We start from the raw sequence: 135454 nt of genomic DNA on the forward strand, positions 1-135454 counted from the left end.
ACACATGCAGAAACAGGATCCTATGGACATGCACTAACGTTAAGCATTCAAATGACTATATAAGTCCGTCCCACACTTAACCCCCTTACATCTGTTATTTTTGAATTATTGCTATTTATCTGCGTGTCATTTGAAAATGTGTCTGCTTTTTTTTTTATGTTGGCCTATCTAAGCTTCTTCCACCAATGGGCTTTTAATTTGAAAATGCAAACCGGAAGTGTGATCTTTCTATGTCCCTCGTCTTTACAGTGGTGCTTGGAGCCGAGAGGGTCAGGGGGAGGAGAGGAAAGGGAGTGGAGCGAGAAGACGACAAAAGGAGATCCACCACAGGGTGACCAATTTAACCGGACCATCCTAGCTCAGCAAGGCTTCAAATGGTCCTCCTCCCCGGCCGCTCCGAGCGCCCACAACGCCGAATCGGATTGTCAGCCGCGGTCCTGTAGGGGAGCAGAAACAAGATGATCACGGTGAGTCCGTCTCTCTCTCTGACCGTCACTGCCGCTGCACTCTGCAGGCCGACATATATAATATATGTTCTCCTGTCACACAGACGTGTCAAACGCTGTTGCATTGAACCGTGGACGCCTCTGCCACTTTTCTGTCAGTACACCATTTCTGCAGGAGTGAATGACATAGCTGGCGACAGCTGCTGTCCAGGCCTCCGCTTCACCTCCGTGGTGTTTTGTGGCAAAGGATACACGGTCCGTTGATTTCCATTGGCGCTCAATAACAAACATATAATGTGTTGGTAAAGCAGAAGATGAGCTCCAGCACAGTGTGTTTGTGTTTCTTATGACAGCCCACTGAGGGCTTGTTATAGCCTAAGACAAGCCTACATTCAGAGGCTGCATCTGATGCTCATAATGAGTCAAATCATTCTGATAACATGAATTTAAATTTAAGCACCTTGCATTTAGACCGTATTTTTTTCCTCTCCGTACGCACACATTGAGTTTGTTTATTATCAGTTTAGCAGTATTATCCACTGCTTTAGTCCTCCATCCAGTGACTGATGCTGAGGAATGTGCAGCAGCAATAACGTGTTTATATCTGTTTATTTACCAAACACTCGTGTATGTCAATATACTTCTCCTGCGAGCTTCTGCTGTGCTGCAGGCTGACAGACTTTTGCATTAAATAATATCCCGGACAGAGGCGTGTTTGCATCTTAACTCGGACTGTCGGACTCAACGGAGTGGTTTTGTGGTCCCCGCTATGGTTGTCACATAGGCCATGGTGTTATGTAACAAGAAGCCTACGCTGTTTGAATGCGGGCCCTCACACTCGGCCTGTCTGCCCGTGCATGGCATTTATACACCGGATGGTAGACATATAGGCTACGCACGCACATGATTTAAAAAAGAACCGTGGTTGAGGAATGTGCAGAAATGAAAATTGAACCGGCTTGTCTTTCATTTCCATTTATTGCTTGATCTGTTTTGCATGCGGATGACAACAGAGACACGCAGAGTCAGAGAGAAACGGAGAGAGAGGCATGCTCAGCTTCAGACTTGTCGAACTGGACCAAGCCCATAAATAAAAAGACTCTGCTGCTCGCTGTTCGTGGCTCTATGTTACTCCAGTGTAGCGGCTGTCCGGTTGAAAATGTCCCCCCAGGAATAGTCAGTCACCCCCCCCCCCCTCCTCCTCCCGCCGCCTTCCCAATGCTCTGCCTCCCCTCCCCTCTTCTAACGCTGGTGGGGGAAACCGGAGTACAGCCAAGCACCATGCACTCACACCAAGCGACTGGCAACACCGCGACGTTCGCAAATGGGTACAAGCTGGTCGACCTTGTGCAGGGGAGTGAGGGACGCAGCCGGGTAGGAGGAGGTGCTGGAGGTGGGAGGAGAGGGGAGGTGTGTGTATGTGTGTGTGTGTGTGTGTGTGTGAGAGAGAGAGAGAAAGAGGGAGAGAGGGTGGGCTGGCTCTCCTTGAATTTTGTCGATCCGCTGCCAGGGAGGAGGGATACGGCTCGGACGGATACGTGCCAGAGAAGGCGCATGCAGGCAAGATATAGCGAGGAAATGCTATTTTTGCTTCAACAACACAGCGTGCCTGTATGGGGAAAATGCCGGTCGAGAAAGGAGGCGGCGGCGGCTGCAGAAGCGTTGCCTTTGCGCCTCTCCCTGCACTGTGTAGAGCTCAGGGTGTCTGGAAGCCTGGTAAGATCAGCTGATAGAGCCATATGTGGAGGTTTTAAAATTCAAACAGGCGGGAGCTATGAATGCAATACAGTCGGCCTACTTTTATGACAACTACCGAATTCTGCAGGGTTTGTATTTAAACACATGAGACATAGATACTGTGATCAGGTTAGAATAAACCTATATCAAATGTCAAAGACATCCTCACATTAAGTGGACTATAAGGACAGTTTTTTTTTCTTGTCAGGAATGAATGAATGCACTGATCTGTTTTTTTTGTTTTTTTTTATCTCCTGATAACTCAACCAGGTCTTACTGATAAAGATTCCTCGGTTGACACCCAGGGCGGGCAAATGTACACACTCTTTTTCTTAGTTAGAAGCATAGGTATTTATGGTCTGGTAAAAGGCGTTGAAATGTACACGCAGCAAAAAAGTAGTTCTCTGAAGGACATTTCAACCGACTGTGTGTGCAAAACTAACGGACCCTCACATCATATCAGGGAGACTACCTAACTTTAATCATTCCAAGACTTTCTGGGATGTTGCACTTTTTTACTACTTTGCTACTAGTTCTTTATGCTGGACTAAAACTTCATACATTCACCAGATGTCTCCACTGTTTCATCTGCATGTGTCTTATGTGTTGTTTTTGTCTTATTACTCCGTATCAATCGAGGTTGAAATCAGCATTGGTGTTGGGAAAGCTGCATACATCTTACATCATCTACAATATAAAAACAATTCCAATTTCCAGGAAACTCATTTATGCTAAAATAAGAGCCCGTTTTGAAAATGTAGGGAGAAGAAAGTACACATACATAGAAGAAAAGTACAGATACCTAAAAACTCTCATTGAGTAGAAACAAACCACTTGTTTTTTGTTACTTTCCATCTCTGCTGATACCGCAGCTTGTTTCCAGAATTTTAAAATCTGCACACCTCACTGTGTGGAACACATTGTGATCATTTTCTTGATCATGATGTTATTAAAAGCAGGCATGGCTGTGGCCCACTGTGACTGAATACATTAAACTGATGAGAGAAGTACAGACTCGAAACCTCATGTATTAAAAATGTGACATTGTCCATACAAGACAACGCTAACCTTAAACATCACAGAGGCAAGATAGATTAGATATATGAACTACTGAACCACAAAACAGTCAGGCATGGATGGTACTACATTTACAAATAGTTTTAACACCTCGGTTACACTCTCATATTGTGGGGCTATAAGCATTTTATTTTACACGTGAAGCAACACCAAACTAATAGAGTGTCATGAATGTTTGTGATATATGTTTTTAAATGTCAACAGGGGAGAAGCTTGTTTTTCAAGTTATTTCGAAACAACTTCTGGTCTGGTGCCTCAGGACCCACAGATCCTGTCATGCTATGTGTCTCATTGCTGTCTTGATATTTGTCTTGACAGTGACCTGTTGTCTAGTTGGCATTTATCTGTATTTATTACTCAGCTTTATATTTGATTGTGATAATAAACAGAGCCTTTAGGGGGTCTGTATTTTCAGACCAGAAGTCTCCAAAATGCTGTTGAGTGGCACATGGTTTTGCAGTGGGGTCAAAGGGAGCCAGTTCTGGTTCACCTTAAAAAAACAAGCCTTCAAGCTATTTTGGGTCATGCTACCCCAGCGTTTCTGATTCTCCAGGAAATGAGTTTCATGTCCTTCTTATGGACAATTTAGTCGACGAGTGTATTTTTAAAATGACAATTTCAAGATCTTGATGAAAGCCGTGCCTGTTCTTTAAAGACCGTTAGGTTTTTAAATCTGAATCCTGACATCACTTTGTGTTCAGTTTGTGTTCATTTTCGTTTATATTTCCTTCGCACCCAGCAGAATCCGTGGAGATAGTCCTCACAGCAGAGATTGGTCTTCTCAATAACCTTGGCCTCTGCTCACTGGCTCCAACGAAAACGTCAGGAGGGTTGTGAAGCAACTGGTGAGACCCTTCACCGAATCCAGTCAGACCACACCCTGCGTCCCTGCAGTGTGGCCTCTACAAATCCCTCAGCACTTCTTCAAAAATTTGTCCACTGGGATAAATGAGTGAACCGGCTGCAAAGGAAAGGGCTGGGACATGTACCAGAACCCCAACAGGTAAATATGCAAGGAGGTTTGTTTGCTTCCCACGGTATCTGAGCTTGAGCTTCTATCCATCTTTGACTTGTCTTTGTACTGAATGTTATCTCTCCTCTCATACAGAATGTCCTGGTTCAGTGGTTTCCTAGTCGCTAGAGTGGACGACCGCAAGACTGCGTGGGGGGAGCGCAATGGCAAGAAATCCAAACGGAAGGGAGGCTCATCTCTCTGCAACCCGCGTTACATGAGCTGTCTGCGGGACCCAGATGTCATGGAGCCCCCTTCTGGAGCCCCCCTCCATCAGCACCACCGAGGAGGGGTGGCGGGGGCCATGGGAGGCGGGGGAAACTTTGGTGTCCGTTGCGGTTGGCAGGAGGACCACTACGGCAAACGGGGAGGGGAAGGGGTGGGCCTGAAGTCGGTCGACCTGGGCTTTGAGGACGGGGAGTTGAAAGGGAGGAAAGGCGGATGTAACGGAGGAAGTGGAGATGTTGGCGATGAGGGTCCCAATGGCGCAGCAGGTGTGGTGACAGCTGCAGACTGCTGGCTCAGGGTGGTGCAGGTGTTCCAGTCGAAAAAATTCCAGTCTCGAAAACTGGAGCGCCTATACCAGCGTTACTTCTTTCGGCTGAACCAGAGCTCCTTGACAATGCTCATGGGGGTACTTGTGATCGTGTGCGGCATCATGCTGACCTTCCACTGTGTCCACGCCCCCCCTGAAGTGCCCTATTCCTCGGCCCTGTCGGTGGCGATGGCGCTGTTCATGGCTCTTATGGTAGTGTGCAACCGTAATGGCTTCCACCAGGACTACATGTGGATGGTCAGTTACCTGGTGATAGGAGTATTGGTGTCAGTACAGGTGTTCGGGGTGTACATGGTGGCACCCAGGAGTGCTTCAGAGGGCATCTGGTGGTCTGTGTTCTTCATCTACATCATCTACACTCTGCTGCCCGTAAGGATGAGAGCGGCAGTGCTGAGTGGAGCTGTGCTGTCCATCATACATGTGGTCATCACCTGGCAAATCAACCAGGAAGACGAGTTCCTCTGGAAACAGGTAAGAGACGCCTGACATGTGACTGCATGACTCTTTGTTAATGATTGAACTGAAGGTGAACAGAGAATTGTTAAGATCGAAAGTTCGACATATTTCTTTTTACGTTTGTGTAACTTCTTTGGGCAGAATATGAATGAGGTTTAACCTCTGACTCATTGACCCATTTGGCAGGGCTAGGTAGATCTTGACCTGTAGTTGAAGCGTTCAGGTTTCCCGTAAAAGTTGAAGCAGCAGTTTCATTGAAATGATTAAACTGCCTGCTACCCGCTAAAAAAGGTCAATCATAGGTATGTTTAGCCCAGCAAGAAAACATTTAACTAAGCAAATGAAGTCCACCTGTTTCACATCCAGCAGGAAGAGCAACATTGGAATTCATTTGGAGGCACCCTTCTGTTAACCTGTAGTTAACAGAACTTAGTGTTAGTTTACTCTTATATGGTCAACATCAATTTCTGAGCCTGGAACTGGTTTGTCACAGCTTTCAAGCTGAACAGAGTTGCAAGCTACCTTGACAGAGATCAGTGAGAGCCGTGACAGAACCAAAACAATTAGATGAAAGATGCTAAAGTTGCCTCTCAGCTGAGAGGATTTGTAGAGTCAGATGATACAGTAACTCTCTGTGAGCACTACCTTACATCCTTATGATGTCCTTTCATTCTAAAGATTAATTTAGAAATATTGACTAGTGCGGAATGTAACGGGTTTTTCGAAAAACAAAACAATGAATCATCACCCCTGCCATGATTTCTGAATCTGTGGAGACTAACTGCTTGTGTTCAAAATGTTGTTTAAAAAAATTTGGGCAGTGGGTTTTTAAGCCCTCGACCATTAACAACATACTGGGTCTGCGTGTGAGGCAAACCTTGAATAATTTGTTAACCAAATTCAACTTACAAATTCCACTTGTTTTGCCTACCAAACTATATACTGAATTTGCTAAGTGATGAGTTATTCCTCTGTTTTGACCGGACTTGACAGGTCATTATTTAGCTGCATGTTTGGAGGCTTTTAAAATGTCTCTTTTACCGTGATGTTTATGATTGCGTAGTGTAATTACTGTGTGAACTTGCAGCAGAGCCAATGAAGAGTATTTTATTTATCCATACATGTACTTTAGTGCACGTGAGTCTTGCTTTACAGTGTGTTGATTGTGCGTCATGTCCAAAGGACCGAGGGGGCTGAAGGTCAGCAAGCCGACTGAACCGCCTAGGCCGGAAAACGTTATGTGTGTGTAACCGTTGGAGAATACTATGATATAGAGCAGCATCTCATTTAGGCCTCTGTGCTCTCACACAAGGGACGCTTTGTACTTTTCTCCAAGGGTGGGGTGACAGGGTTGAGGACGTGGTGGTGGTGGTTGGGGGGGGGGTAGTATGGTGGGGACAGTATGGTGGCTGCTTGCTTTCTGCACTGCCATACTGGATTGTTAGCTGTCATGTCCTCCAGGAGACATCGAGTGATATAAAAAGAAGGCCATTACTTGTAACAATAGGGGAATATATGACTGAATTATTAATCACTGATGGTCAGTGAAATGTTCCCGCTGTAACTGTAGGTATGCATGCTTTTTCTTTCACATTTAAAGTTCAGTTTGTAGAAAAATCTATTCTCAGAACCTTCTCGAAAAAGGCGGCTTGAATACAAAACACTCGGTCGTAATGTTGTGCTTATTTTTTTTAACACAACTAGTACGGGACTAGGTTATAGGCATTCGTGGGAACTCAGTAAAGTGCTAGCATCATGCATGATAAACCGTAGTGCAATCCATCACAGGATCCAACATTGTTTGCCATCGTTAAGTGAATGAAACTCATGAGATAGCTGCAGCCCTGCACCGCTGTTTATTCCTGTGATTGTTTTGTGTACTATGTGACACAGTGAAACAGCTTCATCAATCACTGCTACATGCTTATGTGCAAGTATTTCCTCTTTCTCCAATAACTCATTAACCTCTCGGGGGGTTTCTGTTGGTGAAGATCCTCTTTTTTTTGTGCTGCAGATTTAAATCTGTGCAGTTGAGTCTACTGTTAAATGTGACAGTAACTACTGTAGATTCTGCATGTTTGTTCTATCGTGGGCTCCTCTCCTTTTATTATTAGTGTAATTAATATGTTGATTCCTGGGAAATGTAAAAGAAGCTGATCTATTTCCATCCATGAAGTAAATCTTGTTTGTGATAGTCGTATATTTCACAAGCCACTGTAAGTGGTTGCGGAGTCAAATCGCTGATCACCTAAGCCCTCTTCCAAAAATCTTATATTTTCCTTTTTATTTGACACTCAGAAATCATAAACAGGTTTAGTGTAAAGGCATGCGATGTTGGGATTACACACAGAGTCCTTTTAAATAAATCAAAAACATTAACATGTTATATTTAGACAGTTCTGTTTGAATGGACTGTGATTGTAGACGCTAAACTTTTGAGGTTGTATCTTTGAATAACTTTGGAACGGTTCTCTTTGGACTTGAGATCTCTTCTTTACTACTTTATTTGTTTTAACCTTTTTATTTATTTGTTTCTATCTTGTATTGTTTATATATTGTTTAGTTCTTAGTCTGTATTTATGGCATTTCTCCTATGTTCTTTGTAAAGCGCAAATTCATGATCAGCTCTTCAAAGATGCTTATAATTCCATTTTCTTGCCTAAGCCCTGTTCCCATGGGGCTAGTATCAACAGGTTATAAGTTATACGGTTTTGTACTTCTCATGGATTTGAGCTTGCTTTTTGAATCAATGCTGTGAAGCAACAGGAGCCTCCTGAATTTGCACCGAAATGCTGTAAAAACTTTCTTTTATAATTTCCAAGGCAGCCTTCAAAATTCTAGACTAGGAGAGAGGAAACAGAAAAATGTTTGTAGGAAAAAACACAATAGAATCACGACCCCAAAAAACCAAGATGCTTATTCATTTGGGACTCATACAAATCATGTAACTGTGTTTTGTCATTAAAAAAAAAAAATTGATTGTTCAAAGAGAAAGGATTGGATAGAGTCAGAAATTGGGACGAGAGAGAGGGCAACGAAATGCGGGAAAAGAGCCACAGGTTGGAATCGAACCCAGGCATCCGCGGAGGACTTTGACCTCTGTACATGGGGCACGGCCACTAACCGTCATGCTACCGGTGCACTAGTTTAAAGTCTTTTTAAAGATGAAAGGTGTTCATATAATCTAGTCACTGTTCAAAAGAAATCTGTTAAATTCTTTGTAAAATCTGAAAATGTTCTTGTGGAGAAACAGACTCATTAATAAATGATATGAGAATAAATCTCATCTCTAGAGGAAATGCCAACAAAATAGTTCCAAATCAGATCAGAATAAGATCTCAGCAGAATATAATTTGACAATTTGAGAAATTATTCCAAACATCACAGAATAGACATTCACAAAAAACAGGCTGAAGACAAAAATAATAACAAAAACAATATTTAGCACTAATTATTTCCTCACAAAAATATGCCACAGTAAAACCAACTTTTGTTCAAGCGACAACTGTATTGTTGTACATGAGAGTGAGTATTTTCAGTTTAAGTTATATAAATATTTCTTCAGATTTATCTCATATTATTTTCTGACTGTAGCCGCTAGAAGAATGTGTCATAAACCAGCGAAAGGGAGGCTCCTCTTACAGACATCTTGATGAAATATTTCATGATTGTCTCTTTAAATTTATGGCTCCTAATCCCTTCAAATCCTACAAAACACATGTGATCCATGTGATTGTGTCTTAAGCTCTATTGCTCTTGGGGTTGTTTGGTATGTGTGTTTTAACAGCTGTGTACAGTAAACCCAAGTGTCTGTTCCTTAGCTTCATTTCGAGTGTCATTTTGCACACATTCACAACATGAAGTAGTTCGAACCACCATGTAACATCCAAGACTGTTTTCAAAACAAACACCAGCGCTTAAAGCTGTGACTTAAGTTTGTGTAATATGGACTTACTGCTACATGTTAGCTTCACTTTGCTGTGTACTTCTTGCTGCTTTTTTTTTTTTCCTTTTGTGGCGCCATGTCTGTGATCCTCAGACTTCTCAGCTGAAATCAATTAGCTTTATCGGTACAGTGCATACTCATGTGCATGTCCCACCCAGGCACGCACCAACACTCACGTCTTCCCTTGCTTTGTTGAGGCTGTCACAGTCCCTTCTAGTCTCTATTGAATGTATCTCCAAACTATTGGGCTGGTGGTTGTGTGTGGGTGTCGGTATATGTGCTAATACATGACATGCACTGTTGTGGATTAAATCAAAAGAAAGAGCACCACAGAGCTGGCACATTTTGAACACATATTGATCCATGTTTGTTGATTAAATCTTTTGAATTTCTTTGTTAATGTGTGCAAGTTAAACAAACATTTTCCTTTTCTTGAAATTCTGTCATGCATTGTTGCCTGTCATGCCCAACCCTCCTTAGAACAGTGAAACAAATATATACATATAGAGAACAGATGAATAAAATACATAATAAAAATAAAAGATTATAAAAAAAACTGACAACAGTTACTGAATTAAAATGCTAACTACGAAGGGATAGAAAAAAGTGAAGACAAAACCATGGCGGAAGTTCTGTCTGTTGGTTTTGAATGTAAGTGTGGAAAGAATTATTACAAAAATACTTATGCTACTACTTGTACAATCTTTACATGAGGGTTATTTGCTTCCTGCCCGTCCCGACTATGGCTAGCATTGTTGTCCAGTATTGTTGTGTATGAATGTTATTGACAGTGCTGAGGGAGGTCAAAGACTTGTTCCTAAAAATACTCAGCCCTCGGCGTTTCTGCTAACTGTTGCGTCACATGGAACAGTCTTATCAGACCCTGCGTCAGAGCAACAGGCAGGTCATTCCAATCCTGTTTTCTCTGCATACACACGAGTTGCAATTTCATACCCTGAAACATTACACTGCTGTGGAGGCTAATACTGTATAATCACAGACACAACAGCGATTTATTTTCTTTCTCTTTTTTTTTGTAAATGAAGTGTAATGCATTTTGGGATGGATGTTTGATCTTCTGACCACAGCGGAGATAATGGGTTAAGCCCCTAAAAGCCCATTAATTCAACACAGAGGGCAAATCAGGCCTCTTTGTGGACTCTGGCTCAATGCATTCATTGGTCTCCTTGTTGAGCCTCACTATGTGTTTTGGTGTTTTTTTTTTATTAAGCAGATTAGATAAGAAATATGTCCACTGTGGTCTCACATCCGACTTTCCAAATGGCTGTTGCTCAATTTCAACATTTCTGGGACGTTTTACAAAGAATACATTGATCTTAGTCATTGTTAATCTCATGCTGTATCAAGTGGATCAGCTGTTCAGCTGTTTCACAGCAGCCTCCCAGTGCTGGAATAACCTTGTTTGTGCATCACACATTGAGACGGGTAGCTGGGATCCTAGTGGAAGCCTGTTACAATCACCTGTTTATGGCTACAGCTACTGAATAAGACACCCTGTATGAGGAGGAGGAGGAGGAGGCGTGATCGTAGAATCCGATATTCTCTCCAGCAGTCCTTCATTGGCCTCCTTGATAAATAATTAGTGTGTTTAACGCGGCAGCAGCATTTTAACTAGGATACCTGTCACACGTACACGTTGCTCACAACAACAGCTCTCTGAAAGGATCCTTGCATGTTGCAGTGCATCATAATTGAAGCGTTCTTATAACATAATGTGACTTGCTCCGATGTTGCATACATTTCAGTGGTTAACTGTCTGTACTTATGTGAGTATAACTTGAATGCATACACACACACACACACGATGATGAATGCTGTTTAGTATTTCTCATACACACACATATGCCACCACCACCACCAATCAGCCAATCTCTGCAACAATAAGAGAGCCGGGGGAAATTAGTTATCAGTTTAGCATCACTTCTGAGAATGATGGGGAATAAACAGCATCGCTAAGTGTCTCCCCTCAGTGCTTGTGTTCAAGTCAGTCCAGCGGTTGCCATGGAAACAACTACGACTCAAGCTACCAAGACCCAGTTCAGCCTGCTGGTGAGTGTGTGTGTGTGTGTGTGTGTGTGTGTGTGTGTGTGTGTGTGTACAGTTTGGTAACCGTTGCTTCAAGTGAAGAGAGGAGAGAAGAAAAAATCAGGTCAGAATTGATTTCTGCTGTTCACTTCTCCTTCTGAGAATGTGAAAGCTCGAGAGGGCGGGGGTTGGGTGGTTGGGTGGGGGGTCCAAGCTTTCTAGAAACACTGCTTTTTGGCCTGCTAGGATGGGTTTTGTGCTTTGTTTTCCTGCCCCCCGCTGTCAAAATGAGAGTCCATAATTAAACGCAGTGATGACAGAGGAGAGGTCACACGGGTGGAGGTGGTGGGGAGTCGAGAGGGAGGGATGCACACAGGATGTTGTTTGACAGTTGTCTGGTTCAGAAGAGCTCATCTCAAGTTTGCTCTCTATGACTGTGCATGTTTGCTTCCCCAGTAATCTGAAGACACTGCAGGAGTGTTTTTTTGGGCCTTGAAGATACACAGTTTTAAAATAAATGTCCCTTTGTTTAATAACGTCATATTGTATGGTTTACTCATAGACTGTTTTAAACATGGACGTTAATCACGTCATTCATTGGCTTTGGAAAAGGCGCAATGAAGCCAAACATTAGTAGTCGCCATATTGGTAAATGGTAAATGGACTTGAGCTTATATAGCGCTTTTCTAGTCTTCCGACTACTCATAGCACTTTTACACTGCATGTCACACCCAACTAATATCTGGCTGATATTGAACCAGGCAAAGAGGTGGAGTTAAGGTTGAATGAACCTTGGTTGTTTAAACACGCCTATCTAGCATGTCTAGCTCTTCATCTTAGACTTAGACTTAGACTTTCTTTATTGCCATTCAAACTTGTACTTTACAGTGCAGATAAGAACAAAATTTGGCTTTTGGCTCGTTGTAGTGCAGGATAAAAACAGCAGCAAGTATTTACATAGAAAAAATAAGGTGCAGATATATCTTGGTAGCATATTCCAAACAATGAAAACAACCCTCATTTGTGCAAAACATAATGCCTCAATATAATCAAAGCAGGGATAAATAAATGAATTCCCTGTAAAAAACAAAAAAAAAGTATCAATAAAGAAATTAGCTATAGATAATAAAATGTTTTTTTTTCTAAAAACATGTTTTGTTAATGCTGAAAAAATGGGCATTTTAATAACGTCTCAGTGGTCGATTCATAAGCCTCAAGTGGACACTCGAGGAACTGCAGTTTTGCACTAGTTACATTTCCTTTACATCAGAATTAGAGTCTGATTCATCTTAATTGGCCAGGTTGTTTTTTTTTATGCATATAAGGAATTTGACTCTACTATGTACAGCATCATACATCCAATATTAAACTATTACATTACAGCTTCCATAATACAATAGAGCACTGTTCAGTGGTGGAGTGAAGAGCATGCTGAAATAAACATGACAGTAAGTTATATCATTAGTAACCGATGGAATCATTTATATGATGTAGACTTTCTTTTACAGTGCATACATTAAAACAGCTTGTATAGATCCTTGACAGACCGGGGATGATATTTATGTGATTTAGTGTGTGTCTATAAAATAAATGAAGATCAATAATCTTATATTCAGGCACAGTTGGTGTTGGCACAGGGTAATTACGCAGAGTTTGTTCTGACTGTTTAGTGTTCATCAGATTGACTGGATTGTGTCTGGATGTTTTGGCATACAGTACTCTGCGACTCCTACCCAAGAGGAGGAGTTTAAACTGTTTATGTCCGGTATGAGAGGGGTCTGCAACGATGTTACCTGCCTGTTACCTGATCCGGGACCAACATGAGTCCTGAATGGAGGGCATGTTGGTGTCGATGATCCTCTCTGCAGTCTTGATTGTCCGTCTGTTACTGACCTCTAATGTAAGCTCATCTAACAGGCTTTTTGTGTAATCACTGCGGTAATCCTTGAACCTGTTGTCTGTCCCTGTAGGGGGTCCAATGCCTTCCAGAAGAAGGGAATAAAAGGATTTGATTCTCCAAAGCGCCCATCTTTTTGTGCAGATTTTGTTGTTCTTGAAATAAAAATAACACTTTGCACTGTTTCTCCGATGCCAGAAAACTTTAATAGTCACAGTCTCCACAGAAGTCACACCCACATGGTTGGCAAGAGAAGTGTGTGTAGTGTCGTTTTTCAGTGTTAGGACCCCCAGCATGTCGCTGTCCGTGTTTACAGAAACAAGGCTGATGGAAAAGGAGTTTGAACATGGTCAGTGTGAATCAGGAGGACTGGCTTTACATTGCAAAGCGAAGACAATGCTGTTCATTATTCATGTAGTGTGTCAAGTCTGGTGTTGCATTGCATGGCCTGAACGATGCCTGAAAGAAAGCGGAAGGAAATGCAGAATAGACAAGAAATAGAAAATGTATAGATCTCTGTCGTGAATTAATATAGATGCAAAATATAGTTTCATCACTTATCCAAAAACAAACACCAGAAGTGAGTCATATTCAAAGAGTAATCGAGGCGTTTTAATGTGAAAATATATTTGTTGCTATTAAATATGTTGTCAGGCTTTTTGAACAAATTTCACCTAAATGAATTACAACCAGTTGTCACACATTTCCTGTTTTCAAAGTAATATCAGCTTCTCACATTCTTTTCTTTCGCGATTCATCTATGTAATCACAAGTTTTAGACTCATATTTTCTATTTAGAACCACAACAAATACATCAATTCCTGTGCTGCTAATGTAGTCTACAGTAAACTGCATCTGTTAAAGGCCTTCATTTAGATGTTTTATTAGCTACAACCATTATATACAAACTACTCTCTCTTTCCTGTAAACTCTCCTCTATATTTACTGTCTGTCGGAGCTGCCTTACAGACATTCCCCTAATAAATTAAATGAATAAAACACTTAACTTACATTTTTCTGTACAGAGCAAAGACTGTACATGTGAAGTGGATATATTAAAAATTACTTGATCTTTCTTTTGTAAATGACTTTTTTTAAAGGTTTATTTGTGGGCTTTTTTATGCCTTAATTTGAGCGATAGGACAGTGGACCGAGTTGGAAATCGGAGAGAGAGACAGAGTTGGGAATGACATGCGTGAAAGGAGCCTCAGGTCGGACTTGACCCCGGCATGGAGGGCTATGGCCTCCATACATGGGATGCGTGCACTAACCACTAGGCTACCGGCGCCCCCGTAAATGACCATTTTGAAACCACACGTTTTGCATTCAGAAACATAAGGAACATTTTGCATCTTAACTCCTGAGTTTCACAGGGTAACCTGTTCTGTTTAGAGCGACGAATCTGTGTATGTAAATATCCACGAGAGGAATCCACAAACTATCTGCATTCACGATTTAATAGTAAATAAAAAAAATGTTTTTAAAGAGAAAAATGAATGAAACCAAACAAAACGGTGGTATCAAATCAAAGTGAGTTAGAGCCACAATGTTAAATGGTATCCCCTCACATCACAATACTTTGTTTTATTTCAATGATGCAGCTTTATATCAGCCCCTTCTATGACAAATTTATGAAACTAAGGAAGCCTTATTTAAAAACCTGCCAGGGACTACAGATGAAACTAGCCTTTTGGATAAATTTGGCATATTTACAGAAATGTTGATTCATATGCATTTTTTCCCTCTCCAAACCAGTTTCAGAGGGGTTGCTGTGTGGGGACCAGCTGACAAGGAGTAGGCTTAGTGGTGGGTAGCAAATGCAGAATCAGGTTTTACCCATACCAGCGTATTCAGAGTCAGGCTTAGGCTTTGGACGGATAAGTGTTACAAATGCTTTTTATTGCTCTGTAAAACTCTGATCAGAAAGGTCTTACATCTTGAGAAACTAAGAATATCTTTTTACAGTTTGATTGATGTTGTCCTGGAAATGTCCTGGAAAATGATTTCCTGAGAAAGTACAAAACTCTGCCCTGCTGTTCATCACATATTACAGAAGTGACAAGACCGTACAGTTGGTCGTGCACCAAAAAAATTCTTTGTCTGCAGCTTTAAAAGATTAATTTTGTGAAGTGTTTTTCCATAGACACAGACGCCTTGTAGAGTATTTCAGTTAGCCACAGTGTCGAAAGTGTGTAGACCACCCGAGCTGAGCGAGCAGGCGGGGCTTTGACTCTTTATCTGTTGATGTGGTTCTGGTCATTTCAGATAAGAGCAGTGCGAGCTGTGTGTAGACATGAGGCCCAGGCTGAGTACACAAACCCAGCAGCCGTGTGGTACTGCACACACACACACACACATGCACACACAAAAGCTGACTATTAAACAAAGGCTCAAAGTGACAGTGAGCACTAGTCTGACTGGGACAAGGCGGAAGAAACCTATATGAAATGGAAGGTATTGAAATAAATAACTGACACTCTTAAGGAAAGATATCGGACAATGTGTGTCTGAGACTCTCATGTGTAAAGCACCGGTCGTTGTGTTTGGGGTTCTTGAGTGTGTTTTACAGAGCCTGATCAAACACAGATGCTCTAAAGAGTTCCAGATGTTCTTCAAAGACCGATGAGCTCTGACTTGCACTCTTTTTGGCTCCGATTCAACAACAATATCCCATCAGTCCCTTTGGGAAATGGTCGTATAAATTCAGTGTCTTGTTCTCCAGGTTTTTTTTTTCGGCTTTAATGTTTTTTTCCATGTTCGCATGAAATACTGTTCCCAGTGGATTAAAGTGACTTCAGTAGTCTGAGACAGCCATGAACAATCTGAAGTGAAGCTCAACAGTTTTCTGAAACCGTCCTTGAAACAGCAATGGTCCAATCATAGCACAGCACCATGAAGCCTGTCAAGTTTTTGATTTCTTGACTGCTTCATCGGCACAGTAGGTCTTGTTTTAAAAGCATTGAGGGTTTTTCAGCAGGATTACAAGGGAAAAACTTTCCGATCAAGGAGGAACATCTTTAACTCTGGAGCTGAACTAACGTATGAGCCACAAAAGAGAAAGACACTGTGTTGTTCAACAATTTTTTTCTAGTTTTATCAGCACAGTGGGGACTTATAGACTCTAGCTTCATGAAAAAGCCTTCTGTCCCCAACGAACAAGTTAGTTCTCATCTTTTAATACTTTTCTTTAATATATTTTCTTATGGTACCCATAGAATGAGGTTAATTTGTGTCTTTGACAGGTGATTGTGTTTGGATTTTCCACACTTTAAGCAAAAAAAAAAACCGAAAGCACCATTTACCACATAGCCATAAAGGCAGATTTTTTAAGCCCTTTCTGGCGTTAGTGTTCAAACATTTGCTGGAAACATGCAAAAGCTACCTAGATATTATTCTCATTCATCTCTAGAAACTGATGTTAGCTTAATTAGCTGGCTAGCTAGCTACTGCTAATCAGATCTGCGAGTGGTAGGTTTGGTTTCAGTCAGCAAAACGTCCATTTAACATTAAAAAACATGAAGTTTTCTTATCTGACTGAAATGATGAGGAACCAACTATTACAAGAAATAGACAGAATTTAGGCAGGTCCTGGTGTATCGGCCATCTTCATTCTGCACGTTTCATACAAGAGGGAAAGATGTGCCAGTCTTAGAAATATTTGAGTTCTTTGGCAGTAGCAGTGGTGCTCTAGTGCTCTTCTACTTTTAACCTGTATGTAATTTTTTCTGCGTCCAAAACTTGTAAGTGTCAACACCCTTGACTCTTTCGATTCTGAATAAGATTCAGCCTTTACTAAGAATGCACTATGTTCTGATTGTACCATGTTCATATAACAAGGTTGTAAGATAAAGTCATCGACCCACCCCCTCACTTGCTCCTTGTCAGCTGGTCCCCCCCCCCCTCCACCCTGAACCTGGGTGGGGGACTGCTGCAGGTCTTTGGAGGGAGGCTGAGGAATGTGGGTGATAGTTGTTAAGTGAAAGCTGCGCTGCCATCTCTGATAATTCACAGTCTCCGTGGGTGTGAGTCTCGGGCCAACACTAAGCAGAACCTTTCACAAGACTGAGAAGAAGAAAAAAAAACACCGGCAGAAAGAAGGAGAGAGAGACTCTTCGGCAACACAGAGTTTTAAATATATATATAAATAAATATATTAAAAAACACCAGCATCATCACAGCTCCATCTTCCACGCATAAAAGGTTTATAATGACTGCTGGCTTCAAAATGAGATCTCTAACAGCAACATACAAGGCCAGGAGAATGGATGTAATACCTGCATTAGCATCATTGTAAAGCCGTTTTCTTTCTTTTGTATCAAAAACTGTTACACTGACTGATTGGACATAAGAGACAAATCTTGTTTCTTTACAGCTAAACTAAAGGAATTCATCGTTTAAATTTGACACTCCTACGTTGGTCTGCAGATTCAGTTTTAGTTTTATTCAGAACTTAAAGCCTCTGAAATGTTCTCAAGTCAATCCCGTTACTAGCAGGGGGTCTATGTTAATATAAAGCGCTTGCCAGGGAAGATCTACCTCAACCTTCTAATGTAGTGTATGGACATGTGTACACATCTTCCTGTAATCAGTGTCGAGTTTTGCACCAGTATACTGTTAAGTGACACAGAGAGCATGATGGGACATGAGGAAAGAGGAGAGGTTAACCTGCTTTAACCCTTGAAGTAAAAAGGAAAGAGAGATGTTGACTATGCGGTATAGATAAAACCTACATTTGATAACGGTTGTTTGGTGTTAACCTAAATTGATTCACAAGTGCTTACATTTAGCCATATCCTGCTGAAAACGATTGTTTAGTTTATCCGTAGAGAGTCAACTTGAATAGTAACGTTTTGTCATAAAAAAGGGAATGAAGATCTCATAGGTGTCATAAACTCTCTTGAAGCCTTAAGGGAGCTGGAGTGAGAAGTGCTGTGATCCTGTAAGATATACTTTTCAAATGATAGTTGTTTTAAACATGGTACAATACATTTGCGTCCTTCTTGTATTTTGCTGTTATCCCCCCCCCCCCAAAAAAAATAAATAAAAAAGCTCTGATAATGCGCTCTCTCAAATTGCTCTCCCCCTGTTTTAAATGAGGGTCTGGTGTCCTTTAAAGTCATTGTTTATATACTTTCTCTCAGGACCACCGACTTCCTGCTAAAGTGAATGGCTCCTGTGGTAAATCCATCATAAAGGAGGAGACAAAATACAAGTAACGTTCTATTAGCCCCTCTCATTCTACTTTTCCACCTTAAAGGTCCCATATTATGCTTTTTCTGGTTTTATATGCCCTTTAGTGTGTTTTCCAAGTGTCCTGTGCATGTTTAGGCACATCTATGTGCAAAAATTCAAAGTCCGCGGAAACGCGGCTTCTCCTACGTCCTCCTGTTAGCTGTAGCATTAGCCGCATGTAACGCTCGGTTCTAGCCCCCCTCGATAAAAATTTGTCAGTCCGACGTCATTGTCATTGTGAGATCACTGATCTAAGCCCATTGGGCCATTGGGCCATTAGATCACGCCCGTTAACTTCTGTAGCACGCCCACGATATGCCGTAGCCTGCGGTAGCACAGTAGTGCTAAGGTGCTAATGTTTATGCTCCCCTCGGACGGAGCCAGTGGCTGCATTCCCAATATGGTAAAAGAGGCGGGACATTTCCGAGAACCGTGCTGAGCAACTGACCAATAACGACAGAGCGGATCGGCGGACCAATCAGAGCAGACTTGGCCCACGTGGGGTCTAACAGTGTGGGCTCAGCAGAGTGTAGCTGACGGACTCAGAGCGTAGAGGGAGCGAGGAGGAGCAGTACATGAAAACAGACACTTTTTTCGGACCTTAGCTATTGTGAACGTACAAAAGTAGGTACATAGATTAAATATACGAATACGAAGGGCATAATATGGGCTCTTTAAAGAATGCACTTTTGGGGGATTTCATCAGGTGTAGAGTGGTGATGCTGTTTGGATGTGGAGCGACGCTCTGTTGTAGTGTTGCCAAGGGTGGCATTTCTGAATTATGGCCCACCAACTACACAACTATTGCATGCAAACAAACCTGGCTAAGATGTTGTATATGGTGAACATCATACCTGCAAGATATCAACGTCTTAGCATTGTCTTTGGAAGCAAATAAGCTCCAAAGCAGCTCTTTGCTGAAGAAGAGGCTCACAGACTTGACTGCTGACTCCCTGCCTTGTCTCAACATGATTATAAAATATGAAATCTTAATGATGAGAAAGTAATTGTCTAAAAGATAAACTCCCGCACACTGACTAATTTGCAAACAAACATTCATTGGCAACGTTTGGGTACTAGACCTTCATCGGGCAAGAAGTCAAGACACATTGCTCTCCTACGCTCCTGTCTTGTGAAGTGGATGTGCAAAGGTTTTTTCCAAAGAGAGGGTAATTGTCACATTTAGGATGCCAAGCATTTTTTTTTTATTACATAATCCTCATCAAATGATTCGAATTGAGAAAGTCAAATTTAGATAAAGAGATGGATTATTATTTCGTTTTTTCAGGTTTTTAACTTCTACAATGTGTTAAACTCATGAATCTGTAGTGATTGATTGATAAATTGTTTGAGTACCACAGGTAATTCAAACATAATTGCTCTTAGATGTGAAGAAAATATCTCCCATATATGTGAAAACTAAACAAAAATATGATTTTTAATGAGTATATTTTGCAATACTTGTGTGAAAATGTGCAATTATTAAAATCCAGTTTTCTTTTTCAAATCCAACAAGAATTGAAAATTGAGTCTTGGTTGCCTTGACTCAGTGTTTCACCTCCACAGCATAGAGGTGAAACGGACAGGTCAGAAGTTAAACAGCAACACATCCATACAGCCATGCTGATGATCATTTATTGATTAAGCCTGCATATCCTCCCTAAGCTGTGGGCGGCTTTTGAGGCAAAATACATTTTAATCTATGCTTGGCTGAATAGCCAGTATTAGTGCTGCTTTTGCCTGTCCTGACTAGATTGGAGCAGCTCTTACATAATGCCCTTTTCATATCCAGGGATTAGGCTGAAGTCCTCTTCACAGACTGGCTGGCTGCTTCCATCATGTCACCCAGAGGGAAATGACGGCTGCTTTCATGGCAAAAAAAAAAAGAAGAGATTTTTCAGTGACGCCCTGTTCAATTTCTGCTTTGTTTTAGTCATTACAAACAACATAAGCCTTTTAAGTAGGATGTAATCTTATTGGTAACTCAAACCTGACAAAGACTAAGCAATTGGGATGAAACGATAACTCACAAAACAACAACAAATTGATACAAATATAGATCATGTTTATCAATTACACCAAAAAAAAAGCACCATATTTTGTGAAAATATTGCAAGAGACTTATAAACTACAGTCATAGCACACTCGATGTGATGTGAAGCAAGTGAGAGACTGAAAACGTAGTTAGAAGATACACTGGGAAGCAGATTTGAAACGATTTGTATTGTTACATCCCTAGTAAGCAGTGAACCTGTATACATTGTAATGTGGTTAGAAACAATTAAAACCAGCATAGAACTGGCCGTCAGGATAAGGTAACGAGTGTGTTTTGAACACAGGGAACACAAGCAGGTGTAGCGGCCTCGCACTGTTAGTGTGTCAGTGTGTGTAGAACAGATAGCAGAGCTACAATACTAAAGAGGTGGAGTGCTGTTGCGTAAACACAAGACCTTACTTTGTACTCTGTAAAACCCCCCATGTCTTCCCCTCTTGAAAAAAAGTAAGCAATTAGTTTAAGGCTGTGGCCTCGGACACATGGAGTGTGAATTTGGACAGATGAATATTGTAAGTACAGTGGCTGAAGCTTATTGCATTTGGAGAGATAACAGTATTTTGAATGAACACATAAAGGCTGACAGGAGGCGTTCACCTGCAAACCGTGCTGCAGGTTTCACTTTTGTCTCGTGGCTGTTTTTGCTTGATCAGTGAGAGTAATGTAAACAGAGCCCAGCGCTCCGAGCCATCTGCCTAATGTCACTCTGGCCCATATCTGTCTTTCTGTCTCTGTCTCTGTCTCTGTCTCTGTCTCTCTCTCTCTCCCTCTCTCGATCACGTTTTCTCTGCAGATCTCTTCTATATTCTTCCTGTCATCCTCACATTGTCTTTTTCCCTTCCTCATCTCCTTACCACTCATTTCCTTCCTTCCCTAAACATCTGTCAGTCTTCAGTCTTATCTCTGTTGTACATTAAGCTGCTGTTCTATTTTTAGCCCCGCCCCTTGTTTTCTTTCTTGTAAAACTCATCCGGCCATCACCCATCTGTTTTCAATTCTTGTGTCTGATACTCTGTAAACTGTGTCACCTCGGGTCACCTTTATCCTCAATCGCTAAAAACATTCTCTTTCCATGTTTCTGATATGTTTCGACTGCAGAAAGCTCGAGTTATGTACAATGACAAAGCTGGTTTCTGACACAGATTAGATGGTTCAAAATATTATTTATTATTAATATAAAATGTAATTATATTTATTTATTCTTTACTTTTTTCTTGCTTTATGCCTTCATACCATCCGAGCAAAACCAGCGGCCCTAAAATTATTTTCTTACAAAAAAATCATGACATCGAAGAAATATTGATTAATTTGTTGTCATTGTTTAAAAAAAACAAACAGTTTAAAGACATCTTTAGCTCATGAAAATCAGATTACATTAACATTCATTAAGACATATGATTAACAACAGAATAGATTTATTTTATTAAAGTTCATTTGTATATTTTTCAGTTATAGTGTAAAAAAAAGTTTAAGCTGCTAATGAAACAGACTGACATTAATAATGATGCCTCTATACAAACCCAGAGAAGAGATTGGTCGTTATTTTATATCCCTGAAAAAGGTTATTTAACTCTGGAAATGAAGTCAAATGAAGACTTTATAAAGAAGTTAATACTACTGTAGGTTTATCACTAACAATGTAGCAAATAAAACAAATGATGGTTATCCAGACTTTTTAAAGGAGAATTTATTTTAAAACAATAAAAATGTTGTATCGATAATCTTATTCATACCGGCTTACATCTCTGCTTCAGTCATTCAGTCAGTCATATTGTTACCTCACAGAACTAGCAGTATCTCATTCCTCCTTGGTGTCTTGAACCTTTACCACCTCTTTCTCCCTTCTCTCCAGGTGAGCGCTAATGTCCTGATCTTCCTGTGCACTAACATCATCGGAATCTGTACCCACTACCCCGCTGAGGTTTCCCAGAGACAAGCCTTTCAGGAAACCAGAGGATACATCCAGGCCAGACTCCACCTTCAGAGGGAGAATCAGCAACAGGTTGGCCTGCACACACAATATAACACATATGTTAACTATTTATAACCTTATTGGCCAGGATTTGAGAGAGCAACTTTGTTTCCATAGCTTGTGCCTGGAAAAGGTTTTTTTTCCTTTTCAGTAGACATCCTCGAAGCCTTTTTTCTTCCAAAACTGGAACATGAAATACTTCTTCCATTATGCAGAATGTAAATAACACAAAATATGTTTTGTATGTGCAGCTTATTCTTTACATCAGTTTTATACTCACATCAACTCCTCCTGTCCTGTCAGGCTCTTGGAGAGAGTTACGCTGAGTTGTTCTTCTGGCAGTTAGATCTGTTTTAGCGCCTCGTTTTTTATTCAAGGGATAATTTTGATATTTGACAAATCATTCAGTCCCAGCTCAGAGGTTGAAGTGAGATCTTTGTGCATTTCAGTTGTCTTGTATGCACAGATCAAATAGGCTACACACACTGGCAAAAACACTCTCAGCCCCTGCAGCAACATGTCCGATGTGTCCTTGGGCAAGACACTTAACCCTGAATTGCTCCCGCTGCTTCATCTGCAATGTATGAGTGCGTATGAATAGGATTAGTTATTTCTGGTGGTCTCACTACATACAGTAGCAATCTCTGCCATCAGTGTGTGAATGGGTATGAATGGGTTGGTGTGACAAGCGGTGTAAAAGCACTTTGAAAAGAACTAGAAAAGTGCTATATTAGCTCAAGTCCATTCACCATTTACCCTCTGCATCACCAATAAACACAAGCTTATTAGCATCTAAATATAACACAACATATATTCCCTGTCAGCTGCAAATCCAGAGATAGTTCCTGCCAATATTTTTGTCATGATAGGAGGGGGAAGACATATTAAAGAGACATGTCTGTTGTTGTCAGGGAGACTTTGGCAGAAAAATAGTCTTGAAGTCGGGAAATTGTCTCTCGGCTCTGCTCTCACTGTGCAAGTGTGTGCAGTGTGTACTCCCAAAATATCAAATGTCAGAAATGTATGCGGTCGGTCAGGAGCACCTGGCTGGGCCGTGATCAGCCACAGTGTACACTGCAAGACTGACAAAGCTCAATTGGGCTGAAATTCGGCTCAACTTCAAAATCGTGTCTTAATTGGGTCTTAATAGGCCTGAAATAATACAGTGTACACCCAGCATACACAAGGCTAACTCTGGAAGTTAAACAGGTTTTTCAGTCAAAGATACATTATAGTTGACTTGTCTTTACTAGCTAGCCTCGCGAAATCTGGGCCTCAAACAAACCATGCTGCAACACAATGTACTATTTGTACTATGCAATCAAAGAAAACATCTGACATCTTGAATAAGAACATAACTAATCCTCTAACATTATCAGTCTCGCAACCTTTTCCAAAACAAACATCTTTATTCTTATCTCTTCTCTCCTAAAATGAATCCTAGTATCATGTAGTGAGTACTGATACAGTACTTGAGTCCCTTTTGTTCCCCCCTCACATTTCTAATCTGTTAACCTCACTGAACAACAAACATGGATACCTCACAATATGACATTGTATCGCCCCTTTTTTGGGGGAATAGAACTAGGGTGATTCCACAGGCTGTTTTGACATGTCTGAATGCCATGTTGAAAAAATATTGTGATTATGATTATGGATATTTGAAACATTTCCTGAAGAAGAGCCACTGTTAACTTACAGTACATTTTAAGAAATGAAGGTGATGATGCCCCCCACCCCCACCCCATCTTTTCGTGTCTCAGTGGATCAGTAGTGGGTGTTGAGTTAAAGCTACAGTAGGTAACATCATTGGAATAGTAACTGGGCTAAAAAGAGGTTAGCCTACCACTAGCAAATCACAGTGGCTCTCTACAAACTAGCATCATCCTGCTTCTTCATGACTTGTGTCTGCAGCTTTCTCTCTCTCTCTCTCTCTCTCTCTCTCTCCTCACCTCGGTGGTGCTGAGAACACAACAGCTGTGCAGCCCACATCTGTTGTTAATTCATAACTGTTTTTGGAAGTAAATTGATTGGCTGTCAGTGTTTCTGTCCTCTGAGTTGGACATAACCAGCTGAGAGGAGCAGACAGTTGGCTGGCGTGAATGTTTGGTGCGTCATTTGGTGTGACGAGCTTAGCGGAGTGATACAAGGTAGCAGAGGGAGAAGACGAAGATTTTTATCTTAAAAAATGTTCATATTGTCACTTTAACAAACAGTCCTTACCATACCCCAACTTTAAGTGCAAATAAGTGTGATTATTTCCCAGAGAGGGCTTAGTCTTGGAGAATAGTGCATTGTGAAGTTTTGTTTTTGCCTTAGCGTATCTGGAGGAATGAACTCAGCACTCTTAAGCACTCCCATTAACCATTGTGAAGGAACATGTCAGCCCGTACAACAGTTTGTCTCACTGAGGTTGAGTTTGAAATATTTGTTATGAATCGATGGAGCGCAGAGACAGAGTTAGATGAGGCCTTGAATAAAATGACAGCTCCTGTATGACTCAATTTATTCTTGTTTTTTTTGTCTTTTCATTGGGTTTTTCAATTTAATGAGTCCTAGGTCCTAATTGTTATAATAACACAAAGCCCAATTCTCTGAAAAAGCCCTTCAGAAGTACAGATCTGGTAAAAAAAAATCTTCTAATGAATCAATTCTAAAACTGTTTTTATGTGACGTTACCCTTGACACACTGCAACATAGTGACACGATCTGCATTTTGTTTCTTTTTTTTCTGTGTTTTCCAGGAGCGTCTGTTGCTTTCAGTGTTGCCAAGGCATGTTGCCATGGAGATGAAGGCTGACATCAATGCCAAGAAGGAAGACATGATGTTCCATAAGATCTATATCCAGAAACATGACAATGTCAGGTCAGACGAGACTCTGGGCCTCAGTACCTCAGTGCCGGCCCTTCATGTTCCACACATGAATATGGATTTCAGTCACTTGATTAACCCTGTTTTCTGTTTATTAGATTTAATTTATGACAACTCTAGAGTTTTGTATAATTTAGTCTGATGTATCATGTCATGTCAGCATCACAACATAACAATACATATTAAGATAAAATGCATACTTCCTTAAATTCAGTACGTTACAAACATTTAGCAAATTCTTTCTCAGTTTAGCTAACATCAGTGCACACAAATCCCAACACACACACACACACACTCAAACATAGACACACACACACACATATATAAAATTTCACTCACAGTCAGAAATGGTACAGAGGTTTGGCAGAGTGGAGGCTAATTAACACTAGTGAGGGAATACTTAATCACCAGCAGCCATGATAAAATAATCCCAAAAGATGGGAGAGCTTCAGCACACATTCAATTACAGGACACACTGTGCACAGTCCCTGTGTCCCTCACACATCTCCAACATGGAGGTCAAACTTCTCAAGTTCTCAAAATCTCAAGGTCAGCAGCTCTTAGTTAACATACTAGCATGTAGTACTGCTGCTAATGCTAAATATTCAACATTAAGAAGATGTCTTATTTTTGAGAACTAATGGCCCTATTCCCCTCTGTCTTTCTACCTCTCGACCGTGTCCTCAGTATTCTGTTTGCAGACATCGAGGGTTTTACCAGCCTGGCCTCTCAGTGCACTGCTCAGGAGCTGGTCATGACACTCAACGAACTCTTTGCACGCTTTGACAAACTGGCATCGGTAAGGAGCTCCCTAGTCCTTTGTTACCATCTCATGCTCGCTTAAATAAATAAATTGTTTGTCTTCTTTAAGAACAGCCTTTGATGTGCCTAATTTGCCTAAATTTTCAGGTTCTACATAGCTAAGCTAATCTTGGCTGCATAATGTGTCCATGTGAAAGTAATGGCTATTTTTATTGTCTAACTCTGTGCAAGAATGCTTTTTTTTTTTTTTTTTTCAGACAACTACAGGACACTTTTGCAAACTATTTTTCTCTACTGTTGTCCTTTCTCCACCAGGAGAACCACTGTCTACGAATTAAAATTTTGGGTGATTGCTACTATTGTGTATCCGGGCTGCCTGAACCCAGGGCTGACCACGCCCACTGCTGTGTGGAGATGGGTGTCGACATGATAGAGGCCATCTCGTGAGTACAAATACTCTTTCTATAGGCTAACATAGGAGTTAGTTTTTATACATTTCCTGCTGAAAGTGTAGCACTGACACTGATCCTCTGCCCTGTGTGTCTGCAGGCTGGTGCGGGAGGTGACAGGGGTCAACGTAAACATGCGAGTGGGCATTCACAGTGGGCGTGTGCACTGCGGCGTGCTGGGACTCAGGAAGTGGCAGTTTGATGTGTGGTCAAATGATGTAACACTGGCAAATCACATGGAGGCGGGAGGCAAAGCAGGGTTAGTAGAACTATATTTTGTGTCAACCCATAAAGTAAAAATATTAATAAATTGAATAAATGTAATTCCATTAATTTCTGTAATTGTATAGGTTCATCATCTATTCTAAATGGATTTTTTCAAATGTTTCCTTTTTTCCCCTTAAGGTCCTTTTTATTTTTTCGAGTATTTATTCGATTTACTTTTTTATAATCTATGTCTATTATTTCCATTTTTAGCTATTTCATTGTATTCTTTGATGACTGATGTAATTAATTTCTCATTATTGTCCTGACCACCATATATGGAAACTCAAGTGCTGACTTGAATGTGCATTTCCGGCTTCAAACGACAATTGTGAAAAAATTGAAAAGATCAACGCAGACCAACATAAATATGCGAATGATCCTCTTCTGCAGGAGGATCCACATAACCAAGGCCACATTGCAGTATCTTAATGGAGACTATGAGGTGGAGCCAGGCTTTGGAGGAGAGCGGAACGCATATCTGAAGGAGAACAGCATTGAGACCTTTCTAGTCCTCGGCTGCAGCCAGAAGCGGGTCAGTGCACAAAACACACCCAGCTGAAAAGGGATAAGAGAGGGTTGTAATTGCACAGTGGTCAGGAAAATAACTACATTTAACTATAAATAATTCTATAATATTTTGGTATTTGTTTGATTTTTCTTTCTATTTTCTTCTTCCCATTTTCTGTTTCATTTTTAATCAGTTGTTTGGACATTAGCCTTTAAGCACATTTTTTAGACTATGCCAACCCCTAAGTGTTAAGCCTGTGAACAACCACACAGGTGTTTTTTATTTTTCTGGGTGATCAAACCAGGGCTGTGTCTGAAACAACATACTTTCATACTATTTATACTGAATATGACATCACATTGACATACATTTTGTGTATGTGAGAAAAGCCTGGATTTATACTAGATTGGACAGAATTTTTAGATATGAAACGTGAGCACACTGGTCATACTAAAAAACCACCCCACAATGCACGGCGGCTCTCAGACTAGTCAATCGAAGAGCTCGCCAGATGAATACAAATGAAAGTAACCATACTGAAATACATTTTGTATGTAGCCAAATAATATTAATGTAGTTGTTTAAGTAATGGATGGATGTATGTTGTTGTTGAATTCTATTTATGGTACGATCACACTAGCTTGATGCCAGCTTATCCAGCGGTACTCGGACCAGAGATACTTTATTTGACCCATAGTAAAGTATGTTGCTAACAGCATACTAACGGTCATGGTAGTATTCAGTATTTATTGTTTGAGTATGGAGTAGGCAGTATGTTGGTATGTGGCCCAGGACTGGTTGTAAATAAGTGGAGCTATGGTGAGAATTTATGATGCAATACATTTTTAAGCACAGACAAGTATGATAACAGGTCATCAAGTCCTCTTTCCAAAATGGTTTCTTTAAAACTACAAGGGTTGTGGAGCTGTCAGTCAAACCAACTTGACCACATAGATCTGAGAAGAGATCTAATCACGGTTTCAAACACCAACACCTGTGTGGGGGCGTACGGAGGACTTAAAGCACATACGATACTCAAGATTGTTGACAGATAGGATGGCACAGTTGAACGCAATTTCATCATTATCGCAATATGAGAATTTAAATTTTTTTTAATTACGTAAACAAGCAACGGTTTATCTCCAAGCACGTGTGTATTTTACCCTTTGGGTGGAGGCCTGACTATAATGACCATGTTTTAACTGCATTTTGATGCAGTCTGATGAAGCTCAGGGTAGCTATCAGCTAAGAATAATTGGTCCCAATTTAGTGGTTGAAAAGGCTATTTCAGTTTATTCTGGGAAACATTTTATGAACACAGGTGTTGGGAAAAACATAATGACCAGCAGATGGACATAAAAACTGTGTTATTGTAGCTAATATGCACCCTTCGTTTCTATTCCTTATGGCTATATTGAACAATGTTATCGCACATTACATATTTTTCTAATATTGTGCAGGCCAAGGGACAAATCATTTTCTGAATGACAAAAAGCATGGAAAAAGTAATGACAAATATTTGTATTTATCCTGTGATGACACCTCACTTAAAACATAATATAAATTGTACTCGGCAGACATGTAATATCCTTCAGCATTATCAGAAAACACTCTTATTGAATGAACGATCCCATACTAAAGCTGCTTTTAAAGCTGGTGGAGGTAATGTACAGGTCAACAGAGACCAAGAACTGTCACATGAAGTATAGTAGACGCACAATAGTAACAGATAAAGAGTGGACAGATTTGTGAATGAAGTAATCCTCTTGATCCTGAAGTGACTGTACACTTCCTTCGTGGGCGTAATTCATGCCTGAATGAATAAATAAATACCTCCTCTTGTGTATTTAGACACTTGTATTGTCACTGACTGTGTTGTTTTGAGAACAGTTGGTCAAGCTTTTATGTTCTTCCCTCTGAGCAGAAGGAGGAGAAGGCGATGATGGCTAAGATGCAGCGGACGAGAGCCAACTCTAACGAGGGGCTGATGCCACGCTGGGTTCCCGACAGAACCTTCTCCAGGACCAAAGACTCCAAAGTCTTCAGACAAATGGTGAGACTCCACACCAAGATACTCATAACAACAGAGCAGAGTGCAAGCTTTTCTGTCAAAGTCATGTTTTCTGTCTTTTCCTCTCTCCCTCAGGGGATTGATGAGACCTCCAGTAAAGACAAGTGAGGACTGACTCTTGATGCTAACACTTTTGTGAAACCTCCTGTATTGCTTATCTGCACTTCTTTAACCCCATTATCTTTATGTCTTTTGCAGCCGGGGTGTTCAGGAGGCCATGAATCCTGAGGATGAAGTGGATGAATTTCTTGGGCGAGCCATTGACGCTCGCAGTATCGACCAGCTGAGAAAAGACCACGTTAAGAAGTTTCTGCTCACCTTCCAGACCTCGAGCCTGGAGAAAAAGGTTCAGACTGACATCCCTGATTACTACTATCTGTTCTTCTTAAATATAGATCACACTAATGGAGGGAACAGGCTGCTGATCACATCTGACTATTTTCTTCTGCCTTTTTTTCTTGTTGTAGTATTCCAAAAAAGTGGACGATCGTTTTGGAGGTTATGTCGCCTGTACTCTCCTAGTGTTCTGCTTCATATCATTCATACAGATTGTTGTCTTTCCACAGTGAGTACTACACACATTTACACGCTGTACATCCTCCAGTTTGCTATGTTTAAGGTTGCTTTTCAGTGCTGGCCCTAACACACTTGATGCCCTGAGCAAGATTTTAGCTGGTTACCCTTTGTATTGCAACCAATTCCCATCACCAATCACAATATCCATACACTTGTACTCTTGAAAACTGGCATACAGCTTTATGTTTAGCAGCTTCTCTTTATTTAAACCTGATAAAGGGTTGAGGTAAAGAGCAGGGAGCAACAAAAAAGGGCCTTTTTAAATAGGTGATGCAGATAAAATAACATTAAGTAACAGTTAAACACACGCTCCCTTATTTTTCTTCTTATATTCTTCAACTTTTCTTCCTCACTCATTTCGGGTGCCAGGATGCCCCCTATGGACGACAGGTGCCCCTAGCAATAGCCTATACTGCCTTTGCCATGGTCCAGCCCTGCTTTGCTTTTGCATCTGTTGTTTGGTTCATTTGGTCTTCAGTGTGTAAAAAAGTTTAATAGATGCCCTTCATTCTGCTCCAGTTCTTGTAAATTCTGATTTCTCAAAGTTGAGCAGTCATTTTTTTTTTGCCATTTATGGTGGTGCAGAAAGTCAGCAACTCAGACTGCTTCAGCCTCTTTGTTTTTTTAAATTATTTTTGTTGAAAAGCTATCAAAAAAATATTGCTCATGAAAATAGTTGAAATAGTGAAAAACATCCTTAATGTTCCTCTATTCATGTATTTCTTTACTCTCTTTTGCAGCACCCCGGTCATGCTGGGAATCTACATCAGTATCTTCATTATACTTGCCAACATCCTTTTCATCTGTGCCATTTATTCATGCATTAAGGTAAAACAGCTACACACAAACATAATTTTTTTTTTTAATGTTTTGCATTTCCTGTATTTTTAAATATATTTCTCACTTTTATTTCCTCTTGCAGCTCTTTCCTGCTGCAATGCAGACTGTTTCAAAGAAGATTGTCCAGTCTCGCACCAACAGCACCCTGGTCGGAGTATTTACCATCATCCTTGTTTTCATCTCTGCCTTTGTTAATATGGTGAGTGACGGCTAACCCAAACAAAGATGCAGTGTAGCCACACGGTACACCAACCATTCATATTGTAAGGCATGCTGACAGCATTCTCGTGTGTTAATCTGCAGTTCGCCTGTGACACCAAGAGCTTGGCTCAATGTGTTGCTGAGAAGCTGAACACCTCCACACACCTGGTGACGCCCTGTATGATCCGCAGCTTGAATGTTTCTGTTGAAGGGGGTCTAGAGATCTGTCCTAGCGAAGGCCCCTCGTGCCCCTTTCCCGAGGTGAGTTCATTGTTAGGGCACCACTTCACTGTTTGTGTTTCCTACGCAACTGGTTGAGAGAATGTCACATTTGCATTTGTGTTTTTGTGAGATCCATTGATGATAAACACCTCTTTGTGACGGCACTCTCTCCTGTTTGTGTCAGTATTTCAGCTACAGTGTGCTGCTGACGCTGCTGGCCTGCTCGGTTTTCCTGCAGATCAGCAGCATAGGGAAGCTGGTCCTAATGCTGCTCATCCAGCTCACCTTCCTGCTGCTGGTGGAGTGGCCACAAGTAGCACTATTCGACAACGCAGACCTCTTTGTCACCTCAAATGCCATGTAAGTGCTACAGGCTGGATGCTAATATAGAGTAATGCCACAGGATAATATTGTACGTGTTACCTTTGAATGTAGCATGGGCACTGAATGTAATACTAGAGCAATATATATTTGCAGCACCAACTGTCAGTTTTCTATCAGGGGAAACAAAAGTTGGCTTTTATTGCTTGATTTGAACATCTTGACATTTTCTACTCTAAAACAAGAAGAAGAATTTTATTCAGGCCATCCGTAGGCACTAAAATTTGGCACATTTTTTTAAATGATAAAATGTTTTTAAACATTCTTTTATTCCCCCTGAGTTTTAGAAGTTGTTGTATTGAAAGAAACAGAAGACAGCCTTGTATGCTTGTTTCAAAATATGTGCCTAGAATTTAAAGAAAACGACTTCATATAAAAAGTTGTAATTTTTCAACCAAAACAAATGATATCACAGATTCTTCTAACAGTTTTGTTTTTCTCTTTCAGTGATTTAAATGAAACTAGTGCTCAATGGTAAGAAGTAAACTATTTGTTTTAAGATTAAAAAAGAAACACAGCTGATACAATAAATAACAATGACTATCTGCTTCTGTAATGACCCGAATCTTTCTTCTATGTTTGTACCTTTAGGTCCAGTTTCAATGAAACTTCAGAACAGTGGTAAGAATACATTTAGTGGAACATTTAAAGTATTTGATCTTCTTTTCTATCATTTCATATTTCTATGGTAATTTCTACTTTATTAATCTGTCTACGTTCCCACACACTTTTGCAGCCCAATATTTGTGACCAAAGTGTCCCTGAGGGTCATGACACCAGTGATCCTCACTGTCTTTGTCCTGGCACTGTACCTGCATGCCCAGCAGGTCGAATCTACTGCACGCCTTGACTTCCTGTGGAAATTACAGGTATAAACATTATCCACAAGAGGGCGCCATCACTTCATATAAATTACTAGCTGGTCTCTTCACAGCCTTTAAGTTGTCCATCAAAATACAAGATGACTAATCTAGTGTGTTAAAATATACTATCTGCAGTCTGGTTTTGGTGATAGATAACCTCATTAATAATAATGAATATATTATCTAACAAAGTGCCTCTACTCCCAGGCCACAGAGGAGAAGGAGGAGATGGAGGAACTGCAAGCCTACAATCGTCGCCTCCTCCATAATATTCTACCGAAGGACGTAGCTGCTCACTTTTTAGCACGAGAGCGGCGTAATGACGAGCTGTACTACCAGTCCTGTGAGTGTGTTGCCGTCATGTTCGCCTCCATCAGCAACTTCTCCGAGTTCTATGTGGAGCTGGAGGCCAACAACGAAGGAGTGGAGTGTCTCCGGCTGCTCAATGAGATCATTGCTGACTTTGATGAGGTAAAATTGATGTTGACCCGGATTCGGGTCCGGGCTCTGTGTCCTTTTCTGTATGTCGTTCCCCCCCTCTCTCTCCTCCCAACCACTGTCCCATCTCTAAAAATAAAGGCATAAAAAGCCCAAAAACTAACATTAGACAGGACAAATCGGCGAGGATATAAGAGGTACCGATTTGTCCACATGGGGGCGCCAAAATCAACACCTCTTTGGTAAAAGAGCCAAAGCTCAAATATTTCACTGTCACTCATAGAAACTGCCTTAATGACTGACTTTTGGTTAGAAAAGTACAAAAAAAATCATGTCCTAATCTTTTACAGACTGAGATAGAAGGTATTTTATGAGGCTGTCATGAAACGTGGATTCTTTTGTCAAAACAAATGTAATATTTTGCTCCTGTTTTTGTAAAGCTCAGTGTGTCTGCAAGTATCTCCCTCTGTGTAAGTCAGATCTGACCTTTGTTTGCAAACTGTACAAATGTCATTACCATCTGTTCTCAGATCATCAGTGAGGAGAAATACAGGCAGCTAGAGAAGATCAAGACCATTGGCTCCACTTACATGGCGGCCTCTGGTCTCAATGACTCCACCTATGACAAGGAGGGCCGTTCTCATATCACTGCACTGGCAGACTACGCCATGAGGCTGAGGGAGCAGATGAAATACATCAACGAGCATTCCTTCAACAACTTCCAGATGAAGATAGGCAAGGCCACATGTTGAATGATACAAATATTTATTTCTAAAAGTCCTTATTCATCTTTGTGTAGTAAACGGACAAAGGAAACGTATTGTTGATGCAGAGAAATGTTTTTCCCTCTTATTTCCAGGTCTGAACATCGGACCAGTGGTAGCTGGGGTTATCGGTGCACGGAAACCCCAGTATGATATCTGGGGGAACACAGTCAATGTGGCCAGTCGTATGGACAGCACAGGTGTACCTGACTGTATACAGGTAGCATTTCTTTGACTACTACTAAAATGTAAAAATAATCCTAATCGAGTATTTAGAGAGCAACTTTGAATAAAACTTTGTGAGGTCAAGCCTTCAGTCAGACTATTTGAGTCTGTATTATATTCTAATCACAACAACATAATTTGAAATTTAATAAGAACAACATTACAATGAGCTCTTACCAAAACCAACATTATGAAATGCTTGCCAAAACACAAAAGTCCAACAATAAAATATGTAACAATAAAGGAATAAAAGCAGAAAAAAAGCAGAAAAGAGGTACAACTTAAAACAATGGCTGAATGAAAGAACAAAAGATAAATGACTTATAACAGCGGTTGAATAAAAGAAACAATAAATAAATAAAGCACCACTACCAACATTTACAAGAAGTTATTTTGAGAAAAAAGACTTCATGACAATGCCTAACAACTGTCTTTTATAAGTTCGTCATTTTAAAGGTTTTATTTTGACGAGTAATCCGGGATTGTTTATTTTGGCTATGATGTTCATGTTTTAATGAACTTAAATTAAGTCATTGAAGTTTTAGAACATTTTTGGGAGGCACACCAAACCTTAACCTTAACCCTTAACATATGAATAAACTGCAAGTCTGAATGACAAAGGAAACCTATTCATTGGCCCTGAGTATTCCCTAAACTAAATAGTTTGAATATTGATCTTGATGATATTGAGAGCATCTTGAAGTTAGATATGTATTCTAATTATTTTTGTAAAACAGCGACTAAAGGTTTTTTTTGCCATTCAAACCCACAGGAGAAAATGTAGCCTTGTAAGAACTAAAATGTGAAAAAATATCAAAATGAACATCAGGAAGCTTCAAGAATAAAAACATTAAAGTCTCTGACTCAGCTAGATTGTGCGCACTATATTCCAGGACACACAAATTGGGCTCCTTTTTCTACATGGATCAGCCATAACATTATGACCCCTGACAGGTTAAGTGAAAGAAATTGATCATCTTGGAACAATGGCACCTGTCAGTGTGCGGAACATGTTAAGCAGTAAGTGAACATTTTGTCCTTGAAGTTGACGTGTTGGTTGGGTAAGAGCCACTGTTGCTCAAATAGCGGATAAAGTTAATGCTGGTTCTGACAGGAAGGTGTCAGAACACACTGTGCCTTTACAGGTCAGGGCTTGTATGGCAGCAGTTTTATTTGTATAGCACATTTCATACAAACGCAAACTCAATGTGCTTTACAGAAGACAAAGATACACTTACAAGATACAAACTCATAAAAAAATGAACAAATGGATTCAAGAGCTTACTTTAAACCAGAACACATTTGTAAAAGGATCATGCACAATCCCATACAACACACACATTCACCTGTTCCTATAGAGTGCACACAGGGACCAAATATTATATTAGGCAGGTGGTCATAGTGGTCATAGTGTTATGGCTGATGTTTGTATTTTGTCAGCTAAGTATTTTTAAAGCTTATTATAAACTCGCCTCTTCTTGTTCTTCATTCTGCTTACAGGTGACTACAGACCTCCATCAGGTGCTTGCGGACAAAGGGTATGTGCTGGAGTGTCGTGGGGTGGTAAAGGTAAAAGGTAAAGGGGAAATGACAACCTACTTCCTGAATGACGCACCGCCCAACAGTTAGCAGCCGTGGCAGCAGCAGATGTCTGGGTGATCCCTCTGCAAGGACACAGCAGCACTGAGCAAAGGACTCACAGTGCAACGAATGGCTGAAAACTAGATATGCCATCACTTGAATCCCAAGCAAAGAGGAAAAAAAACTTCAAAGACTTCAAAAGGAAAAGTGTTCTTGATGAGAGGAAAATGTTCTCTGTGGACAGCCATTTTGGCCCGCATACATGTGGAAGGACAAGTGTTTTTCTCATGTCTAGCCTCTCTCTCAGGCTTCTTGAAAGATGCAAAGTCTGTTTATTTAAAACAAACGCCTTTTAGCCTGTGTCAAATGAAGATTAACGCTGTACATAAGGCTACATTTTTTTGTGTGTGTGTGTGTGTTTTTGTTTCCTGTAATTTTTATTTCACATGAATAATGAACAGGTACTCATATTTTGTTTCCGGATTTAACTATTTATTTTGATCTCAATGTTTTGTGCAAAAGGTCCTTTATGAAAAAGTGTGAATACATACGTGCACAAATATCCAGTTTATTACACGTTTATAAGTGTGTATGTACATGCATATTTGTGTGTGTATAAATATATGTATAAACTGAGGAGAAATATATTGACCAAAGACTAAAGTATTTACTAAAAGCAAGGCAAGACATGTTTGATATGTTCTCGCTAAAGTCAGCAATGATCACCGCCTCTGTTTTTTCTGCAGAAGGCCTGAACCCTCTTTTTGCCCGACTGCTGGCAGCAAAGACTGCTTCGTTGTTTTCATAGAGTATGTGAGATTTATTTATTTTGTCTATCATTCAGGCAGCAAGGAGCTGATCACTTTAATTAAAAACTATATTACCCCAACCTCAAAACAAAATTACTTAAGACGACTAAGGATGTTATTTGAAGGTGATATCGGAAAGTTATATTTTTGATCTCTGAGGAGTTGAAGAAGCTCCAGTCGGGATGATCCTCGTTTTTATGTCAGATTGGTTCCTTAGAGCTTCAGCAGCGCATGGACAGCTGGTCTCAGTTATAATAGTATCATCGACTGCTCCTTCCCTTTCACAGAACCTTTTTTGTTTGTTTGTTGCAAATGGAAATGAAGGAACGTAAAATCACCTAGTTGTCCCAGAGCCATCAGGGGAAAAGCTGGGATTTCAGCGCAGTGGTACCACAGAGCTTGATTCTTCCATGAAGAAGAAATAAATGAAGGAAAGAAAAACATATTGATTTTGACTGAATACTGTGCTTTGTAATCCTGAAGGGGCATAACTTTTTTCACTGTGAGGTTTTTATGAGACAACAAAAACTGCTTTCTTGCCAAACATAACCGCTTTGAAGCATGTCTGATTGTGGTATCTTGTTTTCATTTTTGTTTGTTTTAACGTAGGGTATTTTGTATCACTTATGTATCCATCATTTGTATATTCTTAATGTTATTATTATTATTATTATTATTATTGTTATGAAGATTCTGATTAATTATTATGCTTATTATGATGATTCCATTCCAATGAAAAGGATCAAAGACCAGCACGCTTTCTTGTGAAATGCCAGTCGTAAAGCTCAAGCTCACTGGTACCAACTGATCAACTGCAGCCAATGAATCCTGCTGTTCAGTCCTAATGTACATTACAGTGCGTCAATTGGTGATATGTGTGATCATGTATAGGAAGTAATAACCAATAGCTGCCTTTGCAGCAGAACCTGAGCAATGTATGCTCACATAAGAATCGCAGTATACACACACACACACACATTTACAGGTGATTCACTGTGCTTTTTTTTTATTTATGCCACTACTGCAGTATTGTAAATCTCAGTCAGACTTTAAAGGTGACGTCTACTTTCCACACATAAACTTCTCAGCACTTAGAAATGACATCCCTGGTGTTCAAGCGTTGTAAGGGAGGACAAGGCAGAAGGAACTAACATGCATTTCTTGTATCCTATCACCCTGACACTCAGTCTTACAGTACTAATAGCTGAGTTTGATTGCCTTAAGTTATTAAAAAAACCGAATCATGAAATAACACTGAACAGGAACTGTGCCTGCTTGCCCTGAATGGACTGCTGATGTTTTGGTCAGAGAGGGACATGGATAAGGGCTTGTCAAAGTAACCTTCAGTTAACATTCTCATTATTTCAGTGATCTCCCGCTTCAACTTTTATAATTGGGAGAACTCAGCACTGATTTTAGCTCTTTCTGCAACACTCAACAATGGCAATCAACAGTTGATCATGTTTGTACCAAAGCCAGCTCATGCAGCCTTGTGCTAATTGGTCCCTCCTGTGCAATGATATTTGGCCTCAGGCGTGTTGGGAGCACCAGAGGACAATAATGTAACGGAGATCACCAACTTTCAAACAAACTGTGACCAATGAAGAGTGATTCATGCAAGCAAAGAGGTTATAGAATGGACTTGAGTTTATCAAAATGTGCATTGTATGTATTCTATTTCTATTGGCTGTCCATAGACTTGTGTTGATTGTTAACTCTTGGGATGTTTTGTGGGAGAACAGGAGAGGGGAGGAAGGTTGTCCCCATACTACTGAAACAGTGTTTTGCTCAGGCCTGATGAATCCTTCCGTATTTGTTTTTGTTTTATTTGTATTTTCCCTGAGTTGGAGAGGTTGAAAGGGGAGTGTTCTGCAAAGTTGAAAGGCAAGAAGAGTTGAGGACTATGACAAAGAGAAAAATAAAAATTTCCCTTGAAGAAAAAATAAAAAAATAAAATGGCTGTTATGTGTGTTTATTCATTAGTGATGCTTTAAAATTGACTGCAGATGTTTTAGCGTGGCCTGTAGGAACAGAAACACTTTATACTCACAGTAAAACCATTGTCAAGTGTCTGTCACCATGTCCTTTTCTGGAAAATACTAGCTGGAGTCTCAGGAGAACTTTGAGCCTTTCATGAAGGCCATCAGTCTCCCTGATGAGCTCATCCAGAAATGCAAAGACATCAAGAGCATATCTGAGATTGAGGAGACTGGTGACAACTTCAAAGTGATGGTCACAACCGGCAGAAATTAGGGGAGGCTATGGTCTCTCAACCTAAAGGCATGGGTCAACACACTTTCACTCAAAATATCAATCATGTCGCAAGTCTAACCTTTTCCATTTAAAAGCATTTCATCAAAATTTGGGTCAGGTCTGGGGTCAACAATTTGTCATCAGAATATTAGACAGGTCCACAGTAAAAAAAAATTCCATCAAAATGAGCAACCGGTTTGGGGTCAGCATTTTTATAAATCGAAATATACAACAGTTCCTTGAGTAACAATTTTGTAAATAAATTATTCAAATAACTTCGGAAACTACAAAAACCATGATCTCATCTGACCCGAGAATATGGATTTTGGGAGCTATACAAGGTTTTAATGAGTCTCACTGTAAAAAATGTTTCATATACGTGTATTTTACAGAATTGGAAATCAGAGCTTCCTCCATCACAGAGACAATGGCTAAATTAATTAACAATCTATAGCACACCTGAAAAAATCGTATTTAATGTGATGAGGAATCCAGAAAAATATGAGAAAATATGGGAAAATATGGCTCTACTGCCATCATTACATCCACCTAACTAGTGAGTCAATATAAAACCTGCCCCTTCCCTTATTATCCTGTCTACCTAATGTCTGTGACATTTATTTTGTAAACACTTGGGACCTCATGCCCTACTTGATTGTATTGTATTTTATTTTGTTTTTTAATTGTTACCATGGGAGAATGTATCTAATGTATTTAATTATTTATTTTTACCATACCGGGTATGCGGGTGGGGGTGATGAGGTTGCTCTGTTCGATTGTGTTTGTTTTTCTGTCTAAAAATTCAGGTCAACATTTTTTCATGAAAATTTCAAACAGGTCTGGGGTCAACATTTTTTCATAAACATTTTCGACAAGTCCTGGTTAAATATGTTTTTATAAAAATGTTCGACAGGTCCGGGGTCGACATTTTCTGATGAAAATATTTGGTCAACATTTTGTCATGAAAGTTTCCGACAGGGGTCAACATTTTTTCAAGAAGATTTTCGCCATTTTTGAAGCCAAAATATTTTCATGAATGTTTTTGACAGGTGTTAATATTTTTTCAAGAATTTCATCAGGCCAACATTTTTCATGAGTTCAGAATCATTATTTATTGCCAAGTACATTTACAAATTCAAGAATTTGACCTGGTGTTTTGGTGCAAAACAATTTGCAAAGGAAATAAAGCAAAAATAGCAAGAAACTAAATAAAGATAAAAAAGAAGCAATTACAAATATATAAAACAGAGTATAGAGTACAAATATTACAGTCAGTCCCATCATTTGTATTCTGTTCATTGTTTGCTGAATTTCTAATAAAATATCTGTTCTACAGTACTGTCTGAGTTACTGTGTTGAATACTTAATAATGATGAACTGGATGCAGAACATATTACTGTTCATAGTGGTCTTATTTCTTCTAGCCACTGTAAAGCGACACACAATTGCTATCATTTCACCTTTTTCACTACTTTAAGTGTTGAATTCTGGGATTATGAATGCTGCACCTCCTTTATTAACCATGTTCTTTGAGGCATCAGTGTAAATTTGATTAAATCCATAGTACTGGTTTCCTATATATGACTTAACTGTTTGGATGTTTAAAATTAGCTTTTCCTTTTTCCGTTTATTCAGTAATGTTAAATCAACAATGCGGTCAGGAAGTATCCATGGCTGCAAAACTGAGAGTGGTACCATTGGACTAATGTTCATTCCATCTATTACTACTTCTTTTGTTTTTTTATTATTAATTATTCACCCCAAACTTTTAATCTCTCTCTTCTCCTTTTCCCAGCATGGTTTTAATGTATTTTGTGTTGGATGATTCTCATTATGTCCTTTTAAATTAATCCAATAGTTTACTGACTAAGATCCCTTCACTGTTCCAGAGGAATTTTCCCCATCTCTACCTGTAAGGCTGAAGTAGGAGTTGTTCTAATTGCACCCGAACACAGTCCTAAAGCCTGATATTGAATTTTATCCAACTTTGTGAGGCATGTACTTGCTGCAGAACCAAACACCACACAACCGAACCACCATCTAGTACTGACCTTACCAATCCTGGTCCATGATCTGAAATGACTATGTTACCTATATTAGAGCTAATACAGTGATCCAATAATGACTAAGAAATTTAAAAACTAGCCAGCCCTGGTGTAAACAATATGAGGGGAGGGAAATAAGTACTTTCTTCCATCTGGATACACCAGTTTCCTCTAAACCCATATCAGAAGTTAACTGTCTAATAGCAGCAGTTGATCTGCTCTCTGTGCTATATCTTGGTATCCTCGTCAAGGATTTGATTGTCGCTGCCTCGTATTATTTTATTACTCTCTAAGTTCAAGAGAAGTTGGGATAAATAATAGAACTGGAAAATACTTTCTCCACCCAAGAGCATGTTCATTTTTCAAGATTCACTTTTGTTTAGATTGGTTTCCTGGTGAACGGCCATGTCAACTTTGGATGATTTTAGATATGTTTAAATGTTTTATTTTTTTAATAACATGGATAAGTCCCTTAAGATTACAGCTGTCTTACTTTAAATCAGCTATATTGGTCATGACAGAACTAAGAGGCCACTTATCTTGCATGGACTGTATGTGTAGTAAGGGAAATGGTCCAGTGCGACATTAATGTCCTAAAAGAATAGGAGTTCTGGTTAACGGTAAACAAACTAAAAAAACATCAAGAATTAATGAGCTGGGATGATAAAACATTAAGCAAAACATAGACATAGTAACTGGGAAACCTAAGAGAATCACCCACAATCAACTTTCCACTAACCCAACACTTAAACTAGAAGGCACCCTACTGATTAATTCGGTGGGGAATACATGGATTTAGATGAGGCCTATGTCGGCCCCTGCTGGGTGGCAGCTATCATTACAGTTATACAGTAATCTGCCACTCATCCCAAAGTTGTTTTCGAGAATTTTGACCCTGTGTATCACAGGCTGGTGTAGTAGATAAAACACTTGATATTTCCCCATTTCAAAATCAAACTTTGGTAGCAATATAAGCTCTTCATAACACTATTTATGAGGACCATTTGCTTAAAGAATTCTGAAAGGTATTGATAATGCTAACCTGAAGAGTTTCATAGATTAATACAGTCAGACTTCTTTGTAACTAAGTTTTTAAAATAAAGAAGTGAAGTTCTGTAAAGGCAGTCAGAGCTCTCGACAATTCTCCCCCCAAGATGGGCCTGCTTAAATGTAATCTCAGAAAGTCACATAAAATAGTCCTTCAAATTTGTCAACGTGACTTTTATGTGTTTGAAAAAGGGAAATGTAGTGCACTATCAGAACAGGCTGAATTCCCGGTCTGCCAATGACATTTCTTCCACAAACCTGTGAAAGAAAGAATTGGATTACACTCACTGAGAAGAAGATTATGCTTTAAAAAATCCTTAATTTATTACTGGAAAATGTTACCCACTTTGTCATCTCACTGTTCTTTCGAGGAAACCGCCTGACTTGGGTCCATGGCTCGGGACATTTTGATGACATCCATCCATACTGTTGGCTATCTGTTAGAGGCGTTATGTACAGCTGGTTGGGGGCTGGTGAAGAGGGAAGACTTATAATACCTGTCACATCTTCTCAAATGAATGTACTTCAGGTCTAATTTTTGTACTTGCCTCTAGGTGTTTGAACCCGTTTGACCATCTCCTTATATCGCTCATGGCTTCCATGGTGAATGTCAGTGCTGCTGCGTGCAGGCTGGTGGTTCAATTGGCATGTTTCTGTACATGTAAGTGATCCCCGTTTTTCTTGAAGAGATGGACACAGAGCTTCTTGGCTGTTAATCCCAACATCTGTGAAGAGATATGTTACTACAGTGTAAATTGATCATTATTTCTATCATATTTGTGGCGTCATCTTGAATTTAACTGAGATTATATTAATTTGGATTTCATAAAAAATACTGAGATGAAGAATGTTTTATGCAGCATCTAAGAGATGCACTATTCATTTTGACAAAACCAAATAACTAAGGACTGTAGGAATGTAGCTATAGAATTTACAATAGAAAAATATCAAGAAATCATAAGGATCCTATTAAGTTATTTTCCCATTTAGAGTTTAAAACTTTGCTATATGATATATTACATGAGCCATGTAGACCTAAATATTTGATCAACCAGTTGTGTTGTTTATTTTTCCGAGATACTGTAGGTCAAGAGAGATCAGTCTCGATGAAATTAATCGTCAGCTGCAGCCACACAGAGATTTTGATCTAGACCCACTTTGATTGAATAAAGTTACAAAGGAAGAAAGGTTAAATGTGATTCTCAAAGTAAAAAAAGCACAGATAGCCAAACTTACTATAGCCTAATAGCCTGCTCGTTACTTAGTTTTAAATATATTTAAGTAGCCGTTCTGTTTCCTATTAACTGAAGCTTTCGTTGAAGTTAGGTCAAACAAGCTAAACAAGCAAATTCAAATACTAATTTAGGTAACTGAAACGACGTAAAGGTCCTCTTACCCTGAGAATAAAGCGTTCCTCTCGGATTAACAATCATTTTATCTCCTATTGGGTATTGATAACCAAGGTTGGTCAAACCGAAAAAAGCCATAATAGTGTTTGCTGTTTGGTTTAAAACGATAGACACAGAGAGGCAGGCTGCCAAATAAATCACAATCCGTTTAGGCGTAACCATGGTAGCGGCTATTCAATGTGTCACGTTGAAATGTATGGAACCACACACACACACACACACACACACACACACACACACACACACACACACACACACACACACACACACACACACACACACTGGTTTACTGCAAGTAGGCTAAAATAAATAATCTGCCAAAAGTGATTACAAGTAGCCTAATCTGATGACAATTTTATTTATTTTATTTTTTTATTCTTATTTTGTTTTCTTATTTTATTTTATTCTTATTTTTTTTATTTTTTTTGTAAACTGAGCACGCTTCATAATAACATATTTTTAACTATTTTTTTTTTTTAACAGTAAAAATGTGGCAAAAAGTGGATCGTCTCACCTACCATACCGCCTTAAAACCTACAGTCTATGCTTAAAACCCACAACCCAGTGTTGTCAGTCTCACTTGTCGCAATAATATGACGCCCGTGCACGCTGCCCACTGTGCATTGATAACAAACATCCATTGAAAAGAAAGTAGGTGAGAGTGTTTGCGTTCACATTATTTTTACAGTCTGCGGTTCACACCAGCAGGTGGCTCTCATTCCACACTCAACCTCTTCAATCTGCACACTGTCTCCACTGTCACAGCGAACGAGTTCCGTCACCACAATAATCCACAATGACAGACTCGGGGCCAAAGTTCAAAATATTTAAGTTTTTAAAGATTATTATCAGTAGCCTCTTCCTGACGGTGCTGATCTTGTTTACTTTGGCGTGTATCAGGACTTTTACGCTGGACGTAAATGTCGGACTTCAACTCGCACACTGGGAAAAGACGAATAATATTTCGCTCGTCATAGACCACCACCGGCGAGAGGAGCTTCTCGCTAATTTTAAAGGTCGGTTGAGTGTTAAATGATGTTTACGTCCGTGGGAAGCGGGTTAGAAGAAGTGAGTAGAAGGAGCTACCTAGACTACCGAAGATGTAAGTGCGGTAGGTTGGTTAACTGTCTGTTTTCATTCATCCAGAGGCTATCCGGATCCCCACAGTATCATTCTCAGAGACCGAGGGCAACACCACCGCGCTGCGTGAATTCGACACTCTCCTGCGGAAAGGTAAAGTTGCACTGCAATGTGTGATACGTCCTATAAGTTATATAGTTAGTTATGAGGGTGTGGTTCATTGCATTTTATTACATGTATTTACAAAAGCTTGCGTGCTTCAGGCTGCGTCACCACATGACATAGCCGATCAGCTCAAACTAGTACATTTTAACCGATAACGTTATCAAACAATTAACGGTTAACCTAACAAGTCATTTTCGATGCCGGCGTTGGACGAAGAAGGCCCCGCTACAAGCTACAGAACATGAGCTAACGTTAGCTAATGTTACACGAAGCTACATGTTATAACTTCTGTATTTAGCCCCAGGTCGCCACCCTCTCATGAATGAGAAATTGTATTTAAAGAATAGTAGAGTCTACTATGACACAAGTTCAAACTTATTCATTTTTTTCTTGTAAGGAAAGGCTTCTCAATTTTATAAAGTTTATATAAATGTGTCAGAAGACTTGAGGTACTACAGTCAAAGGATAACAAACTGTCATGTGACTGTAAAATGCAGGTTTTCTTATTACATTTAATATATTTGTATATATTGTATATTTGTGATACGGATTTTAATAGGGGTGAAACTGGAATTCAAAAAGTATTCAAGTGATTTAAGAATGATCAGAAGATCTATATTTCACAATATGTTTGTTGTAATGGTCTGACAGTTTCATCTCTTTATATTGTATACAAAGTCATACAAGTTAAAAGTTCAATTTCTATTTATGTTTTCAAGAACGATTTACATGTAGAATCATGTTTTATGAACTCAAATGAGATAATTTTTCAAATGTGTTAGACTTTGGAGCAAAAGGTGGCAGTATGTCTTTTAGTCCTAATAGTTGATTTTAGTGCAAGTCCAATACAGCAGATTATTTTTTGAGATCTTGACTCTCAGGGAAAGTCTAGCCGTGACAACAACTTCTAGGTCATTCTTAGACATTCTGTATATGTATAATGTTGTTTTCATAGGTTGAGCGTTAAACTGGCATTATTGTGAAATTTTGGAGGAAATCCCCTTTTTTTTTCCTCAGCCTTCCCAACAGTTTTTTCTTCAAGCTTGGTTCATCATGAATTGGTAGCCAACTACAGCCACCTCTTTTGGGTGCAAGGGTCAAACCCTGACCTGGTGCCATACCTACTTCTGGCACACATCGATGTTGTACCTGCCTCAGAGTCTGATGGTTGGGAGGCCCCACCTTTTTCTGCCAAGGAGATAGATGGCTTCATCTATGGTAGAGGAACCATAGATGACAAGGGCCCATTAATGGTCAGATAATAAGTGATATTTTGTTTGATCTTGCTGTAATTCCGAGTTTTGATAAATATTTGATTGACCTTTCATATCCCAGGTCGATTTAACAGTTATACTTCTTGTCTTCCAGGGAATACTTCAGTCACTGGAGTACTTGCTGATTAAAGGCTATGCTCCACGCAGAGGATTTTACATTGGTCTTGGTCATGATGAAGAGGTAATTAAACTTTTAATTATTCTTTGGATATTCATAAAAATGTATCTTTTTGAATTTGTCATCTCAATTAATATGAAAATAAAAATATCTAAATGTCTGAGTCATTGAATTTTTCCTTTAAAGGTCAGTGGTTACAAAGGGGCTGTTAGCATAGTACGGTTAATGAAGCAGCGTAATGTGCAGCTGTCGTTTGTCATGGATGAGGGCCTAGCTGTACTCGATGGGGTCATCAGTGGACTTGATGGACCTGCAGCTCTGTGAGAACCATTTTAATTCTCTAGTGCACCAAATTTGGCTTTATAATTAGTTCCAGGCTTTTTGCATATACACTACATTTTTTTAAATAAACAAATATAAAGACGGCAGATCCACATTTGATTTAATTTCTGTTTTCTCTTTATCTCTGGTCACACACTTGTAGAATTGGAATCAGTGAAAAAGGGTCTGCCACTGTAAAGCTTAGCGTGTCTATGGCCCCTGGTCATTCCTCAATGCCTCCACAGGAGACCAGCATTGGGATCTTGGCTGCAGCAGTCAAAAGGTGGGTGGACATGTTACAATACATTTAAAATGTGTACCTCTTTGTGAAAAATAAACCAAAATCCAAAACTTTGACTGTGTCATGCCTTCAGATTAGAAGAGAACCCCATGCCGAGATTATTTGGTCATGGGCCTGAGCGTGGTACCTTTGAGCATCTCGCCCATAAGGTAAGGGGGAACTAGCTACTGGTCCTGTTCACATATTAGATCTTTTTTGTAACAAACGTTTTCATTATTTGCCTGTAGTTCAAGCTCCCCATGAAGTTCATAATGTCCAATTTTTGGCTGTTTTCCCCACTCCTTGGAAGGTAATTACATCCTTAAATTCATTGAGCATGTTTCTCTTGATTTTGTCTGTAAGGATAAATCAGTTAGTTTGTTTTTCCATCACAGGGTACTTGAAAAAAAATCTGACACTAATGCTTTTGTAAGGACAACCACAGCAGTAACAATTTTTAAATCAGGAGTTAAGGTACAGATATTAATAATTTTAATGAATAACATTGAATTATTATTAAAATTATTATTTTAAAAATTATTTTTTTCAGAAGAAAAATCCTGATATCTTACTTATGTGTAGGTGAACGTCATCCCTTCCCTCGCTGAAGCTTATGTAAATTTTCGAATCCATTCAGCACAGACACTACAAGAGGTACATTTATATTCTCGTTTTGAAATATTGCAGATTTCTCACTAAGAATATTCTGTGTTGAATAAGATGTTTGCTGTGTGGATTAGGTCCTGGACCTCATCCAGTCTACAGTGGGGGACGAGCGAGTGAAGATGGAGCTTGTTGATGGGTTTGACCCTCTGCCTGTCAGCTCTTCTGATGAAAAGTCCTTTGGCTTTCAGATCATTAAGAAGACAGTGTTGGATATGTTTCCCTCTGTAACAGTTGCTCCAGGTATTAATTTATGATACTGGGATTAAAAGATAATAATACATATAAAAATATTTCTTGTTTTGATAAATTAAATGTTTTTGTTATGCAGGTATCTGTATCGGGAACACAGACAGTAGACACTTCAAGGACCTGACCAATGATATTTATCGCTTTGCCCCTATCTGGTTTAAACCAGGTGATGCTCAGAGGTAAGAATCATTTTTTTATTTGCATTTTAAGAATTTCTTATGACATTTAAAGAGACCATTAAAGCACAGAGGAAAAACAAAGAGACAAACAATACACAAACCAAAAAAACAAAACATAAATAAATAAAAAGGAACAAAAACAAGCTGGTTACATAAGTCTCAGATACAGTAGCTGATCAATGTCTGATACATTTATGGTAGAGGATTACAATATCATTAGTGTATGAAAGGCAACAATGTATAACTTCATGTGCCTACAGATAGATCTGGACATACATGCACACATATTTTTAGTTCATACACACATCTGTAACTATACATACTTTAATTATACATTACTAACACATTTAATAACTTAATATCATTTAACCAGAGGGTCATTAAAGGTGTCATGTACCTATACCATTTTTCCCATCTCTTTTTAAAAAATATGAATGTGATTCCTAATTCTCATGGTATTTTTTTCCATTACATATATTTAATTTACAAGATCCTTCCATTTTGAGTTCATTAAATTGTCATCTTTTATCCAACTCTTTGTTATTTGTTTAATAATTACTGCTCGAATAGCCAAAAAACAAGTTAGAATCTTTCTTCATTATCCCTTCTGGTAATTTCCCTAATAGTAAAACATGTGGGTTTTTATTTAAAGGTAAACCAACATTTTTGAACATATTTGAAAGTTCTCTGTTAGAGTTTTCCCAAAATCCACTTATAACTTTACAGGACTAAAATATATGACTGTGGTTTGCCATTTGCTCGCCACATTGTCTCCAACATCTTGGCGTGACGTTTGCTTTGTACTTACCTTGAATTTAGGGGTGTTTTAAAGAGTCTGTTCTTCCACAGAAATTCTTTCCAATAGTTTGAGTTTGTTTGAATCTAGTACACCTTAGAGCTGAATAACACAGAACACAGCCTGCTGCAGCTTTACAATAAACTGCTTCTTTAGAGTAATATCTGACAAACTAGAAGGCATCTTCTCCAACAAAAGAGAGCCTTTTTCTGCTGTTGTGATGAAACAGTGTAACCTACTTTGGCTGTTCAAACGTCAAGTTTCCCTTGAACAAATACAGTAAGAAGAGGTTTATGTAAAGAAGCAACCTTTTGCCCAGTTAATCCCTTAGCTTTGGTGAGGAATAAGCCGCTGGGAATTGAATTTAGAAAAGGGACATTCACTTTTTAAAAGACCTAAAGAAAGTTTTTTTTCCCTTTTTCATAGATTCCATGGCATCAATGAAAGAATTTCCAAAAAGAACTACGAAGAGCTTGTTGTATTTTACTTCAATCTTATTCAAAACTGTGACATTCAAAAGCTCCCTGAGCCTCACAGCTCAGTCCATGAACTCTAAAGAATGGGACAATGTGGGTAACACCGAAAGCAACTGATTTTTCTAAAAGCCTTCATTATTGTCATTTCAAATAATTTCAACACCACCTGGCAGCACCTGGCTGTATGTGGTTGTTCATTTTTGATCAGTGTTTTAAAGAAGATATTGAATTCAAGAGCCAGAAAGTGAAATGATTTACTCTGAGTTGTGCTTTGAAATGATCCCAATTACGGTAATGAAATGATTTAAATCATTTTTGAAGTTGTGAATAAGATTAGCAGCTGACTGCCTGAGATGATTTTTGACAGTGAAATAATAATGTTACAATTTAATAAACTGACTGATGAATCTTTTTACGTACTTAAATCTTGAAAGTAATGGTACCTATCTTAGAAGGAATGACTGCAAAATATTTTTTGGCTACTCATAACAAACTCTAAAAGTCTTCTTCTTAACGTGGGGGCTGATGTTTATAACTGCATGCTGAATTAAGAATAAAGAATCTCTTCAGAAGAGTTGCCACGAACTCTAAAAAGATAAACAATTAGAGTTTCTTATTTAAGAATCTCACTGAGGTGTCCAAAAGTTCCAACAACCTATACAAGTACAAGTCAAGCAACTATCTTAAATCAATGCCAGAAGAGGCTTGAATCAGAAAGGTACACAGGTTTGGATCATTATCTGAAGCAGGACCTCTGCTCTTTATTTTGACCATCAGGGACAGGAAAACCTATATGGATGAAGACAACCCTTCTTGTTTGACACATTTAGTATTTTTGGAAGTAATGCAGAATCTCTCAAGAACTGTCAGACAAAACATTAAATGAATATGTGGAAAAACCTTATACAGTAACACTAGTGCTTTGGCGATAAAGGCAATTTCTGTCTCTTTCTGCTGTGTTTGATTTTTAGTTGACCTTGAAGAGCATATTGCAGGTTCATTATTTTTTGTAAATTGACACTTAACATTGTCTGATAATGGCTGTAGAATAAGTCCATTCTTGATTTGATATGTTCTACAACACAAAAGGGCAAAAATTAAGAGGAGAAAGTGGCCGTTTTCAGTATAGCTATTTAGAACGCTCTTTTTTCAACATCGTGTCATATTACGTAAAATGGTAAACCGCTCACGTTCTCTGACTCTTTGGCTTTTATCCAACGTGCAGAAGGTGGTAGTGAGTGATTTGTGCTTATTGTGTTTCTTCCGTTGTATTACATTTAATTTGACTAGTCATTAAGATGGTTAAATATTGTGTAGTAATATAATAATATTAATATTATCAAATAAAAATGTTCCTTGAATACAATAAAAGAGAAAGAGAGAGGATGAGCAGGGTTAAGAGGGACAGACAGTCATCATCAGTGAGATGAGAAAAAGGTGAACTGGCAGCTCTTTAACGTTATTTTAATGCAACATAAACTATATCTAAATTAACAATATTGTCTTACCCTATATCTTGTTTGAAAATCTATCGATATGTCGCTCAAAAACTCGATATATTTCCCAGCCCTACGGCCTAGCCTGGCTCCCTCTGGCAGAAGCAAACAAGGACCTGTCAGAGATTCAGCCAGATGGAAACGTGAGCTGAGCACGGTAAGTCTTGGGTTTTGTTTTCTGCTTAATACATAATTATTAATAATATCATCGAAGTCTTCAAGTTCACGGTGACATGGCATCAGGGACGCGGGAAGTAGGCCTAGGGGTGCTGAGGGTGCTGCAGCGCCCCCTGAAATCAGGGACAATTGAAACCATCAGCTATAAGAATTTTAAAACTACAGTTTACTCCGTTATATGTGATGTGTGGATGTAGTGGCCAACACCAGCATGTGCGATTACTTGTTTTGTCCGTAACTAAAAAGTCTGGATCTTGTTTATAATAAGCGAGAGAGAGAGAGAGAGCTATACGAGCGAGTCGGGGAACGTGTCAGTGCTCATATTGCACATACTGCGCACGGATAAAAAACTAAAGGTTAAATTGATAATCCGCTCTACAGTTTACAGGTTTTTCCAGTAAAGTATGTGAAGTACATGGCAGACTGCAGTCTCTGTTAACACACTGATGCCGTCCAAACTGCTCCAATGTGAGCTGAGTGCTTATCTGTCTGTCTGTGCGTCAGCGCGTCATCCTCCCTGCTCTGTTTATTAAAAATCTATAAACTGATCATAAGCCACGTCTGAACTTTCAGTGTGAGGTTTGATGTCTATTGAAAAGAGTTCAACTGGTAAGCCACTTTGTGATTGTGTTTATTTATTTTTCTAATTGTCCTCCAAATTAGGCCATTGAAAGCCTTTATAAATCCCCCCTCTTCTGGAAACTGTCTCCTGATGGCAGACACAACACAGGAAGGTACGGGCCTCCTAATGTGTCTTCCCAGAATGCCATAGGCCCAGCGGATCACCTGCCTGTAACCTGTGTAATCGTATCGCCTGGTGATAGGGACAAAATATTTACAATTAAACGTGATAGTCCTATTATTTACAGAATCAAAATGTATAAACATAAGTAATAGATATGGGAATGGTGTGTTTTATTAAAGTATCAGAAAATCTGTCTGACTTGTAGTAATGTCTTCAACTTGTCTCTTCATGTACATGCTTTGAGAAATGACGGCAAATTTACAAAGTAATAAAAGTAAAAAACTGATCGGTCAATGATCAGCACTTACACTTACTACTACTTATTTTTTAAGTTATTATCTGTTGTTATCTGATTACAAACTTAACATATGCTGTGATGTGAACACAGCATTAGGCTACATATCACTGGGTAACAAAGGTCCCTCACCAGCACACCTGCCCTGTTCTCCACAGGTTCTCCTCACACCACAACTCAATTGCTCTCCTATGGCCATTATTCCTCCTAATGCTGCCCTGTTCCTGATCTCTATCTTGCCTAACAGGTTCATAATTATAAGCCTGTGGACCATCATATGAATATGAATATACATCTTCTTCCTCTTCATTGGCAAGAGTGACATTCGGATCTATGTTTATTAATGTTAAACAAAGGCAGAATCAGCGCGACTCATGTGACGTCACACTCGAATGCCAGTTTTAAATGCGGAAGTAAAGGCAAACATACTTTGTTTTTCTTTTTGTTTAAAATATAGAAACTTTATTTTGTATTATTATTATAGACTATTTTTAGTATGTCATTTTTGAAGAAATGTGGCTTGTATTATTGACATTCAGTATATAAGATATAATCCTCATAGGTCTTGTTTTCACACGTAGGTTTTTAAAATAATGTTTTAAACATCTCTCTTCCAGCTAACCTTATTTTATGTGCTTACACGCCTAAATATTAGCATTGTGTGTTCAATAGTTAAGTGAGAGCCTTGATGAAACTGACCACAAAGGTTTGACAAAGAGATACATAATGCAAAGTATTTAACTTTGTTCAGCACATTTGCTGTAATACAACAGCAGATGGCGTAGTTTGTAAGAGAGAGAAACCTCCTTCCCCATGCATGTCACAGTGACGCCGCTACATTTTATTATGCAGTCTATGAGCCATTCTGTTTGCAGACATGGGTCACACCCTGTGTCCTTTACACATCAATCAAGTATATTCCTGTTCATTGTTATTCTGAGTACATCTTACAAACAACAAAACATTAACATTAAAATATCTGTTTTATTTGAATACGAAGAGGATGATTGATGATTTTATTTCATTATCGTATCAAAAAATATGCCCAGCCCAAAACACACTACAGACTACTGACCAAAAGGTGACACTTAATAGTTATAACGAAACAAACCATCCTGACATTTCTTCCATGTAAGGACACACTCTCTGGCTTCTCACTGGGGTTGGTGAATGAATCACCTAAGTGCAGAGTCAGGTGTGTTTGTGGCTGATTGGCCTTGATTAAAGCCAGGTGTGGGGAGCTTATATATACTCCTGGAAATCAATGCTCTGTGCCTTCTCATTATCTCACCTACAGAGGTAGTGAGAGGTTCTCCCTGTGTTGTCTCTTGCTGTCTGTGTGTTCATAAACACAAACAAATAAATTTCTGTGTATTTGTGTCGATTGCTAAAATAACTTGGGGTGCTGGGTAGTTGATATACCCCAGCCTTTTGTGTTGATTTTTAAGGCCTCCCTGGCAGCCTTTACTTTCGTGAATTGTTTCTGGGTCTCCCGGACAATTTAGTTTCGAGTCAGCTGCTTGGCAGCAGTGGTTTAGTTAATAATAAAAGGGTGTTTTGGCTCTATACTATTTTCATTGTTCCCTACCCCCCCTCCAATCTATCGCTTGCGATTTTTGTGGTTATCCTTCTTGAATAACTTTAAGACACCCCTGGGTCCGCACCTGTGTCCCACTTTGCCGTTTTCCTGACACTTCCAGGCTTCAGAGACAATTGTGGCCAGCTCATGAACATGAAATTAAATAACATCTCCACCCTGTCATCATCAGAGCTCCAAAACATTGAAGGATTTTGAGCTTACATTTCATTAATCAAAGGACATAAAAAAGACATTACAAAAGAAAAGAAGATTCCTTCTCAACTTCTCCTAATCACATAGTTCACACAGTCTGTGTTCCTTTGGGATGTTTTTGAATCTGCCGACTTCAAGAGTGAGAGAAAGGATTCCTGTTCTCAGCTTAGCAAACAAAGATCTCTGACTTCTTGATAAGTTTGCTTTAACATGGGATTCAGTAACATAATTGTGCTTAATTTGAACAAAAGTCTGAAATGTTGGTTTTAACGAGATATATGGACATCAGGCAGGCTTGTTCTGTTGAGGTATTTAAAGCAAAGTTAAAGACCCATCTGTTTACTGTTGTGTATGAGTCATAATTTCTCTATATGTTTTTCCTGAGAATCTAAGTGTGTTTTTAATTGTTTTTAGTTTTTGAAATGTTTTTTTATACTGTATTGCTTTGTACAGCACTTTGATTTAAAGTGATTTATAAATAAATGTATTATTATTATTACATTTCACTTAGAAGAAACTTTTATCCAAAGCGACGTACATCAGAGAGTAAGTACAACACAATTATTATTATTATTCAAAACTGTTGTAGGCAATGCATTTAGAAATAGATGGTAATTTAAATGGTAAAGGTAATTTAATGATTTGGTCTGATAGGTTTTCTCTCCATTTACATTTCCAGTGTATGTCTTGGCTGGAACAACTTAACATCCATATCAAACAGCTAAGTCTTGCTTTAAAATCCGTACTTAATCATGCATGTTTCATTGTGCCTGCTGTGTTAAAATTATAATAATGTGTAATTAAAAAAACGTGCTGTTTCAATGTTCTATTATATCATAAGAACTGGTTTAATATAAAATTTCTGAGTAATCTCTTCTGTCATTTACTGTGCCTTTCCAATAGTCATGAATATATTTGTGACTCTTCTGTGTTGATAAATCTTTTTCTGTAGGTTTGGACTGCAGTTCAAGAAAATTTATTTTTCTGTCTAGAGTGGTTGTTTTAGGTATAGTAATAAAAAAACAACACAGAAAAAATGTCAAACAGTGCATGAATCTTGTATTATACTTTTTTAATTTTTTTAATTATTGACGTGATTCATAAAAATTCTGTAAAATATATGTCGATGTAGATGTACACCATATAGATATGCAATATGAAACGTCTGAGTAGCATATTGCCAAATGCACTGACTGCATATAAATAGAAAAAAAGAAGACACCCATTAACTAGAGTATGAAACAACAATGGTGAAATGTTCCAACAGATATATAATTAGGGAAGGCTTGTCAAAATAAATAATTGCAGTGAAAAGATAGAGAATATACACACCTAACTGCTTGAGATACACACACATTATCCAGTCTGTGTGTCTGAATAAATTATGATGAATAAAACAATATATTTCGAAAGACATGAATGGAAGAGCATGATCACTCTTTAAGCATACACAGTTTAAAAATGATGCAATAGTACATGTAAGTAAGTTCTGAAAAATTCAATGTCATTACAAGATTTGTTTGGTTGTGGAAAAAAAAGGAGACAAAATAGATTGAATAGTTTAAAAATGTGTTGTAAAGTACAGATCCTCGAAGCCTTGACAAAAGGCATGGATTACCAATGTTAAGGATTTTAAGTTGTGGTTGTTGTAGGGGGAGCTGTGGTTGTTGTAGGGGGAGCTGTGGTTGTTGTAGGGGGAGATGTGGTTGTTGGGGGAGATGTGGTTGTTGTAAGGGGAGTTGCAGTTGTAGGGGCAGCTTCGGTTGTTGTAGGGGGAGTTGTGGTTGTTGTAGCGGCAGATGTGGTTGTAGTAGTAGGGGCAGACGTGGTTGTTGTAGGGGCAGATGTGGTTGTTGTAGCTGCAGCTGTGGTTGTAGTAGTAGGGGAAGACGTGGTTGTTGTAGCTGCAGCTGTGGTTTTTGTTGGGGCAGCTGTGGTTGTTGTAGGGGCAGCTGTTGTAGTTGGGGAAGCTGTGGTTGTTGTAGGGACAGCTGTTGTAGTAGGGGCAGACGTGGTTGTTGTTGGGGCAGCTGTGGTTGTAGTGGGGGCAGCTGTGGTTGTTTTTGGGGCAGCTGTGGTTGTTGTTGGGGCAGCTGTGGTTGTGGTTAGGGCAGCTGTGGTTGTTGTTAGGGCAGCTGTAGTTGTAGGAGGGGCAGCTGTGGTTGTTGTAGGGGCAGCTGTGGTTGTTGTAGCGGCAGCTGTGGTTGTTGTTGGGGCAGCTGTGGTTGTTGTACTAGGGGCAGATGTGGTTGTTGTTGGGGCAGCTGTGGTTGTTGGGGCAGATGTGGTTGTTGTAGCGGCAGCTGTGTTTTTTGTTGGGGCAGCTGTGGTTGTTGTGGCGGCAGCTGTGGTTGTTGTAGCGGCAGCTGTTGTAGTAGGGGCAGATGTGGTTGTTGTTGGGGCAGCTGTGGTTGTTGTTGGGGCAGCTGTGGTTGTAGTAGGGACAGCTGTGGTTGTTGTTGTGGCAGCTGTGGTTGTAGTAGGGGCAGCTGTTGTAGTAGGGTCAGATGTGGTTGTTGTGGCAGCTGTGGTTGTAGTAGGGGCAGCTGTGGTTGTTGTTGTGGCAGCTGTGGTTGTAGTAGGGGCAGCTGTTGTAGTTGGGGCAGCTGTGGTTGTTGTAGCGGCAGATGTTGTTGTAGTAGGGGCAGATGTGGTTGTTGTTGGGGCAGCTGTGGTTGTTGGGGCAGCTGTGGTTGTTGTAGGGGCAGATGTGGTTGTTGTAGCGGCAGCTGTGGTTGTAGTAGGGGCAGCTGTTGTTGTAGGGGTAGCTGTGGTTGTTGTAGCTGCAGCTGTGGTTGTTGTTGGGGCAGCTGTGGTTGTTGTTGGGGCAGCTGTGGTTGTAGTAGGGGCAGATGTGGTTGTTGTAGCGGCAGCTGTGGTTTTTGTTGGGGCAGCTGTGGTTGTTGTAGGGGCAGCCGTTGTAGTTGGGGAAGCTGTGGTTGTTGTAGGGACAGCTGTTGTAGTTGGGGAAGCTGTGGTTGTTGTAGGGACAGCTGTGGTTGTTGTTGGGGCAGCTGTGGTTGTAGTAGGGGCAGATGTGGTTGTTGTAGCGGCAGCTGTGGTTTTTGTTGGGGCAGCTGTGGTTGTTGTAGGGGCAGCTGTTGTAGTTGGGGAAGCTGTGGTTGTTGTAGGGACAGCTGTTGTAGTTGGGGAAGCTGTGGTTGTTGTAGGGACAGCTGTGGTTGTTTTTGGGGCAGCTGTGGTTGTTTTTGGGGCAGCTGTGGTTGTTGTTGGGGCAGCTGTGGTTGTGGTTAGGGCAGCTGTGGTTGTAGGAGGGACAGCTGTGGTTGTTGTTGGGGCAGCTGTAGTTGTAGGAGGGACAGCTGTGGTTGTTGTAGGGGCAGCTGTGGTTGTTGTTGGGGCAGCTGTGGTTGTTGTACTAGGGGCAGATGTGGTTGTTGTTGGGGCAGCTGTGGTTGTTGGGGCAGCTGTGGTTGTTGTAGGGGCAGATGTGGTTGTTGTAGCAGCAGCTGTGGTTTTTGTTGGGGCAGCTGTGGTTGTTGTAGGGGCAGCTGTTGTAGTTGGGGAAGCTGTGGTTGTTGTAGGGACAGCTGTTGTAGTTGGGGAAGGTGTGGTTGTTGTAGGGACAGCTGTGTTTGTTGTTGGGGCAGCTGTGGTTGTAGTAGGGGCAGATGTGGTTGTTGTGGCTGCAGCTGTGGTTTTTGTTGGGGCAGCTGTGGTTGTTGTAGGGGCAGCTGTTGTAGTTGGGGAAGCTGTGGTTGTTGTAGGGACAGCTGTTGTAGTAGGGGCAGACGTGGTTGTTGTTGGGGCAGCTGTGGTTGTTTTTGGGGCAGCTGTGGTTGTTGGGGAAGCTGTGGTTGTGGTTATGGCAGCTGTGGTTGTTGTTGGGGCAGCTGTAGTTGTAGGAGGGGCAGCTGTGGTTGTTGTAGGGACAGATGTGGTTGTTGTAGCAGCAGCTGTGGTTGTTGTTGGGGCAGCTGTTGTAGTAGGGGCAGATGTGGTTGTTGTGGCAGCTGTGGTTGTAGTAGGGGCAGCTGTGGTTGTTGTTGTGGCACCTGTGGTTGTAGTAGAGGCAGCTGTTGTAGTTGGGGCAGCTGTGGTTGTTGTAGCGGCAGATGTTGTTGTAGTCGGGGCAGATGTGGTTGTTGTTGGGGCAGCTGTGGTTGTTGGGGCAGCTGTGGTTGTAGGAGGGGCAGATGTGGTTGTTGTAGCGGTAGCTGTTGTAGTTGTGGCAGCTGTTGTTGTAGGGGCAGCTGTGGTTGTTGTAGCTGCAGCTGTGGTTGTTGTTGGGGCAGCTGTGGTTGTTGTTGGGGCAGCTGTGGTTGTAGTAGGGGCAGATGTGGTTGTTGTAGCGGCAGCTGTGGTTTTTGTTGGGGCAGCTGTGGTTGTTGTAGGGGCAGCTGTTGTAGTTGGGGAAGCTGTGGTTGTTGTAGGGACAGCTGTTGTAGTTGGGGAAGCTGTGGTTGTTGTAGGGACAGCTGTGGTTGTTGTTGGGGCAGCTGTGGTTGTAGTAGGGGCAGATGTGGTTGTTATTGGGGCAGCTGTGGTTGTTGGGGCAGATGTGGTTGTTGTAGCGGCAGCTGTGTTTTTTGTTGGGGCAGCTGTGGTTGTTGTAGCGGCAGCTGTGGTTGTTGTAGCGGCAGCTGTTGTAGTAGGGGCAGATGTGGTTGTTGTTGGGGCAGCTGTGGTTGTTGGGGCAGCTGTGGTTGTTGTTGGGGCAGCTGTGGTTGTAGTAGGGACAGCTGTGGTTGTTGTTGTGGCAGCTGTGGTTGTAGTAGGGGCAGCTGTTGTAGTAGGGTCAGATGTGGTTGTTGTGGCAGCTGTGGTTGTAGTAGGGGCAGCTGTGGTTGTTGTTGTGGCAGCTGTGGTTGTTGTTGTGGCAGCTGTGGTTGTAGTAGGGGCAGCTGTTGTAGTTGGGGCAGCTGTGGTTGTTGTAGCGGCAGATGTTGTTGTAGTAGGGGCAGATGTGGTTGTTGTTGGGGCAGCTGTGGTTGTTGGGGCAGCTGTGGTTGTTGTAGGGGCAGATGTGGTTGTTGTAGCGGCAGCTGTGGTTGTAGTAGGGGCAGCTGTTGTTGTAGGGGTAGCTGTGGTTGTTGTAGCTGCAGCTGTGGTTGTTGTTGGGTCAGCTGTGGTTGTAGTAGGGGCAGATGTGGTTGTTGTAGCGGCAGCTGTGGTTTTTGTTGGGGCAGCTGTGGTTGTTGTAGGGGCAGCCGTTGTAGTTGGGGAAGCTGTGGTTGTTGTAGGGACAGCTGTTGTAGTTGGGGAAGCTGTGGTTGTTGTAGGGACAGCTGTGGTTGTTGTTGGGGCAGCTGTGGTTGTAGTAGGGGCAGATGTGGTTGTTGTAGCGGCAGCTGTGGTTTTTGTTGGGGCAGCTGTGGTTGTTGTAGGGGCAGCTGTTGTAGTTGGGGAAGCTGTGGTTGTTGTAGGGGCAGCTGTTGTAGTTGGGGAAGCTGTGGTTGTTATAGGGACAGCTGTGGTTGTTTTTGGGGCAGCTGTGGTTGTTGTTGGGGCAGCTGTGGTTGTGGTTAGGGCAGCTGTGGTTGTAGGAGGGACAGCTGTGGTTGTTGTTGGGGCAGCTGTAGTTGTAGGAGGGACAGCTGTGGTTGTTGTAGGGGCAGCTGTGGTTGTTGTTGGGGCAGCTGTGGTTGTTGTACTAGGGGCAGATGTGGTTGTTGTTGGGGCAGCTGTGGTTGTTGGGGCAGCTGTGGTTGTTGTAGGGGCAGATGTGGTTGTTGTAGCGGCAGCTGTGGTTTTTGTTGGGGCAGCTGTGGTTGTTGTAGGGGCAGCTGTTGTAGTTGGGGAAGCTGTGGTTGTTGTAGGGACAGCTGTTGTAGTTGGGGAAGGTGTGGTTGTTGTAGGGACAGCTGTGTTTGTTGTTGGGGCAGCTGTGGTTGTAGTAGGGTCAGATGTGGTTGTTGTGGCAGCTGTGGTTGTAGTAGGGGCAGCTGTGGTTGTTGTTGTGGCACCTGTGGTTGTAGTAGAGGCAGCTGTTTTAGTTGGGGCAGCTGTGGTTGTTGTAGCGGCAGATGTTGTAGTAGGGGCAGATGTGGTTGTTGTTGGGGCAGCTGTGGTTGTAGTAGGGGCAGATGTGGTTGTTGTAGCGGTAGCTGTTGTAGTTGTGGCAGCTGTTGTTGTAGGGGCAGCTGTGGTTGTTGTAGCTGCAGCTGTGGTTGTTGTTGGGGCAGCTGTGGTTGTTGTTGGGGCAGCTGTGGTTGTAGTAGGGGCAGATGTGGTTGTTGTAGCGGCAGCTGTGGTTTTTGTTGGGGCAGCTGTGGTTGTTGTAGGGGCAGCTGTTGTAGTTGGGGAAGCTGTTGTAGTTGGGGAAGCTGTGGTTGTTGTAGGGACAGCTGTGGTTGTTGTTGGGGCAGCTGTGGTTGTAGTAGGGGCAGATGTGGTTGTTGTAGCGGCAGCTGTGTTTTTTGTTGGGGCATATGTGGTTGTTGTAGGGGCAGCTGTTGTAGTTGGGGAAGCTGTGGTTGTTGTAGGGACAGCTGTTGTAGTTGGGGAAGCTGTGGTTGTTGTAGGGACAGCTGTGGTTGTAGTGGGGGCAGCTGTGGTTGTTTTTGGGGCAGCTGTGGTTGTTGTTGGGGCAGCTGTGGTTGTGGTTAGGGCAGCTGTGGTTGTTGTTGGGGCAGCTGTAGTTGTAGGAGGGGCAGCTGTGGTTGTTGTAGGGGCAGCTGTGGTTGTTGTAGCGGCAGCTGTGGTTGTTGGGGCAGCTGTGGTTGTTGTACTAGGGGCAGATGTGGTTGTTGTTGGGGCAGCTGTGGTTGTTGGGGCAGCTGTGGTTGTTGTAGGGGCAGATGTGGTTGTTGTAGCGGCAGCTGTGGTTTTTGTTGGGGCAGCTGTGGTTGTTGTAGGGGCAGCTGTGGTTGTTGTAGCGGCAGCTATGTTTTTTGTTGGGGCAGCTGTGGTTGTTGTAGCGGCAGCTGTTGTAGTAGGGGCAGATGTGGTTGTTGTTGGGGCAGATGTGGTTGTTGTTGGGGCAGCTGTGGTTGTTGGGGCAGCTGTGGTTGTAGTAGGGGCAGATGTGGTTGTTGTAGCGGCAGCTGTGGTTGTTGTTGGGGCAGCTGTGGTTGTAGCGGCAGCTGTTGTAGTTGTGGCAGCTGTGATTGTAGTAGGGACAGCTGTGGTTGTCGGAGGGGCAGCTGTTGTGGCAGCTGTGGTTGTAGTAGGGGCATCTGTGATTGTTGTTGGGGCAGATGTTGTAGTAGGGGCAGATGTGGTTGTTGTTGAGGCAGCTGTGGTTGTTGTCGAGGCAGCTGTGGTTGTTGTAGCGGCAGCTGTTGTAGTAGGGGCAGCTGTTGTTGTGGCAGCTGTGGTTGTAGTAGGGGCAGCTGTGGTTGTTGTTGTGGCACCTGTGGTTGTAGTAGAGGCAGCTGTTTTAGTTGGGGCAGCTGTGGTTGTTGTAGCGGCAGATGTTGTAGTAGGGGCAGATGTGGTTGTTGGGGCAGCTGTGGTTGTTGGGGCAGCTGTGGTTGTAGTAGGGGCAGATGTGGTTGTTGTAGCGGTAGCTGTTGTAGTTGTGGCAGCTGTTGTTGTAGGGGCAGCTGTGGTTGTTGTAGCTGCAGCTGTGGTTGTTGTTGGGGCAGCTGTGGTTGTTGTTGGGGCAGCTGTGGTTGTAGTAGGGGCAGATGTGGTTGTTGTAGCGGCAGCTGTGGTTTTTGTTGGGGCAGCTGTGGTTGTTGTAGGGGCAGCTGTTGTAGTTGGGGAAGCTGTTGTAGTTGGGGAAGCTGTGGTTGTTGTAGGGACAGCTGTGGTTGTTGTTGGGGCAGCTGTGGTTGTAGTAGGGGCAGATGTGGTTGTTGTAGCGGCAGCTGTGTTTTTTGTTGGGGCATATGTGGTTGTTGTAGGGGCAGCTGTTGTAGTTGGGGAAGCTGTGGTTGTTGTAGGGACAGCTGTTGTAGTTGGGGAAGCTGTGGTTGTTGTAGGGACAGCTGTGGTTGTAGTGGGGGCAGCTGTGGTTGTTTTTGGGGCAGCTGTGGTTGTTGTTGGGGCAGCTGTGGTTGTGGTTAGGGCAGCTGTGGTTGTTGTTGGGGCAGCTGTAGTTGTAGGAGGGGCAGCTGTGGTTGTTGTAGGGGCAGCTGTGGTTGTTGTAGCGGCAGCTGTGGTTGTTGGGGCAGCTGTGGTTGTTGTACTAGGGGCAGATGTGGTTGTTGTTGGGGCAGCTGTGGTTGTTGGGGCAGCTGTGGTTGTTGTAGGGGCAGATGTGGTTGTTGTAGCGGCAGCTGTGGTTTTTGTTGGGGCAGCTGTGGTTGTTGTAGGGGCAGCTGTGGTTGTTGTAGCGGCAGCTATGTTTTTTGTTGGGGCAGCTGTGGTTGTTGTAGCGGCAGCTGTTGTAGTAGGGGCAGATGTGGTTGTTGTTGGGGCAGATGTGGTTGTTGTTGGGGCAGCTGTGGTTGTTGGGGCAGCTGTGGTTGTAGTAGGGGCAGATGTGGTTGTTGTAGCGGCAGCTGTGGTTGTTGTTGGGGCAGCTGTGGTTGTAGCGGCAGCTGTTGTAGTTGTGGCAGCTGTGATTGTAGTAGGGACAGCTGTGGTTGTCGGAGGGGCAGCTGTTGTGGCAGCTGTGGTTGTAGTAGGGGCATCTGTGATTGTTGTTGGGGCAGATGTTGTAGTAGGGGCAGATGTGGTTGTTGTTGAGGCAGCTGTGGTTGTTGTCGAGGCAGCTGTGGTTGTTGTAGCGGCAGCTGTTGTAGTAGGGGCAGCTGTTGTTGTGGCAGCTGTGGTTGTAGTAGGGGCAGCTGTGGTTGTTGTTGGGGCAGCTGTGGTTGTTGTTGGGGCAGCTGTGGTTGTAGTATGGGCAGATGTGGTTGTTGTAGCGGCAGCTGTGGTTTTTGTTGCGGCAGATGTTGTTGTAGTAGGGGCAGATGTGGTTGTTGTTGGGGCAGCTGTGGTTGTTGGGGCAGCTGTGGTTGTTGTAGGGGCAGCTGTGGTTGTAGTAGGGGCAGCTGTTGTAGTTGGGGCAGCTGTGGTTGTAGTAGCGGCAAATGTTGTTGTAGTAGGCGCAGATGTGGTTGTTGTTGGGGCAGCTGTGGTTGTTGGGGCAGCTGTGGTTGTAGTAGGGGCAGATGTGGTTGTTGTGGCAGCTGTGCTTGTAGTAGGGGCAGCTGTTGTAGTAGGAGCAGATGTGGATGTTGTGGCAGCTGTGGTTGTAGTAGGTGCAGCTGTGGTTGTTGTTGTGGCAGATGTTGTTGTAGTAGGGGCAGCTGTGGTTGTTGTTGAGGCAGCTGTGGTTGTTGGCGGGGCAGCTGTGGTTGTTGTAGCGGCAGCTGTTGTAGTAGGGGCAGCTGTTGTTGTTGCAACTGTGGTCGTAGTAGGGGCAGCTGTTGTTGTTGGGGCAGCTGTGGTTGTAGTGGGGGCAGCTGTGGTTGTTTTTGGGGCAGCTGTGGTTGTTGTGGGGGCAGCTGTTGTAGTTGAGGAAGCTGTGGTTGTTGTAGGGACAGCTGTTGTAGTTGGGGAAGGTGTGGTTGTTGTAGGGACAGCTGTGGTTGTTGTTGGGGCAGCTGTGGTTGTAGTAGGGGCAGATGTGGTTGTTGTAGCTGCAGCTGTGGTTTTTGTTGGGGCAGCTGTGGTTGTTGTAGGGGCAGCTGTTGTAGTTGGGGAAGCTGTGGTTGTTTTAGGGACAGCTTTTGTAGTAGGGGCAGACGTGGTTGTTGTTGGGGCAGCTGTGGTTGTTTTTGGGGCAGCTGTGGTTGTTGTTGGGGAAGCTGTGGTTGTGGTTATGGCAGCTGTGGTTGTTGTTGGGGCAGCTGTAGTTGTAGGAAGGGCAGCTGTGGTTGTTGTTGGGGCAGCTGTGGTTGTTGTACTAGGGGCAGATGTGGTTGTTTGGGCAGCTGTGGTTGTTGTAGCGGCAGCTGTTGTAGTAGGGGCAGCTGTTGTTGTTGCAACTGTGGTCGTAGTAGGGGCAGCTGTTGTTGTTGGGGCAGCTGTGGTTGTAGTGGGGGCAGCTGTGGTTGTTTTTGGGGCAGCTGTGGTTGTTGTTGGGGCAGCTGTGGTTGTGGTTAGGGCAGCTGTGGTTGTTGGGGCAGCTGTAGTTGTAGGAGGGGCAGCTGTGGTTGTTGTAGGGGCAGCTGTGGTTGTTGTTGGGGCAGCTGTGGTTGTTGTTGGGGCAGCTGTGGTTGTTGTACTAGGGGCAGATATGGTTTTTGTTGGGGCAGCTGTGGTTGTTGTAGGGGCAGCTGTTGTAGTTGAGGAAGCTGTGGTTGTTGTAGGGACAGCTGTTGTAGTTGGGGAAGGTGTGGTTGTTGTAGGGACAGCTGTGGTTGTTGTTGGGGCAGCTGTGGTTGTAGTAGGGGCAGATGTGGTTGTTGTAGCTGCAGCTGTGGTTTTTGTTGGGGCAGCTGTGGTTGTTGTAGGGGCAGCTGTTGTTGTTGGGGCAGCTGTGGTTGTTTTTGGGGCAGCTGTGGTTGTTGTTGGGGAAGCTGTGGTTGTGGTTATGGCAGCTGTGGTTGTTGTTGGGGCAGCTGTAGTTGTAGGAGGGGCAGCTGTGGTTGTTGTTGGGGCAGCTGTGGTTGTTGTACTAGGGGCAGATGTGGTTGTTTGGGCAGCTGTGGTTGTTGTAGGGGCAGATGTGGTTGTTGTAGCGGCAGCTGTGTTTTTTGTTGGGGTAGCTGTTGTTGTAGCGGCAGCTGTTGTAGTAGGGGCAGATGTGGTTGTTGTTGGGGCAGCTGTGATTGTTGGGGCAGCTGTGGTTGTAGTAGGGGCAGATGTGGTTGTTGTGGCAGCTGTGGTTGTAGTAGGGGCAGCTGTTGTAGTAGGAGCAGATGTGGTTGTTGTGGCAGCTGTGGTTGTAGTAGGGGCAGCTGTGGTTGTTGTTGTGGCAGCTGTGGTTGTAGTAGGGGCAGCTGTTGTAGTTGGGGCAGCTGTGGTTGTTGTAGCGGCAGATGTTGTTGTAGTAGGGGCAGCTGTGGTTGTTGTTGAGGCAGCTGTGGTTGTTGTAGCGGCAGCTGTGGTTGTTGTAGCGGCAGCTGTTGTAGTAGGGGCAGCTGTTGTTGCAACTGTGGTCGTAGTAGGGACAGCTGTTGTTGTTGGGGCAGCTGTGGTTGTAGTGGGGGCAGCTGTGGTTGTTTTTGGGGCAGCTGTGGTTGTTGTTGGGGCAGCTGTGGTTGTGGTTAGGGCAGCTGTGGTTGTTGGGGCAGCTGTAGTTGTAGGAGGGGCAGCTGTGGTTGTTGTAGGGGCAGCTGTGGTTGTTGTAGCGGCAGCTGTGGTTGTAGTTGGGGCAGCTGTGGTTGTTGTACTAGGGGCAGATGTGGTTGTTGTTGGGGCAGCTCTGGTTGTTGGGGCAGCTGTGGTTGTTGTAGGGGCAACTGTGGTTGTTGTAGCGGCAGCTGTGGTTTTTGTTGGGGCAGCTGTGGTTGTTGTAGGGGCAGCTGTTGTAGTTGGGGAAGGTGTGGTTGTTGTAGGGACAGTTGTGGTTGTTGTTGGGGCAGCTGTGGTTCTAGTAGGGGCAGATGTGGTTGTTGTAGCTGCAGCTGTGGTTTTTGTTGGGGCAGCTGTGGTTGTTGTAGGGGCAGCTGTTGTAGTTGGGGAAGCTTTGGTTGTGTTAGGGACAGCTGTTGTAGTAGGGGCAGACGTGGTTGTTGTTGGGGCAGCTGTGGTTGTTTTTGGGGCAGCTGTGGTTGTTGTTGGGGAAGCTGTGGTTGTGGTTATGGCTGCTGTGGTTGTTGGGGCAGCTGTAGTTGTAGGAGGGGCAGCTGTGGTTGTTGTTGGGGCAGCTGTGGTTATTGTACTAGGGGCAGATGTGGTTGTTGTTGGGGCAGCTGTGGTTGTTGGGGCAGCTGTGGTTGTTGTTGGGGCAGCTGTGGTTGTTGGGGCAGCTGTGGTTGTTGTAGGGGCAGATGTGGTTGTTGTAGCGGCAGCTGTGTTTTTTGTTGGGGCAGCTGTGGTTGTTGTAGCGGCAGCTGTTGTAGTAGGGGCAGATGTGGTTGTTGTTGGGGCAGATGTGGTTGTTGTTGGGGCAGCTGTGGTTGTTGGGGCAGCTGTGGTTGTAGTAGGGGCAGATGTGGTTGTTGTAGCGGCAGCTGTGGTTGTTGTTGGGGCAGCTGTGGTTGTTGTAGCGGCAGCTGTTGTTGTAGTTGTGGCAGCTGTGATTGTAGTAGGGACAGCTGTGGTTGTCGGAGGGGCAGCTGTTGTTGTGGCAGCTGTGGTTGTAGTAGGGGCATCTGTGGTTGTTGTTGGGGCAGATGTTGTTGTAGTAGGGGCAGATGTGGTTGTTGTTGAGGCAGCTGTGGTTGTTGTCGGGGCAGCTGTGGTTGTTGTAGCGGCAGCTGTTGTGGCAGCTGTGGTTGTAGTAGGGGCAGCTGTAGTTGTTGTAGCTGCAGCTGTGGTTGTTGTTGGGGCAGCTGTGGTTGTTGTTGGGGCAGCTGTGGTTCTAGTCGGGGCAGATGTGGTTGTTGTAGCGGCAGCTGTGGTTTTTGTTGGGGCAGCTGTTATTGTTGTAGGGGCAGCTGTTGTAGTAGGGGCAGATGTGGTTGTTGTGGCAGCTGTGGTTGTAGTAGGGGCAGCTGTGGTTGTTGTTGTGGCAGCTGTGGTTGTAGTAGGGGCAGCTGTTGTAGTTGGGGCAGCTGTGGTTGTAGTAGCGGCAGCTGTTGTAGTAGGGGCAGATGTGGTTGTTGTTGGGGCAGCTGTGGTTGTTGGGGCAGCTGTGGTTGTAGTAGGGGCAGATGTGGTTGTTGTTGTGGCAGCTGTGGTTGTAGTAGGGGCAGCTGTTGTAGTAGGAGCAGATGTGGTTGTTGTGGCAGCTGTGGTTGTAGTAGGGGCAGCTGTGGTTGTTGTTGGGTTAGCTGTGGTTGTAGTAGGGGTAGCTGTGGTTGTTGTTGCGGCAGCTGTGGTTGTTGTGGGGGCAGCTGTGGTTGTAGTTGGGGCAGCTGTGGTTGTAGTTGGGGCAGCTGTGGTTGTTGTTGGGGCAGCTGTTGGAGTTGGGGCAGCTGTGGTTGTTGTAGGGGCAGCTGTGGTTGTTGTTGGGGCGGCTGTGGTTGTTGTAGCGGCAGCTGTTGCAGTAGGGGCAGCTGTGGTTGTTGTAGCTGCAGCTGTTTTTGTTGTTGGGTTAGCTGTGGTTGTAGTAGGGGCATCTGTGGTTGTTGTTGCGGCAGCTGTGGTTGTTGTGGGGGCAGTTGTGGTTGTAGTTGGGGCAGCTGTGGTTGTTGTTGGGGCAGCTGTTGGAGTTGGGGCAGCTGTGGTTGTTGTAGCGGCAGATGTTGTTGTAGTAGGGCCAGATGTGGTTGTTGTGGCAGCTGTGGTTGTAGAAGGGGCAGCTGTGGTTGTTGTTGTGGCAACTGTAATTGTTGTAGAGGCAGCTGTTGTAGTTGGGGCAGATGTGGTTGTTGTTGGGGCAGCTGTGGTTGTTGGGGCAGCCGTGGTTGTTTTAGCGGCAGCTGTGGTTGTTGTTGGGGCGGCTGTGGTTGTTGTAGCGGCAGCTGTTGCAGTAGGGGCAGCTGTTGTGGCAGCTGTGGTTGTAGTAGGGGCAGCTGTGGTTGTTGTTGCGGCAGCTGTGGTTGTTGTGGGGGCAGCTGTGGTTGTAGTTGGGGCGGCTGTGGTTGTTGTTGGGGCAGCTGTTGGAGTTGGGGCAGCTGTGGTTGTAGTAGGGGCAGCTTTGGTTGTTGTTGCGGCAGCTGTGGTTGTAGTTGGGGCAGCTGTGGTTGTAGTTGGGGCAGCTGTGGTTGTAGTTGGGGCAGATGTGGTTGTTGGGGCAGCTGTTGGAGTTGGGGCAGCTGTGGTTGTTGTAGCGGCAGCTGTGGTTGTTGTAGCGGCAGCTGTGGTTGTTGTTGGGGCAGCTGAGGTTGTTGTTGGGGCAGCTGTTGTTGTTGTAGCGGCAACTGTGGTTGTTGTTTGGGCAGCTGTGGTTGTTGTTGGGGCAGCTGTGGTTGTAGCAGTGGCAGCTGTGGTTGTTGTAGCTCTAGCTGTGGTTGTTGTTGGGGTCTCTGTGGTAGTTGTTGGGGCAGCTCTAATTGTTGTAGGGGCAGCTGTTGTAGTTGGGGCAGCTGTGGTTGTTGTAGCGGCAGATTTTGTTGTAGTAGGGCCAGATGTGGTTGTTGTGGCAGCTGTGGTTGTAGAAGGGGCAGCTGTGGTTGTTGTTGTGGCAACTGTAATTGTTGTAGAGGCAGCTGTTGTAGTTGGGGCAGATGTGGTTGTTGTTGGGGCAGCTGTGGTTGTTGGGGCAGCCGTGGTTGTTTTAGCGGCAGCTGTGGTTGTTGTTGGGGCGGCTGTGGTTGTTGTAGCGGCAGCTGTTGCAGTAGGGGCAGCTGTTGTGGCAGCTGTGGTTGTAGTAGGGGCAGCTGTTGTTATTGGGGCAGCTGTGGTTGTTGTAGGGACAGATGTTGTTGTAGTAGGGGCAAATGTGGTTGTTGTTGTTGCAGCTGTGATTGTAGTAGGGACAGCTGTTGTAGTTGGGTCAGCTGTGGTTGTTGTAGCGGCAGATGTTGTAGTAGGGCCAGATGTGGTTGTTGTGGCAGCTGTGGTTGTAGTAGGGGCAGCTGTTGTTATTGGGGCAGCTGTGGTTGTTGTAGGGACAGATGTGGTTGTTGTAGCGGCAGCTGTTGTTGTAGTTGTGGCAGCTGTGATTGTAGTAGGGACAGCTGTGGTTGTCGGAGGGGCAGCTGTTGTTGTAGGGGCAGCTGTGGTTGTCGTAGCTGCAGCTGTGGTTGTTGTTGGGTTAGCTGTGGTTGTAGTAGGGGCAGCTGTGGTTGTTGTTGCGGCAGCTGTGGTTGTTGTGGGGGCAGCTGTGGTTGTAGTTGGGGCAGCTGTGGTTGTAGTTGGGGCGGCTGTGGTTGTTGTTGGGGCAGCTGTTGGAGTTGGGGCAGCTGTGGTTGTAGTAGGGGCAGCTGTGGTTGTTGTTGCGGCAGCTGTGGTTGTAGTTGGGGCAGCTGTGGTTGTAGTTGGGGCAGATGTGGTTTTTGGGGCAGCTGTTGGAGTTGGGGCAGCTGTGGTTGTTGTAGCGGCAGCTGTGGTTGTTGTAGCGGCAGCTGTGGTTGTTGTTGGGGCAGCTGAGGTTGTTGTTGGGGCAGCTGTTGTTGTTGTAGCGGCAACTGTGGTTGTTGTTTGGGCAGCTGTGGTTGTTGTTGGGGCAGCTGTGGTTGTAGCAGTGGCAGCTGTGGTTGTTGTAGCTCTAGCTGTGGTTGTTGTTGGGGTCTCTGTGGTAGTTGTTGGGGCAGCTCTAATTGTTGTAGGGGCAGCTGTTGTAGTTGGGGCAGCTGTGGTTGTTGTAGCGGCAGATGTTGTTATAGTAGGGCCAGATGTGGTTGTTGTGGCAGCTGTGGTTGTAGTAGGGGCAGCTGTGGTTGTTGTTGTGGCAACTGTGGGTGTTGGGGCAGCCGTGGTTGTTTTAGCGGCAGCTGTGGTTGTTGTTGGGGCAGCTGTGGTTGTTGTAGCGGCAGCTGTTGCAGTAGGGGTAGCTGTTGTGGCAGCTGTGGTTGTAGTAGGGGCAGCTGTTGTAGTTGGGGCAGCTGTGGTTGTTGTAGCGGCAGATGTTGTTGTAGTAGGGGCAAATGTGGTTGTTGTTGGGGCAGCTGTGGTTGTTGTTGGGGCAGCTGTTGTAGTTGGGGCAGCTGTGGTTGTTGTAGGGGCAGCTGTTGTTGTTGGGGCAGCTGTGGTTGTTTTTGGGGCAGCTGTGGTTGTTGTTGGGGAAGCTGTGGTTGTGGTTATGGCAGCTGTGGTTGTTGTTGGGGCAGCTGTAGTTGTAGGAGGGGCAGCTGTGGTTGTTGTTGGGGCAGCTGTGGTTGTTGTACTAGGGGCAGATGTGGTTGTTTGGGCAGCTGTGGTTGTTGTAGGGGCAGATGTGGTTGTTGTAGCGGCAGCTGTGTTTTTTGTTGGGGTAGCTGTTGTTGTAGCGGCAGCTGTTGTAGTAGGGGCAGATGTGGTTGTTGTTGGGGCAGCTGTGATTGTTGGGGCAGCTGTGGTTGTAGTAGGGGCAGATGTGGTTGTTGTGGCAGCTGTGGTTGTAGTAGGGGCAGCTGTTGTAGTAGGAGCAGATGTGGTTGTTGTGGCAGCTGTGGTTGTAGTAGGGGCAGCTGTGGTTGTTGTTGTGGCAGCTGTGGTTGTAGTAGGGGCAGCTGTTGTAGTTGGGGCAGCTGTGGTTGTTGTAGCGGCAGATGTTGTTGTAGTAGGGGCAGCTGTGGTTGTTGTTGAGGCAGCTGTGGTTGTTGTAGCGGCAGCTGTGGTTGTTGTAGCGGCAGCTGTTGTAGTAGGGGCAGCTGTTGTTGCAACTGTGGTCGTAGTAGGGACAGCTGTTGTTGTTGGGGCAGCTGTGGTTGTAGTGGGGGCAGCTGTGGTTGTTTTTGGGGCAGCTGTGGTTGTTGTTGGGGCAGCTGTGGTTGTGGTTAGGGCAGCTGTGGTTGTTGGGGCAGCTGTAGTTGTAGGAGGGGCAGCTGTGGTTGTTGTAGGGGCAGCTGTGGTTGTTGTAGCGGCAGCTGTGGTTGTAGTTGGGGCAGCTGTGGTTGTTGTACTAGGGGCAGATGTGGTTGTTGTTGGGGCAGCTCTGGTTGTTGGGGCAGCTGTGGTTGTTGTAGGGGCAACTGTGGTTGTTGTAGCGGCAGCTGTGGTTTTTGTTGGGGCAGCTGTGGTTGTTGTAGGGGCAGCTGTTGTAGTTGGGGAAGGTGTGGTTGTTGTAGGGACAGTTGTGGTTGTTGTTGGGGCAGCTGTGGTTCTAGTAGGGGCAGATGTGGTTGTTGTAGCTGCAGCTGTGGTTTTTGTTGGGGCAGCTGTGGTTGTTGTAGGGGCAGCTGTTGTAGTTGGGGAAGCTTTGGTTGTGTTAGGGACAGCTGTTGTAGTAGGGGCAGACGTGGTTGTTGTTGGGGCAGCTGTGGTTGTTTTTGGGGCAGCTGTGGTTGTTGTTGGGGAAGCTGTGGTTGTGGTTATGGCTGCTGTGGTTGTTGGGGCAGCTGTAGTTGTAGGAGGGGCAGCTGTGGTTGTTGTTGGGGCAGCTGTGGTTATTGTACTAGGGGCAGATGTGGTTGTTGTTGGGGCAGCTGTGGTTGTTGGGGCAGCTGTGGTTGTTGTTGGGGCAGCTGTGGTTGTTGGGGCAGCTGTGGTTGTTGTAGGGGCAGATGTGGTTGTTGTAGCGGCAGCTGTGTTTTTTGTTGGGGCAGCTGTGGTTGTTGTAGCGGCAGCTGTTGTAGTAGGGGCAGATGTGGTTGTTGTTGGGGCAGATGTGGTTGTTGTTGGGGCAGCTGTGGTTGTTGGGGCAGCTGTGGTTGTAGTAGGGGCAGATGTGGTTGTTGTAGCGGCAGCTGTGGTTGTTGTTGGGGCAGCTGTGGTTGTTGTAGCGGCAGCTGTTGTTGTAGTTGTGGCAGCTGTGATTGTAGTAGGGACAGCTGTGGTTGTCGGAGGGGCAGCTGTTGTTGTGGCAGCTGTGGTTGTAGTAGGGGCATCTGTGGTTGTTGTTGGGGCAGATGTTGTTGTAGTAGGGGCAGATGTGGTTGTTGTTGAGGCAGCTGTGGTTGTTGTCGGGGCAGCTGTGGTTGTTGTAGCGGCAGCTGTTGTGGCAGCTGTGGTTGTAGTAGGGGCAGCTGTAGTTGTTGTAGCTGCAGCTGTGGTTGTTGTTGGGGCAGCTGTGGTTGTTGTTGGGGCAGCTGTGGTTCTAGTCGGGGCAGATGTGGTTGTTGTAGCGGCAGCTGTGGTTTTTGTTGGGGCAGCTGTTATTGTTGTAGGGGCAGCTGTTGTAGTAGGGGCAGATGTGGTTGTTGTGGCAGCTGTGGTTGTAGTAGGGGCAGCTGTGGTTGTTGTTGTGGCAGCTGTGGTTGTAGTAGGGGCAGCTGTTGTAGTTGGGGCAGCTGTGGTTGTAGTAGCGGCAGCTGTTGTAGTAGGGGCAGATGTGGTTGTTGTTGGGGCAGCTGTGGTTGTTGGGGCAGCTGTGGTTGTAGTAGGGGCAGATGTGGTTGTTGTTGTGGCAGCTGTGGTTGTAGTAGGGGCAGCTGTTGTAGTAGGAGCAGATGTGGTTGTTGTGGCAGCTGTGGTTGTAGTAGGGGCAGCTGTGGTTGTTGTTGTGGCAGCTGTGATTGTAGTAGGGACAGCTGTGGTTGTCGGAGGGGCAACTGTTGTTGTAGGGGCAGCTGTGGTTGTTGTAGCTTCAGCTGTGGTTGTTGTTGGGTTAGCTGTGGTTTTAGTAGGGGTAGCTGTGGTTGTTGTTGCGGCAGCTGTGGTTGTTGTGGGGGCAGCTGTGGTTGTAGTTGGGGCAGCTGTGGTTGTAGTTGGGGCAGCTGTGGTTGTTGTTGGGGCAGCTGTTGGAGTTGGGGCAGCTGTGGTTGTTGTAGGGGCAGCTGTGGTTGTTGTTGGGGCGGCTGTGGTTGTTGTAGCGGCAGCTGTTGCAGTAGGGGCAGCTGTGGTTGTTGTAGCTGCAGCTGTTTTTGTTGTTGGGTTAGCTGTGGTTGTAGTAGGGGCATCTGTGGTTGTTGTTGCGGCAGCTGTGGTTGTTGTGGGGGCAGTTGTGGTTGTAGTTGGGGCAGCTGTGGTTGTTGTTGGGGCAGCTGTTGGAGTTGGGGCAGCTGTGGTTGTTGTAGCGGCAGATGTTGTTGTAGTAGGGCCAGATGTGGTTGTTGTGGCAGCTGTGGTTGTAGAAGGGGCAGCTGTGGTTGTTGTTGTGGCAACTGTAATTGTTGTAGAGGCAGCTGTTGTAGTTGGGGCAGATGTGGTTGTTGTTGGGGCAGCTGTGGTTGTTGGGGCAGCCGTGGTTGTTTTAGCGGCAGCTGTGGTTGTTGTTGGGGCGGCTGTGGTTGTTGTAGCGGCAGCTGTTGCAGTAGGGGCAGCTGTTGTGGCAGCTGTGGTTGTAGTAGGGGCAGCTGTGGTTGTTGTTGCGGCAGCTGTGGTTGTTGTGGGGGCAGCTGTGGTTGTAGTTGGGGCGGCTGTGGTTGTTGTTGGGGCAGCTGTTGGAGTTGGGGCAGCTGTGGTTGTAGTAGGGGCAGCTTTGGTTGTTGTTGCGGCAGCTGTGGTTGTAGTTGGGGCAGCTGTGGTTGTAGTTGGGGCAGCTGTGGTTGTAGTTGGGGCAGATGTGGTTGTTGGGGCAGCTGTTGGAGTTGGGGCAGCTGTGGTTGTTGTAGCGGCAGCTGTGGTTGTTGTAGCGGCAGCTGTGGTTGTTGTTGGGGCAGCTGAGGTTGTTGTTGGGGCAGCTGTTGTTGTTGTAGCGGCAACTGTGGTTGTTGTTTGGGCAGCTGTGGTTGTTGTTGGGGCAGCTGTGGTTGTAGCAGTGGCAGCTGTGGTTGTTGTAGCTCTAGCTGTGGTTGTTGTTGGGGTCTCTGTGGTAGTTGTTGGGGCAGCTCTAATTGTTGTAGGGGCAGCTGTTGTAGTTGGGGCAGCTGTGGTTGTTGTAGCGGCAGATTTTGTTGTAGTAGGGCCAGATGTGGTTGTTGTGGCAGCTGTGGTTGTAGAAGGGGCAGCTGTGGTTGTTGTTGTGGCAACTGTAATTGTTGTAGAGGCAGCTGTTGTAGTTGGGGCAGATGTGGTTGTTGTTGGGGCAGCTGTGGTTGTTGGGGCAGCCGTGGTTGTTTTAGCGGCAGCTGTGGTTGTTGTTGGGGCGGCTGTGGTTGTTGTAGCGGCAGCTGTTGCAGTAGGGGCAGCTGTTGTGGCAGCTGTGGTTGTAGTAGGGGCAGCTGTTGTTATTGGGGCAGCTGTGGTTGTTGTAGGGACAGATGTTGTTGTAGTAGGGGCAAATGTGGTTGTTGTTGTTGCAGCTGTGATTGTAGTAGGGACAGCTGTTGTAGTTGGGTCAGCTGTGGTTGTTGTAGCGGCAGATGTTGTAGTAGGGCCAGATGTGGTTGTTGTGGCAGCTGTGGTTGTAGTAGGGGCAGCTGTTGTTATTGGGGCAGCTGTGGTTGTTGTAGGGACAGATGTGGTTGTTGTAGCGGCAGCTGTTGTTGTAGTTGTGGCAGCTGTGATTGTAGTAGGGACAGCTGTGGTTGTCGGAGGGGCAGCTGTTGTTGTAGGGGCAGCTGTGGTTGTCGTAGCTGCAGCTGTGGTTGTTGTTGGGTTAGCTGTGGTTGTAGTAGGGGCAGCTGTGGTTGTTGTTGCGGCAGCTGTGGTTGTTGTGGGGGCAGCTGTGGTTGTAGTTGGGGCAGCTGTGGTTGTAGTTGGGGCGGCTGTGGTTGTTGTTGGGGCAGCTGTTGGAGTTGGGGCAGCTGTGGTTGTAGTAGGGGCAGCTGTGGTTGTTGTTGCGGCAGCTGTGGTTGTAGTTGGGGCAGCTGTGGTTGTAGTTGGGGCAGATGTGGTTTTTGGGGCAGCTGTTGGAGTTGGGGCAGCTGTGGTTGTTGTAGCGGCAGCTGTGGTTGTTGTAGCGGCAGCTGTGGTTGTTGTTGGGGCAGCTGAGGTTGTTGTTGGGGCAGCTGTTGTTGTTGTAGCGGCAACTGTGGTTGTTGTTTGGGCAGCTGTGGTTGTTGTTGGGGCAGCTGTGGTTGTAGCAGTGGCAGCTGTGGTTGTTGTAGCTCTAGCTGTGGTTGTTGTTGGGGTCTCTGTGGTAGTTGTTGGGGCAGCTCTAATTGTTGTAGGGGCAGCTGTTGTAGTTGGGGCAGCTGTGGTTGTTGTAGCGGCAGATGTTGTTATAGTAGGGCCAGATGTGGTTGTTGTGGCAGCTGTGGTTGTAGTAGGGGCAGCTGTGGTTGTTGTTGTGGCAACTGTGGGTGTTGGGGCAGCCGTGGTTGTTTTAGCGGCAGCTGTGGTTGTTGTTGGGGCAGCTGTGGTTGTTGTAGCGGCAGCTGTTGCAGTAGGGGTAGCTGTTGTGGCAGCTGTGGTTGTAGTAGGGGCAGCTGTTGTAGTTGGGGCAGCTGTGGTTGTTGTAGCGGCAGATGTTGTTGTAGTAGGGGCAAATGTGGTTGTTGTTGGGGCAGCTGTGGTTGTTGTTGGGGCAGCTGTTGTAGTTGGGGCAGCTGTGGTTGTTGTAGCGGCAGATGTTGTTGTAGTAGCGGCAGCTGTGGTTGTTGTTGGGGCAGCTGTGGTTGTAGTAGGGGCAGATGTGGTTGTTGTAGTGGCAGCTGTGGTTGTTGTTGGGGCAGCTGTGGTTGTAGGGGCAGCTGTGGTTGTAGCAGCGGCAGCTGTGGTTGTTGTTGGGGCGGCTGTGGTTGTTGTAGCGGCAGCGGTTGCAGTAGGGGCAGCTGTTGTGGCAGCTGTTGTTGTAGTAGGGGCAGCTGTTGTTATTGGGGCAGCTGTGATTGTTGTAGGGACAGATGTTGTAGTAGGGGCAAATGTGGTTGTTGTTGTGGCAGCTGTGATTGTAGTAGGGACAGCTGTGGTTGTCGGAGGGGTAGCTGTTGTTGTAGGGGCAGCTGTGGTTGTTGTAGCTGCAGCTGTGGTTGTTGTTGGGTTAGCTGTGGTTGTAGTAGGGGCAGCTGTGGTTGTTGTTGCGGCAGCTGTGGTTGTTGTGGGGGCAGCTGTGGTTGTAGTAGGGGCAGCTGTGGTTGTTGTGGCAGCTGTGGTTGTTGGGTTAGCTGTGGTTGTAGTAGGGGCAGCTGTGGTTGTTGTTGCGGCAGCTGTGGTTGTTGTGGGGGCAGCTGTGGTTGTAGTTGGGGCAGCTGTTGGAGTTGGGGCAGCTGTGGTTGTTGTAGGGGCAGCTGTGGTTGTTGTAGCGGCAGCTGTGGTTGTTGTTGGGGCAGCTGAGGTTGTTGTTGGGGCAGCTGTTGTTGTAGCGGCAGCTGTGGTTGTTGTTTGGGCAGCTGTGGTTGTTGTTAGGGCAGCTGTGGTTGTAGCAGTGGCAGCTGTGGTTGTTGTAGCTGTAGCTTTGGTTGTAGTAGGGGCAGCTGTTGTTATTGGGGCAGCTGTGGTTGTTGTAGGGACAGATGTGGTTGTTGTAGTTGTGGCAGCTGTGATTGTAGTAGGGACAGCTGTGGTTGTCGGAGGGGCAGCTGTTGTTGTAGGGGCAGCTGTGGTTGTTGTAGCTGCAGCTGTGGTTGTTGTTGGGTTAGCTGTGGTTGTAGTAGGGGTAGCTGTGGTTGTTGTTGCGGCAGCTGTGGTTGTTGTGGGGGCAGCTGTGGTTGTAGTTGGGGCAGCTGTGGTTGTAGTTGGGGCAGCTGTGGTTGTTGTTGGGGCAGCTGTTGGAGTTGGGGTAGCTGTGGTTGTTGTAGGGGCAGCTGTGGTTGTTGTAGCGGCAGATGTTGTTGTAGTAGGGCCAGATGTGGTTGTTGTGGCAGCTGTGGTTGTAGAAGGGGCAGCTGTGGTTGTTGTTGTGGCAACTGTAATTGTTGTAGAGGCAGCTGTTGTAGTTGGGGCAGATGTGGTTGTTGTTGGGGCAGCTGTGGTTGTTGGGGCAGCTGTGGTTGTTGTAGGGGAGGCTGTGGTTGTTGTAGCGGCAGCTTTTGCAGTAGGGGCAGCTGTTGTGGCAGCTGTGGTTGTAGTAGGGGCAGCTGTTGTTATTGGGGCCGCTGTGGTTGTTGTAGGGACAGATGTTGTTGTAGCAGTGGCAGCTGTGGTTGTTGTAGCTGTAGCTGTGGTTGTTGTTGGGGTCTCTGTGGTAGTTGTTGGGGCAGCTCTAATTGTTGTAGGGGCAGCTGTTGTAGTTGGGGCAGCTGTGGTTGTTGTTGGGGTCTCTGTGGTAGTTGTTGGGGCAGCTCTAATTGTTGTAGGGGCAGATGTTGTAGTTGGTGCAGCTGTGGTTGTTGTAGCGGCAGATGTTGTTATAGTAGGGCCAGATGTGGTTGTTGTGGCAGCTGTGGTTGTAGTAGGGGCAGCTGTGGTTGTTGTGGCAACTGTGGTTGTTGGGGCAGCCGTGGTTGTTTTAGCGGCAGCTGTGGTTGTTGTTGGGGCAGCTGTGGTTGTTGTAGTGGCAGCTGTTGCAGTAGGGGTAGCTGTTGTGGCAGCTGTGGTTGTAGTAGGGGCAGCTGTTGTAGTTGGGGCAGCTGTGGTTGTTGTAGCGGCAGATGTTGTAGTAGGGGCAAATGTGGTTGTTGTTGGGGCAGCTGTGGTTGTTGTTGGGGCAGCTGTTGTAGTTTGGGCAGCTGTGGTTGTTGTAGCGGCAGATGTTGTAGTAGGGGCAGCTGTGGTTGTTGTTGGGGCAGCTGTGGTTGTAGTAGGGGCAGCTGTTGTAGTTGGGGCAGCTGTGGTTGTTGTAGCGGCAGATGTTGTAGTAGGGGCAAATGTGGTTGTTGTTGGGGCAGCTGTTGTAGTTGGGGCAGCTGTGGTTGTTGTAGCGGCAGATGTTGTTGTAGTAGGGGCATCTGTGGTTGTTGTGGCGGCAGCTGTGGTTGTAGTAGGGGCAGCTGTTGTTGTAGGGGTAGCTGTGGTTGTTGTAGCTGCAGCTGTGGTTGTTGTTGGGTCAGCTGTGGTTGTAGTAGGGGCAGATGTGGTTGTTGTAGCGGCAGATGTTGTTGTAGTAGGGGCATCTGTGGTTGTTGTAGCGGCAGCTGTGGTTGTAGTAGGGGTAGCTGTTGTTGTAGGGGTAGCTGTGGTTGTTGTAGCTGCAGCTGTGGTTGTAGTAGGGGCAGATGTGGTTGTTGTAGTGGCAGCTGTGGTTGTTGTTGGGGTAGCTGTGGTTGTAGGGGCAGCTGTGGTTGTAGTAGGGGCAGCTGTGGTTGTTTTTGCGGCAGCTGTGGTTGTTGTGGGGGCAGCTGTGGTTGTAGTTGGGGCAGCTGTGGTTGTTGGGGCAGCTGTTGGAGTTGGGGCAGCTGTGGTTGTTGTTGGGGCAGCTGTGGTTGTTGTTCGGGCAGCTGAGGTTGTTGTTGGGGCAGCTGTTGTTGTAGCTGTAGGTGTGGTTGTTGTTGGGGTAGCTGTGGTTGTTGTTGGGGCAGCTCTAATTGTTGTAGGGGCAGCTGTTGTAGTTGGGGCAGCTGTGATTGTTGTAGAGGCAGATGTTGTTGTAGTAGGGGCATCTGTGGTTGTTGTTGTGGCAGTTGTAATTGTTGTTGGGGTAGCTGTTTTAGTTGGGGCAGATGTGGTTGTTGTAGCGGCAGATGTTGTTATAGTAGGGCCAGATGTGGTTGTTGTGGCAGCTGTGGTTGTAGTAGGGGCAGCTGTGGTTGTTGTTGTGGCAACTGTGGTTGTTGGGGCAGCCGTGGTTGTTTTAGCGGCAGCTGTGGTTGTTGTTGGGGCAGTTGTGGTTGTTGTAGCGGCAGATGTTGTTGTAGTAGGGGCAAATGTGGTTGTTGTTGGGGCAGCTGTTGTAGTTTGGGCAGCTGTGGTTGTTGTAGCGGCAGATGTTGTTGTAGTAGGGGCAGCTGTGGTTGTTGTTGGGGCAGCTGTGGTTGTAGTAGGGGCAGATGTGGTTGTTGTAGTGGCAGCTGTGGTTGTTGTTGGGGCAGCTGTGGTTGTAGGGGCAGCTGTGGTTGTAGTAGGGGCAGCTGTGGTTGTTTTTGCGGCAGCTGTGGTTGTTGTGGGGGCAGCTGTGGTTGTAGTTGGGGCAGCTGTGGTTGTAGTTGGGGCAGCTGTGGTTGTTGGGGCAGCTGTTGGAGTTGGGGCAGCTGTGGTTGTTGTTGGGGCAGCTGTGGTTGTTGTTCGGGCAGCTGAGGTTGTTGTTGGGGCAGCTGTTGTTGTAGCTGTAGGTGTGGTTGTTGTTGGGGTAGCTGTGGTTGTTGTTGGGGCAGCTCTAATTGTTGTAGGGGCAGCTGTTGTAGTTGGGGCAGCTGTGATTGTTGTAGAGGCAGATGTTGTTGTAGTAGGGGCATCTGTGGTTGTTGTTGTGGCAGTTGTAATTGTTGTAGGGGTAGCTGTTTTAGTTGGGGCAGATGTGGTTGTTGTAGCGGCAGATGTTGTTATAGTAGGGCCAGATGTGGTTGTTGTGGCAGCTGTGGTTGTTTTAGCGGCAGCTGTGGTTGTTGTTGGGGCAGCTGTGGTTGTTGTAGCGGCAGATGTTGTTGTAGTAGGGGCAAATGTGGTTGTTGTTGGGACAGCTGTGGTTGTTTTTGGGGCAGCTGTTGTAGTTGGGGCAGCTGTGGTTGTTGTTGGGGTCTCTGTGGTAGTTGTTGGGGCAGCTCTAATTGTTGTAGGGGCAGATGTTGTAGTTGGTGCCGCTGTGGTTGTTGTAGCGGCAGATGTTGTTATAGTAGGGCCAGATGTGGTTGTTGTGGCAGCTGTGGTTGTAGTAGGGGCAGCTGTGGTTGTTGTTGTGGCAACTGTGGTTGTTGGGGCAGCCGTGGTTGTTTTAGCGGCAGCTGTGGTTGTTGTTGGGGCAGCTGTGGTTGTTGTTGTAGTGGCAGCTGTTGCAGTAGGGGTAGCTGTTGTGGCAGCTGTGGTTGTAGTTTGGGCAGCTGTTGTAGTTGGGGCAGCTGTGGTTGTTGTAGCGGCAGATGTTGTAGTAGGGGCAAATGTGGTTGTTGTTGGGGCAGCTGTGGTTGTTGTTGGGGCAGCTGTGGTTGTTGTTGGGGCAGCTGTTGTAGTTTGGGCAGCTGTGGTTGTTGTAGCGGCAGATGTTGTAGTAGGGGCAGCTGTGGTTGTTGTTGGGGCAGCTGTGGTTGTAGTAGGGGCAGCTGTTGTAGTTGGGGCAGCTGTGGTTGTTTTAGCGGCAGATGTTGTAGTAGGGGCAAATGTGGTTGTTGTTTGGGCAGCTGTGGTTGTAGTAGGGGCAGCTGTTGTAGTTGGGGCAGCTGTGGTTGTTGTAGCGGCAGATGTTGTTGTAGTAGGGGCATCTGTGGTTGTTGTTGTGGCAGTTGTAATTGTTGTAGGGGTAGCTGTTGTAGTTGGGGCAGCTGTGGTTTTTGTCGCGGCAGCTGTGGTTGTAGTAGGGGTAGCTGTAGTTGTTGTTGTGGTAGCTGTGCTTGTAGTTGGGGCAGCTGTGGTTGTTGTTGGGGCAGCTGTGGTTGTAGTAGGGGCAGCTGTGGTTGTTGTAGCGGTTGCTGTAGCTTCAGCTGTGTTTGTAGTTTGGACAGCTGTGGTTGTTGTTCTAGCAGCTGTGGTTGGGGTAGCTTTGGTTGTAGGGGCAGTTGTGGTTGTTGTAACGGCAGCTGTGGTTGTTGTAGCGGCAGATGTGGTTGTTGTAGCCGCAGCTGTGGTTGTTGTTGGGGCAGCTGTGGTTGTTGTTGGGGCAGCTGTTGTTGTAGTGGCAGATGTTGTTGTAGTAGGGGCAGATGTTGTTGTTGTAGCGGCAGATGTGGTTGTCGTAGCGGCAGTTGTGGTTGTTGTTGGGGCCGCTGTGGTTGTTGTTGGGGCAGCTATCATTGTAGTTGGGGCAGCTGTGGTTGTAGAGGCAGATGTTGTAGTTGGGGCAGCTGTGGTTGTTGTAGCGGCAGATGTTGTTATAGTAGGGCCAGATGTGGTTGTTGTGGCAGCTGTGGTTGTAGTAGGGGCAGCTGTGGTTGTTGTTGTGGCAACTGTGGTTGTTGGGGCAGCCAAGGTTGTTTTAGCGGCAGCTGTGGTTGTTGTTGGGGCAGCTGTGGTTGTTGTAGCAGCAGCTGTTGCAGTAGGGGTAGCTGTTGTGGCAGCTGTGGTTGTTGTAGCGGCAGATGTTGTTGTAGTAGGGGCAAATGTGGTTGTTGTTGGGAGAGCTGTGGTTGTTTTTGGGGCAGCTGTTGTAGTTGGGGCAGCTGTGGTTGTTGTTGGGGTCTCTGTGGTAGTTGTTGGGGCAGCTCTAATTGTTGTAGGGGCAGATGTTGTAGTTGGTGCAGCTGTGGTTGTTGTAGCGGCAGATGTTGTTATAGTAGGGCCAGATGTGGTTGTTGTGGCAGCTGTGGTTGTAGTAGGGGCAGCTGTGGTTGTTGTTGTGGCAACTGTGGTTGTTGGGGCAGCCGTGGTTGTTTTAGCGGCAGCTGTGGTTGTTGTTGGGGCAGCTGTGGTTGTTGTAGTGGCAGCTGTTGCAGTAGGGGTAGCTGTTGTGGCAGCTGTGGTTGTAGTAGGGGCAGCTGTTGTAGTTGGGGCAGCTGTGGTTGTTGTAGCGGCAGATGTTGTAGTAGGGGCAAATGTGGTTGTTGTTGGGGCAGCTGTGGTTGTTGTTGGGGCAGCTGTGGTTGTTGTAGCGGCAGATGTTGTTGTAGTAGCGGCAGCTGTGGTTGTTGTTGGGGCAGCTGTGGTTGTAGTAGGGGCAGATGTGGTTGTTGTAGTGGCAGCTGTGGTTGTTGTTGGGGCAGCTGTGGTTGTAGGGGCAGCTGTGGTTGTAGCAGCGGCAGCTGTGGTTGTTGTTGGGGCGGCTGTGGTTGTTGTAGCGGCAGCGGTTGCAGTAGGGGCAGCTGTTGTGGCAGCTGTTGTTGTAGTAGGGGCAGCTGTTGTTATTGGGGCAGCTGTGATTGTTGTAGGGACAGATGTTGTAGTAGGGGCAAATGTGGTTGTTGTTGTGGCAGCTGTGATTGTAGTAGGGACAGCTGTGGTTGTCGGAGGGGTAGCTGTTGTTGTAGGGGCAGCTGTGGTTGTTGTAGCTGCAGCTGTGGTTGTTGTTGGGTTAGCTGTGGTTGTAGTAGGGGCAGCTGTGGTTGTTGTTGCGGCAGCTGTGGTTGTTGTGGGGGCAGCTGTGGTTGTAGTAGGGGCAGCTGTGGTTGTTGTGGCAGCTGTGGTTGTTGGGTTAGCTGTGGTTGTAGTAGGGGCAGCTGTGGTTGTTGTTGCGGCAGCTGTGGTTGTTGTGGGGGCAGCTGTGGTTGTAGTTGGGGCAGCTGTTGGAGTTGGGGCAGCTGTGGTTGTTGTAGGGGCAGCTGTGGTTGTTGTAGCGGCAGCTGTGGTTGTTGTTGGGGCAGCTGAGGTTGTTGTTGGGGCAGCTGTTGTTGTAGCGGCAGCTGTGGTTGTTGTTTGGGCAGCTGTGGTTGTTGTTAGGGCAGCTGTGGTTGTAGCAGTGGCAGCTGTGGTTGTTGTAGCTGTAGCTTTGGTTGTAGTAGGGGCAGCTGTTGTTATTGGGGCAGCTGTGGTTGTTGTAGGGACAGATGTGGTTGTTGTAGTTGTGGCAGCTGTGATTGTAGTAGGGACAGCTGTGGTTGTCGGAGGGGCAGCTGTTGTTGTAGGGGCAGCTGTGGTTGTTGTAGCTGCAGCTGTGGTTGTTGTTGGGTTAGCTGTGGTTGTAGTAGGGGTAGCTGTGGTTGTTGTTGCGGCAGCTGTGGTTGTTGTGGGGGCAGCTGTGGTTGTAGTTGGGGCAGCTGTGGTTGTAGTTGGGGCAGCTGTGGTTGTTGTTGGGGCAGCTGTTGGAGTTGGGGTAGCTGTGGTTGTTGTAGGGGCAGCTGTGGTTGTTGTAGCGGCAGATGTTGTTGTAGTAGGGCCAGATGTGGTTGTTGTGGCAGCTGTGGTTGTAGAAGGGGCAGCTGTGGTTGTTGTTGTGGCAACTGTAATTGTTGTAGAGGCAGCTGTTGTAGTTGGGGCAGATGTGGTTGTTGTTGGGGCAGCTGTGGTTGTTGGGGCAGCTGTGGTTGTTGTAGGGGAGGCTGTGGTTGTTGTAGCGGCAGCTTTTGCAGTAGGGGCAGCTGTTGTGGCAGCTGTGGTTGTAGTAGGGGCAGCTGTTGTTATTGGGGCCGCTGTGGTTGTTGTAGGGACAGATGTTGTTGTAGCAGTGGCAGCTGTGGTTGTTGTAGCTGTAGCTGTGGTTGTTGTTGGGGTCTCTGTGGTAGTTGTTGGGGCAGCTCTAATTGTTGTAGGGGCAGCTGTTGTAGTTGGGGCAGCTGTGGTTGTTGTTGGGGTCTCTGTGGTAGTTGTTGGGGCAGCTCTAATTGTTGTAGGGGCAGATGTTGTAGTTGGTGCAGCTGTGGTTGTTGTAGCGGCAGATGTTGTTATAGTAGGGCCAGATGTGGTTGTTGTGGCAGCTGTGGTTGTAGTAGGGGCAGCTGTGGTTGTTGTGGCAACTGTGGTTGTTGGGGCAGCCGTGGTTGTTTTAGCGGCAGCTGTGGTTGTTGTTGGGGCAGCTGTGGTTGTTGTAGTGGCAGCTGTTGCAGTAGGGGTAGCTGTTGTGGCAGCTGTGGTTGTAGTAGGGGCAGCTGTTGTAGTTGGGGCAGCTGTGGTTGTTGTAGCGGCAGATGTTGTAGTAGGGGCAAATGTGGTTGTTGTTGGGGCAGCTGTGGTTGTTGTTGGGGCAGCTGTTGTAGTTTGGGCAGCTGTGGTTGTTGTAGCGGCAGATGTTGTAGTAGGGGCAGCTGTGGTTGTTGTTGGGGCAGCTGTGGTTGTAGTAGGGGCAGCTGTTGTAGTTGGGGCAGCTGTGGTTGTTGTAGCGGCAGATGTTGTAGTAGGGGCAAATGTGGTTGTTGTTGGGGCAGCTGTTGTAGTTGGGGCAGCTGTGGTTGTTGTAGCGGCAGATGTTGTTGTAGTAGGGGCATCTGTGGTTGTTGTGGCGGCAGCTGTGGTTGTAGTAGGGGCAGCTGTTGTTGTAGGGGTAGCTGTGGTTGTTGTAGCTGCAGCTGTGGTTGTTGTTGGGTCAGCTGTGGTTGTAGTAGGGGCAGATGTGGTTGTTGTAGCGGCAGATGTTGTTGTAGTAGGGGCATCTGTGGTTGTTGTAGCGGCAGCTGTGGTTGTAGTAGGGGTAGCTGTTGTTGTAGGGGTAGCTGTGGTTGTTGTAGCTGCAGCTGTGGTTGTAGTAGGGGCAGATGTGGTTGTTGTAGTGGCAGCTGTGGTTGTTGTTGGGGTAGCTGTGGTTGTAGGGGCAGCTGTGGTTGTAGTAGGGGCAGCTGTGGTTGTTTTTGCGGCAGCTGTGGTTGTTGTGGGGGCAGCTGTGGTTGTAGTTGGGGCAGCTGTGGTTGTTGGGGCAGCTGTTGGAGTTGGGGCAGCTGTGGTTGTTGTTGGGGCAGCTGTGGTTGTTGTTCGGGCAGCTGAGGTTGTTGTTGGGGCAGCTGTTGTTGTAGCTGTAGGTGTGGTTGTTGTTGGGGTAGCTGTGGTTGTTGTTGGGGCAGCTCTAATTGTTGTAGGGGCAGCTGTTGTAGTTGGGGCAGCTGTGATTGTTGTAGAGGCAGATGTTGTTGTAGTAGGGGCATCTGTGGTTGTTGTTGTGGCAGTTGTAATTGTTGTTGGGGTAGCTGTTTTAGTTGGGGCAGATGTGGTTGTTGTAGCGGCAGATGTTGTTATAGTAGGGCCAGATGTGGTTGTTGTGGCAGCTGTGGTTGTAGTAGGGGCAGCTGTGGTTGTTGTTGTGGCAACTGTGGTTGTTGGGGCAGCCGTGGTTGTTTTAGCGGCAGCTGTGGTTGTTGTTGGGGCAGTTGTGGTTGTTGTAGCGGCAGATGTTGTTGTAGTAGGGGCAAATGTGGTTGTTGTTGGGGCAGCTGTTGTAGTTTGGGCAGCTGTGGTTGTTGTAGCGGCAGATGTTGTTGTAGTAGGGGCAGCTGTGGTTGTTGTTGGGGCAGCTGTGGTTGTAGTAGGGGCAGATGTGGTTGTTGTAGTGGCAGCTGTGGTTGTTGTTGGGGCAGCTGTGGTTGTAGGGGCAGCTGTGGTTGTAGTAGGGGCAGCTGTGGTTGTTTTTGCGGCAGCTGTGGTTGTTGTGGGGGCAGCTGTGGTTGTAGTTGGGGCAGCTGTGGTTGTAGTTGGGGCAGCTGTGGTTGTTGGGGCAGCTGTTGGAGTTGGGGCAGCTGTGGTTGTTGTTGGGGCAGCTGTGGTTGTTGTTCGGGCAGCTGAGGTTGTTGTTGGGGCAGCTGTTGTTGTAGCTGTAGGTGTGGTTGTTGTTGGGGTAGCTGTGGTTGTTGTTGGGGCAGCTCTAATTGTTGTAGGGGCAGCTGTTGTAGTTGGGGCAGCTGTGATTGTTGTAGAGGCAGATGTTGTTGTAGTAGGGGCATCTGTGGTTGTTGTTGTGGCAGTTGTAATTGTTGTAGGGGTAGCTGTTTTAGTTGGGGCAGATGTGGTTGTTGTAGCGGCAGATGTTGTTATAGTAGGGCCAGATGTGGTTGTTGTGGCAGCTGTGGTTGTTTTAGCGGCAGCTGTGGTTGTTGTTGGGGCAGCTGTGGTTGTTGTAGCGGCAGATGTTGTTGTAGTAGGGGCAAATGTGGTTGTTGTTGGGACAGCTGTGGTTGTTTTTGGGGCAGCTGTTGTAGTTGGGGCAGCTGTGGTTGTTGTTGGGGTCTCTGTGGTAGTTGTTGGGGCAGCTCTAATTGTTGTAGGGGCAGATGTTGTAGTTGGTGCCGCTGTGGTTGTTGTAGCGGCAGATGTTGTTATAGTAGGGCCAGATGTGGTTGTTGTGGCAGCTGTGGTTGTAGTAGGGGCAGCTGTGGTTGTTGTTGTGGCAACTGTGGTTGTTGGGGCAGCCGTGGTTGTTTTAGCGGCAGCTGTGGTTGTTGTTGGGGCAGCTGTGGTTGTTGTTGTAGTGGCAGCTGTTGCAGTAGGGGTAGCTGTTGTGGCAGCTGTGGTTGTAGTTTGGGCAGCTGTTGTAGTTGGGGCAGCTGTGGTTGTTGTAGCGGCAGATGTTGTAGTAGGGGCAAATGTGGTTGTTGTTGGGGCAGCTGTGGTTGTTGTTGGGGCAGCTGTGGTTGTTGTTGGGGCAGCTGTTGTAGTTTGGGCAGCTGTGGTTGTTGTAGCGGCAGATGTTGTAGTAGGGGCAGCTGTGGTTGTTGTTGGGGCAGCTGTGGTTGTAGTAGGGGCAGCTGTTGTAGTTGGGGCAGCTGTGGTTGTTTTAGCGGCAGATGTTGTAGTAGGGGCAAATGTGGTTGTTGTTTGGGCAGCTGTGGTTGTAGTAGGGGCAGCTGTTGTAGTTGGGGCAGCTGTGGTTGTTGTAGCGGCAGATGTTGTTGTAGTAGGGGCATCTGTGGTTGTTGTTGTGGCAGTTGTAATTGTTGTAGGGGTAGCTGTTGTAGTTGGGGCAGCTGTGGTTTTTGTCGCGGCAGCTGTGGTTGTAGTAGGGGTAGCTGTAGTTGTTGTTGTGGTAGCTGTGCTTGTAGTTGGGGCAGCTGTGGTTGTTGTTGGGGCAGCTGTGGTTGTAGTAGGGGCAGCTGTGGTTGTTGTAGCGGTTGCTGTAGCTTCAGCTGTGTTTGTAGTTTGGACAGCTGTGGTTGTTGTTCTAGCAGCTGTGGTTGGGGTAGCTTTGGTTGTAGGGGCAGTTGTGGTTGTTGTAACGGCAGCTGTGGTTGTTGTAGCGGCAGATGTGGTTGTTGTAGCGGCAGCTGTGGTTGTTGTTGGGGCAGCTGTGGTTGTTGTTGGGGCAGCTGTTGTTGTAGTGGCAGATGTTGTTGTAGTAGGGGCAGATGTTGTTGTTGTAGCGGCAGATGTGGTTGTCGTAGCGGCAGTTGTGGTTGTTGTTGGGGCCGCTGTGGTTGTTGTTGGGGCAGCTATCATTGTAGTTGGGGCAGCTGTGGTTGTAGAGGCAGATGTTGTAGTTGGGGCAGCTGTGGTTGTTGTAGCGGCAGATGTTGTTATAGTAGGGCCAGATGTGGTTGTTGTGGCAGCTGTGGTTGTAGTAGGGGCAGCTGTGGTTGTTGTTGTGGCAACTGTGGTTGTTGGGGCAGCCAAGGTTGTTTTAGCGGCAGCTGTGGTTGTTGTTGGGGCAGCTGTGGTTGTTGTAGCAGCAGCTGTTGCAGTAGGGGTAGCTGTTGTGGCAGCTGTGGTTGTTGTAGCGGCAGATGTTGTTGTAGTAGGGGCAAATGTGGTTGTTGTTGGGAGAGCTGTGGTTGTTTTTGGGGCAGCTGTTGTAGTTGGGGCAGCTGTGGTTGTTGTTGGGGTCTCTGTGGTAGTTGTTGGGGCAGCTCTAATTGTTGTAGGGGCAGATGTTGTAGTTGGTGCAGCTGTGGTTGTTGTAGCGGCAGATGTTGTTATAGTAGGGCCAGATGTGGTTGTTGTGGCAGCTGTGGTTGTAGTAGGGGCAGCTGTGGTTGTTGTTGTGGCAACTGTGGTTGTTGGGGCAGCCGTGGTTGTTTTAGCGGCAGCTGTGGTTGTTGTTGGGGCAGCTGTGGTTGTTGTAGTGGCAGCTGTTGCAGTAGGGGTAGCTGTTGTGGCAGCTGTGGTTGTAGTAGGGGCAGCTGTTGTATTTGGGGCAGCTGTGGTTGTTGTAGCGGCAGATGTTGTAGTAGGGGCAAATGTGGTTGTTGTTGGGGCAGCTGTGGTTGTTGTTGGGGCAGCTGTGGTTGTAGTAGGGGCAGCTGTTGTAGTTGGGGCAGCTGTGGTTGTTGTAGCGGCAGAAGTTGTAGTAGGGGCAAATGTGGTTGTTGTTGGGGCAGCTGTGGTTGTTGTTGGGGCAGCTGTTGTAGTTTGGGCAGCTGTGGTTGTTGTAGCGGCAGATGTTGTTGTAGTGGCAGCTGTGGTTGTTGTTGGGGCAGCTGTGGTTGTAGGGGCAGCTGTGGTTGTAGTAGGGGCAGCTGTGGTTGTTTTTGCGGCAGCTGTGGTTGTTGTGGGGGCAGCTGTGGTTGTAGTTGGGGCAGCTGTGGTTGTAGTTGGGGCAGCTGTGGTTGTTGGGGCAGCTGTTGGAGTTGGGGCAGCTGTGGTTGTTGTTGGGGCAGCTGTGGTTGTTGTAGCGGCAGCTGTGGTTGTTGTTCGGGCAGCTGAGGTTGTTGTTGGGGCAGCCGTTGTTGTAGCTGTAGGTGTGGTTGTTGTTGGGGTAGCTGTGGTTGTTGTTGGGGCAGCTCTAATTGTTGTAGGGGCAGCTGTTGTAGTTGGGGCAGCTGTGGTTGTTGTAGCGGCAGATGTTGTTGTAGTAGGGGCATCTGTGGTTGTTGTTGTGGCAGTTGTAATTGTTGTAGGGGTAGCTGTTTTAGTTGGGGCAGATGTGGTTATTGTAGCGGCAGCTGTGGTTGTTGTTGGGGCAGCTGTGGTTGTAGTAGGGGCAGCTGTGGTTGTTGTTGTGGCAGCTGTAATTGTAGTAGGGCCAGCTGTTGTAGTTGGAGCAGATGTGGTTGTAGCGGCAGCTGTTGTTGTTGTAGCGGCAGATGTTGTTTTAGTTGGGGCAGATGTGGTTGTTGTTGGGGCAGCTGTGGTTGTTGTAGCGGCAGATGTGGTTGTTGTAGGGGCAGCTGTTGTAGTTTGGGCAACTGTGGTTGTTGTAGTGGCAGATGTTGTTTTAGTAGGGGCAGATGTGGTTGTTGTAGCGGCAGATGTGGTTGTTGTAGCGGCAGCTGTGGTTGTTGTTGGGGCAGCTGTGGTTGTTGTTGGGGCAACTGTGGTTGTTGTAGTGGCAGATGTTGTTGTAGTAGGGGCAGATGTGGTTGTTGTAGCGGCAGATGTGGTTGTAGTAGGGGTAGCTGTAGTTGTTGTTGGCGTAGCTGTGGTTGTAGTTGGGGCAGCTGTGGTTGTTGTTGGGGCAGCTGTGGTTGTTGTTGGGGCAGCTGTGGTTGTAGTAGGGGCAGCTGTGGTTGTTGTATCGGTTGCTGTAGCTCCAGCTGTGTTTGTAGTTTGGACAGCTGTGGTTGTTGTTCTAGCAGCTGTGGTTGAGGTAGCTTTGGTTGTAGGGGCAGTTGTGGTTGTTGTAACGGCAGCTGTGGTTGTTGTAGCGGCAGTTGTGGTTGTTGTTGGGGCCGCTGTGGTTGTTGTTGGGGCAGCTGTGGTTGTTGTTGGGGAAGCTGTTATTGTAGTTGGGGCAGCTGTGGTTGTAGAGGCAGATGTTGTAGTTGGGGCAGCTGTGGTTTTTGTAGCGGCAGCTGTGGTTGTAGTAGGGGTAGCTGTAGTTGTTGTTGGCGTAGCTGTGGTTGTAGTTGGGGCAGCTGTGGTTGTTGTTGGGGCAGCTGTGGTTGTTGTAGAGGCAGATGTTTTTGGGGCAGCTGTGGTTGTTGTTGGGGCAGCTGTGGTTGTAGTAGGGGCAGCTGTGGTTGTAGTAGGGGCAGCTGTGGTTGTTGTAGCGGTTGCTGTAGCTCCTGCTGTGTTTGTAGTTTGGACAGCTGTGGTTGTTGTTCTAGCAGCTGTGGTTGAGGTAGCTTTGGTTGTAGGGGCAGTTATGGTTGTTGTAACGGCAGCTGTGGTTGTTGTAGCGGCATCTGTGGTTGTTGTAGGGGCAGCTGTGGTTGTAGGGGCAGCTGTGGTTGTAGTAGGGGCAGATGTGGTTTTTGTAGCGGCAGCTGTGGTTGTAGTTGTGGCAGCTGTGGTTGTTGTAGCGGCAGTTGTGGTTGTTGTAGCGGCAGATGTGGTTGTTGTAGCGGCAGATGTTGTTGTAGTAGGGGCAGATGTGGTTGTTGTAGCGGCAGATGTGGTTGTCGTAGCGGCAGTTGTGGTTGTTGTTGGGGCCGCTGTGGTTGTTGTTGGGGCAGCTGTGGTTGTTGTTGGGGAAGCTGTCATTGTAGTTGGGGCAGCTGTGGTTGTAGAGGCAGATGTTGTAGTTGGGGCAGCTGTGGTTGTTGTAGCGGCAGATGTTGTTATAGTAGGGCCAGATGTGGTTGTTGTGGCAGCTGTGGTTGTTGTAACGGCAGCTGTGGTTGTTGTAGCGGCAGATGTGGTTGTTGTAGCGGCAGCTGTGGTTGTTGTTGGGGCAGCTGTGGTTGTTGTTGGGGCAACTGTGGTTGTTGTAGTGGCAGATGTTGTTGTAGTAGGGGCAGATGTGGTTGTTGTAGCGGCAGATGTGGTTGTCGTAGCGGCAGTTGTGGTTGTTGTTGGGGCCGCTGTGGTTGTTGTTGGGGCAGCTGTGGTTGTTGTTGGGGAAGCTGTCATTGTACTTGGGGCATCTGTGGTTGTAGAGGCAGATGTTGTAGTTGGGGCAGCTGTGGTTTTTGTAGCGGCAGCTGTGGTTGTAGTAGGGGTAGCTGTGGTTGTAGTAGGGGCAGCTGTGGTTGTTGTAGCGGTTGCTGTAGCTCCTGCTGTGTTTGTAGTTTGGACAGCTGTGGTTGTTGTTCTAGCAGCTGTGGTTGTAGTAGGGGCAGATGTGGTTTTTGTAGCGGCAGCTGTGGTTTTAGTTGTGGCAGCTGTGGTTGTTGTAGCGGCAGTTGTGGTTGTTGTAGCTTCAGCTGTGTTTGTAGTTTGGGCAGCTGTGGTTGTAGCTTGGACAGCTGTGGTTGTTGTAGCATCAGTTATGGTTTTTGTTGGGGTAGCTGTGGTTGTAGTTGGGGCAGCTGTGGTTGTTGTTGGGACAGCTGTGGTTGTAGTGGGGGCAGATGTGGTTGTAATAGGGGCAGTTATGGTTGTTGTAGGGGCAGCTGTGGTTGTAGTGGGTGCTGTTGTGGTTGTTGTAGGGGCAGCTGTGGTTGTTGTTGGGGCAGCTGTTGGAGTTGGGGCAGCTGTGGTTGTAGTAGGGGCAGCTGTGGTTGTTGTTGCGGCAGCTGTGGTTGTTGTGGGGGCAGCTGTGGTTGTAGTTGGGGCAGCTGTGGTTGTAGTTGGGGCAGATGTGGTTGTTGTTGGGGCAGCTGTTGGAGTTGGGGCAGCTGTGGTTGTTTTAGGGGCAGCTGTGGTTGTTGTAGCGGCAGCTGTGGTTGTTGTTGGGGCAGCTGAGGTTGTTGTTGGGGCAGCTGTTGTTGTTGTAGCGGCAACTGTGGTTGTTGTTTGGGCAGCTGTGGTTGTTGTTGGGGCAGCTGTGGTTGTAGCAGTGGCAGCTGTGGTTGTTATAGCTGTAGCTGTGGTTGTTGTTGGGGTCTCTGTGGTAGTTGTTGGGGAAGCTCTAATTGTTGTAGGGGCAGCTGTTGTAGTTGGGGCAGCTGTGGTTGTTGTAGCGGCAGATGTTGTTATAGTAGGGCCAGATGTGGTTGTTGTGGCAGCTGTGGTTGTAGTATGGGCAGCTGTGGTTGTTGTTGTGGCAACTGTGGTTGTTGGGGCAGCCGTGGTTGTTTTAGCGGCAGCTGTGGTTGTTGTTGTGGCAGCTGTGGTTGTAGTAGGGGCAGCTGTTGTAGTTGGGGCAGCTGTGGTTGTTGTAGCGGCAGATGTTGTTGTAGTAAGGGCAAATGTGGTTGTTGTTGGGGCAGCTGTGGTTGTTGTTGGGGCAGCTGTTGTAGTTGGGGCATCTGTGGTTGTTGTAGCGGCAGATGTTGTTGTAGTAGGGGCAGCTGTGGTTGTTGTTGGGGCAGCTGTGGTTGTAGTAGGAGCAGATGTGGTTGTTGTAGTGGCAGGTGTGGTTGTTGTTGGGGCAGCTGTGGTTGTAGGGGCAGCTGTGGTTGTAGCAGTGGCAGCTGTGGTTGTTGTAGCTGTAGCTGTGGTTGTTGTTGGGGTAGCTGTGGTTGTTGTTGGGGCAGCTCTAATTGTTGTAGGGGCAGCTGTTGTAGTTGGGGCAGCTGTGGTTGTTGTAGCGGCAGATGTTGTTGTAGTAGGGCCAGATGTGGTTGTTGTGGCAGCTGTGGTTGTAGTAGGGGCAGCTGTTGTTGTTGGGGCAGCTGTGGTTGTTGTAGGGACAGATGTGGTTGTTGTAGCGGCAGCTGTTGTTGTAGTTGTGGCAGCTGTGATTGTAGTAGGGACAGCTGTGGTTGTCGGAGGGGCAGCTGTTGTTGTAGGGGCAGCTGTGGTTGTTGTAGCTGCAGCTGTGGTTGTTGTTGGGTTAGCTGTGGTTGTAGTAGGAGCAGCTGTGGTTGTTGTTGCGGCAGCTGTGGTTGTTGTGGGGGCAGCTGTGGTTGTAGTTGGGGCAGCTGTGGTTGTAGTTGGGGCAGCTGTGGTTGTTGTTGGGGCAGCTGTTGGAGTTGGGGCAGCTGTGGTTGTTGTAGGGGCAGCTGTGGTTGTTGTAGCGGCAGATGTTATTGTAGTAGGGCCAGATGTGTTTGTTGTGGCAGCTGTGGTTGTAGTAGGGGCAGCTGTGGTTGTTGTTGTGGCAACTGTGGTTGTTGGGGCAGCCGTGGTTGTTTTAGCGGCAACTGTGGTTGTTATTGGGGCAGCTGTGGTTGTTGTAGGGGCAGCTGTTGCAGTAGGGGTAGATGTTGTGGCAGCTGTGGTTGTAGTAGGGGCAGCTGTTGTAGTTGGGGCAGCTGTGGTTGTTGTAGCGGCAGATGTTGTTGTAGTAAGGGCAAATGTGGTTGTTGTTGGGGCAGCTGTGGTTGTTGTTGGGGCAGCTGTTGTAGTTGGGGCAGCTGTGGTTGTTGTAGCGGCAGATGTTGTTGTAGTAGGGGCAGCTGTGGTTGTTTTTGGGGAAGCTGTGGTTGTAGTAGGGGCAGCTGTAGTTGTTGTAGCGGTAGGTGTGTTTGTAGGTGCAGCTGTGGTTGTAGTTGGGGCAGCTGTGGTTTTTGTTAGGGCAGCTGTGGTTGTAGTTGGGGCCGATGTGGTCGCTATAGCGGCAGCTGTGGTTGTAGGGGCAGCTGTGGTTGTTGTGGAGGTAGATATGGTTGTAGCTGGGGAAGCTGTGGTTGTTCTAGCAGCTGTGGTTGGTGCAGTTGTGGTTGTAGGGGCAGTTGTGGTTGTTTTAGCAGCAGCTGTGGTTGTAGTTGGGGCAGCTGTGGTTGTTGTCGTGGCAGCTGTGGTTGTAGTTTGAGCAGCTGTGGTTGTAGTAGGGGCAGATGCGGTTGCTGTAGCGGCAGCTGTGGTTGTAGTTGGGGCAGCTGTGGTTGTTTTTGGGGCAACTGTGGCTGTAGTTGGGGCAGCTGTGGTTTTTGTTAGGTCAGCTGTGGTTGTTGTAGGGGCAGATGTGGTTGTAGTTGGGGCAGCTGTGGTTGTTGTTGGGGCAGCTGTGGTTGTAGTTGGGGCAGCTGTGGTTGTAGGGCCTGCTGTTGATGTAGGTGGGGCAGCTGCGGTTGTTGTAGCGGCAGCTGTGGTCGTAGTTTGTGCAGCTATGGTCGTAGTGGGTGCAGTTGTGGTTGTAGTAGGGGCAGCTGTGGTTGTAGTTGGGGCAGTTGTGGTTGTTGTTGAGACAGCTGTGGTCTTAGTGGCAGCTGTGGTTGTAATTGGGGCAGCTGTGGTTGTTGTAGCCGTAGGTGTGTTTGTAGGTGTAGCTGTGGTTGTAGTTGGGGCAACTGTGGTTTTTGTTAGGGCAGCTGTGGTTGTAGTATGGGCAGATGTGGTTGTAGCGGCTTCTGTGGTTGTAGTAGCGACAGCTGTGGTTGTACGGGCAGCTGTGGCTGTAGTTGGGGCAGCTGTGGTTGTTGTTGGGGCAGCTGTGGTTTTAGTAAGGACAGCTGTGGTTGTAGGGGCAACTTTGGCTGTAGTTGGGGCAGCTGTGGTTGTTGTAGGGGCAGCTGTGGTTCTAATAGGGGCAGCTGTGGTTGTAGTTGGGGAAGCTGTGGTTTTTGTTAGGGCAGCTGTGGTTGTAGTAGGGGCCGATGTGGTCGCTATAGCGGCAGCTGTGGTTGTAGGGGCAGCTGTGGCTGTAGTTGGTGCAGCTGTGGTTGTTGTAGTGGCAGCTGTGGTTTTAGTAAGGACAGCTGTGGTTGTAGGGGCAACTTTGGCTGTAGTTGGGGCAGCTGTGGTTGTTGTAGGGGCAGCTGTGGTTCTAATAGGGGCAGCTGTGGTTGTAGTTGGGGAAGCTGTGGTTTTTGTTAGGGCAGCTGTGGTTATAGTAGGGGCCGATGTGGTCGCTATAGCGGCAGCTGTGGTTGTAGGGGCAGCTGTGGTTGTAGTTGGGGCAGCTTTGGTTGTTGTTGGGGCAGCTGTGGTTTTAGTAAGGACAGCTGTGGTTGTAGGGGCAACTCTGGCTGTAGGTGGGGCAGTTGTGGTCGTTGTTGGTGCAGGTGTGATTGTAATAGGGGCAGTTATGGTTGTTGTAGGGGCAGCTGTGGTTGTTGTAGTGGGAGCTATGATTCCAGAAGCTGTGTTTGTAGGGGCAGCTGAGGTTGTAGTAGGGGCAGCTGTGGTTGTGGTTCGGGCAGCTGTGGTTGTTGATGGGCCAGTTGTAGTTGTTGTAGTGGTAGGTGTGTTTGTTTGTGCAGCTGTGGTTGTAGTTGGGGCAGCTGTGGTTGTAGTATGGGCAGATGTGGTTGTAACAGCTCCTGTGGTTGTAGTAGCGACAGCTGTGGTTGTAGGGGCAGCTGTGGCTGTAGTTGGGGCAGCTGTGGTTGTTGTTGGGGCAGCTGTGGTTCTAATAGGGGCAGCTGTGGTTGTAGTTGGGGAAGTTGTGGTTTTTGTTAGGGCAGCTGTGGTTGTAGTAGGGGCCGATGTTGTCGCTATAGCGGCAGCTGTGGTTGTAGGGGCAGCTGTGGCTGTAGTTGGGGCAGCTGTGGTTTTAGTTGGGGCAGCTGTGGTTGTAGTTGGGGCAGCTGTGGTTGTAGTTGGGGCAGCTGTGGTTGTAGGGCCTGCTGTGGATGTACGTGGGGCAGCTGCGGTTGTTGTAGCGGCAGCTGTGGTTGTAACGGCTTCTGTGGTTATAGTAGCGACAGCTGTGGTTGTAGGGGCAGCTGTGGCTGTAGTTGGGGCAGCTGTGGTTGTTGTTGGGGCAGCTGTGGTTCGAATAGGGGCAGCTGTGGTTGTAGTTGGGGAAGCTGTGGTTTTTGTTATGGCAGCTGTGGTTGTAGTAGGGGCCGATGTGGTCGCTATAGCGGCAGCTGTGGTTGTAGGGGCAGCTGTGGCTGTAGTTGGTGCAGCTGTGGTTGTTGTTGGGACAGCTGTGGTTGTTGCTGGAGCAGCTGTGGTTGTAGTTGGGGCAGCTTTGGTTGTTGTTGGGGCAGCTGTGGTTTTAGTAAGGACAGCTGTGGTTGTAGGGGCAACTTTGGCTGTAGGTGGGGCAGTTGTGGTCGTTGTTGGTGCAGCTGTGGTTGTAATAGGTGCAGTTATGGTTGTTGTAGGGGCAGCTGTGGTTGTTATAGTGGGAGCTATGATTCCAGAAGCTGTGTTTGTAGGGGTAGCTGAGGTTGTAGTAGGGGCAGCTGTGGTTGTAGTAGGGGCAGATGTGGTCGCTATAGTGGCAGCTGTGGTTGTAGTTGGGGCAGCTGTGGTTGTTGTTGGGGCAGCTGTAGTTGTAGGGCCTGCTGTGGATGTAGGTGGGGCAGCTGTGGTTGTTGTAGGGGCAGCTGTGGTTGTAGTCGGTGCAGTTGTGGTTGTAGTAGGGGCAGCTGTGGTTGTAGTTGGGGCAGTTCTGGTTGTTGTTGGGACAGCTGTGGTCGTAGTGGCAGCTGTGGTTGTTGTTGGGACAGCTGTGGGTGTTGTTGGGGCAGCTGTGGTTGTTGTGGCGGTAGATGTGGTTGTAGTTGGGGAAGCTGTGGTTGTTCTAGCAGCTGTAGTTGTTGCAGCTGTGTTTGTAGGGGCAGTTGTGGTTGTTGTCGCGGCAGCTGTGATTGTAGTTGGGGCAGCTGTGGTTGTTGTTGGGGCAGCTGTAGTTGTAGGGCCTGCTGTGGATTTAGGTGGGGCAGATGTGGTTGTTGTAGGGGCAGCTGTGGTTGTAGTCGGTGCAGTTGTGGTTGTAGTAGGGGCAGCTGTGGTTGTAGTTGGGGCAGTTCTGGTTGTTGTTGGGACAGCTGTGGTCGTAGTGGCAGCTGTGGTTGTTGTTGGGACAGCTGTGGGTGTTGTTGGGGCAGCTGTGGTTGTTGTGGCGGTAGATGTGGTTGTTGTGGCGGTAGATGTGGTTGTAGTTGGGGAAGCTGTGGTTGTTCTAGGAGCTGTGGTTGTTGCAGCTGTGGTTGCAGGGGCAGATGCGGTTGCTGTAGCGGCAGCTGTGTCTGTAGTTGGGGCAGCTGTGGTTTTTGTTAGGGCAGCTGTGGTTGTAGTAGGGGCAGATGTGGTTGTAGTTGGGGCAGCTGTGGTTGTAGTTGGGGCAGCTGTGGTTGTAGTTTGGGCAGCTGTGGTTGTAGGGCCTGCTGTGGATGTAGGTGGGGCAGCTGCGGTTGTTGTAGCGGCAGCTGTGGTCGTAGTTGATGCAGCTGTGGTCGTAGTGGGTGCAGTTGTGGTTGTAGTAGGGGCAGCTGTGTTTGTAGTTGGGGCAGTTGTGGTTGTTGTTGAGACAGCTGTGGTCGTAGTGGCAGCTGTGGTTGTAATTGGGGCAGCTGTGGTTTTTGTTAGGGCAGCTGTGGTTGTAGTATGGGCAGATGTGGTTGTAGCGGCTTCTGTGGTTGTAGCAGTGACAGCTGTGGTTGTAGGGGCAGCTGTGGCTGTAGTTGGGGCAGCTGTGGTTGTTGCTGGAGAAGCTGTGGTTGTAGTTGGAGCAGCTGTGGTTGTTGCTTGAGAAGCTGTGGTTGTAGTTGGGACAGTTGCGGTTGTTGCTGGAGAAGCTGTGGTTGTAGTTGGGGCAGCTGTGGTTGTTGTTGGTGCAGCTGTGGTTTTAGTAAGGACAGATGTGGTTGTAGGGGCAACTTTGGCTGTAGGTGGGGCAGTTGTGGTTGTTGTAGGGGCAGCTGTGGTTGTTGTAGTGGGTGCGATGATTCCAGAAGCTGTGTTTGTAGGGGCAGCTGAGGTTGTAGTAGGGGCAGCTGTGGTTGTAGTAGGGGCAGACGCGGTTGCTGTAGCGGCAGCTGTGGTTGTAGTTGGGGCAGCTGTGTCTGTAGTTGGGGCAGCTGTGGTTGTAGTTGGGGCAGCTGTGGTTGTAGGGCCTGCTGTGGATGTACGTGGGGCAGCTGCGGTTGTTGTAGCGGCAGCTGTGGTCGTAGTTGATGCAGCTGTGGTCGTAGTGGGTGCAGTTGTGGTTGTATTAGGGGCAGCTGTGGTTGTAGTTGGGGAAGTTGTGGTTGTTGTTGAGACAGCTGTGGTCGTAGTGGCAGCTGTGGTTGTAATTGGGGCAGCTGTGGTTTTTGTTAGGGCAGCTGTGGTTGTAGTATGGGCAGATGTGGTTGTAGTGGCTTCTGTGGTTGTAGTAGCGACAGCTGTGGTTGTAGGGGCAGCTGTGGCTGTAGTTGGGGCAGCTGTGGTTGTTGTCGGGGCAGCTGTGGTTGTAGCGGCAGCTGTGGTTGTAGTTGGGGGAGCTGTGGTTGTTGTCGGGGCAGCTGTGGTTGTAGTTGGGGAAGCTGTGGTTTTTGTTAGGGCAGCTGTGGTTGTAGTAGGGGCCGATGTGGTCGCTATAGCGGCAGCTGTGGTTGTAGGGGCAGCTGTGGCTGTAGTTGGTGCAGCTGTGGTTGTTGTTGGGACAGCTGTGGTTGTTGCTGGAGCAGCTGTGGTTGTAGGTGGAGCAGGTTTGGTTGTTGTTGGGGCAGCTGTGGTTTTAGTAAGGACAGCTGTGGTTGTAGGGGCAACTTTGGCTGTAGGTGGGGCAGTTGTGGTCGTTGTTGGTGCAGCTGTGTTTGTAATAGGGCCAGTTATGGTTGTTGTAGGGGCAGCTGTGGTTGTTGTAGTGGGAGCTATGATTCCAGAAGCTGTGTTTGTAGTGGCAGCTGAGGTTGTAGTAGGGGCCGCTGTGGTTGTGGTTAGGGCAGCTGTAGTAGTTGTAGTGGTAGGTGTGTTTGTAGGTGCAGCTGTGGTTGTAGGGGCAACTTTGGCTGTAGGTGGGGCAGTTGTGGTCGTTGTTGGTGCAGCTGTGTTTGTAATAGGGCCAGTTATGGTTGTTGTAGGGGCAGCTGTGGTTGTTGTAGTGGGAGCTATGATTCCAGAAGCTGTGTTTGTAGTGGCAGCTGAGGTTGTAGTAGGGGCCGCTGTGGTTGTGGTTAGGGCAGCTGTAGTTGTTGTAGCGGTAGGTGTGTTTGTAGGTGCAGCTGTGGTTGTAGTTGGGGCAGCTGTGGTTGTAGGGGCAACTTTGGCTGTAGGTGGGGCAGTTGTGGTCGTTGTTGGTGCAGCTGTGTTTGTAATAAGGGTAGTTATGGTTGTTGTAGGGGCAGCTGTGGTTGTTGTAGTGGGAGCTATGATTCCAGAAGCTGTGTTTGTAGGGGCAGCTGTGGTTGTGGTTGGGGCAATTGTGGTTGTTGTTGAGACAGCTGTGGTCGTAGTGGCAGCTGTGGTTGTAATTGGGGCAGCTGTGGTTTTTGTTAGGGCAGCTGTGGTTGTAGTATGGGCAGATGTGGTTGTAGCGGCTTCTGTGGTTGTAGCAGCGACAGCTGTGGTTGTAGGGGCAGCTGTGGCTGTAGTTGGGGCAGCTGTGGTTGTTGCTGGAGAAGCTGTGGTTGTAGTTGGAGCAGCTGTGGTTGTTGCTGGAGAAGCTGTGGTTGTAGTTGGGACAGCTGCGGTTGTTGCTGGAGAAGCTGTGGTTGTAGTTGGGGCAGCTGTGGTTGTTGTTGGGGCAGCTGTGGTTTTAGTAAGGACAGATGTGGTTGTAGGGGCAACTTTGGCTGTAGGTGGGGCAGTTGTGGTTGTTGTAGGGGCAGCTGTGGTTGTTGTAGTGGGAGCGATGATTCCAGAAGCTGTGTTTGTAGGGGCAGCTGAGGTTGTAGTAGGGGCAGCTGTGGTTGTAGTAGGGGCAGATGCGGTTGCTGTAGCGGCAGCTGTGGTTGTAGTTGGGGCAGCTGTGTCTGTAGTTGGGGCAGCTGTGGTTGTAGTTGGGGCAGCTGTGGTTGTAGGGCCTGCTGTGGATGTACGTGGGGCAGCTGCGGTTGTTGTAGCGGCAGCTGTGGTTGTAGTTGGGGCAGTTGTGGTTGTTCTTGAGACAGCTGTGGTCGTAGTGGCAGCTGTGGTTGTAATTGGGGCAGCTGTGGTTTTTGTTAGGGCAGCTGTGGTTGTAGTATGGGCAGATGTGGTTGTAGTGGCTTCTGTGGTTGTAGTAGCGACAGCTGTGGTTGTAGGGGCAGCTGTGGCTGTAGTTGGGGCAGCTGTGGTTGTTGTCGGGGCAGCTGTGGTTGTTGCTGGAGCAGCTGTGGTTGTAGGTGGAGCAGGTTTGGTTGTTGTTGGGGCAGCTGTGGTTTTAGTAAGGACAGCTGTGGTTGTAGGGGCAACTTTGGCTGTAGGTGGGGCAGTTGTGGTTGTTGTAGGGGCAGCTGTGGTTGTTGTAGTGGGAGCTATGATTCCAGAAGCTGTGTTTGTAGTGGCAGCTGAGGTTGTAGTAGGGGCCGCTGTGGTTGTGGTTAGGGCAGCTGTAGTTGTTGTAGTGGTAGGTGTGTTTGTAGGTGCAGCTGTGGTTGTAGGGGCAACTTTGGCTGTAGGTGGGGCAGTTGTGGTCGTTGTTGGTGCAGCTGTGTTTGTAATAGGGCCAGTTATGGTTGGTGTAGGGGCAGCTGTGGTTGTTGTAGTGGGAGCTATGATTCCAGAAGCTGTGTTTGTAGTGGCAGCTGAGGTTGTAGTAGGGGCAGCTGTGGTTGTGGTTAGGGCAGCTGTGGTTGTTGTTGGGGCAGCTGTAGTTGTAGCTGTAGGTGTGTTTGTATGTGCAGCTGTGGTTGTAGTTGGGGCAGCTGTGGTTGTAGTATGGGCAGATGTGGTTGTAACAGCTCCTGTGGTTGTAGTAGCGACAGCTGTGGTTGTAGGGGCAGCTGTGGTTGTAGTTGGGGCAGCTGTGGTTGTAGTAGGGGCCGATGTTGTCGCTATAGCGGCAGCTGTGGTTGTAGGGGCAGCTGTGGCTGTAGTTGGGGCAGCTTTGGTTGTTGTTGGGGCAGCTGTGGTTTTAGTAAGGACAGCTGTGGTTGTAGGGGCAACTTTGGCTGTAGGTGGGGCAGTTGTGGTCGTTGTTGGTGCAGCTGTGGTTGTAATAGGGGCATTTATGGTTGTTGTAGGGGCAGCTGTGGTTGTTGTAGTGGGAGCTATGATTCCAGAAGCTGTGTTTGTAGGGGCAGCTGAGGTTGTAGTAGGGGCAGCTGTAGTTGTAGCTGTAGGTGTGTTTGTATGTGCAGCTGTGGTTGTAGTTGGGGCAGCTGTGGTTGTAGTAGGGGCAGATGTTGTCGCTATAGCGGCAGCTGTGGTTGTAGGGGCAGCTGTGGCTGTAGTTGGGGCAGCTTTGGTTGTTGTTGGGGCAGCTGTGGTTTTAGTAAGGACAGCTGTGGTTGTAGGGACAACTTTGGCTGTAGGTGGGGCAGTTGTGGTCGTTGTTGGTGCAGCTGTGGTTGTAATAGGGGCAGTTATGGTTGTTGTAGGGGCAGCTGTGGTTGTTGTAGTGGGAGCTATGATTCCAGAAGCTGTGTTTGTAGGGGCAGCTGAGGTTGTAGTAGGGGCAGCTGTGGTTGTGGTAAGGGCAGCTGTGGTTGTATGGGCAACTTTGGCTGTAGGTGGGGCAGTTGTGGTTGTTGTAGGGGCAGCTGTGGTTGTTGTAGTGGGAGCTATGATTCCAGAAGCTGTGTTTGTAGGGGCAGCTGAGGTTGTAGTAGGGGCAGCTGTGGTTGTAGTTTGAGCAGCTGTGGTTGTAGTAGAGGCAGATGCAGTTGCTGTAGCGGCAGCTGTGGTTGTAGTTGGGGCAGCTGTGGTTGTAGTTGGGGCAGCTGTGTCTGTAGTTGGGGCAGCTGTGGTTGTAGTTGGGGCAGCTGTGGTTGTATTTGGGGCAGCTGTGGTTGTAGGGCCTGCTGTGGTTGTACGTGGGGCAGCTGCGGTTGTTGTAGCGGCAGCTGTGGTCGTAGTTGATGCAGCTGTGGTCGTAGTGGGTGCAGTTGTGGTTGTAGTAGGGGCAGCTGTGGTTGTAGTTGGGGCAGTTGTGGTTGTTGTTGAGACAGCTGTGGTCGTAGTGGCAGCTGTGGTTGTAATTGGGGCAGCTGTGGTTGTAGTATGGGCAGATGTGGTTGTAGTGGCTTCTGTGGTTGTAGTAGCGACAGCTATGGTTGTAGGGGCAGCTGTGGCTGTAGTTGGGGCAGCTGTGGTTGTTGTCGGGGCAGCTGTGGTTGTAGTTTGAGCAGCTGTGGTTGTAGTAGGGGCAGATGCGGTTGCTGTAGCGGCAGTTGTGGTTGTAGTTGGGGCAGCTATGGTTGTTTTTGGGGCAGCTGTGGTTGTTGTGGCGGTAGATGTGGTTGTAGCTGGGGAAGCTGTGGTTGTTCTAGCAGCTGTGGTTGGTGCAGCTGTGGTTGTAAGGGCAGTTGTGGTTGTTGTAGCAGCACCTGTGGTTGTTTTTGGGGCAGCTGAGGTTGTAGTAGGGGCCGCTGTGGTTGTGGTTAGGGCAGCTGTAGTTGTTGTAGCGGTAGGTGTGTTTGTAGGTGCAGCTGTGGTTGTAGTTGGGGCAGCTGTGGTTGTAGGGGCAACTTCGGCTGTAGGTGGGGCAGTTGTGGTCGTTGTTGGTGCAGCTGTGTTTGTAATAAGGGTAGTTATGGTTGTTGTAGGGGCAGCTGTGGTTGTTGTAGTGGGAGCTATGATTCCAGAAGCTGTGTTTGTAGGGGCAGCTGAGGTTGTAGTAGGGGCAGCTGTGGTTGTGGTTAGGGCAGCTGTGGTTGTTGTTGGGGCAGCTGTAGTTGTAGCTGTAGGTGTGTTTGTATGTGCAGCTGTGGTTGTAGTTGGGGCAGCTGTGGTTGTAGTAGGGGCCGATGTTGTCGCTATAGCGGCAGCTGTGGTTGTAGGGGCAGCTGTGGCTGTAGTTGGGGCAGCTTTGGTTGTTGTTGGGGCAGCTGTGGTTTTAGTAAGGACAGCTGTGGTTGTAGGGGCAACTTTGGCTGTAGGTGGGGCAGTTGTGGTCGTTGTTGGTGCAGCTGTGGTTGTAATAGGGGCAGTTATGGTTGTTGTAGGGGCAGCTGTGGTTGTTGTAGTGGGAGCTATGATTCCAGAAGCTGTGTTTGTAGGGGCAGCTGAGGTTGTAGTAGGGGCAGCTGTGGTTGTGGTAAGGGCAGCTGTGGTTGTAGGGGCAACTTTGGCTGTAGGTGGGGCAGTTGTGGTTGTTGTAGGGGCAGCTGTGGTTGTTGTAGTGTGAGCTATGATTCCAGAAGCTGTGTTTGTAGGGGCAGCTGAGGTTGTAGTAGGGGCAGCTGTGGTTGTAGTTTGAGCAGCTGTGGTTGTAGTAGAGGCAGATGCAGTTGCTGTAGCGGCAGCTGTGGTTGTAGTTGGGGCAGCTGTGGTTGTAGTTGGGGCAGCTGTGTCTGTAGTTGGGGCAGCTGTGGTTGTAGTTGGGGCAGCTGTGGTTGTAGTTGGGGCAGCTGTGGTTGTAGGGCCTGCTGTGGTTGTACGTGGGGCAGCTGCGGTTGTTGTAGCGGCAGCTGTGGTCGTAGTTGATGCAGCTGTGGTCGTAGTGGGTGCAGTTGTGGTTGTAGTAGGGGCAGCTGTGGTTGTAGTTGGGACAGTTGTGGTTGTTGTTGAGACAGCTGTGGTCGTAGTGGCAGCTGTGGTTGTAATTGGGGCAGCTGTGGTTGTAGTATGGGCAGATGTGGTTGTAGTGGCTTCTGTGGTTGTAGTAGCGACAGCTATGGTTGTAGGGGCAGCTGTGGCTGTAGTTGGGGCAGCTGTGGTTGTTGTCGGGGCAGCTGTGGTTGTAGTTTGAGCAGCTGTGGTTTTAGTAGGGGCAGATGCGGTTGCTGTAGCGGCAGTTGTGGTTGTAGTTGGGGCAGCTATGGTTGTTTTTGGGGCAGCTGTGGTTGTTGTGGCGGTAGATGTGGTTGTAGCTGGGGAAGCTGTGGTTGTTCTAGCAGCTGTGGTTGGTGCAGCTGTGGTTGTAAGGGCAGTTGTGGTTGTTGTAGCAGCAGCTGTGGTTGTTTTTGGGGCAGCTGTGGTTGTTTTTGGGGCAGCTGTGGCTGTAGTTGGGACAGCTGTGGTTTTTGTTAGGGCAGATGTGGTTGTAGTAGGGGCAGATGTGGTTGTAGTTGGGGCAGCTGTGGTTGTTGTTGGGGCAGCTGTGGTTGTATTTGGGGCATCTGTGGTTGTAGGGCCTGCTGTGGTTGTAGTTGGGGCAGCTGTGGTTTTTGTTAGGGCAGCTGTGGTTGTAGGGGCAGCTGTGGCTGTAGTTGGGGCAGCTGTGGTTGTTGTTGGGGCAGCTGTGGTTGTAGTTGGGGAAGCTGTGGTTTTTGTTAGGGCAGCTGTGGTTGTAGTAGGGGCCGATGTGGTCGCTATAGCGGCAGCTGTGGTTGTAGGGGTAGCTGTGGCTGTAGTTGGTGCAGCTGTGGTTGTTGTTGGGACAGCTGTGGTTGTTGCTGGAGCAGCTGTGGTTGTAGTTGGAGCAGGTTTGGTTGTTGTTGGGGCAGCTGTGGTTTTAGTAAGGACAGCTGTGGTTGTAGGGGCAACTTTGGCTGTAGGTGGGGCAGTTGTGGTCGTTGTTGGTGCAGCTGTGTTTGTAATAGGGCCAGTTATGGTTGTTGTAGGGGCAGCTGTGGTTGTTGTAGTGGGAGCTATGATTCCAGAAGCTGTGTTTGTAGTGGCAGCTGAGGTTGTAGTAGGGGCCGCTGTGGTTGTGGTTAGGGCAGCTGTAGTTGTTGTAGCGGTAGGTGTGTTTGTAGGTGCAGCTGTGGTTGTAGTTGGGGCAGCTGTGGTTGTTGTTGGGGCAGCTGTGGTTTTAGTAAGGACAGCTGTGGTTGTAGGGGCAACTTTGGCTGTAGGTGGGGCAGTTGTGGTCGTTGTTGGTGCAGCTGTGGTTGTAATAGGGGCAGTTATGGTTGTTGTAGGGGCAGCTGTGGTTGTTGTAGTGGGAGCTATGATTCCAGAAGCTGTGTTTGTAGGGGCAGCTGAGGTTGTAGTAGGGGCAGCTGTGGTTGTGGTAAGGGCAGCTGTGGTTGTAGGGGCAACTTTGGCTGTAGGTGGGGCAGTTGTGGTTGTTGTAGGGGCAGCTGTGGTTGTTGTAGTGGGAGCTATGATTCCAGAAGCTGTGTTTGTAGGGGCAGCTGAGGTTGTAGTAGGGGCAGCTGTGGTTGTAGTTTGAGCAGCTGTGGTTGTAGTAGAGGCAGATGCAGTTGCTGTAGCGGCAGCTGTGGTTGTAGTTGGGGCAGCTGTGGTTGTAGTTGGGGCAGCTGTGTCTGTAGTTGGGGCAGCTGTGGTTGTAGTTGGGGCAGCTGTGGTTGTAGGGCCTGCTGTGGATGTACGTGGGGCAGCTGCGGTTGTTGTAGCGGCAGCTGTGGTCGTAGTTGATGCAGCTGTGGTCGTAGTGGGTGCAGTTGTGGTTGTATTAGGGGCAGCTGTGGTTGTAGTTGGGGAAGTTGTGGTTGTTGTTGAGACAGCTGTGGTCGTAGTGGCAGCTGTGGTTGTAATTGGGGCAGCTGTGGTTTTTGTTAGGGCAGCTGTGGTTGTAGTATGGGCAGATGTGGTTGTAGTGGCTTCTGTGGTTGTAGTAGCGACAGCTGTGGTTGTAGGGGCAGCTGTGGCTGTAGTTGGGGCAGCTGTGGTTGTTGTCGGGGCAGCTGTGGTTGTAGCGGCAGCTGTGGTTGTAGTTGGGGGAGCTGTGGTTGTTGTCGGGGCAGCTGTGGTTGTAGTTGGGGAAGCTGTGGTTTTTGTTAGGGCAGCTGTGGTTGTAGTAGGGGCCGATGTGGTCGCTATAGCGGCAGCTGTGGTTGTAGGGGCAGCTGTGGCTGTAGTTGGTGCAGCTGTGGTTGTTGTTGGGACAGCTGTGGTTGTTGCTGGAGCAGCTGTGGTTGTAGGTGGAGCAGGTTTGGTTGTTGTTGGGGCAGCTGTGGTTTTAGTAAGGACAGCTGTGGTTGTAGGGGCAACTTTGGCTGTAGGTGGGGCAGTTGTGGTCGTTGTTGGTGCAGCTGTGTTTGTAATAGGGCCAGTTATGGTTGTTGTAGGGGCAGCTGTGGTTGTTGTAGTGGGAGCTATGATTCCAGAAGCTATGTTTGTAGTGGCAGCTGAGGTTGTAGTAGGGGCCGCTGTGGTTGTGGTTAGGGCAGCTGTAGTAGTTGTAGTGGTAGGTGTGTTTGTAGGTGCAGCTGTGGTTGTAGGGGCAACTTTGGCTGTAGGTGGGGCAGTTGTGGTCGTTGTTGGTGCAGCTGTGTTTGTAATAGGGCCAGTTATGGTTGTTGTAGGGGCAGCTGTGGTTGTTGTAGTGGGAGCTATGATTCCAGAAGCTGTGTTTGTAGTGGCAGCTGGGGTTGTAGTAGGGGCCGCTGTGGTTGTGGTTAGGGCAGCTGTAGTTGTTGTAGCGGTAGGTGTGTTTGTAGGTGCAGCTGTGGTTGTAGTTGGGGCAGCTGTGGTTGTAGGGGCAACTTTGGCTGTAGGTGGGGCAGTTGTGGTCGTTGTTGGTGCAGCTGTGTTTGTAATAAGGGTAGTTATGGTTGTTGTAGGGGCAGCTGTGGTTGTTGTAGTGGGAGCTATGATTCCAGAAGCTGTGTTTGTAGGGGCAGCTGTGGTTGTGGTTGGGGCAATTGTGGTTGTTGTTGAGACAGCTGTGGTCGTAGTGGCAGCTGTGGTTGTAATTGGGGCAGCTGTGGTTTTTGTTAGGGCAGCTGTGGTTGTAGTATGGGCAGATGTGGTTGTAGCGGCTTCTGTGGTTGTAGCAGCGACAGCTGTGGTTGTAGGGGCAGCTGTGGCTGTAGTTGGGGCAGCTGTGGTTGTTGCTGGAGAAGCTGTGGTTGTAGTTGGAGCAGCTGTGGTTGTTGCTGGAGAAGCTGTGGTTGTAGTTGGGACAGCTGCGGTTGTTGCTGGAGAAGCTGTGGTTGTAGTTGGGGCAGCTGTGGTTGTTGTTGGGGCAGCTGTGGTTTTAGTAAGGACAGATGTGGTTGTAGGGGCAACTTTGGCTGTAGGTGGGGCAGTTGTGGTTGTTGTAGGGGCAGCTGTGGTTGTTGTAGTGGGAGCGATGATTCCAGAAGCTGTGTTTGTAGGGGCAGCTGAGGTTGTAGTAGGGGCAGCTGTGGTTGTAGTAGGGGCAGATGCGGTTGCTGTAGCGGCAGCTGTGGTTGTAGTTGGGGCAGCTGTGTCTGTAGTTGGGGCAGCTGTGGTTGTAGTTGGGGCAGCTGTGGTTGTAGGGCCTGCTGTGGATGTACGTGGGGCAGCTGCGGTTGTTGTAGCGGCAGCTGTGGTTGTAGTTGGGGCAGTTGTGGTTGTTGTTGAGACAGCTGTGGTCGTAGTGGCAGCTGTGGTTGTAATTGGGGCAGCTGTGGTTTTTGTTAGGGCAGCTGTGGTTGTAGTATGGGCAGATGTGGTTGTAGTGGCTTCTGTGGTTGTAGTAGCGACAGCTGTGGTTGTAGGGGCAGCTGTGGCTGTAGTTGGGGCAGCTGTGGTTGTTGTCGGGGCAGCTGTGGTTGTTGCTGGAGCAGCTGTGGTTGTAGGTGGAGCAGGTTTGGTTGTTGTTGGGGCAGCTGTGGTTTTAGTAAGGACAGCTGTGGTTGTAGGGGCAACTTTGGCTGTAGGTGGGGCAGTTGTGGTTGTTGTAGGGGCAGCTGTGGTTGTTGTAGTGGGAGCTATGATTCCAGAAGCTGTGTTTGTAGTGGCAGCTGAGGTTGTAGTAGGGGCCGCTGTGGTTGTGGTTAGGGCAGCTGTAGTTGTTGTAGTGGTAGGTGTGTTTGTAGGTGCAGCTGTGGTTGTAGGGGCAACTTTGGCTGTAGGTGGGGCAGTTGTGGTCGTTGTTGGTGCAGCTGTGTTTGTAATAGGGCCAGTTATGGTTGTTGTAGGGGCAGCTGTGGTTGTTGTAGTGGGAGCTATGATTCCAGAAGCTGTGTTTGTAGTGGCAGCTGAGGTTGTAGTAGGGGCAGCTGTGGTTGTGGTTAGGGCAGCTGTGGTTGTTGTTGGGGCAGCTGTAGTTGTAGCTGTAGGTGTGTTTGTATGTGCAGCTGTGGTTGTAGTTGGGGCAGCTGTGGTTGTAGTATGGGCAGATGTGGTTGTAACAGCTCCTGTGGTTGTAGTAGCGACAGCTGTGGTTGTAGGGGCAGCTGTGGTTGTAGTTGGGGCAGCTGTGGTTGTAGTAGGGGCCGATGTTGTCGCTATAGCGGCAGCTGTGGTTGTAGGGGCAGCTGTGGCTGTAGTTGGGGCAGCTTTGGTTGTTGTTGGGGCAGCTGTGGTTTTAGTAAGGACAGCTGTGGTTGTAGGGGCAGCTGTGGCTGTAGGTGGGGCAGTTGTGGTCGTTGTTGGTGCAGCTGTGGTTGTAATAGGGGCATTTATGGTTGTTGTAGGGGCAGCTGTGGTTGTTGTAGTGGGAGCTATGATTCCAGAAGCTGTGTTTGTAGGGGCAGCTGAGGTTGTAGTAGGGGCAGCTGTAGTTGTAGCTGTAGGTGTGTTTGTATGTGCAGCTGTGGTTGTAGTTGGGGCAGCTGTGGTTGTAGTAGGGGCAGATGTTGTCGCTATAGCGGCAGCTGTGGTTGTAGGGGCAGCTGTGGCTGTAGTTGGGGCAGCTTTGGTTGTTGTTGGGGCAGCTGTGGTTTTAGTAAGGACAGCTGTGGTTGTAGGGACAACTTTGGCTGTAGGTGGGGCAGTTGTGGTCGTTGTTGGTGCAGCTGTGGTTGTAATAGGGGCAGTTATGGTTGTTGTAGGGGCAGCTGTGGTTGTTGTAGTGGGAGCTATGATTCCAGAAGCTGTGTTTGTAGGGGCAGCTGAGGTTGTAGTAGGGGCAGCTGTGGTTGTGGTAAGGGCAGCTGTGGTTGTATGGGCAACTTTGGCTGTAGGTGGGGCAGTTGTGGTTGTTGTAGGGGCAGCTGTGGTTGTTGTAGTGGGAGCTATGATTCCAGAAGCTGTGTTTGTAGGGGCAGCTGAGGTTGTAGTAGGGGCAGCTGTGGTTGTAGTTTGAGCAGCTGTGGTTGTAGTAGAGGCAGATGCAGTTGCTGTAGCGGCAGCTGTGGTTGTAGTTGGGGCAGCTGTGGTTGTAGTTGGGGCAGCTGTGTCTGTAGTTGGGGCAGCTGTGGTTGTAGTTGGGGCAGCTGTGGTTGTATTTGGGGCAGCTGTGGTTGTAGGGCCTGCTGTGGTTGTACGTGGGGCAGCTGCGGTTGTTGTAGCGGCAGCTGTGGTCGTAGTTGATGCAGCTGTGGTCGTAGTGGGTGCAGTTGTGGTTGTAGTAGGGGCAGCTGTGGTTGTAGTTGGGGCAGTTGTGGTTGTTGTTGAGACAGCTGTGGTCGTAGTGGCAGCTGTGGTTGTAATTGGGGCAGCTGTGGTTGTAGTATGGGCAGATGTGGTTGTAGTGGCTTCTGTGGTTGTAGTAGCGACAGCTATGGTTGTAGGGGCAGCTGTGGCTGTAGTTGGGGCAGCTGTGGTTGTTGTCGGGGCAGCTGTGGTTGTAGTTTGAGCAGCTGTGGTTGTAGTAGGGGCAGATGCGGTTGCTGTAGCGGCAGTTGTGGTTGTAGTTGGGGCAGCTATGGTTGTTTTTGGGGCAGCTGTGGTTGTTGTGGCGGTAGATGTGGTTGTAGCTGGGGAAGCTGTGGTTGTTCTAGCAGCTGTGGTTGGTGCAGCTGTGGTTGTAAGGGCAGTTGTGGTTGTTGTAGCAGCACCTGTGGTTGTTTTTGGGGCAGCTGAGGTTGTAGTAGGGGCCGCTGTGGTTGTGGTTAGGGCAGCTGTAGTTGTTGTAGCGGTAGGTGTGTTTGTAGGTGCAGCTGTGGTTGTAGTTGGGGCAGCTGTGGTTGTAGGGGCAACTTCGGCTGTAGGTGGGGCAGTTGTGGTCGTTGTTGGTGCAGCTGTGTTTGTAATAAGGGTAGTTATGGTTGTTGTAGGGGCAGCTGTGGTTGTTGTAGTGGGAGCTATGATTCCAGAAGCTGTGTTTGTAGGGGCAGCTGAGGTTGTAGTAGGGGCAGCTGTGGTTGTGGTTAGGGCAGCTGTGGTTGTTGTTGGGGCAGCTGTAGTTGTAGCTGTAGGTGTGTTTGTATGTGCAGCTGTGGTTGTAGTTGGGGCAGCTGTGGTTGTAGTAGGGGCCGATGTTGTCGCTATAGCGGCAGCTGTGGTTGTAGGGGCAGCTGTGGCTGTAGTTGGGGCAGCTTTGGTTGTTGTTGGGGCAGCTGTGGTTTTAGTAAGGACAGCTGTGGTTGTAGGGGCAACTTTGGCTGTAGGTGGGGCAGTTGTGGTCGTTGTTGGTGCAGCTGTGGTTGTAATAGGGGCAGTTATGGTTGTTGTAGGGGCAGCTGTGGTTGTTGTAGTGGGAGCTATGATTCCAGAAGCTGTGTTTGTAGGGGCAGCTGAGGTTGTAGTAGGGGCAGCTGTGGTTGTGGTAAGGGCAGCTGTGGTTGTAGGGGCAACTTTGGCTGTAGGTGGGGCAGTTGTGGTTGTTGTAGGGGCAGCTGTGGTTGTTGTAGTGTGAGCTATGATTCCAGAAGCTGTGTTTGTAGGGGCAGCTGAGGTTGTAGTAGGGGCAGCTGTGGTTGTAGTTTGAGCAGCTGTGGTTGTAGTAGAGGCAGATGCAGTTGCTGTAGCGGCAGCTGTGGTTGTAGTTGGGGCAGCTGTGGTTGTAGTTGGGGCAGCTGTGTCTGTAGTTGGGGCAGCTGTGGTTGTAGTTGGGGCAGCTGTGGTTGTAGTTGGGGCAGCTGTGGTTGTAGGGCCTGCTGTGGTTGTACGTGGGGCAGCTGCGGTTGTTGTAGCGGCAGCTGTGGTCGTAGTTGATGCAGCTGTGGTCGTAGTGGGTGCAGTTGTGGTTGTAGTAGGGGCAGCTGTGGTTGTAGTTGGGACAGTTGTGGTTGTTGTTGAGACAGCTGTGGTCGTAGTGGCAGCTGTGGTTGTAATTGGGGCAGCTGTGGTTGTAGTATGGGCAGATGTGGTTGTAGTGGCTTCTGTGGTTGTAGTAGCGACAGCTATGGTTGTAGGGGCAGCTGTGGCTGTAGTTGGGGCAGCTGTGGTTGTTGTCGGGGCAGCTGTGGTTGTAGTTTGAGCAGCTGTGGTTTTAGTAGAGGCAGATGCGGTTGCTGTAGCGGCAGTTGTGGTTGTAGTTGGGGCAGCTATGGTTGTTTTTGGGGCAGCTGTGGTTGTTGTGGCGGTAGATGTGGTTGTAGCTGGGGAAGCTGTGGTTGTTCTAGCAGCTGTGGTTGGTGCAGCTGTGGTTGTAAGGGCAGTTGTGGTTGTTGTAGCAGCAGCTGTGGTTGTTTTTGGGGCAGCTGTGGTTGTTTTTGGGGCAGCTGTGGCTGTAGTTGGGACAGCTGTGGTTTTTGTTAGGGCAGATGTGGTTGTAGTAGGGGCAGATGTGGTTGTAGTTGGGGCAGCTGTGGTTGTTGTTGGGGCAGCTGTGGTTGTATTTGGGGCATCTGTGGTTGTAGGGCCTGCTGTGGTTGTAGTTGGGGCAGCTGTGGTTTTTGTTAGGGCAGCTGTGGTTGTAGGGGCAGCTGTGGCTGTAGTTGGGGCAGCTGTGGTTGTTGTTGGGGCAGCTGTGGTTGTAGTTGGGGAAGCTGTGGTTTTTGTTAGGGCAGCTGTGGTTGTAGTAGGGGCCGATGTGGTCGCTATAGCGGCAGCTGTGGTTGTAGGGGTAGCTGTGGCTGTAGTTGGTGCAGCTGTGGTTGTTGTTGGGACAGCTGTGGTTGTTGCTGGAGCAGCTGTGGTTGTAGTTGGAGCAGGTTTGGTTGTTGTTGGGGCAGCTGTGGTTTTAGTAAGGACAGCTGTGGTTGTAGGGGCAACTTTGGCTGTAGGTGGGGCAGTTGTGGTCGTTGTTGGTGCAGCTGTGTTTGTAATAGGGCCAGTTATGGTTGTTGTAGGGGCAGCTGTGGTTGTTGTAGTGGGAGCTATGATTCCAGAAGCTGTGTTTGTAGTGGCAGCTGAGGTTGTAGTAGGGGCCGCTGTGGTTGTGGTTAGGGCAGCTGTAGTTGTTGTAGCGGTAGGTGTGTTTGTAGGTGCAGCTGTGGTTGTAGTTGGGGCAGCTGTGGTTGTTGTTGGGGCAGCTGTGGTTTTAGTAAGGACAGCTGTGGTTGTAGGGGCAACTTTGGCTGTAGGTGGGGCAGTTGTGGTCGTTGTTGGTGCAGCTGTGGTTGTAATAGGGGCAGTTATGGTTGTTGTAGGGGCAGCTGTGGTTGTTGTAGTGGGAGCTATGATTCCAGAAGCTGTGTTTGTAGGGGCAGCTGAGGTTGTAGTAGGGGCAGCTGTGGTTGTGGTAAGGGCAGCTGTGGTTGTAGGGGCAACTTTGGCTGTAGGTGGGGCAGTTGTGGTTGTTGTAGGGGCAGCTGTGGTTGTTGTAGTGGGAGCTATGATTCCAGAAGCTGTGTTTGTAGGGGCAGCTGAGGTTGTAGTAGGGGCAGCTGTGGTTGTAGTTTGAGCAGCTGTGGTTGTAGTAGAGGCAGATGCAGTTGCTGTAGCGGCAGCTGTGGTTGTAGTTGGGGCAGCTGTGGTTGTAGTTGGGGCAGCTGTGTCTGTAGTTGGGGCAGCTGTGGTTGTAGTTGGGGCAGCTGTGGTTGTAGGGCCTGCTGTGGTTGTACGTGGGGCAGCTGCGGTTGTTGTAGCGGCAGCTGTGGTCGTAGTTGATGCAGCTGTGGTCGTAGTGGGTGCAGTTGTGGTTGTAGTAGGGGCAGCTGTGGTTGTAGTTGGGGCAGTTGTGGTTGTTGTTGAGACAGCTGTGGTCGTAGTGGCAGCTGTGGTTGTAATTGGGGCAGCTGTGGTTGTAGTATGGGCAGATGTGGTTGTAGTGGCTTCTGTGGTTGTAGTAGCGACAACTATGGTTGTAGGGGCAGCTGTGGCTGTAGTTGGGGCAGCTGTGGTTGTTGTCGGGGCAGCTGTGGTTGTAGTTTGAGCAGCTGTGGTTGTAGTAGGGGCAGATGCGGTTGCTGTAGCGGCAGTTGTGGTTGTAGTTGGGGCAGCTATGGTTGTTTTTGGGGCAGCTGTGGTTGTTGTGGCGGTAGATGTGGTTGTAGCTGGGGAAGCTGTGGTTGTTCTAGCAGCTGTGGTTGGTGCAGCTGTGGTTGTAAGGGCAGTTGTGGTTGTTGTAGCAGCAGCTGTGGTTGTTTTTGGGGCAGCTGTGGTTGTTTTTGGGGCAGCTGTGGCTGTAGTTGGGACAGCTGTGGTTTTTGTTAGGGCAGATGTGGTTGTAGTAGGGGCAGATGTGGTTGTAGTTGGGGCAGCTGTGGTTGTATTTGGGGCATCTGTGGTTGTAGGGCCTGCTGTGGTTGTAGTTGGGGCAGCTGTGGTTTTTGTTAGGGCAGCTGTGGTTGTAGGGGCAGCTGTGGCTGTAGTTGGGGCAGCTGTGGTTGTTGTTGGGGCAGCTGTGGTTGTAGTTGGGGCAGCTGTGGTTTTTGTTAGGGCAGCTGTGGTTGTAGGGGCAGCTGTGGCTGTAGTTGGGGCAGCTGTGGTTGTTGTTGGGGCAGCTGTGGCTGTAGTTGGTGCAGCTGTGGTTGTTGTTGGGACAGCTGTGGTTGTTGCTGGAGCAGCTGTGGTTGTAGTTGGAGCAGGTTTGGTTGTTGTTGGGGCAGCTGTGGTTTTAGTAAGGACAGCTGTGGTTGTAGGGGCAACTTTGGCTGTAGGTGGGGCAGTTGTGGTCGTTGTTGGTGCAGCTGTGTTTGTAATAGGGCCAGTTATGGTTGTTGTAGGGGCAGCTGTGGTTGTTGTAGTGGGAGCTATGATTCCAGAAGCTGTGTTTGTAGTGGCAGCTGAGGTTGTAGTAGGGGCCGCTGTGGTTGTGGTTAGGGCAGCTGTAGTTGTTGTAGCGGTAGGTGTGTTTGTAGGTGCAGCTGTGGTTGTAGTTGGGGCAGCTGTGGTTTTTGTTAGGGCAGCTGTGGTTGTAGTATGGGCAGATGTGGTTGTAACGGCTTCTGTGGTTGTAGTAGCGACAGCTGTGGTTGTAGGGGCAGTTGTGGTTGTTTTAGCAGCAGCTGTGGTTGTAGTTGGGGCAGCTGTGGTTGTTGTCGTGGCAGCTGTGGTTGTTGTCGTGGCAGCTGTGGTTGTAGTTTGAGCAGCTGTAGTTGTAGTAGGGGCAGATGCGGTTGCTGTAGCGGCAGCTGTGGTTGTAGTTGGGGCAGCTGTGGTTGTTTTTGGGGCAGCTGTGGCTGTAGTTGGGGCAGCTGTGGTTTTTGTTAGGTCAGCTGTGGTTGTAGTAGGGGCAGATGTGGTTGTAGTTGGGGCAGCTGTGGTTGTTGTTGGGGCAGCTGTGGTTGTAGTTGGGGCATCTGTGGTTGTAGGGCCTGCTGTTGATGTAGGTGGGGCAGCTGCGGTTGTTGTAGCGGCAGCTGTGGTCGTACTTTGTGCAGCTGTGGTCGTAGTGGGTGCAGTTGTGGTTGTAGTAGGGGCAGCTGTGGTTGTAGTTGGGGCAGTTGTGGTTGTTGTTGAGACAGCTGTGGTCTTAGTGGCAGCTGTGGTTGTAATTGGGGCAGCTGTGGTTGTTGTAGCCGTAGGTGTGTTTGTAGGTGTAGCTGTGGTTGTAGTTGGGGCAACTGTGGTTTTTGTTAGGGCAGCTGTGGTTGTAGTATGGGCAGATGTGGTTGTAGCGGCTTCTGTGGTTGTAGTAGCGACAGCTATTGTTGTAGGGGCAGCTGTGGCTGTAGTTGGGGCAGCTGTGGTTGTTGTTGGGGCAGCTGTGGTTGTAGTTGTGGAAGCTGTGGTTTTTGTTAGGGCAGCTGTGGTTGTAGTAGGGGCCGATGTGGTCGCTATAGCGGCAGCTGTGGTTGTAGGGGCAGCTGTGGCTGTAGTTGGTGCAGCTGTGGTTGTAGGGCCTGCTGTGGATGTAGGTGGGGCAGCTGTGGTTGTTGTAGTGGGAGCTATGATTCCAGAAGCTGTGTTTGTAGGGGCAGCTGAGGTTGTAGTAGGGGCAGCTGTGGTTGTAGTAGGGGCAGATGTGGTCGCTATAGCGGCAGCTGTGGTTGTAGTTGGGGCAGCTGTGGTTGTTGTTGGGGCAGCTGTAGTTGTAGGGCCTGCTGTGGATGTAGGTGGGGCAGCTGTGGTTGTTGTAGGGGCAGCTGTGGTTGTAGTCGGTGCAGTTGTGGTTGTAGTAGGGGCAGCTGTGGTTGTAGTTGGGGCAGTTCTGGTTGTTGTTGGGACAGCTGTGGTCGTAGTGGCAGCTGTGGTTGTTGTTAGGACAGCTGTGGGTGTTGTTGGGGCAGCTGTGGTTGTTGTGGCGGTAGATGTGGTCGTAGTTGGGGAAGCTGTGGTTGTTCTAGCAGCTGTAGTTGTTGCAGCTGTGTTTGTAGGGGCAGTTGTGGTTGTTGTCGCGGCAGCTGTGGTTGTAGTTGGGGCAGCTGTGGTTGTTGTTGGGGCAGCTGTAGTTGTAGGGCCTGATGTGGATGTAGGTGGGGCAGCTGTGGTTGTTGTAGGGGCAGCTGTGGTTGTAGTCGGTGCAGTTGTGGTTGTAGTAGGGGCAGCTGTGGTTGTAGTTGGGGCAGTTCTGGTTGTTGTTGGGACAGCTGTGGTCGTAGTGGCAGCTGTGGTTGTTGTTGGGACAGCTGTGGGTGTTGTTGGGGCAGCTGTGGTTGTTGTGGCGGTAGATGTGGTTGTTGTGGCGGTAGATGTGGTTGTAGTTGGGGAAGCTGTGGTTGTTCTAGCAGCTGTGGTTGTTGCAGCTGTGGTTGCAGGGGCAGATGCGGTTGCTGTAGCGGCAGCTGTGTCTGTAGTTGGGGCAGCTGTGGTTTTTGTTAGGGCAGCTGTGGTTGTAGTAGGGGCAGATGTGGTTGTAGTTGGGGCAGCTGTGGTTGTAGTTGGGGCAGCTGTGGTTGTAGTTTGGGCAGCTGTGGTCGTAGTGGGTGCAGTTGTGGTTGTAGTAGGGGCAGCTGTGGTTGTAGTTGGGGCAGTTGTGGTTGTTGTTGAGACAGCTGTGGTCGTAGTGGCAGCTTTGGTTGTAATTGGGGCAGCTGTGGTTGTTGTAGCCGTAGGTGTGTTTGTAGGTGTAGCTGTGGTTGTAGTTGGGGCAACTGTGGTTTTTGTTAGGGCAGCTGTGGTTGTAGTATGGGCAGATGTGGTTGTAGCGGCTTCTGTGGTTGTGTTTGTAATAGGGCCAGTTATGGTTGTTGTAGGGGCAGCTGTGGTTGTTGTAGTGGGAGCTATGATTCCAGAAGCTGTGTTTGTAGTGGCAGCTGAGGTTGTAGTAGGGGCCGCTGTGGTTGTGGTTAGGGCAGCTGTAGTAGTTGTAGTGGTAGGTGTGTTTGTAGGTGCAGTTGTGGTTGTAGGGGCAACTTTGGCTGTAGGTGGGGCAGTTGTGGTCGTTGTTGGTGCAGCTGTGTTTGTAATAGGGCCAGTTATGGTTGTTGTAGGGGCAGCTGTGGTTGTTGTAGTGGGAGCTATGATTCCAGAAGCTGTGTTTGTAGTGGCAGCTGAGGTTGTAGTAGGGGCCGCTGTGGTTGTGGTTAGGGCAGCTGTAGTTGTTGTAGCGGTAGGTGTGTTTGTAGGTGCAGCTGTGGTTGTAGTTGGGGCAGCTGTGGTTGTAGGGGCAACTTTGGCTGTAGGTGGGGCAGTTGTGGTCGTTGTTGGTGCAGCTGTGTTTGTAATAAGGGTAGTTATGGTTGTTGTAGGGGCAGCTGTGGTTGTTGTAGTGGGAGCTATGATTCCAGAAGCTGTGTTTCTAGGGGCAGCTGTGGTTGTGGTTGGGGCAGTTGTGGTTGTTGTTGAGACAGCTGTGGTCGTAGTGGCAGCTGTGGTTGTAATTGGGGCAGCTGTGGTTTTTGTCAGGGAAGCTGTGGTTGTAGTATGGGCAGATGTGGTTGTAGCGGCTTCTGTGGTTGTAGCAGCGACAGCTGTGGTTGTAGGGGCAGCTGTGGCTGTAGTTGGGGCAGCTGTGGTTGTTGCTGGAGAAGCTGTGGTTGTAGTTGGAGCAGCTATGGTTGTTGCTGGAGAAGCTGTGGTTGTAGTTGGGACAGCTGCGGTTGTTGCTGGAGAAGCTGTGGTTGTAGTTGGGGCAGCTGTGGTTGTTGTTGGGGCAGCTGTGGTTTTAGTAAGGACAGATGTGGTTGTAGGGGCAACTTTGGCTGTAGGTGGGGCAGCTGTGGCTGTAGTTGGGGCAGCTGTGGTTGTTGTAGTGGGAGCGATGATTCCAGAAGCTGTGTTTGTAGGGGCAGCTGAGGTTGTAGTAGGGGCAGCTGTGGTTGTAGTAGGGGCAGATGCGGTTGCTGTAGCGGCAGCTGTGGTTGTAGTTGGGGCAGCTGTGTCTGTAGTTGGGGCAGCTGTGGTTGTAGTTGGGGCAGCTGTGGTTGTAGGGCCTGCTGTGGATGTACGTGGGGCAGCTGCGGTTGTTGTAGCGGCAGCTGTGGTTGTAGTTGGGGCAGTTGTGGTTGTTGTTGAGACAGCTGTGGTCGTAGTGGCAGCTGTGGTTGTAATTGGGGCAGCTGTGGTTTTTGTTAGGGCAGCTGTGGTTGTAGTATGGGCAGATGTGGTTGTAGTGGCTTCTGTGGTTGTAGTAGCGACAGCTGTGGTTGTAGGGGCAGCTGTGGCTGTAGTTGGGGCAGCTGTGGTTGTTGTCGGGGCAGCTGTGGTTGTTGCTGGAGCAGCTGTGGTTGTAGGTGGAGAAGGTTTGGTTGTTGTTGGGGCAGCTGTGGTTTTAGTAAGGACAGCTGTGGTTGTAGGGGCAACTTTGGCTGTAGGTGGGGCAGTTGTGGTCGTTGTTGGTGCAGCTGTGGTTGTAATAGGGGCAGTTATGGTTGTTGTAGGGGCAGCTGTGGTTGTTGTAGTGGGAGCTATGATTCCAGAAGCTGTGTTTGTAGGGGCAGCTGAGGTTGTAGTAGGGGCAGCTGTGGTTGTTGTAAGGGCAGCTGTGGTTGTAGGGGCAACTTTGGCTGTAGGTGGGGCAGTTGTGGTTGTTGTAGGGGCAGCTGTGGTTGTTGTAGTGGGAGCTATGATTCCAGAAGCTGTGTTTGTAGGGGCAGCTGAGGTTGTAGTAGGGGCAGCTGTGGTTGTAGTTTGAGCAGCTGTGGTTGTAGTAGAGGCAGATGCAGTTGCTGTAGCGGCAGCTGTGGTTGTAGTTGGGGCAGCTGTGGTTGTAGTTGGGGCAGCTGTGTCTGTAGTTGGGGCAGCTGTGGTTGTAGTTGGGGCAGCTGTGGTTGTAGTTGGGGCAGCTGTGGTTGTAGGGCCTGCTGTGGTTGTACGTGGGGCAGCTGCGGTTGTTGTAGCGGCAGCTGTGGTCGTAGTGGCAGCTGTGGTTGTAATTGGGGCAGCTGTGGTTGTAGTATGGGCAGATGTGGTTGTAGTGGCTTCTGTGGTTGTAGTAGCGACAGCTATGGTTGTAGGGGCAGCTGTGGCTGTAGTTGGGGCAGCTGTGGTTGTTGTCGGGGCAGCTGTGGTTGTAGTTTGAGCAGCTGTGGTTGTAGTAGGGGCAGATGCGGTTGCTGTAGCGGCAGTTGTGGTTGTTGTAGTGGGAGCTATGATTCCAGAAGCTGTGTTTGTAGGGGCAGCTGAGGTTGTAGTAGGGGCAGCTGTGGTTGTTGTAAGGGCAGCTGTGGTTGTAGGGGCAACTTTGGCTGTAGGTGGGGCAGTTGTGGTTGTTGTAGGGGCAGCTGTGGTTGTTGTAGTGGGAGCTATGATTCCAGAAGCTGTGTTTGTAGGGGCAGCTGAGGTTGTAGTAGGGGCAGCTGTGGTTGTAGTTTGAGCAGCTGTGGTTGTAGTAGAGGCAGATGCAGTTGCTGTAGCGGCAGCTGTGGTTGTAGTTGGGGCAGCTGTGGTTGTAGTTGGGGCAGCTGTGTCTGTAGTTGGGGCAGCTGTGGTTGTAGTTGGGGCAGCTGTGGTTGTAGGGCCTGCTGTGGTTGTACGTGGGGCAGCTGCGGTTGTTGTAGCGGCAGCTGTGGTCGTAGTGGCAGCTGTGGTTGTAATTGGGGCAGCTGTGGTTGTAGTATGGGCAGATGTGGTTGTAGTGGCTTCTGTGGTTGTAGTAGCGACAGCTATGGTTGTAGGGGCAGCTGTGGCTGTAGTTGGGGCAGCTGTGGTTGTTGTCGGGGCAGCTGTGGTTGTAGTTTGAGCAGCTGTGGTTGTAGTAGGGGCAGATGCGGTTGCTGTAGCGGCAGTTGTGGTTGTAGTTGGGGCAGTTATGGTTGTTTTTGGGGCAGCTGTGGTTGTTGTTGCGGTAGATGTGGTTGTAGCTGGGGAAGCTGTGGTTGTTCTAGCAGCTGTGGTTGGTGCAGCTGTGGTTGTAAGGGCAGTTGTGGTTGTTGTAGCAGCAGCTGTGGTTGTTTTTGGGGCAGCTGTGGTTGTTTTTGGGGCAGCTGTGGCTGTAGTTGGGACAGCTGTGGTTTTTGTTAGGGCAGATGTGGTTGTAGTAGGGGCAGATGTGGTTGTAGTTGGGGCAGCTGTGGTTGTTGTTGGGGCAGCTGTGGTTGTATTTGGGGCATCTGTGGTTGTAGGGCCTGCTGTGGTTGTAGTTGGGGCAGCTGTGGTTTTTGTTAGGGCAGCTGTGGTTGTAGGGGCAGCTGTGGCTGTAGTTGGGGCAGCTGTGGTTGTTGTTGGGGCAGCTGTGGTTGTTGTAGTGGGAGCGATGATTCCAGAAGCTGTGTTTGTAGGGGCAGCTGAGGTTGTAGTAGGGGCAGCTGTGGTTGTAGTAGGGGCAGATGCGGTTGCTGTAGCGGCAGCTGTGGTTGTAGTTGGGGCAGCTGTGTCTGTAGTTGGGGCAGCTGTGGTTGTAGTTGGGGCAGCTGTGGTTGTAGGGCCTGGTGTGGATGTACGTGGGGCAGCTGCGGTTGTTGTAGCGGCAGCTGTGGTTGTAGTTGGGGCAGTTGTGGTTGTTGTTGAGACAGCTGTGGTCGTAGTGGCAGCTGTGGTTGTAATTGGGGCAGCTGTGGTTTTTGTTAGGGCAGCTGTGGTTGTAGTATGGGCAGATGTGGTTGTAGTGGCTTCTGTGGTTGTAGTAGCGACAGCTGTGGTTGTAGGGGCAGCTGTGGCTGTAGTTGGGGCAGCTGTGGTTGTTGTCGGGGCAGCTGTGGTTGTTGCTGGAGCAGCTGTGGTTGTAGGTGGAGAAGGTTTGGTTGTTGTTGGGGCAGCTGTGGTTTTAGTAAGGACAGCTGTGGTTGTAGGGGCAACTTTGGCTGTAGGTGGGGCAGTTGTGGTCGTTGTTGGTGCAGCTGTGGTTGTAATAGGGGCAGTTATGGTTGTTGTAGGGGCAGCTGTGGTTGTTGTAGTGGGAGCTATGATTCCAGAAGCTGTGTTTGTAGGGGCAGCTGAGGTTGTAGTAGGGGCAGCTGTGGTTGTTGTAAGGGCAGCTGTGGTTGTAGGGGCAACTTTGGCTGTAGGTGGGGCAGTTGTGGTTGTTGTAGGGGCAGCTGTGGTTGTTGTAGTGGGAGCTATGATTCCAGAAGCTGTGTTTGTAGGGGCAGCTGAGGTTGTAGTAGGGGCAGCTGTGGTTGTAGTTTGAGCAGCTGTGGTTGTAGTAGAGGCAGATGCAGTTGCTGTAGCGGCAGCTGTGGTTGTAGTTGGGGCAGCTGTGGTTGTAGTTGGGGCAGCTGTGTCTGTAGTTGGGGCAGCTGTGGTTGTAGTTGGGGCAGCTGTGGTTGTAGTTGGGGCAGCTGTGGTTGTAGGGCCTGCTGTGGTTGTACGTGGGGCAGCTGCGGTTGTTGTAGCGGCAGCTGTGGTCGTAGTGGCAGCTGTGGTTGTAATTGGGGCAGCTGTGGTTGTAGTATGGGCAGATGTGGTTGTAGTGGCTTCTGTGGTTGTAGTAGCGACAGCTATGGTTGTAGGGGCAGCTGTGGCTGTAGTTGGGGCAGCTGTGGTTGTTGTCGGGGCAGCTGTGGTTGTAGTTTGAGCAGCTGTGGTTGTAGTAGGGGCAGATGCGGTTGCTGTAGCGGCAGTTGTGGTTGTTGTAGTGGGAGCTATGATTCCAGAAGCTGTGTTTGTAGGGGCAGCTGAGGTTGTAGTAGGGGCAGCTGTGGTTGTTGTAAGGGCAGCTGTGGTTGTAGGGGCAACTTTGGCTGTAGGTGGGGCAGTTGTGGTTGTTGTAGGGGCAGCTGTGGTTGTTGTAGTGGGAGCTATGATTCCAGAAGCTGTGTTTGTAGGGGCAGCTGAGGTTGTAGTAGGGGCAGCTGTGGTTGTAGTTTGAGCAGCTGTGGTTGTAGTAGAGGCAGATGCAGTTGCTGTAGCGGCAGCTGTGGTTGTAGTTGGGGCAGCTGTGGTTGTAGTTGGGGCAGCTGTGTCTGTAGTTGGGGCAGCTGTGGTTGTAGTTGGGGCAGCTGTGGTTGTAGGGCCTGCTGTGGTTGTACGTGGGGCAGCTGCGGTTGTTGTAGCGGCAGCTGTGGTCGTAGTGGCAGCTGTGGTTGTAATTGGGGCAGCTGTGGTTGTAGTATGGGCAGATGTGGTTGTAGTGGCTTCTGTGGTTGTAGTAGCGACAGCTATGGTTGTAGGGGCAGCTGTGGCTGTAGTTGGGGCAGCTGTGGTTGTTGTCGGGGCAGCTGTGGTTGTAGTTTGAGCAGCTGTGGTTGTAGTAGGGGCAGATGCGGTTGCTGTAGCGGCAGTTGTGGTTGTAGTTGGGGCAGTTATGGTTGTTTTTGGGGCAGCTGTGGTTGTTGTTGCGGTAGATGTGGTTGTAGCTGGGGAAGCTGTGGTTGTTCTAGCAGCTGTGGTTGGTGCAGCTGTGTTTGTAAGGGCAGTTGTGGTTGTTGTAGCAGCAGCTGTGGTTGTTTTTGGGGCAGCTGTGGTTGTTTTTGGGGCAGCTGTGGCTGTAGTTGGGACAGCTGTGGTTTTTGTTAGGGCAGATGTGGTTGTAGTAGGGGCAGATGTGGTTGTAGTTGGGGCAGCTGTGGTTGTTGTTGGGGCAGCTGTGGTTGTATTTGGGGCATCTGTGGTTGTAGGGCCTGCTGTGGTTGTAGTTGGGGCAGCTGTGGTTTTTGTTAGGGCAGCTGTGGTTGTAGGGGCAGCTGTGGCTGTAGTTGGGGCAGCTGTGGTTGTTGTTGGGGCAGCTGTGGTTGTAGTTGGGGAAGCTGTGGTTTTTGTTAGGGCAGCTGTGGTTGTAGTAGGGGCCGATGTGGTCGCTATAGCGGCAGCTGTGGTTGTAGGGGCAGCTGTGGCTGTAGTTGGTGCAGCTGTGGTTGTTGTTGGGACAGCTGTGGTTGTTGCTGGAGCAGCTGTGGTTGTAGTTGGAGCAGGTTTGGTTGTTGTTGGGGCAGCTGTGGTTGTTGTAGTGGGAGCTATGATTCCAGAAGCTGTGTTTGTAGTGGCAGCTGAGGTTGTAGTAGGGGCCGCTGTGGTTGTGGTTAGGGCAGCTGTAGTTGTTGTAGCGGTAGGTGTGTTTGTAGGTGCAGCTGTGGTTGTAGTTGGGGCAGCTGTGGTTTTTGTTAGGGCAGCTGTGGTTGTAGTATGGGCAGATGTGGTTGTAACGGCTTCTGTGGTTGTAGTAGCGACAGCTGTGGTTGTAGGGGCAGTTGTGGTTGTTTTAGCAGCAGCTGTGGTTGTAGTTGGGGCAGCTGTGGTTGTTGTCGTGGCAGCTGTGGTTGTTGTCGTGGCAGCTGTGGTTGTAGTTTGAGCAGCTGTAGTTGTAGTAGGGGCAGATGCGGTTGCTGTAGCGGCAGCTGTGGTTGTAGTTGGGGCAGCTGTGGTTGTTTTTGGGGCAGCTGTGGCTGTAGTTGGGGCAGCTGTGGTTTTTGTTAGGTCAGCTGTGGTTGTAGTAGGGGCAGATGTGGTTGTAGTTGGGGCAGCTGTGGTTGTTGTTGGGGCAGCTGTGGTTGTAGTTGGGGCATCTGTGGTTGTAGGGCCTGCTGTTGATGTAGGTGGGGCAGCTGCGGTTGTTGTAGCGGCAGCTGTGGTCGTAGTTTGTGCAGCTGTGGTCGTAGTGGGTGCAGTTGTGGTTGTAGTAGGGGCAGCTGTGGTTGTAGTTGGGGCAGTTGTGGTTGTTGTTGAGACAGCTGTGGTCTTAGTGGCAGCTGTGGTTGTAATTGGGGCAGCTGTGGTTGTTGTAGCCGTAGGTGTGTTTGTAGGTGTAGCTGTGGTTGTAGTTGGGGCAACTGTGGTTTTTGTTAGGGCAGCTGTGGTTGTAGTATGGGCAGATGTGGTTGTAGCGGCTTCTGTGGTTGTAGTAGCGACAGCTATTGTTGTAGGGGCAGCTGTGGCTGTAGTTGGGGCAGCTGTGGTTGTTGTTGGGGCAGCTGTGGTTCTAATAGGGGCAGCTGTGGTTGTAGTTGTGGAAGCTGTGGTTTTTGTTAGGGCAGCTGTGGTTGTAGTAGGGGCCGATGTGGTCGCTATAGCGGCAGCTGTGGTTGTAGGGGCAGCTGTGGCTGTAGTTGGTGCAGCTGTGGTTGTAGGGCCTGCTGTGGATGTAGGTGGGGCAGCTGTGGTTGTTGTAGTGGGAGCTATGATTCCAGAAGCTGTGTTTGTAGGGGCAGCTGAGGTTGTAGTAGGGGCAGCTGTGGTTGTAGTAGGGGCAGATGTGGTCGCTATAGCGGCAGCTGTGGTTGTAGTTGGGGCAGCTGTGGTTGTTGTTGGGGCAGCTGTAGTTGTAGGGCCTGCTGTGGATGTAGGTGGGGCAGCTGTGGTTGTTGTAGGGGCAGCTGTGGTTGTAGTCGGTGCAGTTGTGGTTGTAGTAGGGGCAGCTGTGGTTGTAGTTGGGGCAGTTCTGGTTGTTGTTGGGACAGCTGTGGTCGTAGTGGCAGCTGTGGTTGTTGTTAGGACAGCTGTGGGTGTTGTTGGGGCAGCTGTGGTTGTTGTGGCGGTAGATGTGGTTGTAGTTGGGGAAGCTGTGGTTGTTCTAGCAGCTGTAGTTGTTGCAGCTGTGTTTGTAGGGGCAGCTGTGGTTGTTGTCGCGGCAGCTGTGGTTGTAGTTGGGGCAGCTGTGGTTGTTGTTGGGGCAGCTGTAGTTGTAGGGCCTGCTGTGGATGTAGGTGGGGCAGCTGTGGTTGTTGTAGGGGCAGCTGTGGTTGTAGTCGGTGCAGTTGTGGTTGTAGTAGGGGCAGCTGTGGTTGTAGTTGGGGCAGTTCTGGTTGTTGTTGGGACAGCTGTGGTCGTAGTGGTAGCTGTGGTTGTTGTTGGGACAGCTGTGGGTGTTGTTGGGGCAGCTGTGGTTGTTGTGGCGGTAGATGTGGTTGTTGTGGCGGTAGATGTGGTTGTAGTTGGGGAAGCTGTGGTTGTTCTAGCAGCTGTGGTTGTTGCAGCTGTGGTTGCAGGGGCAGATGCGGTTGCTGTAGCGGCAGCTGTGTCTGTAGTTGGGGCAGCTGTGGTTTTTGTTAGGGCAGCTGTGGTTGTAGTAGTGGCAGATGTGGTTGTAGTTGGGGCAGCTGTGGTTGTAGTTGGGGCAGCTGTGGTTGTTGTCGGGGCAGCTGTGGTTGTAGTTTGAGCAGCTGTGGTTGTAGTAGGGGCAGATGCGGTTGCTGTAGCGGCAGTTGTGGTTGTAGTTGGGGCAGCTGTGGTTGTTGTGGCGGTAGATGTGGTTGTAGCTGGGGAAGCTGTGGTTGTTCTAGCAGCTGTGGTTGGTGCAGCTGTGGTTGTAGGGGCAGTTGTGGTTGTTGTTGAGACAGCTGTGGTCGTAGTGGCAGCTATGGTTGTAATTGGGGCAGCTGTGGTTGTAGTATGGGCAGATGTGGTTTTTGTTCGGGCAGCTGTGGTTGTAGTAGGGGCAGATGTGGTTGTAGTTGGGGCAGCTGTGGTTGTAGTTGGGGCAGTTGTGGTTGTAGTTGGGGCAGCTGTGGTTGTAGGGCCTGCTGTGGATGTAGGTGGGGCAGCTGCGGTTGTTGTAGCGGCAGCTGTGGTCGTAGTTGATGCAGCTGTGGTCGTAGTGGGTGCAGTTGTGGTTGTAGTAGGGGCAGCTGTGTTTGTAGTTGAGGCAGTTGTGGTTGTTGTTGAGACAGCTGTGGTCGTAGTGGCAGCTGTGGTTGTAATTGGGGCAGCTTTGGTTTTTGTTAGGGCAGCTGTGGTTGTAGTATGGGCAGATGTGGTTGTAGCGGCTTCTGTGGTTGTAGTAGCGACAGCTGTGGTTGTAGGGGCAGCTGTGGCTGTAGTTGGGGCAGCTGTGGTTGTTGCTGGAGAAGCTGTGGTTGTAGTTGGGACAGCTGCGGTTGTTGCTGGAGAAGCTGTGGTTGTAGTTGGGGCAGCTGTGGTTGTTGTGGGGGCAGCTGTGGTTTTAGTAAGGACAGATGTGGTTGTAGGGGCAACTTTGGCTGTAGGTGGGGCAGTTGTGGTTGTTGTAGGGGCAGCTGTGGTTGTTGTAGTGGGAGCTATGATTCCAGAAGCTGTGTTTGTAGGGGCAGCTGAGGTTGTAGTAGGGGCAGCTGTGGTTGTAGTTTGAGCAGCTGTGGTTGTAGTAGGGGCAGATGCGGTTGCTGTAGCGGCAGCTGTGGTTGTAGTTGGGGCAGCTGTGTCTGTAGATGGGGCAGCTGTGGTTGTAGTTGGGGCAGCTGTGGTTGTAGGGCCTGCTGTGGATGTACGTGGGGCAGCTGCGGTTGTTGTAGCGGCAGCTGTGGTCGTAGTTGATGTAGCTGTGGTCGTAGTGGGTGCAGTTGTGGTTGTAGTAGGGGCAGCTGTGGTTGTAGTTGGGGCAGTTGTGGTTGGTGTTGAGACAGCTGTGGTCGTAGTGGCAGCTGTGGTTGTAATTGGGGCAGCTGTGGTTTTTGTTAGGGCAGCTGTGGTTGTAGTATGGACAGATGTGGTTGTAGTAGCGACAGCTGTGGTTGTAGGGGCAGCTGTGGCTGTAGTTGGGGCAGCTGTGGTTGTTGTCGGGGCAGCTGTGGTTGTAGCGGCAGCTGTGGTTGTAGTTGGGGCAGCTGTGGTTGTAGTTTGAGCAGCTGTGGTTGTAGTAGGGGCAGATGCGGTTGCTGTAGCGGCAGTTGTGGTTGTAGTTGGGGCAGCTATGGTTGTTTTTGGGGCAGCTGTGGTTGTTGTGGCGGTAGATGTGGTTGTAGCTGTGGAAGCTGTGGTTGTCCTAGCAGCTGTGGTTGGTGCAGCTGTGGTTGTAGGGGCAGTTGTGGTTGTTGTAGCAGCAGCTGTGGTTGTTTTTGGGGTAGCTGTGGTTGTTATTGGGGTAGCTGTGGCTGTAGTTGGGGCAGCTGTGGTTTTTGTTAGGGCAGCTGTGGTTGTAGTAGGGGCAGATGTGGTTGCTGTAGCGGCAGCTGTGGTTGTAGTTGGGGCAGCTGTGGTTGTAGTTGGGGCAGCTGTGGTTGTAGTTGGGGCAGCTGTGGTTGTAGGGCCTGCTGTGGATGTAGGTGTGGCAGCTGCGGTTGTTGTAGCGGCAGCTGTGGTCGTAGTTGATGCAGCTGTGGTCGTAGTGGGTGCAGTTGTGGTTGTAGTAGGGGCAGCTGTGTTTGTAGTTGGGGCAGTTGTGGTTGTTGTTGAGACATCTGTGGTTGTAGTGGCAGCTGTGGTTGTAATTGGGGCAGCTGTGGTTTTTGTTAGGGCAGCTGTGGTTTTAGTATGGGCAGATGTGGTTGTAGCGGCTTCTGTGGTTGTAGTAGCGACAGCTGTGGTTGTAGGGGCAGCTGTGGCTGTTGCTGGAGAAGCTGTGGTTGTAGTTGGGGCAGCTGTGGTTGTTGCTGGAGAAGCTGTGGTTGTAGTTGGGACAGCTGCGGTTGTTGCTGGAAAAGCTGTGGTTGTAGTTGGGGCAGCTGTGGTTGTTGTTGGGGCAGCTGTGGTTTTAGTAAGGACAGATGTGGTTGTAGGGGCAACTTTGGCTGTAGGTGGGGCAGTTGTGGTTGTTGTAGGGGCAGCTGTGGTTGTTGTAGTGGGAGCTATGATTCCAGAAGCTGTGTTTGTAGGGGCAGCTGAGGTTGTAGTTTGAGCAGCTGTGGTTGTAGTAGGGGCAGATGCGGTTGCTGTAGCGGCAGCTGTGGTTGTAGTTGGGGCAGCTGTGTCTGTAGTTGGGGCAGCTGTGGTTGTAGTTGGGGCAGCTGTTGTCGTAGTTGATGCAGCTGTGGTCGTAGTGGGTGCAGTTGTGGTTGTAGTAGGGGCAGCTGTGGTTGTAGTTGGGGCAGTTGTGGTTGTTGTTGAGACAGCTGTGGTCGTAGTGGCAGCTGTGGTTGTAATTGGGGCAGCTGTGGTTTTTGTTAGGGCAGCTGTGGTTGTAGTATGGGCAGATGTGGTTGTAGTGGCTTCTGTGGTTGTAGTAGCGACAGCTGTGGTTGTAGGGGCAGCTGTGGCTGTAGTTGGGGCAGCTGTGGTTGTTGTCGGGGCAGCTGTGGTTGTAGTTTGAGCAGCTGTGGTTGTAGTAGGGGCAGATGCGGTTGCTGTAGCGGCAGTTGTGGTTGTAGATGGGGCAGCTATGGTTGTTTTTGGGGCAGCTGTGGTTGTTGTGGCGGTAGATGTGGTTGTAGCTGGGGAAGCTGTGGTTCTAGCAGCTGTGGTTGGTGCAGCTGTGGTTGTAGGGGCAGTTGTGGTTGTTGTAGCAGCAGCTGTGGTTGTTTTTGGGGCAGCTGTGGTTGTTTTTGGGGCAGCTGTGGCTGTAGTTGGGGCAGCTGTGGTCGTTGTTGGTGCAGCTGTGTTTGTAATAGGGCCAGTTATGGTTGTTGTAGGGGCAGCTGTGGTTGTTGTAGTGGGAGCTATGATTCCAGAAGCTGTGTTTGTAGTGGCAGCTGAGGTTGTAGTAGGGGCCGCTGTGGTTGTGGTTAGGGCAGCTGTAGTTGTTGTAGCGGTAGGTGTGTTTGTAGGGGCAGCTGTGGTTGTAGTTGGGACAGCTGTGGTTTTTGTTAGGGCAGCTGTGGTTTTTGTTAGGGCAGCTGTGGTTGTAGTATGGGCAGATGTGGTTGTAACGGCTTCTGTGGTTGTAGTAGCGACAGCTGTGGTTGTAGGGGCAGTTGTGGTTGTTTTAGCAGCAGCTGTGGTTGTAGTTGGGGCAGCTGTGGTTGTTGTCGTGGCAGCTGTGGTTGTTGTCGTGGCAGCTGTGGTTGTAGTTTGAGCAGCTGTAGTTGTAGTAGGGGCAGATGCGGTTGCTGTAGCGGCAGCTGTGGTTGTAGTTGGGGCAGCTGTGGTTGTTTTTGGGGCAGCTGTGGCTGTAGTTGGGGCAGCTGTGGTTTTTGTTAGGTCAGCTGTGGTTGTAGTAGGGGCAGATGTGGTTGTAGTTGGGGCAGCTGTGGTTGTTGTTGGGGCAGCTGTGGTTGTAGTTGGGGCATCTGTGTTTGTAGGGCCTGCTGTTGATGTAGGTGGGGCAGCTGCGGTTGTTGTAGCGGCAGCTGTGGTCGTAGTTTGTGCAGCTGTGGTCGTAGTGGGTGCAGTTGTGGTTGTAGTAGGGGCAGCTGTGGTTGTAGTTGGGGCAGTTGTGGTTGTTGTTGAGACAGCTGTGGTCTTAGTGGCAGCTGTGGTTGTAATTGGGGCAGCTGTGGTTGTTGTAGCCGTAGGTGTGTTTGTAGGTGTAGCTGTGGTTGTAGTTGGGGCAACTGTGGTTTTTGTTAGGGCAGCTGTGGTTGTAGTATGGGCAGATGTGGTTGTAGCGGCTTCTGTGGTTGTAGTAGCGACAGCTATTGTTGTAGGGGCAGCTGTGGCTGTAGTTGGGGCAGCTGTGGTTGTAGTTGTGGAAGCTGTGGTTTTTGTTAGGGCAGCTGTGGTTGTATTAGGGGCCGATGTGGTCGCTATAGCGGCAGCTGTGGTTGTAGGGGCAGCTGTGGCTGTAGTTGGTGCAGCTGTGGTTGTAGGGCCTGCTGTGGATGTAGGTGGGGCAGCTGTGGTTGTTGTTGTGGGAGCTATGATTCCAGAAGCTGTGTTTGTAGGGGCAGCTGAGGTTGTAGTAGGGGCAGCTGTGGTTGTAGTAGGGGCAGATGTGGTCGCTATAGCGGCAGCTGTGGTTGTAGTTGGGGCAGCTGTGGTTGTTGTTGGGGCAGCTGTAGTTGTAGGGCCTGCTGTGGATGTAGGTGGGGCAGCTGTGGTTGTAGTCGGTGCAGTTGTGGTTGTAGTAGGGGCAGCTGTGGTTGTAGTTGGGGCAGTTCTGGTTGTTGTTGGGACAGCTGTGGTCGTAGTGGCAGCTGTGGTTGTTGTTGGGACAGCTGTGGGTGTTGTTGGGGCATCTGTGGTTGTTGTGGTGGTAGATGTGGTTGTTGTGGCGGTAGATGTGTCTGTAGTTGGGGCAGCTGTGGTTTTTGTTAGGGCAGCTGTGGTTGTAGTAGGGGCAGATGTGGTTGTAGTTGGGGCAGCTGTGGTTGTAGTTGGGGCAGCTGTGGTTGTAGTTGGGGCAGTTGTGGTTGTTGTCGGAGCAGCTGTGGTTGTAGTTTGAGCAGCTGTGGTTGTAGTAGGGGCAGATGCGGTTGCTGTAGCGGCAGTTGTGGTTGTAGTTGGGGCAGCTGTGGTTGTTGTGGCGGTAGATGTGGTTGTAGCTGGGGAAGCTGTGGTTGTTCTAGCAGCTGTGGTTGGTGCAGCTGTGGTTGTAGGGGCAGTTGTGGTTGTTGTTGAGACAGCTGTGGTCGTAGTGGCAGCTGTGGTTGTAATTGGGGCAGCTGTGGTTGTAGTATGGGCAGATGTGGTTTTTGTTTGGGCAGCTGTGGTTGTAGTAGGGGCAGATGTGGTTGTAGTTGGGGCAGCTGTGGTTGTAGTTGGGGCAGCTGTGGCTGTAGTTGGGGCAGCTGTGGTTGTAGGGTCTGCTGTGGATGTAGGTGGGGCAGCTGCGGTTGTTGTAGCGGCAGCTGTGGTCGTAGTTGATGCAGCTGTGGTCGTAGTGGGTGCAGTTGTGGTTGTAGTAGGGGCAGCTGTGTTTGTAGTTGGGGCAGTTGTGGTTGTTGTTGAGACAGCTGTGGTCGTAGTGGCAGCTGTGGTTGTTGTGGGGGCAGCTGTGGTTTTAGTAAGGACAGATGTGGTTGTAGGGGCAACTTTGGCTGTAGGTGGGGCAGTTGTGGTTGTTGTAGGGGCAGCTCTGGTTGTTGTAGTGGGAGCTATGATTCCAGAAGCTGTGTTTGTAGGGGCAGCTGAGGTTGTAGTAGGGGCAGCTGTGGTTGTAGTTTGAGCAGCTGTGGTTGTAGTAGGGGCAGATGTGGTTGCTGTAGCGGCAGCTGTGGTTGTAGTTGGGGCAGCTGTGTCTGTAGTTGGGGCAGTTGTGGTTGTAGTAGGGGCAGCTGTGGTTGTAATTGGGGCAGTTGTGGTTGTTGTTGAGACAGCTGTGGTCATAGTGGCAGCTGTGGTTGTAATTGGGGCAGCTGTGGTTGTAATTGGGGCAGCTGTGGTTTTTGTTAGGGCAGCTGTGGTTGTAGTATGGACAGATGTGGTTGTAGTGGCTTCTGTGGTTGTAGTAGCGACAGCTGTGGTTGTAGGGGTGGCTGTATTTGGGGCAGATGTGGTTGTTGTCGGGGCAGCTGTGGTTGTAGCGGCAGCTGTGGTTGTAGTTGGGGCAGCTGTGGTTGTTGTCGGGGCAGCTGTGGTTGTAGTTTGAGCAGCTGTGGTTGTAGTAGGGGCAGATGCGGTTATTGTAGCGGCAGTTGTGGTTGTAGTTGGGGCAGCTATGGTTGTTTTTGGGGCAGCTGTGGTTGTTGTGGCGGTAGATGTGGTTGTAGCTGGGGAAGCTGTGGTTGTTCTAGCAGCTGTGGTTGGTGCAGCTGTGGTTGTAGGGGCAGTTGTGGTTGTTGTAGCAGCAGCTGTGGTTGTTTTTGGGGCAGCTGTGGTTGTTTTTGGGGCAGCTGTGGCTGTAGTTGGGGCAGCTGTGGTTTTTGTTAGGGCAGCTGTGGTTGTAGTAGGGGCAGATGTGGTTGTAGTTGGGGCAGCTGTGGTTGTAATTGGGGCAGCTGTGGTTGTAGTTGGGGCAGCTGTGGTTGTAGGGCCTGCTGTGGCTGTAGTTGGTGCAGCTGTGGTTGTTGGGACAGCTGTGGTTGTTGCTGGAGCAGCTGTGGTTGTAGTTGGAGCAGCTTTGGTTGTTGTTGGGGCAGCTGTGGTTTTAGTAAGGACAGCTGTGGTTGTAGGGGCAACTTTGGCTGTAGGTGGGGCAGTTTTGGTCGTTGTTGGTGCAGCTGTGTTTGTAATAGGGCCAGTTATGGTTGTTGTAGGGGCAGCTGTGGTTGTTGTAGTGGGAGCTATGATTCCAGAAGCTGTGTTTATAGGGGCAGCTGACGTTTTAGTAGGGGCCGCTGTGGTTGTGGTTAGGGCAGCTGTGGTTGTTGTTGGGGCAGCTGTAGTTGTTGTAGCGGTAGGTGTGTTTGTAGGTGCAGCTGTGGTTGTAGTTGGGGCAGCTGTGGTTTTTGTTAGGGCAGCTGTGGTTGTTGTTGGGGCAGCTGTGGTTCTAATAGGGGCAGCTGTGGTTGTAGTTGGGGAAGCTGTGGTTTTTGTTATGGCAGCTGTGGTTGTAGTAGGGGCCGATGTGGTCGCTATAGCGGCAGCTGTGGTTGTAGGGGCAGCTGTGGCTGTAGTTGGTGCAGCTGTGGTTGTTGTTGGGACAGCTGTGGTTGTTGCTGGAGCAGCTGTGGTTGTAGTTGGGGCAGCTTTGGTTGTTGTTGGGGCAGCTGTGGTTTTAGTAAGGACAGCTGTGGTTGTAGGGGCAACTTTGGCTGTAGGTGGGGCAGTTGTGGTCATTGTTGGTGCAGCTGTGGTTGTAATAGGGGCAGTTATGGTTGTTGTAGGGGCAGCTGTGGTTGTTGTAGTGGGAGCTATGATTCCAAAAGCTGTGTTTGTAGGGGCAGCTGAGGTCGTAGTAGGGGCAGCTGTGGGTGTAGTAGGGGCAGATGTGGTCGCTATAGCGGCAGCTGTGGTTGTAGTTGGGGCAGGTGTGGTTGTTGTTGGGGCAGCTGTAGTTGTAGGGCCTGCTGTGGATGTAGGTGGGGCAGCTGTGGTTGTTGTAGGGGCAGCTGTGGTTGTAGTTGTTGCAGTTGTGGTTGTAGTAGGGGCAGCTGTGGTTGTAATTGGGGCAGTTCTGGTTGTTGTTGGGACAGCTGTGGTCGTAGTGGCAGCTGTGGTTGTTGTTGGGACAGTTGTGGGTTTTGTTGGGGCAGCTGTGGTTGTTGTGGCGGTAGATGTGGTTGTAGTTGGGGAAGCTGTGGTTGTTCTAGCAGCTGTGGTTGTTGCAGCTGTGGTTGTAGGGGCAGTTGTGGTTGTTGTCGCGGCAGCTGTGGTTGTAGTTTGAGCAGCTGTGGTTGTAAAAGGGGCAGATGCAGTTGCTGTAGCGGCAGCTGTGTCTGTAGTTGGGGCAGCTGTGGTTTTTGTTAGGGCAGCTGTGGTTGTAGTAGGTGCAGATGTGGTTGTAGTTGGGGCAGTTGTGGTTGTAGTTGGGGCAGCTGTGGTTGTAGGGCCTGCTGTGGATGTAGGTGGGGCAGCTGCGGTTGTTGTAGCGGCAGCTGTGGTCGTAGTTGATGCAGCTGTGGTCGTAGTGGGTGCAGTTGTGGTTGTTGTAGGGGCAGCTGTGTTTGTAGTTGGGGCAGTTGTGGTTGTTGTTGAGACAGCTGTGGTCGTAGTGGCAGCTGTGGTTGTAATTGGGGCAGCTGTGGTTTTTGTTAGGGCAGCTGTGGTTGTAGTATGGGCAGATGTGGTTGTAGCGGCTTCTGTGGTTGTAGTAGCGACAGCTGTGGTTGTAGGGGCAGCTGTGGCTGTAGTTGGGGCAGCTGTGGTTGTTGCTGGAGAAGCTGTGGTTGTAGTTGGGGCAGCTGTGGTTGTTGCTGGAGAAGCTGTGGTTGTAGTTGGGACAGCTGCGGTTGTTGCTGGAGAAGCTGTGGTTGTAGTTGGGGCAGCTGTGGTTGTTGTTGGGGCAGCTGTGGTTTTAGTAAGGACAGATGTGGTTGTAGGGGCAACTTTGGCTGTAGGTGGGGCAGTTGTGGTTGTTGTTGGGGCAGCTGTGGTTGTTGTAGTGGGAGCTATGATTCCAGAAACTGTGTTTGTAGGGGCAGCTGAGGTTGTAGTAGGGGCAGCTGTGGTTGTGGTTGGGGCAGCTGTGGTTGTAGGGGCAGCAGCTGCGGTTGTAGTTGGGGCAGCCTTGGTTGATGTAGGGGCAGCTGTGGTTGTTGTAGGAGCAGCTGTGGTTGTTGTAGGAGTAGCTGTGGTTGTTGTAGGAGCAGCTGTGGTTGTTGCGGGATTTGTGGTTGTGGTAGTGGGAACAATGATTATAGAAGCTGTGTTTGTAGGGACAGCTGTGTTTGTTTTTGGGGCAGCTGTGTTTGTAGTTGGGGCAGCTGTGGTTGTAGTGGGTGCAGCTATTATTGTAGAAGGTGTGGCTGTAGGGGCAGCTGTGGTTATTGTAGGGGGGGTTGTGGTTGTTGTAGTAGAGGGAGTTGTTGTGGTTGTAGTAGCGGGAGATATGGTTGCGATAGGTAGTGTTTTGGGTGTTGTAGGGGGAGATGAGGTTTGAGACAGGAGAGTTGTTGTGGTTTTTGCTGGGGGAGCTTTGTTTAGTGTAGGGGGAGCTGTGGTTACAGTAGGGGGAGCTATTGTTGTATTAGGGGGAGATGTTGTAGTTGATTCAGGGAAACCTGAAAGAAAAACAGGCATATATTGTGTTAATTTAACGTTTTTTGATCACCATTTTGTGATATGACAGACAGTGTTTCCCACACATAGACGATACCATTGCGGGCCAGCAAAGTATATTTCCGACTCGTTTTCATTTAATCTTTTATTTATTCATAAATCTCCGTCCACGAGAGAGTGAGCGAGAGAGAGAAGGCGTGTGCGAGGACCTTACGGCTCCAAAACCAATAGAGCAGAATCACATCAGTAGAGAGAGAGAGAGATAGAGAAGGTCCACTGCACTGATTGAGGTGCCTGGCTCCCAGGGTCCGAAATTAACACCAGCCAAGCACCAAATGCTGGTAGACTTTCCGTTAGGCGAGTAAATTTCATGTAACTGCAGTTGCTTTTTACTGCTCCTCTCTCTGCTGTCACGACTTTCAGCATCGTGGGGCACGCTGAGACACACCAACATACACCGTGCACAAACACACATACACACACACTGGAGCACCAGTCACCACGCGCACCTTTTTACTTTTACTTTTAGTGAAACCGCACTCAGTTGATCCGTGATCCGTACGGACAGATTCGGGAAAACACGTGATCCTGTCCAATGGTCGGTTTACCTTTACTCTGTTGACTCTCACCGTGTCTGCAACTAATTTAACAATAGCAGCGTCATCGCACAGCCTGCTGTAGTCTGTGAACATCTCCACTCAGATTAAAGCAGATTAAAGTTGTTTGTTGCAAACACTAAATTAATTCAGAGGGAAGAACATATTTGATATGAATACAAACGTAATATTAAAATATACCCTAAGATAAGAGTAAAGAAAAAAAGTATGGCGATCCCCTTCACCCCCCTCCCCCAGAACTCCATCGCTCAGGTATTGCATCAATCTGTGGGAAACACATAAAGAGTATGACTTCTGAGATGCCTTGATTCCAAAAATGCTGAACTAGGTATGTACTCTGCATGAAAAGTTATAGAAGTACAAGACGGTGGCTTATAGGATGTTGCATTGCTAATGGTTTTTGAACAAAATGGTGAAACCTATACCCTTTAAAAACAATATGGACACTTTTTGACAAGTTGTTTACCTGGTACTAGCAGATTATGCAGTTGGCTAACGAATGGGAACTTGCCCTGGTTACAGAACTGCCCACTTAAGTCATCCAGGTCCAGAGACCAGACAAAGGCTCCTCCGAAGTTCTTCGCTTTGAGGTAATTGATCTGAGAGGATGCGAAAGATAACATTTCAACAGTCTGTAAAAAAAATAAATGGAACCACATTTTGTACTTCAGTGATGATTACCTTGGTATTTATACTGGTTTTGTCGTCAAATCCAACCCACTGATTTTCTGTTGTGGCATATGGAACTTTCTGATCAGAGATAAAATGGGTTTGTACCCCATCCAAATAAAGGCAAGTCTGTAAAGAAGGGTCAGATTTCGTATTGAGATCTAATTAAAGTAATTATAATTACAAGGATATATATCTGGCAGACAAAATACAGCCAAAACTGTTAGCCAATAATAAGGCCATTAATATAAATGGGTAATATTGAAATCGTGCAGTAATACCTCATAAGAGGCCCAGAATCCTTCTTCACCGGTGTAGCAGCCTTCCTCACCAGGACCACTGGCTGATGCACCGACAGCGCTTGAATTAGAGGACAGGGAAAAAGCTCGTCCAAAAGCTCCAAACCCCATGTTCAGTTTTTCTTCAGGTGCTCCCTGGTCCCGCCAGTACTCTAAGGCAGAGGCCTAAGAAGTGAAGACCAATGATCAAAACAAATAGGATACAGGTACATGTTTGGAAACAAAGCTGTATGAAAAAATAAACCCTTACTTACAGTGTTAGAGTAGATAGCATCTCCAGTGTCTTGGGATCCCTGGAATAAGGGGCTGTGATGTGCTGTGACACTTTCCCAGGGGCCGTGGAAGTCAAACGTCAACACATTGATGAAATCCAGGTGCCTGATAAATTAAGAGGAAATCACCTTTACTAAAACAGAACAGCAGCTTTTTATTGTTATGATGGCAGAGATTTATTAAAAAATATTTTACATAGCAATTTCTTCCACGTCATAGCTAGCATCGATGGTTGACCTCTCAGCAGAGACAGATGCTGCAAGGATTAATCTTTTCTGGTTACTTGAAGTTCCTTCATCCACAAAGGCTGTTTTGAGCTCCTATACAACACAGAAGCATGGTTCTCAGTCTCAGTTACATTTTATTGTCACTCATGGCATTTGCAGTATGGCTTTTTTTCTGAAAATACCGGTCCCAGAGGAGATATTAAGGATCTGACCTTGCAAAGCTCTGTGAATCTCTGCTTGTCCTCTTCAGTTGGGTACCTCCAGTCAAGGTTTAGCCCATCAAACTTCAATGGTCTTAGTAGTTTGATGACAGACTTGATGAACAATTCTCTGTTCTCTTGTGATCCCGCCATTGTCCTGAATCTGGTAAGCATAAAAGTATAAAAAGATAAACACAAAGGGGTCATTGCACTCACACTCCACCTATTCAATGAAGCCATCTGCTCAAGCAGAACAAGGTAATGAAAATGAGATAAAATGTAAACCAATTTTGTGTGTGTTTGCAATGTGTGCAACCATGATTTCAATATATATTAAAAATATTAACAAAAATGAAAACCGTAAGCAGTGATGAAGGGACCCTGCACCACCCCTGTGCATCTAGGGGTGTCGCAAGCGCGGGGAATGCAGCAGCAAGGTGGGGCCAGGGACCAGGTCAGCAGATCCATTAGTGTACTGGCAAATTCAAGTAGGCAACGCAATGAAGATCCCATATTTTTAAAGGGGCTGTATGTAACTTTCAAAAGTACTGCATTTGTAGCGACACTGCATGGCCATTAGGCGAACTGCACCAGTAACCTGTTGCTCGCTCTCCCCCGCGTGCTCGTCATACATGCTCGTACGTACACAAACGAGCATCATCATCGGCCACGAAACACTGGATATTTACCGGCATAATGTTTACAGTGGAGGTAAGTGGTCATACACGGGAAAGTCTGTGAAGGAGTCTGTGTGTCTGTATTCATTATCCATCCTACAAACGACAGTCTCGGCAGGCACTGGCTGAGAGCAGGAGTGTGTGATGAGTTTGCCCGCCTTTGAGAGCTTCTAGGACGGATAGAAGTGTGTGGAAGGAGGCCTCTGGCTATATCAGGACTGTGTTGGGTTTGTACTGTTGATCTCTGTTAGCGGAGCGGAGTGAGGAGGACGTTGAGAATGTGTATAAAATGTCACTTCCTGGAGCTTTCGTGGAAAATACGACCCGGGGAAACTTTTTATACAGGCAACACAGATAGAGAGTGAACATCTACTTTTCCACATCAGTTAACTGTTCGCTTATTAATGTGAGATAAAAAACGATTTATACATGTAAAAAATTACATATAGCCCCTTTAAGTAGAGCAGTTCGGGCTGGCATTGTTATGACACCTGTGCAATTTGGTGAAAATCTAACATTATATATGAGATGTAGTACTGGCTATTTCCAATAGGGGGTGCTTCATTGATAGTATAATTGTATTAAGCTAGATGTGATAAAGGCAGAACTGACATCATTCATGTGAAAGTTGAAGAAAATCTGACATTGTAAATAGGAGGTATGTGACTTTGTTCAGAGGCCAAACCTGATAGTAGCTGTGAAATTTTGAGCAAATTTAACATTGTATTTGAAATGTAGTGCCACCTCTCACCAGTAGGTATAGCTATGTTGGTGACCCACTTACTACACCTATATGGATATGTTTACTTTCCCAGAGGGATGATGTGTATGAAGTTTCGTGCGTATACGACCAAGGTAAGCCACTCTAATAACTACTTCCTGTTTGATGGCGAACGACGCGTCCGTAATGCAAAGCTTTTGACGCAGGCCCTTGAGCCTGGAAAGGTAGTATGGCCAAGGTCTTAGGATGGTCAACAGTGATTTTTAGGGAGAAATGAGCAACCGTTCAGCAATGGCTAGTGCAAATTAAATACTGCTCAGAAGTAGTGACTAGCTTATGTCAACAGGTGGCGCTGTGACTAATTCAATAATTTAAACCATGGATGTGTTCAGGGCGGACTGCCTGCGGGTGGGGTGTCATGGTTGAATATTTTGGTGATGATTGCACACTGCATAGTAGAGTTATAAGCATTTACTTTTTTGGCACTATGCCAAAAACAACTTCAAACTTTGACATCATGCCACGGCCCTATGATGAAACCTTGTGATTCAAAGTAAAACACTGAATGACAGTTCCTTGCATCCCAATAGGTTCTTTGCGCCAAGCTCAGTGCTTGGGCCCTAATAAAAGGTATGATGATCCCCATAATTATTATAATGTGCAGTCACTGACCTAAGCGATTAAAATACATATTGCACAAGTTTCAGTGAAATACAAATCTCTTTTCAATACTTTGTTATTTTCATTAATTTGCTGAAGGGGTCATTTTGGTTGCATTCAATTTTGCATTTTCAATTTTAATGAATTTTGTGCAAAAAAACTAAAGTTTCCAACTCTTTAATATGAATATATTTTTCCTTCTTTTTGCACAAAGTGCTGAAACAGTACAACAAAAAGCAAGGCAATTTGGTGGTCATGGTATTACAACAGTTTGTTAGTAATTTTGTGTGCTTGCAAACAAGCCTTAATGTCCTTGAAGGTAACTTACTTTTCTGTTGTAAACTTCTCTCCACCAACAGCCAACAGGGTTCTCAGAAGTGGATTTCTACAGGAGCAAACAAATTCAATTACGATTTTTTTGCAAAACAAATACCTTGTATTACAATGTAATCTCCACAGTATTTATAGACCTAAGGACTGACCTTTGTTTGAGTGCGTTAAAGACGAAGTACTGCTGAACATCATTTACAGTTGTGGGAACCAGCTCATTTTTAATTATGTCAGAAAAGGCAAAAATCAGATGGGTGCACTTGTCCGGATCAATATCTGAAACACTGAACTTCCCGATAGCTGGTCTGTCTGCTGCCTTGCTGTTATAGTAGCACATCAGCCTGGAGGTAGAAGCTATAGACATGAAAGAAAAAGCATGATGATTTTAATTATTTATTGTATAGATCAAATATTTCAATGTTGTTATTAACATTAACATCTGTTTACTCAAGGATATTATATTTCT

At 47.5% G+C, this 135454-nt stretch overlaps 7 protein-coding genes across 9 annotated transcripts in view; 2 read left to right on the forward strand and 5 right to left on the reverse strand.

The window, feature by feature from the left end:
* Positions 1 to 260: 260 nt before the first annotated feature.
* On the forward strand, positions 261 to 38437 carry LOC132989645 (adenylate cyclase type 6-like). 3 transcript variants are annotated; one of them, XM_061057379.1, is made up of 25 exons: positions 261 to 467; positions 551 to 701; positions 4003 to 4263; positions 4369 to 5299; positions 22311 to 22460; positions 25175 to 25296; positions 25990 to 26101; positions 26380 to 26507; positions 26614 to 26772; positions 27171 to 27312; positions 29213 to 29341; positions 29435 to 29463; positions 29558 to 29705; positions 29827 to 29924; positions 30676 to 30763; positions 30858 to 30974; positions 31079 to 31237; positions 31383 to 31558; positions 32027 to 32053; positions 32171 to 32200; positions 32316 to 32448; positions 32650 to 32913; positions 33411 to 33615; positions 33740 to 33864; positions 35370 to 38437. In XM_061057379.1, the coding sequence occupies exons 3-25, from the start codon at positions 4244 to 4246 to the stop codon at positions 35496 to 35498; spliced, it is 3621 nt and encodes a 1206-aa protein (XP_060913362.1). In that variant the 5' UTR covers positions 261 to 467; positions 551 to 701; positions 4003 to 4243; the 3' UTR covers positions 35499 to 38437. The 3 variants fall into 3 exon arrangements, with proteins under 3 accessions (XP_060913362.1, XP_060913361.1, XP_060913363.1); XM_061057378.1 differs by lacking the exon at positions 551 to 701; XM_061057380.1 differs by lacking the exons at positions 261 to 467; positions 551 to 701 and adding an exon at positions 1882 to 2162.
* A 2135-nt stretch (positions 38438 to 40572) lies between these two features.
* Positions 40573 to 43160, reverse strand: LOC132989565 (sperm microtubule inner protein 11-like). Its single transcript, XM_061057260.1, has 4 exons — positions 43001 to 43160; positions 42153 to 42329; positions 41951 to 42074; positions 40573 to 41862 (listed from the first exon to the last, which is right to left on the reverse strand). The coding sequence occupies exons 1-4, from the start codon at positions 43089 to 43091 to the stop codon at positions 41814 to 41816; spliced, it is 441 nt and encodes a 146-aa protein (XP_060913243.1). The 5' UTR covers positions 43092 to 43160; the 3' UTR covers positions 40573 to 41813.
* Positions 43161 to 43728: 568 nt separating this feature from the next.
* LOC132989651 (N-fatty-acyl-amino acid synthase/hydrolase PM20D1.2-like) lies at positions 43729 to 49024 on the forward strand. The gene is made up of 13 exons (XM_061057386.1): positions 43729 to 44029; positions 44160 to 44246; positions 45276 to 45511; positions 45627 to 45713; positions 45837 to 45970; positions 46135 to 46254; positions 46346 to 46421; positions 46500 to 46561; positions 46647 to 46725; positions 46834 to 46905; positions 46992 to 47157; positions 47246 to 47345; positions 48568 to 49024. The coding sequence occupies exons 1-13, from the start codon at positions 43810 to 43812 to the stop codon at positions 48695 to 48697; spliced, it is 1569 nt and encodes a 522-aa protein (XP_060913369.1). The 5' UTR covers positions 43729 to 43809; the 3' UTR covers positions 48698 to 49024.
* Positions 49025 to 55576: 6552 nt separating this feature from the next.
* LOC132989566 (mucin-5AC-like) lies at positions 55577 to 58069 on the reverse strand (the record flags this gene model as incomplete). Its single annotated transcript, XM_061057261.1, has 2 exons — positions 55577 to 56248; positions 57503 to 58069. Coding segments are annotated over 2 exons (1239 nt in total), but the record flags the coding sequence as incomplete, so codon positions are not given.
* Positions 58070 to 63206: 5137 nt separating this feature from the next.
* On the reverse strand, positions 63207 to 118507 carry LOC132989567 (mucin-5AC-like; the record flags this gene model as incomplete). Its single annotated transcript, XM_061057262.1, has 12 exons — positions 63207 to 63237; positions 63516 to 63805; positions 73073 to 73126; positions 73676 to 73795; positions 74801 to 74887; positions 75995 to 76519; positions 80822 to 80890; positions 85238 to 85320; positions 90914 to 91028; positions 104156 to 104200; positions 112088 to 112915; positions 118445 to 118507. Coding segments are annotated over 12 exons (2310 nt in total), but the record flags the coding sequence as incomplete, so codon positions are not given.
* Positions 118508 to 131192: 12685 nt separating this feature from the next.
* Positions 131193 to 132753, reverse strand: LOC132989568 (chitinase-3-like protein 1). The gene is made up of 7 exons (XM_061057263.1): positions 132613 to 132753; positions 132369 to 132493; positions 132155 to 132278; positions 131883 to 132065; positions 131614 to 131730; positions 131399 to 131531; positions 131193 to 131197 (listed from the first exon to the last, which is right to left on the reverse strand). The coding sequence occupies exons 1-7, from the start codon at positions 132751 to 132753 to the stop codon at positions 131193 to 131195; spliced, it is 828 nt and encodes a 275-aa protein (XP_060913246.1).
* A 2229-nt stretch (positions 132754 to 134982) lies between these two features.
* Positions 134983 to 135454, reverse strand: part of LOC132989569 (chitinase-like protein 4) — a 1757-nt gene continuing 1285 nt past the window's right edge. Inside the window, exons 4-5 of the mRNA XM_061057264.1 lie at positions 135141 to 135342; positions 134983 to 135043 (exon numbers count right to left, since the gene is read on the reverse strand). Of these exons, the coding sequence (XP_060913247.1) occupies positions 134983 to 135043; positions 135141 to 135342 (263 nt within the window). The remainder of the gene's footprint in view (positions 135044 to 135140; positions 135343 to 135454) is intronic.

Source organism: Labrus mixtus, chromosome 15 (assembly GCF_963584025.1).
Source record: "Labrus mixtus chromosome 15, fLabMix1.1, whole genome shotgun sequence".
NCBI lineage: Eukaryota > Metazoa > Chordata > Actinopteri > Labriformes > Labridae > Labrus > Labrus mixtus.

Bases quoted from the DNA above. Each gene is read 5' to 3' on its own strand.
- LOC132989645 (XM_061057379.1), top strand. From the start codon at position 4,244: ATGTACCAGAACCCCAACAG. The intron at 26,102-26,379 runs GTAAGGAGCTCC...TTTCTCCACCAG, and splicing joins GCTTTGACAAACTGGCATCG to GAGAACCACTGTCTACGAAT. The intron at 32,054-32,170 runs GTAAGAAGTAAA...TTGTACCTTTAG, and splicing joins AATGAAACTAGTGCTCAATG to GTCCAGTTTCAATGAAACTT.
- LOC132989565 (XM_061057260.1), bottom strand. From the start codon at position 43,091: ATGGCTTTTTTCGGTTTGACCAACCTTGGTTATCAATACCCAATAGGA. The intron at 42,330-43,000 runs GTAAGAGGACCT...ATCTCTTCACAG, and splicing joins AGGAACGCTTTATTCTCAGG to ATGTTGGGATTAACAGCCAA. The intron at 42,075-42,152 runs GCAAGTACAAAA...CCTCTTCACCAG, and splicing joins ACGGGTTCAAACACCTAGAG to CCCCCAACCAGCTGTACATA.
- LOC132989651 (XM_061057386.1), top strand. From the start codon at position 43,810: ATGACAGACTCGGGGCCAAAGTTCAAAATATTTAAGTTTTTAAAGATT. The intron at 46,422-46,499 runs GTAAGGGGGAAC...ATTTGCCTGTAG, and splicing joins TTGAGCATCTCGCCCATAAG to TTCAAGCTCCCCATGAAGTT. The intron at 46,562-46,646 runs GTAATTACATCC...TTTCCATCACAG, and splicing joins TTTTCCCCACTCCTTGGAAG to GGTACTTGAAAAAAAATCTG.
- LOC132989568 (XM_061057263.1), bottom strand. From the start codon at position 132,753: ATGGCGGGATCACAAGAGAACAGAGAATTGTTCATCAAGTCTGTCATC. The intron at 132,279-132,368 runs GTAAAATATTTT...TTAATTTATCAG, and splicing joins GACGTGGAAGAAATTGCTAT to GCACCTGGATTTCATCAATG. The intron at 131,731-131,882 runs GTATTACTGCAC...CCTTCTTTACAG, and splicing joins GATTCTGGGCCTCTTATGAG to ACTTGCCTTTATTTGGATGG.